The sequence below is a fragment of the Ursus americanus genome, chromosome 26, assembly GCF_024610735.1.
Source record: "Ursus americanus isolate L20-20 chromosome 26, mUrsAme1.1.p, whole genome shotgun sequence".
Classification (NCBI taxonomy): Eukaryota; Metazoa; Chordata; class Mammalia; order Carnivora; family Ursidae; genus Ursus; species Ursus americanus.
The window spans coordinates 1,503,277-1,647,455 of NC_142152.1; the positions used below are offsets into that span (position 1 = coordinate 1,503,277).

At 36.5% G+C, this 144,179-nt stretch overlaps 2 protein-coding genes and 1 pseudogene across 5 annotated transcripts; 1 reads left to right on the forward strand and 2 right to left on the reverse strand.

Annotated features, from left to right (window-relative positions):
- Positions 1-7,261: 7,261 nt before the first annotated feature.
- Positions 7,262-29,422, reverse strand: LOC123800605 (large ribosomal subunit protein uL1 pseudogene; annotated as a pseudogene). Its single transcript, XR_015721705.1, has 5 exons — positions 29,391-29,422; positions 24,165-24,889; positions 22,994-23,123; positions 16,898-17,005; positions 7,262-16,368 (listed from the first exon to the last, which is right to left on the reverse strand). The product of XR_015721705.1 is annotated as a large ribosomal subunit protein uL1 pseudogene (transcript).
- AP5M1 (adaptor related protein complex 5 subunit mu 1) lies at positions 7,262-52,386 on the reverse strand. 3 transcript variants are annotated; one of them, XR_015721752.1, is made up of 13 exons: positions 51,920-52,386; positions 47,032-47,677; positions 43,688-43,915; positions 42,180-42,319; positions 41,204-41,289; positions 40,997-41,115; positions 37,858-37,954; positions 35,194-35,272; positions 26,519-32,043; positions 24,165-24,904; positions 22,994-23,123; positions 16,898-17,005; positions 7,262-16,368 (listed from the first exon to the last, which is right to left on the reverse strand). XR_015721752.1 is itself a non-coding variant. In XM_045810577.2 (8 exons), the coding sequence occupies exons 1-8, from the start codon at positions 51,991-51,993 to the stop codon at positions 35,190-35,192; spliced, it is 1,473 nt and encodes a 490-aa protein (XP_045666533.1). In that variant the 5' UTR covers positions 51,994-52,386; the 3' UTR covers positions 34,351-35,189. The 3 variants fall into 3 exon arrangements, 2 of the variants coding, with proteins under 2 accessions (XP_045666533.1, XP_087712083.1); XM_045810577.2 differs by lacking the exons at positions 7,262-16,368; positions 16,898-17,005; positions 22,994-23,123; positions 24,165-24,904; positions 26,519-32,043 and having other exon boundaries at positions 34,351-35,272; XM_087855957.1 differs by lacking the exons at positions 7,262-16,368; positions 16,898-17,005; positions 22,994-23,123; ... (2 more) ...; positions 35,194-35,272; positions 37,858-37,954 and adding an exon at positions 39,437-40,610.
- A 67-nt stretch (positions 52,387-52,453) lies between these two features.
- On the forward strand, positions 52,454-113,520 carry EXOC5 (exocyst complex component 5). Its single transcript, XM_045810576.2, has 18 exons — positions 52,454-52,694; positions 70,587-70,681; positions 71,348-71,495; positions 73,599-73,793; positions 77,528-77,592; positions 80,506-80,534; positions 81,035-81,144; positions 86,243-86,287; positions 86,419-86,559; positions 87,549-87,631; positions 88,674-88,883; positions 90,406-90,553; positions 98,190-98,298; positions 101,991-102,111; positions 103,127-103,213; positions 106,205-106,313; positions 106,512-106,727; positions 107,336-113,520. Exons 1-18 carry the CDS (start codon positions 52,668-52,670, stop codon positions 107,522-107,524), a joined length of 2,127 nt encoding a protein of 708 aa, XP_045666532.1. The 5' UTR covers positions 52,454-52,667; the 3' UTR covers positions 107,525-113,520.
- Positions 113,521-144,179: the final 30,659 nt, after the last annotated feature.

A 144,179-nucleotide genomic window follows, 5' to 3' on the forward strand; every position in this document is an offset into this window, starting at 1 on the left:
CTTGGTGATTTTGGACTGGTGAGGTTATGGTTTCTTCCCTCATTTTCTATTTTTTAAATGCTTTATGACACACCTTTCTCAACTTTTCATATTTAATTCTGCTTCTTCCTAATCTTTGGTTAGCTACGTCTTTGCTGAAGGAGCATGTAGTTTGCAACCATTAGAAACCATTAAACTCTGTATCAGCTAGATTGCTTTCAGCTTCAAGAAACGGAAGTCACCAACTCAGTAACTTAAACAATAACAAAAATATTTTCTCCCATAATACAGAATCCACAGAAAGGTAGTTGGAGGGTTGGTTGACTCTACAGCTCTGTCTTATCACCTGCCATCCCGAAGTTTGCCTTTGGCTTCAGGCTGAGTTCCTTCATGGCTGCACAACAGCTGCAGCAGTTCCAGACATCTCGTCTAGACACAACAACATCTAGAGGCTGAAAATAGGTCATCCCTTTCTTTGAATTAGTATTTGATTTGACTGCAAATGACAGAAAACCCAGAGCAACAGTGGCTCAGATGTGGCTTTTTTGTTCTTCCTGACATGGTCTCCATTTCCAAGGTCATCCACCAACCCAAGTGGTTATTTTATCTCCAGCTATCACATCCACCTTTCCCCTAGCAGAATAAAGGAAACAAGAAAGAGTAGGTAAAGGGCATATGTCAGTTGTCTAATAAAGAAGATTCTCAGGAGTTGCCACATCACACTTCTGCCTTTATCCTATTGGTCAGAACTTATCAGGCCACAAGGGCTGCAAAAAGTGGTCAGAAATGTATTCTTTAATCTGGATGCCCATGTGCCCAGCTAGACTTTCTACCACTATGGACTAAGTGAAGCATGTACAGTGAGCAACAAGAAGCAGTCCCTGCCACATTCTCGTACCTCTCAACCACCTTTCTCAGAAGCCACCAGCAGACTTCCCCTTATGCCTTATGGGCCAGAGAAGCATTGCATGCCCCATGCCTGGGCCAATCCTGGCAAAGGAATGGCACCGCCATAATTAGCTTGTATCAATCAAGACTCACCATCTAGATTTAGGGCTGGACATGTCCAACAGACATGGCTTCCAGAAAGACAGCAGACACCTGACAAAAGTCAGAACTCATAAGAGGGAAAAAGGGGCATAGGAAAAAGAGGGGCCCAGAGTGGATGTGGTAGGCAAGGTCACCTGCACACCCTTCTGTGTGGAATACAACAACGTCCACATCTCTGATTTTAAGTAATATTGAAGTACCTGTGGTGGTTCTTGTTATAGTTTCATCTCTTCACAGCTCCCCAGATAAATCATGGATTTATTGTGTATTCGTGTGGAGGAGGTGAGAGAAGGGGAGAGGAACAAAGTCCAGTCAAACGCGGTTACTGCCAGCAGCTCCCCCGTTATTCATTTTCTCCTTCTACTTAAGAGTTCATTTGAGGGGCACATGGGGGGCTCATTCGGTTAAGCGTCTGCCTTCAGCTTGGGTCATGATCCCAGGAGCCCTGCGTGGACTCCCTGCTCAGTGGGGAGCCTGCTTCTCCCTCTCCTCCTTGCTCCTGCTCTCTCACTCTCTCTCTCTCAAATAAATTAATCAAATCTTCAATAAAAAGTTCATTTGAATTAAGTTCTGAATATCGAAATTATCTGCATTCAGAAATCGGGATTAGACAAGCTTCCCAGGAGAGATATATCTGTTCCTTACTTAGGGTGAATGAGGAGGATCCCTGAAGAGTATAAAACAGAGAAAACAAGTTGACATTTAGAATTCAGGTCATTTTGATTAGTCACGTGCATTTTTTCCCCCCACACATGACCTTCCTTGGGAGGAAAGATGAAAAAATATGAAAAAAAAAAAGGATAGAAGGCAATGGCAATGAATGAAAGTAGGTGAGAAACAATAAGAGGCCACATATGTGAGAAGGAAGGGGCTCTGTGCTTTTGCCGCTATTTTGTTGCTATGGTAATGAAGAAAAATTGGGCTAAGGCTGCTCTATTGGTTTTGTTCTGAATGAGGGACCAAATACGTGCAAGCCGAGTGACAAATTAAGTCTTCCGCAAACCAAAGAGACAGTCTAACTGCATTTCCTCTAAAAATTCAATTTAAGAACCCCTACCTTCTTTGGAACTAATAAAATCTAGAGAGGATTCTGTAGACTTATACAATAATATTGAAGTTTCTTCTTAGGAATTAATAGGGAATGAAAGCGTCTCGATTATAAAATATATGCTCACCATAGAAAAAAATTTAAATACATAAAAGAACAAAGCAGATTATTAAAAAAAGACACCTGATCTTGTCCGTGAATGTTTCCATGTATAGCTCTTCAGTCTTTTCATTTATATGCTTTTGCCAATTGGGATCACATTTTATTTATTGACTGTTGAATGTTTAATTCCAGTTCTTTGCTGTCTTAGTCAGCTTGGGCTGCTAGAACAAATCACCGTAGACGGGATGGCTTAAACAACAAATATTTATTATTTCTCACCATTCCAGGGGTTGGAAAGTCCAAGGTCAAAAACCTGGCAGACACGGTGTCTGATGCTGCCTTCTCCCTTCTCGTAAGGGCTCCGTCCTCATCACCTAATCACCTTCCAAAAGCTCCACCTCCAAATACCGTAACACTGTGTGTGGATTAGGGCTTTGACATTTGAATTTTGGAAAGACAAACATTCAGTCTGATTACAAATAAGACTGTACACACTGTTACATACAAGATTTCAAGGAAGACATTTTACATACTTTTTTTGCATCTCCATAACGTACCTAGAGCTAGTCTTGACACATTTCAGCCATTCAACAGCTAGGAATTCCATTTTGACTATCACCACACATAAGTTTAGCGTGGTCTCTAATTATCTGTTGACTTATCAGTTGGGGTTCCTTTCAACTATTATAGAAGGTACCCTGCAGGGGTCCTGTCCAAATGGATGGCTGGAGGGTTAGCAAGCCTTCTGCGTAAGGGTCCCGCAAGGTGGCATTTACTTTCCTATGGCTTTTAAAGCTGAGGTTTTGTGCAACTTACCGCCACCTAAGCAGTCAGGATTTGGAGATGCCAGCTCACATAACTAAACTCACAGCAGAGGCGGCCAAATTAATACAAAATTTCTTCTTTTTTTAAAGATTTTATTTATTTATTTGACAGGGAGAGAGACAGCCAGCAAGAGAGGAAACACAGGCAGGGGGAGTAGGAGAGGAAGAAGCAGGCTCCCAGCAGAGGAGCCTGACGTGGGGCTCGATCCCAGAACGCGGGGATCACGCCCTGAGCCAAAGGCAGCCGCTTAACGACTGAGCCACCCAGGCGCCCCATAATACAAAATTTCTAATTGGCAATGAGAAATATAACTGCTAGGAAGATGGTGCATTTTCATCTGCAAAACTGGTACATCTTCTTCTTATAGTCAAACAACTACCACTAACAAAAAACTCAGAGGTCACTAACACACGGAATCAGGTAAAATGTTAGTATGTATGGAGCCTTGTTATTCAGAGGGGTCACTCTCTTTCCTAAACAGTTCATACACTCTATCTCCAGTTCTGGTACCGTCCAATTCACTACCCTTTTCTAAACACAATTTCCAGATCACCTTGTTTGGAATTGTGGGGGTTCCTAATTGTGGGGATATAAGTCACGTATTTACAGACACTGCCTTGGTTTTCTCTCTCAGATGGCTGTGCGTGTTCATTTTATATAGATACAACGGATTTAATTCCTGGGGTAACTGGGTACCTTCTTCATCAGCATGTTCTTTAATGGTTCCTGTTGGCTGGGCATTTTGGTAGAGAGAATTGGAAAGTTTCAGTGTATTTATTAAAATGCTTACAGAATAAAATTTTAAAGGTTATGGATATATGTTGAGAATATCATTTGCTTGCCAAATATTTATTGAATATTTAATGAGAAAAGAGAAGTGGACTGGGGGACATTTGTTGTAACATTTGTTGCTTTGCTTAGTGCTCTTCTATCTTTTGGGAAATAATCCTTCCAAGTAAATGGCCCTCGTCGAGGCTGCCAACCAAGGCAACCTACCGTCTCGGCCACAGGGTTCGGCATGCCATCCAAATCAATCAGAAGCCTTCCACAAGATTTTCCAGTACTTGGGCAAGTGGGTGGTAGAAGGAAGCAGACAGTTCCTCTCCAGGCAATGAACTTGAGAAGACACTATCCTGGACAATGCTCTGTATGACTCCCAAATTCGTATCTCTGGCTCTAATCTCTCCGTTATCCTCTAGAATCTTTATAGACATCTCTATCTGAACGTCTCACCGGCCAATGGCCCAGACAGAATTGCTCATTTCCCCCAGCCCCAACTGATCATCCTGCATTGCTGCCAGTGCACCAGCCATCCAAGCCAGAAATCTGGAAGTCATCCTCAACATCTCCCTCTCTCGCGCCCTCAAACACAATCGGTCACTAAACCCTGTTAATTCTACTTTATGAATATTTGCAAATTTCTTCTCTTCTGTTTCCACTGCTGTGGCCTTGGTACAATTCTTTATCACAAGCTCTTAACTGGTCTTCTTGCCACCAGCCTGAAAAACCTCCACTCTGTTCCATTCTGTTCCCACGCTCACCCTCACGCTGGGTAGAATGAGCTTCTTCCTTTAGCACTTTAGGGCATGCTTCTGCTCCCACTGCAGCCCTTCTCTGGACACACCCCTGCCTTCCAGCCACACTGAGCAGCCCCACCTGCCTAAACTGTATTCTCTTCCCTGCTCTAGGCTGCTCAATTTGCTTAACATACTCCCCAGCCCCTTTTTTAGTGGCTAACTTCCGTTTATGGTGTAAGGTGGAAATTGGATCCTGCTGCTCCACATATCCTTTGGTGATAGTTTTCCCCTGTGCCCGCCTGGCTGGGCTCCTCCAAACATGCTGTCACAGCACTGTGGTTTATGCTAGTGGAGGACTCTCTGCCCTATGCTGTGAAAACACATCTATTTGTCTCTTTCTCTACTAAACTGCAAGTTCTTTGAGGAAAGAGATTGGGTCTTTTTCAAATTTGTATTCCATTCTCTGGTTTGTAGTCAGACACATAGTAGACCCTTAATACATACCTATTGAAGAATAAATACACGAATGGGTAAATCCAGGGAAGGTGTGCCATTAACTTTAGTTCCTTGATTCTGTGAAGCCATTCTCTTCTAGAACAATGACAGTTCTATGAAGCACTGTTAGATCAAGTCTCTTTTGGATACTATATCCTCATGAAAATTTCTTTTGCTATCAAAGCTGGAAAATTTTCTAGATGTCTTCATTTTTACAGATGAAGAAAGTAAGGCACAGGGAGGTTATATGACACTCGGCACACAGCAGAGCCGCGTTGCGTTAGGATCCTGGTCTCCTCTATCCTGACTTTTTTCCCCCACAGGAAACTGTAATTTCAAATACTTTTGATCTTGTTTCTTTGAGGAATGTGTTGAGTGGTTCTAGCCTCAGGAAATGAACACTCCCACCTTGCAGACAACTGCCAAGAGATGTTTAACTCCTTTCTAAAATGATTTTACTCCATATTTTAGGCAGGAGGGTTAAACGGAGGACCTTCCAACTGAGCTGGCCCTGGCCTCCTCCACACACTTCAAAAATTCCGAGGAAGGGCAAGTCACCTTCTCCTCTCGTCTGGCTGGGAACATGAACACGGTCTCGGAGCTAGGATCCATTTGGTTGGGTAATGTGCCTCCCTGGTAGGTTTTTATAAAAACCATTCTCAGGTCAGTCACGAAACGAAAGCATTTGGTGCTGGAGGTGGTGGGGTGGGTGTTTAGAAAAAAAATGCAAAGCCGAGAGCTGTTTCCATGATCATTTTTCATAATAGTTTCTGCTTCTTTTCAAGCCAAACCTGGTTTTAGTGCCTGCTTCTATTTCCTTTTCTCCCCTAGTCACTCTACGTATCAGCCCCCATCTGTTAAAATGATGTCTCCTGATTTGTCTTCAGTTTATTTCTCTGATTACTATACTTATTGCTTATGGCATTTAAACACGTTTAACAAGTCAGCTTGACTGAGGTGTCCTTTAGTTATAGAACATAACCCAGTTTAAATATTTATTTGAATTGTTGACTTCAAAAGACTGTTGGGTATTTTACATTAATTTTAAAAAGAGGATGTCTTATAGATGGCTAGTCTGTCAAATGATTGCTTTTATTATTTCTCAGGAGTGTTCATATTTCTTGTGATCACTAAAGATGTTTACTTACCCGAAGAATAACAGAAAAAAAGCCATAAACCCGAACCCTAAGGGGCAAACTGATGCTGAAGGCTTGCCACCTTACCAAGGCGTTTCTAGGCTCCATTTCGAACCACAGATTGCACAGTGTGTGTACATACGCTGTGGGTGTGTACATATGTATTCACGTACAGATGTATTAAATACAGCCAGCATGCTTGTTGGAGTAGTAGGTCAAAGCACCCTAAGAAACATTCTCCACCAAGGACAGGAATAATTTTGAGCACTGTGGGGAAATTCTGAGGAGGCCTAATTAAAATCATTGCATGAAGAGATACTGTTTATTCATATCAAATATTTATCATAGAATTTGACCTTTCTTTTTTAAAAAAAGGCACTGTAAATGTTTACTAATAAAACCTTCAGAATCCATGTCTTGCTCACCTGCAGTTGAGAAATAACAAAAATTCTAGGTGATATGCCTAAGGTTTGTGATGACACAATAGAGAAGAAATGATTCTGGGACTGATGATGCCCTTGAATTCCATGGAGGCCCTACCTGCCAGGTGGAGGTCTGAGCATCCTCGCGGATTCCTTTCCCCCTGCCTCTCCTTCCCAGCAGCCTCCAAGAAGGCCTGTTCAGGCAGCCTCAAGCTTCCGGTAGGGGGTGCTGTTGTCTAATATAAGGTCAATTCTTCTCAATACAATTTGGTTATCCTTCAGATCATTTCTAACCTTTGCCCTTTCCCAGGATTTAATCTGTTTAAATTGATATGGGTTATTTGCTCTTGAGTTTAATGTGAATTTAATCTTATGTTACTGTCTAATACATTACAGTGCTATTTTGGTTGCTGCCGCTGAACTGATTAGCATTAATTTTCCCCAGAATGTGTTCTGAATACCAGTTAGCCTGTTCAGGAAAATGAATGATAATTTTGTTTTAAAAACAGTGAAATATTTGATCACTTTATAAAAATGTATGGAAGGGAATTTTGAAATGATCAGTTCTGGAATCAAATGAAGACTCTCAGAGGACTTGAAATACTGGCCTTACTATACAAGTTCTGCCTTTAGAACTTTATTTTTCTACTGGTAGAGATGCATTGCATTTGCATTTTTGAGCCTGAGTAATTTTAATTCCATTTTTATTGTACAAACCCAAGAGGAACATTTACTTTGTTTTCATTGATTAGTTATACAATTATTCTTTTCAGATACTACAAGAACCATGAACCATAATATTATATTCCTTGCTAATACATTTGGCAAAAGTATTTACATGAAAACACAATACATAAATGTAATGACTTTCTCAAATGAGTACATTGTTGCCAATCACCTTTATTTTAATACAAGTAAAATTCATTAAATTTTTCTCAATTAGCAAAGCAACTTTTCCAAATGAACTAGTGAAGGAAAAACATTGCCTGTTTTATCCTAACCCAGATGATTGGCCTTTTATTACCAGATGCCTATTTAGGGAGGAGGGAAAAAAAAGGTTTTAATTTTAATACACTGGATGCAATGCTGACTTCTAGGAGATTAGGTATGCTTCTGATACACTTAGCTTCTTTTTGGTTAGTTTCAAAGTAAAAGTTAGATTCAAAAGCAAAAGCCTTTCAAGCAAAGATTCTACCTTCAAGACTCTCTCATGTTGAAAGAAGGAACTTGAAGGCCCAAATGAACAAATCCTTTGAATTGCAAAACTTAATTTAAACAAAAGAATATTGTATTTGTCCCCTTTCACTAAAATGCTTAAATCTCCCCATAAGTCTAATGACCAGATTAAGTCATTTGACACAGACAGTTGAGTTGAGCCTTGTATCTGTAAGTGCAAATATAGAGTCTTGGAAAAAGAATACAATTAACTTTGAATTCACATTTATATAGTATAGATTTCAGATTAATTTAACTGTCTCTAAAATAATTTTTTAATTTTAGTGTTGGCTATTCATTTTATGTGTCGAGTGAAAACATCTTTTTTTTTTTTTTTTCTTAAGAAAAATGACACTTGGGGCGCCTGGGTGGCTCAGTCGTTAAGCGTCTGCCTTCGGCTCAGGGTGTGATCCCTGCGTTCTGGGATCAAGCCCCACATCAGGCTCCTCTGCTGGGAGCCTCCCTCTTCCTCTCCCAGTCCCCCGCTTGTGTTCCCTCTCTCGCTGGCTGTCTCTCTCTCTGTCAAATAAATAAATAAAATCTTTAAAAAAAAAAAAAAGAAAAGAAAAATGACACTAGCTATGCACACACTGAACAACTCGGAGTATGGGATTTATAAAATCTGTTAGATAGTCCTAATAAAAATGCAAAGACTAAGAAGTTAACTATCCTATGTATTTATGGGGTTCCTGCTCTTAAAATACGTAGTATCATTGAATCTAATTCTTGGAATACCTGTTTAGCATGCTTCAGATGGATTGTAAAATGTTAGTCAAATAATATTTCTAAGGGTATAAGGTTAAGACTGAAAATTCCAATTTCTAATACTGTTCTTCTAGGATAAGGGACAACTAATATAGTCTCTGTCTTGTAAGGAGCTAGAGTAAGGTGTTAAAATTAAGTCTACATTAATCCTGAGGAAAGTTATCAAAATCTTTCTCTTTCCCTGATATTCCCAATAGCTCTTATGTTGACAGAGGGGTGAAGTCCTAAAAGAAAAAGAAAAAAAGAATCACAGCAATAATCAGGGGTATGTGATATTCTCTAATAAAAGGAACCAGGCTCCTTGGGGAAATGGCTGATTATAGGGCTGAGGGAGAAAGTATTCAAGATGAACTCAGGGGATCCTGTAATGCCAGAGAGTAGGGAAGTACTCAAAACACAAACAGGAAGTGAGGCATAACCAAGGGAAACAGGAGCCAACCTAGAAGAGCTACCAATGGACAAACCTGGAAAACTTGAGGCAACAAAATAAATAAGGCGGGATTAGATCATAATCCAAAGTATAAAATAAATACACAATTGAACAAACACAAATAAAAAAGGGAGAGGGGAATATTTCCAAATGGTTTATAGAGATACTCACCACCCATCTTCATCCTTCACCCCTGATGTGTGGGCTAAGCTTAGTGACTTGCTTCTGAAGAGTAGAGTGTGGGAAGAAGAAATACTAGCTTTACATGGATAAATGTGGCGAATGCTATCTGGCCTATCTCATCATGGTTAATAGCATCAGTGATGTCACACTGATAGCATGTATCCCAGATATGATGTGACAAAAATGACACTCACCTCCCTGGTTTTCCTCCCAAATACCCATAATCCCTAGTCTAACCATGATTATGAACATCAGAAACCCATTGTAGGGACATCCTACAAAATATTTTATCAGCATACTTCAAATTAACCAAAGTCATCAAAAACAAGAAAAGTCTGATAAATTGTCACAGACCAGAGGAGGCTAAAAAGACATGTATATAATGTGATATCCTGCAATATGATCCCAGAACAGGGAAAAATTAATGAAACAGAATAACTATGGCGTTTACTTAATAGTAAAGTACTGATGTTAATTCCCTAGTCATGACAAATGAGTCACTATATGATGTTAACAATAGGGGACACTGAATGAGGTGTTATCAGAGAACTCTCTACTATTTTTGCAACTTTTCTATATGTTAAAAGTATTCTAAAATTAAAAGGTTATTTAAAAAAACAAAAGGTATTTAAGATCCTACTTCTGTTACGTAGGTCTTGATAGGTTTGGGGGAAGCTGAGAGTGGGGAAACAGGAAAATGTGACAGAAGGACTAATCATTCCTTTAGACAGCATGTTTTAAATTTTCATACAGAAAAACTGACTTTTTTTTTTTAAGAAAAAGCACAAATAATATGTGAAAAATGCTCCCATCTCACACTCCAAATTTTTCACCCTTCTGGATATTAGGGCTCATAATGCAAATTGGGTTTGAAGAAGTCTTGTGTTTTGTATTAAGCTAATGGTTAACATGGCGGATGTGCGTGGCTGTGAATTACAGGTTAGAACTGTGATTCTGACATAACTAGAGGGCATTGGTATCTGATTGCTTTTATTCCGAGGACTCCATTTGCCTCTTGAATGTGTGAGATCCCCACTCCATTGGACTCCAAGTTTTTAAAATTGTCTACCCCCCCTTTTTGGGGGGTCTCCTCCAGTAGTTACTACGAAAAAGGATACATAGAAAACAAATTTTGGGGAACCTGAATCTCTGAACATGTCTCATTTAAGTGATATTTTGATTGAGCTTAGAATGCCAGAATGGAATTATTTTCCCTCAGAATTCTATAGGAAATACTCCATTTTCTTCTAGCTTCTTGTGGTCTCTAGAGAAGTCTTATCTGCTTCTCAATCTTGATTTTTTTTTTTCCCCTTTGGAAACACTGTGAATCTTCTAATTGTCCTCTGAGTTCTGAAGTCTCAAATTTAGGAGCCTATTAATTTACTGGACATTTTCAATGTGGAAATTCACATTCTTCATTTAATCTTGGGAAATTTTTATGAATGTTTTTGTCGGTGATTTCTACCTCATCTTCCCTGTCATCCTATTACTCAGGTATTGGCTCTCCTGTATTTCTCTTAAGCCTACTCCTATATTTTCTATTTGTATTTTAATCTGAGTTCTGGGAGAGTTTCTCAATTTCTCTTCTAATCCATTTATTGAATTTCTCATTTCTGTTATTATACTTTTAATTTCCAAGACTTTTTTTCTTTTACATTTTTCCGGATATTCCTTTGTAATAGAAAGGAATCCCGTTTCATGGATGCAATATCATCTTTTATTTCTCTGAAGATTTTAATGATAGCTTTTTTAGAAAGTTTTCATGTCCCTCTGTAGTCTTTGTTTCCTCCAAGTTGCAACTTACTTGTTTTTTTCGTTCAGTTCATTTTGGACTTTATCTTTTGTGTTGGAAGTCTCCCTCAGATATCTAAGAATCCCTAGCTGCTCGATAGTAATTAAGAATGGCTCACTTAAGAGCTCAGTGGAAGTTCTCTGGTTAGCTTGGGAGGCTTGATGACTACGGTCTCGCTGCAGAGTGACCAGGCTGTTCTGTTTACGAGAACTCCCAGCCAACATAAGTATTTCTCAGTCACTTTTCTTGGTAGGGTCAGATTTCCAAAGAAGAACCTTTATTACTCCTCCCTGAGTTTATAAAGCTGCCCATTTTCTGAAAGCCATGCTGGGAGGCATGCTGGTAGTAGTTTCAACATTTAGTATGTATACATATTTCACTTCATCCTCCTCTTTTCAATATAGGGTCAACATTAGTAACTGCTCCTAGGCTCCCCTCCCCCCAAGTCCAGAGGCTCTCTTTCTCCTAGCTCTGTAAGGGAATCAGGTACTGGTTTTCCACCAGGTAGAAGGAGGGATGGGATCTAGTTACATCCTTCTACCACTCTTCCTGTTTGCAGTTCATCTTCATACACATTTTCCTAAGTCTCTGAAGCCATCAATTCCTGAGGCTTTAGAAATTCACTGTGCAAAGCATGCTGGGGTTTTTGCTTTCTCACCATTGACTTAAGACTCAACTTTCTCTGGTTTACTAGGTGAGGTGCCTGTTGTTGGCTTTCCAGCTTCCAACATTGTCTTGCTATCATCTTTCCTATCGCCTTTGAGACTTTATAGCTCTTAAAAAAAAAAACCAACAAACAAAACCTCCTCAAAAACATCCTAATATGACACTTTCTATGACTTTTGGTAAGGGCATCAGAGGAAATATGTATGCTTAACCTGCCATCTTTAGATGGAAGTCCTACATTGAGCACCTACCCGGAACTTGCTACAGGACTTTAGCCTGTTGTTGCCCGGTGGGGATGAGCAGTCCAAGTTGAGCAGGGAATCCAGAAATCTGTATTTAATATGAAATATTGAAATATGATATTATAAATTAAGTACTAACATATTAATATGAAATGGCCCAATATAACATTTTTAAATATTAGCAAGTAGCTAAAAAAATTTTAAACACTGTACAAAGAAAACACAAAAAGTTTGTGAACCAAACTGAATTGTAGATTTCCAACCTATGCCACAGTTTGTTTATCCTGGATTCATTTTTCAAGATTATATGGGGTCGGTCATTCATAATTTTCATGGCAACTGTCACCCTAAATTTTGATGTTAATTTCTGGGGAACGGTAAGCTTGTTAATATGTGAAAAAAGGAGATTTGGATCTACTAAGAAGGGAGCCTAGAAATTCTGTATATTCTTTGCCATGGAGCAACCCTATTTTCTCATATAGAGTTGACCTAACTCCTCGAAACCAACCCGATTTTCTAAGATCCTTCTGATAAAATGGATCCTGTAACACTATCTAGCTGCGTAAAGGATGAAGGTCTTTATCTATTGACAGGAGAAAATTGACAAGATACATTGCTAGGTGAAAAAAGCAAGTTGGAGAAGAGTATGTCTAATATGATACTTTCTGTGGTAAAACAGAGAAAATACAGATGTATTTTTATAGTTGCCTGTACGTGCATGAAGAAAATCTGTAGAGCTACACATAAAATTAAGAATGACCATTGTTAACCTATGGGATGGGAATGGGCAGATGAGACAACCTGGAAAGGAGGCTTTTGCTTTGTGCCATTTTTTCAGGTATGATATCCCATTTTTGAAAAATTAATTTTTTAAAAGATTTTATTGATTTACTTGAGAGAGAGAGAAAGCAGGTGAGAGAGAGAGAGCGTGAACAGGGTGAGGGGCAGAGGGAGAAGCAGACTCCCTTCTGAGCAGGGAGCCCCATGCGGGGTTCCATCCCAGGATCCTGGGATCATGACCTGAGCCGAAAGTAGACGCTTAATCGACTGAGCCACCTGAAAAATTAAATTTAAAAACATATACTATTTTAATGAGAAATCTGTATCCATCTAACTTAAATTTGAAAAGGTCGTTTTGTTGGCTTACATACTGGAATTTCTGTCAACTCTCAGCTCCTGGGCGTTGGCTGCTCTCTCTTGCAGCAGATGACTGCCTCAAATGTTCAGTAAAAATGGCCATAAGATGCATGAGTCATAGGCTTATATTACTCTGATAGCTTCCCAGGAAGAGAAAACATCTTTTCTTCTCTGGCAGTAAAGGTCTAAGAACCCTGGGCCATCCTTCTTGATCCCTGAACCAATCACTGAGGTCAGGAGTTAACATACTGTACTACGATTGGCCATGCCTAGGTCACATGGGGTTGCCTTCACTTGGACCACAAAGAAAGGGGAAGACTATTCTCCCAAGCTAGGGGAGATGTGTAATGAACACATATCTTCTGTAGAGCCAAATGTGCTTAAAACCAGAACAAACCTAAAGCCTCAGACCTTTATATCTAGACTTGCTGCAGAACCCAGGGAACCATGATGCTAGGGACATGGAAAATGACCATCAACTATCCAAAAGTATGCTCTCCATTTATGTGGGCTGCAAAGTTGAAACTGGAATATGACATCTCTCTCTAAGACCCTACCTGAATGTACTATTGCAAATTGGGAAACACATTAAGCCCCTTCCCCTCACAAACTGTTTATTCCCTCCTGGTATAAATAGTTTTTGAGTCTAAACTTAAATGGTGAGACAAAGGAAAATGTCTGCCAAAAGAGGGAGCAATACAAGAAGCTCTGGTTTCAGAAATGCTGAGTTAATCTTCACAAAACTGCCAACTTTTTAGAAAATAAAAAACTAAGCTAAGCTCATTAAAATGTCATCTAACCTGGGTGTTTGCGTGGTGCAGTTGGTTAAGTGTACAACTCTTGATTTCAGCTCAGGTCATGCTCAGGGTCCTGGGATCAAGCCCTGCACTGGGCTCTGTTCTCAGTGGGGAGTCTGCTTGGGATTCTCTTTCTCCCTCTACTGCTCCCCCCCGCCCCGCACTCGTGCACGCTCCCTCTCTCTCAAATAAATAAATAAGTAAATCATCTAACCTGATGACTGAAGACAAAAGGGTGACGGGCAGTGAGTTACCTAATGCATGCATTTTGCAGCTTGTCCATTACCTTGGGAGCACCCATCCGCTTCAAGAAAGAATGCAGTTCCACTCGAAACCAGCTACACCCCCCTGCATTGTGAGAGGAAGCACGGTGAGCTAAACCACTTGAATCCCTGAAATATCAGCTTCCTTGTCTGTCAAATGGAGATGATGAGTCTGTTTTGTGAAACCGTGGAGAGTTATATAGTGTCTTATGGCTGTTATAACACATTACCACAGATTGAGTGGCTAAAAACAACACGGACTCATCATTTACAGTTCTGGTGGTCAGAAGTCCTGAATGGGTTGTCAGGACTGAACTCTTTCCAAGTCTCTGGAGGGATAATCCATTTTCTTGCCTTTTCCAGCCTGCAGAGGCTGCTCACATTCCTTAGCTCATGGCCACATTACTCCAACTTTTGCTTTTGTGGTCATATTTTCTTTTCTGACTCTGACTCTCTTTCCTTGTTCATAAAATGATCCTGGTGATTACATTGGCTCAATCCAGGTTAATTTTTCAATACCATGATCCTTAATTTAAACACACCTTCAAGGTCTCTTTCGCCATAGAAGGTAAGAGAGTTACAGGTTTCAGGGATTAGGACACAGGCATGTTTGGAGGCCGTTATTCTGCACTACAGGGGTATAAAACAAAATCATCTCTGTGAAGATTTTTAGTGTTGTGCTTGCCACATAAGAGTTACTTGACCAAATGCCAATTTGCAGATTTTAAGTTTTGACCATTCAGATATTTGACTATGCATCCAGTCCACCATTCACTTCTTACATATTCAATAATCTGGTGGGGGTGGGATACGTAATTCTATGTTCTCATGGATGCCAGCCTAACTTGTTTGTATTTATGAGCTCTGTGTACTGACATTAGAAGATACCTTCTGTTCAGAAGTAAAGGACAGTCCTTCAATGGAACTATTTTAAACAGCAAAATAGTTAATATGCAAGTTCTCTACAGTGACCCTTTAATGAAAGCCAAACAAAACACATAGGTTGTAGAGAATTTTCAGAGAATACTCTGTGTCCTAAAAAACGTTCCAGCTTGTAAAAGATAGTTAAAAGGTTGTTTCATCAAAATATACTGTAGGAGGTCAAGATTTGGCAATACAGATGTTTGTGCCTTAGCAGACCTCGTCATTTGTATTGCCAACAGGTTCCTAGGGCATCCCCACATCCCTCCTCTGGGGAGGGTCCTGCTGAACTTAGGCTGTATTCAGCACACCCCAGTGCCCTGAATCAGGGTGGTGGATCCTAAATTTTGATGTTTTTCTCATCGGCCATTGTACTCCAAGGACCTCAAAAGCCAAATAAGACTCCCTGTTACTTTGAAGATGTGCAGTGGCCTTTGAGAGCCTCCCAAAAAAGATGCATGAAGCTTTGTTAATACATCTAAAGAAAGGAAAAGATGAAGCCTTCATTAATTTTAGTGAAAAAAAGAAACACCCATGATACCCAGAGGGGTCAATCTTTGCAGTAACGAAGTTTATATTTGGTATGATGGGCCATCCCTAGTACGTGTTCCTTCTGGTTAATGATAGTCTTTGTTTGGTAGGCACTCTCCTAGGAGGGAATGCTAATGTAATACTCACTGAGTTTTCTGCTGCTGGCTGGGAATTATCAATAGGTCATAAATAAACTACCGCCACATAGGAAAGACAATAAGATTATATATACTCCTACTACCTCCAATTACAGTAAGAGCAACAATTATAAGGTTGTACTCCTACAGCCACCCTAGGGAGAAAATGAAAGGAAAATGTTCCATTAGCTTAATGAAGAGAGCTCAGCAGAGCTACAGTCAAATTTTCTCACTATTAGCACCTATGGTGTGCCCCAGCACACAAGGGAAGCTCGATACAGGGTAACAATTAAACTTTCTGACAATTAGCCCCTACAATGTACGTTCCCTGAACCCAAAGGAGACATTTCAAAGAATTACATTTACATGTTTCTCACCTCTTGACTATGAAATTTTAGTGAGTCATTTGCTTGTGGAAATGGAGTCGGGACTAAAAGTTTATCTACTGGCTGACGATAAGGTATCATTCCAGGCTTGCTGGAAAGTACACATAAACTGAATGGTACAGTTTGTAAAAGGGAGGGTTATAAAAGGTGGAAGCACAGAAATGGTCACACTGACCTAATGGACTGGATCAATGTTAGCAATCAGTGTTTAGAGTAACTTCACTCTTACCTGTCTTAGGAAGGAGACCAATTGTGGGGGTGGTGCTGAAAAGAGATGTGAGGTCTCTTATTCCAACTGCCAACGAATCAGGTTTGCTTCCTGGGAGGCCCTGTATAGAGAAGGGAGCTCCTGAGACTGGCTGCCCTGTGCCCAGATTCTGGTCCAGCACACCATCTCGCCAAACTTCCATTTCCCTCCTCTACAAAATGGAGGTACCAAACTTCCGTGGGTTATTGGGAGGATTAAAAGAGAAAATGCCCAAGGATTAATCAACAGTAAGTGCTTAACAATGTTGGTTATTATGATCTACATTCAGAATCAGCCTAGAACATTACGCATTTGTATGGCATAAGTAAATACCTGTGTATAATGAATACTCAAAATTTCCCTCTGGAGATCAAGATTTAAACTTTACTTGGGTGACAGAGAGTGAACAGTTCACTTTCTTTCTCTCAATTTAAGAAGGAAAAGATGTTTTTGCAATTTGGGGATGCAGGTATCTGAACCGCTTTACAAATCATCCATAAATATTTGGATAAATAGGGACAGATAACAGGTGCCCCACCACTCCCGTTATCCAGAGCACAAGAGGCTTTTGCTTGGTCCAACTTCTCCACCCCACGAAGTGGAATACTGACCTTGATCACACGAATGTACTGCCGTTGCTTCTTATTGCCACATGGAGTTGCTGTTGAAGAATGGTTGTCCACTGTCCAGCAGGCCCCACCTGTAGCACAAGGAAGTCTCTGGGCAGGACAAAGCAGTTCTTAGATGAAGGCCAACTCCTCTTCCCCGGAGCTAGCTTTGACCAAAGGTCTATTCCAGTGTAAGACTTTTCCTGTTTTATACCCCACGACTGCCAGGACACCCTTGGCATAACTCTGGATCAGAATGGGTTCAACACAGAAGCCTCTCTCACCACCCTTCCCTGGAGTTCACACCTCCAGGAACCAGGTAACTTCTCAGTTTAAATCCTATAATTACTGATAGAAAGCTGAACAGAAAAATGTCCAGTCAAATAGCGGACTATATCTTATTGAGAAACAGCATTCCCTGGGATAGGTTGTTTCAAGCATTATTATCCCTAGTGTCTGGATTTTGCTGGTGTTTCAGAAGGTAGTTTGCAATTGCAGTCAGAATTTAGGTGTTTTGTGAAATTACAGTTGTTTTACTTTTTTAAGGGAGGTTTTTATTAGTATTTATTTAGAGAGCATGGGGGGAGGGGCAGAGGGAGAGAGAATCTTAAGCAGCCTCCATGCTCAGTGTGGAGCCCAACGTGGGGCTTGATCTCCGCCCCCACCCCCCGACATCATGACCTGAGCTGAAATCTAGTGGGACCCTTAATTGACTGAGCCACCCAGACACTCCACCACAGCTGTTTTAAAATCATTTAGTGTCGATGAAGATACTGAGTTTGAAAAGTAAAAGCACTTCTCAATTATACCTTCGCCTGTCCTTGTGACGCTTGCTGCTTCGTGACAAGCAAGGTCACTTCCTGAATGGTGTAAAAGCTGTTTTTCATAGCACTTGCTTCTCTCTTCCTGATTACCAGAAGCTTCACTCTTGCCTCCTGCCACGTCTGCCTTCAGTTTCTATGACAATTGTGTATTATTCTGTTGTAAAAATTGTACCCCACTTCTGTCCCCCAGAACTCTTCATTCTTCTTCCCTCCCTTTTTTTTAACTCTAAAGAATTTATCACTACTGACATACTACATATTTTACTTATTGTTGTGATTTTGTTAACATTTGTTAAGTAGAGCCCCAGGGTATGGGATTGTGGGCCATGGTTCAACAAAAACCATAAGGGAAAGTGAAAGGGAAGAGAGAGAGAGAAACCCAATCAGAAAACTTCCATAAGGGAAAGATTTTTATAACTTCACAACTTGCTTTCCTAATCACGAGTCCTGTGATCACTGTCACCGCCATCACATTTTCCTATTATTAACGATTTGTCTCTTCTCTTTTCCCAAAATTATGTGCCTAGAAATGATAAAATTTGGTTTATGTAAAATTTATTTCATACGTACAACAGAAATATAGAAGGTGCTAGGGACCTTAGAGATCATCCAGTCATCTTGCCTTCTTCCCACATTTTTTGGTTGAAGAAACTGACAATAAGTGATATAGTCATGATTATACAGCCACCAGCACTGTCTTTTGTTTTAGTTTTGGGATAGAAAAATCTCGTGACTTTATAAAAAGATTTGAAAACGTGTCCTCATCAAGACAGAAGCGCCCATAAACTCATGATGCCCCGTTTGCAATCTTGAGGTAATGACATGGGCTAAGTCATTGTATCAGAGGGACCAAGTGAGTAAGAGGACCAGAGAGTGGTTGATGTGGTGATTTGAGAGGTAGTATGCAGGCCCTATAACTCAAGATACAGGACACTCTCAATGTCAGAAATTGCACCTTTGGTCTTTCGCTAAGCTTTATTCACTCTGCCATCCTATTTGAAAAGGCTTTATAGTGTTAATGGTAGGATATGATGCAGAACTAATCATGTTGTACAATGGCCCTGGGAAGCGGTGACACACAGTTATTAAATAACTGTTAATTTTACTAATTAACCCTTGGTTCTCCTCACTAAGTGAATACTGATGAACATGTTAAGATCGGTGCAGAACATCTCTGGATGTTTTCTTCAGTTGATGTACCTGGCACAAAACAAAGCCTGTTCTGTAGGCGGAGACGAAATGAAAGTGTGCTGTCATTTGTTGAAGGTAGGGTGGTCACCTCCTGCTCTAGGCATTGTCTATAGAGAAGCTTAAACACAATATTAAAACTGACCAAACACTGGGCTGCTTTTTATTGTCATGTGCCAACAATTCTAAACAAAGTTAGTGACAAAACAATCCTCTCCAAAACTGCCTCTTATTGGTCTAAATTCTAAATAATTACTGTGGTTGAGCTGAAATAAAATATATGTAAATTACAGATTAGCACATTTTGATAATCTGTCCTTTAATAAACAATGCATCTTGCATGTAAGTTAATTTGGAGAACTCCCAATTATACCATCAGCCCCCACACATGGACTTGGCTGCATCCATTTGACTGCCATAGCAATAGCAGTTGAAGATTGTTAAAGCCTTCCTTGAAGGCAATTTCTATCTCCAACTTCATGGTACTACATAATCCTGTGTTTAAACAGTATACTTGAAATTAATAATTCAGCGCAGTGATTTTAAAGATTAAGAAACAGAACTTGAGTCACTCCGATCCAGTCATTCTGGGAAGCTTTTTATTACAACAGTGAGACAACATACTAAATCTGAAGTGTGAACTTTCTGCTTGAGAAGTGTAAATCTTATCTCAAACATCAGATCTTTTACTAAATTTGAATAATACTTCTTTTTATTGTTAATCATTTGTTTTAAAGTAGAGAATAACTCAAGGAAATAGAACGCTACATAGTATGATTTAGTTGTCTAAATTGTACTTTTTGCAGACATTTTGATTTTATTAAAATTGTATCAGTTACCGTAATGCTATTACCCATTACTGTGACAGACCACTATGTAGGTATAAATTCGCCCTTTTAAAATGCATCAATGTGATTTATAAGTATTCGTATTTTTTATTTGTTCTGTAATAAATATTTCATTTTATTTCCCCCCCCCACTGGCATGATTATGCCAGTTAAAAAAAAAAAGAAAAACAAACTCCCCAAATATCCATATACATATGGCCAATAAAAGGCAATTTTTACGACCTGAACTCCTTTTCTGGACATCATTCTTATTCCTTTCATGATTATCACTGAAAATAATTTTGTCACATGGAGGCGATAGGTATTAAAAATAATCCACTCCAGGTGCCAAATACTTTAGTATGCCGCTAATATCTACACTGATTCTACACTGAAATCTTCAACTAGGATCCCTAGTAACTAGTTGCAGCTTTGCAAATAGGCTTTGCACTGTTTGATTTTTTCCAGTGATTACTAAGCCAATGAACCACACAAGTGCAATTTGAGTACCATTTTTAACTTCATCAGAAGAAAGGAGTTCTTATTGTTACAATTACTTTGTCTTTACTGGTTAAATTAACATTCAGCTATTGAGGCTGCTGTGCAATAGACGATATTATTTTACCTACTGTGTGTTCAAAGTAGTCTTGTCACAGTAACAGCATGCTAGCATGAAAAAAGCCTTATAACAAATAGGTAAATACATGTCTCTTGTGAATTAAAAGGGGGTAATTATGTCAGCCTTACTGTCTTCGTGGGTGAACAGCTAAAAAAAATTGAACTAAAGATGTCAGATAATATTTAACATTAAATACAGATAATCACAAGATTATTATAAGAATAAGAATGAGCTATAAAACATAATTTTTAGTTTCTCTTGGTAGAGTATTCAAATTAGAATATGAAAACACATGCGTAAGTACTCCATTATTTTCCCTTCATTTTAGGCAGTGCCAGCCTTATACACTACAGGTTCAATTGCTGCAATTTTCCTGTCAAAATAGATCTTTGCTATAAAGACCCCCAAATTATTATTTTTATTTAAAAAATTTATTTTTATGCTTTAATCAAACAAAACTCAAATAAATCCTGATACTGAAAATATTTTGGCTTCCTAGAAACATGTAAATGATGCTGTATGGGATGTGCTTATTACTGAGATGCATTGAGAAACAAATACCCAAACTTGCAACTTCAACGTAGTCTCTTTGGTTAACTAAACACTTATTCCACTGAGGCTGTCATCGTACCAAATCTTTCTGGAAATTCCTTTTTCTTTGTGGATGGCCTTCAAATCAAGTGGCATATTCTTCCAAATATTTGATCTCTTAAAAATTGAGTCCCATGACTATAAGGCAGTTGATTAAGCTAGATAAAGTGGGTTTTATTTAAAGAGAAGAGGCAATCATAAAGTTCCTTTTTCTTCTGTAGCTTCTAAATTAGCTTTGAAGGCTTTTGCAAAGAGAAGTCCCCTCGTTATTTTTCTAGCTATGATAGATTCACTAGAATCATCTCTAGAGGAGACTAATTTGAAAGACGATACGTATTTGAATACATAAGCTGGTAGAGTTAGTGAAGTGAGTCTCATTTAAAAAAAATAGTCAAACAGATTCTAATGGCTTTTGATGTAAAGCAATGATTGGTGGCATCAACTAAGTTCACTGTGTTTTAGCAAGAATGAACTGCTTAAAGTTTAGAAGTCACCAGGAACTGTCTGACATGACCAGTTTCAGGATCATATTAAATTCTCTCCAATCTTTTTCTCTTAAATTTTGCCTAGAACATTATCAGTGGTAGATTAATGACACTATTTTGCACATTTAACTATTCTCAACCTTATTCCAAAAATGATTTAAGGAAACCAACAATAAAGGATATAATGACAATAAAGATCAATTAATAAAGATCCATATAATAGGATAGGGTAGTACAATAAAATAAAAAATAGATACACTGAGGCAAAGAGAAAATAGAGAATAGTAAAAGGAACATAACACAAAGGTAATAACCAAAAATATATTTGAAAAGCTCTAGAAAAGGTCAAATAAAGGTCAACATTTCAGCTTTTAGCTTTTAGTTACCAAAGCAGAGAGGAGAATTATCTGTTACAAGAATGTATATGTGTGTAAGTTCATTTACTGTGTGCATAGAAGAAGAAGCAGTGAGGTTGGTTAGCTTAACTAGATGAAAATCTACATCTGACTTTGCCACTAACACAAACTTTTAACTTCTCTATGCTGCAGTAAATATGGGAATTCAACATGCTGTTTTTCCCTATTTTGCCAGCACATTACCAAAAAAAAAAATTGTGACCTACTTCCAGTTTGGAAGTCATGAAGAAAATAGAAACAGCTGACATTATTTGAGAGTGAGTCAGAAGGAATGAATGAGCATCACCTTTGTACTTTCTCTTTCTATGTGCTTTGCCGTTTAATTCATACACCAATCTTATGAGGTAAGACTCCTGGTTTACAAATGAGGACCCTGGGCCCAAGGTTGACTTACGCAGAGATGGCAACTGAAACGTGTCTGCCTAACCCAAAAGCCAGAGTATACTGTCCACAGACTACATTGCTTATTCGTCCCTCTGAGGACTTTACTGAAAAACTATCTTGAGTAGCATAATGAAGAGTTATTCCTATTTTATTTTTTAAAAGATTTTATTTATTTATTTGACAGAAAGAGAGAGAGCACAAGCAGGGGGAGTGGCAGGCAGAGGGAGAGGGAGAAGCAGGCTCTCTGCTGAGCAGGGAGGCTGGATGCGGGGCTCGATCCCAGGACCCTGGGATCATGACCTGAGCTGAAGGCAGACGCTTAACTGACTGAGCCACCCAGGTGCCCCAAAGGTTATTCCTATTTTAGATTCCCTAAGTGTCCAACTTTGATCTTCAAAATGCCCCCAAATAAATTTTGTGCGCTCACCTGCGTTTCCACCTTTCTGCTCACCATACACCATCTGAACTATTATTTACTCAATATCTTTCTTTGTATATGTTCATTTTCAATTTATTTTTTAAATTTAATTTTAATTCCAGTATAGTTAATACTGTTATATATTCACTTTTAATTTAAACTTAAGGAGGAAACGTTTTATAACTATTAAAAATATAAAACCAGTGTATTTGCTAGAAAGAAACATAGAGAAATACCTGTTTGTAGCTGTGGTTTCATGCAGCCCCTAGGAAGCTCTCAGGCGCCACCAACTGGGCATCCCTACAGAACCCTCCTATGCAGGACTAGGAAGTTAAGAAGGTCCTCACCTCCTTGGGTGTAGGGGAGTGGTCTTCAGTGGGAGTTCCCTGAGGGTCTCAGAGGCCTCAGTGTTATCCTGCCATTCACTTCTCCACTTTCAGACGTCAGAGAGGCGTGGCATTGGGTCGAGGCTCAGACCTGGGAAAAAGGAATATGCCCCCCTACTCAGAGCTCTGCAGCTGCGGCTCAGGCTATTTCCTTCAGTCAAGCTAATTGGGGCAAAAGGGTCAGTTAAACAAAACAAAACAAAACAAAATGTCCCTATTCTGTGGGGGAAAGAACAAATTATTTTCAACCCTTTTTAGCATTCTAAGATTTAAGTGCCCTTGTTCTGTAACTTCAGATTTCCAGGAAGCTCAATTTGACAACTCAAATAGTGCTTTATTATACCAATAAATCAATCAATTTGACATTAAAAAAATTATGTTGTCAACTAAATCAATATTTTTTCTGTTATTTATAGGAAAAAGTATTTTAAGAAAACCCCAGAGATAACAGCTAGTATTTGAAGCATTTCTTTATCTTTTAGATTATAAATTCTGGGAAAGCAAGCACTTAATCGTCACATTTTTTCCTATCGTCTAGTACAGTATGTCGTATAAATGTGTGTTTCAGAATATTCTGGATATATTCATTTCCTTACCAGACATCACACTCATGTTTAATCAATGGTTCATCTTATGAAGAAATGACTTTCACATATAACAGTTATGAATGGCAGAGATTACATCTTGGACGACATACAGAAAAGCCTTCTAGAATCAAGCTCTGTTAAAGGTTTGTGGGCTATTAGTGTATTTGTTCAATGTTCCTGTGGATGGATTTTATTTTCATTCAGTCTCACTTTTGACAGATGACTGTTTTTTCAAACCTTATAATATGAATTTTGAGAGAATGTCCTATGAATAATGACGAACTGTTAAACTTTAGTAAAGTTATAAAACACTTACACCCACATAAGTGATGAATCATTGAATTCTACTCCAGAACCCAATATTGCACTGTATATTAACTAACCAAAATTTAAATAAAACAATAAAATAAAAAAATAAAACACACCCACTCAATTCTATAGCCGTTTTATTAATTGCAAGGCCCCAGTCAAGCAGTGGAGTAGGCATACCTGCAATATAACATATACCCAGACATTCAAAACCCAAGCCAAAAAGGGATACCCACCTGGTTCAGTCAGTAGAACATGTGACTCTTTTCTTTTCTTTTTTTTTAAATGGTAGCATTAGGGTTTATTAAACTGTGCCTTAGCACAGGAGCTGGGGCTTATCAATGATGCTCTCGATATGTAAAGTCCGGACGTACTGCTAATTCTTCTTGAGCAATGACACCAGGAAACTGACAGCTAAGTGGATGTTGTACGCAAGCTCATCATCTTTCATCTTCACGTGGCCAACAGCCACTGCAAGACGCAGCACCTTCTTCATCTGGAATTTGATGATGGACTTTACTTCATCCACTTTGGCCACCATATTCTCATTGTGGGTCAGCGTGCAAGGGAACTTGCAAGCCTTATTCGGGCCTGGCCCAGGACTCGTGGGATCTGCATGATAAGACATTCTGAAGCCAAAAAGGCATCATACTTCTTGGCCAGCTTCTTGACTAATTTTTTATTCTTGTTAAGTTTCTTCAGCACCTCAATGTTCATGTGAGGAACATCCACCACCTTGGCCTTATCACAGTGCTGCTGGTGCCCCAAAACACATACAGACAGCTTGGGGTGGGGAGCGGACTGAAGCCTGATGGTGCCCGAGAAGCCTATGTCCTTCTGAGGTCTAAAGTTCTTCAGGCTGATCTGCAGCTCCACCGTCTGCAACAACTTCCAGCGCTTGCGCTGGTTCCCGTGCAGGAGTTCCCGCACTGCCTCCTACAGGGTGTCGGGGGAGACTCTGCTGCTTCAGTTCCTCCTGCCGCAGTAACCAGAAAAGAGCAGAACATGTGACTCTTGATCTTGAGGTTGTGAGCTCCAGCCCCATGTTGGGCGTAGAGCTTACTTAAAAAAAAAATAAAAACAAAACGAAAAAACCTCACCAAGGTCAAATGGACAACTCATATAATTTTGATAATCTGAAGATATAACTGTCTAATTATAGGCAGAGACAGTTACATGAAAAGGGCATTCTTAAACTTTTGATCTAGAAGGGAAAAAACATTGACTGAATACCTATGCGGAGAACTTGGTATCATTTAATACAATAACCCTATGAAGCTAGGAGGAAAAGGGAAGATCACAGAAGTTAAGTAATTTATCCAGGACCACCCAGCTGGTAAGTGGCAGGTTTCGAAATCAGCTGTGTATGACTTCAAAGATTGTATATTTCCTCTACACTATTCTGCCTTTGTGGTTAATGGATATGTTCAAAATAACCACTTGGAATTCCTGGATACTGGTGACTCTATTTTCATCAGTACGGGAATCACTGAAAGCTGTGGCTTTATGGGATGAGAGAAGTCATAGCATATCAGGTCATATTATATTGAACAAAATCAGGGTCAACTCTGGTGAATAGTGGGGAACTCACAAAGCCATTGTAGAATGAGTTCCAGAAAGGATTTCTAAAAAGGGAGTGCCAAGGGCTTTAAGGTTCACTGAAGCATAACTGCAAAGAATGTGTCCTATGATGGGCAGCAACTGCAGGCCTCAGCTGTTGCTGGTCTAACAGGCTGAGCAAAAGCACTGCACAGTATGCCTGAAGAAGTGTCACAAATGGTGACAATTTCTCTGAATAGTGCGACAGATGGCAATCACAGGGCAGAAATCACCTGTGCTGAATGTGGACTGAACCACTGTTTGCACAATCAACTTTTTATACACACATGCAAAACCATAATCACTCAAACATCATTGATTTGTTTTAGGTGGAAAGACACTCTGCTTTATTACGTATTTAACATTTTGCTACTTCACTGAATCAAGACTAAGCTGCTTTTGTGTTTCTGGTGGCACCGGGAATACAAAGATGGGAAGATAAATGTCATTGTCCTCAAGGAGTTCAAAATATTGGCATGGGAGGTAGGGGAAAGATTTGTAAACTAATAGGTGAGACCAGTGCTTAAGAGCTTATATTTCTCGTTTTGCTTATACACACATATATACATGCATGTATACATATTCAAGTGAAACAAGGCTAAGAATATATTTCAAAGGTAGAAGTTCTACAGTAGGTGAACTGGAGAAAATGTTAGCTTATCAAATATAACACATATTACCCTATCAAGTTATATAAATTCTTCACTTATATATTTTCTTTATAATCCTGTTTATACATCATTCTAGTTTATTCATTGATCATACAGAGGCAAATCTCATACTAGCACATGTGAATATGCATTCAAAATTACCAAGGAAGGAGAGACAGAGTGGAGGAATGTAGATTTAGTAGGCAGAAGTGCTTTTGTACTTGTATGCGAGGGTGGAAATTAAATAGAACAATAATTAATTTCCTTAGAAATTTATATTTATCTATCTATCCAAATCTCAAACATTTGGAACCAAAAAAATATTCCATGTATACACTTACTATGTTAGATGTCCAGGTTTCTGGAATTCTGTTTGTCAGACCTCACAGATACGATGTTGCTCTTGGGATGCCCTTCTGTCCTGTCTGCCTGGGGAATTGCAACCATCACTTCTTTGAACAATTTCTGTATTAGCAAACGTACAGAAGTAGTCTTCCATATTACAATGCTAATACATTGTGAGAGTCATAAGATGCCATTCAAAATCAGAGACTATTTTTTGTCTTTGTGTCTAGTTCTAGAGGAGCATATAAGAGTGTAATACAATAAAGTTTAACATTGAGTTTTTATTGACTAAATTAAGGTCACCATTTCAACTAGATTACTCAGCAGTTTTTAATTTCAAGGCATACCTTATGTTCAATTGTGTTTAGGTCTTTAATATTAAATAAAATGGCATGTTCTTTTAATTGAAAGAAATATATATTATCGGCATGAAGCCAGTGATATCCACATCAGTTAAAGTCCTCTTGCCACTATTAATTAAGCTATGCACATTACTACTTTCCCTGGTTACTTTCTTAGCAAAAGCAGAGCTGGAGGCTTGGCATTTGCTTTATTTAAAAAATTTTTTTTAAGATGATGGACAAAGTTCTTTAGGAAAATGTTATATACAATTCATTTTAAATATAAACTTCTATACAGTAACTCATGAATTTTAAGTAATTGTTATCAATTCTTTTTAGACTTTAAAGGAATAAACACATAATACTCAGTAAATATATGCTATAGAAGTGGTAAATAATAAAATATCTGGCTAAGGGGTTCTCAACAGCCTACAGCATGGGCTAATAATCTTTGCTAATTGTGATAGATAAATTTGGGGCTGAAATGTACAAGACTCACAACCTGTCCTGTTGGTGAATCTAAGAAAACAGTTCTTCAAAAATTGGTCAACGCATAAGAGACTGCAAAATACTGAATTGCATTCATAAACACTTATTAAGAGACCAAATAAAACATGGTACTTTAATCACCATTAAGTACGATACTTTTCTTACTCCTAAAATATAAAAGTGATTTAAATTGTTCATTTTAGACAGATGAAAGCTAAAATTCTTTCTGAACTTTTAATTATTAATTTCCCATTTCACCAGCACATATAATACTTCTTAAATTTTTAAATGTCAGACTGACAGGTTATCATTCACTATCTTGGCTATTCTCAAATTGGTTTTTATGAAGTAGTTCAAGACAACTGTAGCTCACACAAGTGCTCACACTTACCACGCTGTTTCACCGATGTACATACTATGTATTTTTACACACTCACTTCAGCAACTTCACAGCTGTTTTCCTGTTTTGTTTGATTGTTTTCAGCCCATTATTCCCTATGCATTGTTGTTTCTGGGAGGAAAATTGAGCATTTGGAAGTGGAAGGTCTATTCAAGCAACTGAGGTTTTTTTTTTTTTTATGGGATACATTTCTTAGATGAAAATCTTCAAAAGACAAAGTATTGAAGTCTGATGCTTAAACATTTTGAAGACAGTTCAGAAACACTTAAGTTAAATGTCAGCTATCATTCTAAAACGTACACATGACTTATTTTTATTATCACTCATGAACTATATATACCAGTCTGGAGAATAGCAGGTTGAAGATGCAACAAATATTCTTTGAACACTTCAATAAACACAATGTAAACATTCACTTTAATAATGTTGCCTTTGTTAATACAAAACTGAGTGCATTTTTTCCTTGCCTCTGGCTGAGCCCTGCCTAGCTGAGTAGCAACAGCAGAGTGCTGAAAGAATTTTTCAACAGCAATTTGCTTGTTCTAATTTACTTTTCAAGGTTGATGATCAGAATCATTATGTTGCTTGCAAAAAGATCTATTTCTATTAATCTGACCCAGTCATTCCCCTTGTTCTCATCACGTTTAGTTTCCCTGGCAGCTTTAAGTGAATCAAAAGTGCCACTGCCACTCCAGTTCTATAGTTTCTATACAAAAAAAAAACCTCCTATATCCTTTAGGAACAGAACTGTTGTACCTGCTGAGAAAGTATGGGTACACTGAAATGAGGGACTCAATGAAACCTCTGCTTTTTGCTCTTCAAATAGAAATGCTCTTTCTAGTTAGCAGATCTACACAATAACACAACAAACCATTATCTGTTTAATTCTTTCTTTAAAGAAATTCTAAGAAGCCTTGTTTTTAAACTTGAATGCAATCATCACTCACACAAGATCACTACATAGAACTTGTATGTAATTTTAAAATTTTACATGATGCATATTGAAAAAGGCTTTGTATCAAATGTGTAATACCCTAAAAATGTAATGGGAAACAATCAAGTTATTTTCTACATCTCCAATAAATTTCAAAATAGCTGAATGTTTTCCTGATCTCCTTTCTGTGAGAGAATGTGTATTAATTCCAATGTGTATAGTTCCAACATTAAAGAGTCCCAGCTAAGTGATTTGGAAAATCAATGGTAATATTCTTCACACTAAACACAACTATAAAACGGACAAAGGAACTCTTGCTTCAATCACTGACAAATTAACAAAGCTAACAATATAAATAAAATGGATCCCACTTAATGCAGGCTATGCTTCTAAAAGGGGGGAAAAATCATAGGGTTTAAATACAGTCATTAATTATCTCTTCATAGCCTGCAGAGGGCACTCAAGTCCTTTGAAAGAAAAAGTAAAAAATTTTAAGAGGAGTAATAATGATTTATTTTTCATTTTTATTATTAGTAGGATGTTAACGAAACAATATTGTTTTTACAGATACTATCATTTAAAAAGAAGACATTTAAAGGAAACATACAGTTTGACTTCAAATGTTTAATGGATTATTACGACATACAAATTTCAGCGTCTTAATGGAAAAAATAATTCAGCAGGTAGTTTCCATCCCAGGATACCTGTCAGTCCGTAAACGCTGTGCATCACACATTAGCACCACACTGCCGTCAATTACACAGATGAGTCAGGCCCTAGAGAAATCAATCTGGACCTCGGAGTAAACTAGTAATACAGATAAGGCATTGACTGCTCCAGGCTATACACAGATAATAATATTATCATCTCCATAAACAGTTCACGAAAAAAATTAGAAGATAGTTGAGGACTTCAGCTCCTAAGAGCTGTAACCATTTTTGAGAGTAATTGCATGAGTTCTCTGTTAATTTTCATTTTAATGAACCTCTCTATTACTATTAACAAACATGTTTGGAGAGAAGGTATTTGACTTTAAATATTCTTCCTTTGACATGATACACAAACATTTCATAGGGAAATCCACCAAGTCAGATACTCTAACATAGATATTACATAACTACACACACATAAGTGTATACATATGCTTCATACAGATTCTTTCTCTGATGGCATATTTCAAAATATATTGCAACATTTATTAACTAAATATTGCCTGCATAGAATAGTTAATTATTAAAAATACTAGCTTAGCAACACAGCCAGGCATCCTGCCCTTCTAACTTAAATCTTTCTCTGCTTCTCAATTTTGCTTTGGTATATGTGCTGCCCAAGCAAGCATATCAATTTTGCTTTGGTTAAGTAACTTGCTATCAGAAGATATTTAGGGGGCGCCTGGGTGGCTCAGTCGTTAAGCGTCTGCCTTCAGCTCAGGGCATGATCCTGGCAGTCTGGGATCGAGCCCCACATCAGGCTCCTCCGCTGGAAGCCTGCTTCTTCCTCTCCCACTCTCCCTGCTTGTGTTCCCTCTCTTGCTGCCTGTCTCTCTGTCAAATAAATAAATAAAATCTTAAAAAAAAAAAGATATTTAGAAACAGACTGGTTACTAAATTGAAACTAGAGAGACTGGTTTGGCATCAACATGAATTAGATGTGTACAAGTCATTGTTTCAATTTAGAAATTGGATCACAGAATGTTTGAGACAAAAAAATGTGTGGGAAAGTTACCTAACTATGTAATTTGTATTCTAAACTGCTACTAGAATAACGAACAATTATAAAGCATCTAAAAAAAATGCCTTGTCAGTAATAATAAAATTAATCAATAATAATTTAATATTTTAAAACTATTTTTGTTACAAATCATTATGTTCTTTTTCTAAGAGTCAATCTTGAAATATACTTAAGGAATAAATCTCCAAATTTGATATCTTGGAAGATGAATATTGACACTGATGTTGCTAATAGTTTTTTTAAAGTGAGTTTTTATGAAGCCTAGCATAAAACACATCTTAAAATTTTATTCTTAAAATATTATGCAAAATTCCATAAAGTATTTTAAAGTTTAAAGTTATAGAAGAAGAGGTATCCAATTAAATGCAAAAAAGGCAGAAGAAATAGTAAACGATACAGTGGAAAGTAGTTATTTTGATAATTTAAAGTAATTTGGATTATTTTTGTAATGGCATCATTTACTTTTATGGAAAAAACCCCCATCATTCTGAAAAAGAATGTGATTATTCTTATGATGGCAATATAACAATCCCTTTTTCCTCGAGGAAGGGCAAAGTTAACAAATAAAGCTTTGAAACCGCAAGTCTTAAGATGAATAATTGTGTATTACAATATGTTTTCCCCATTGGATTTCTTTACCACATAGCATGACATTTTTTAATGGGGGTGGGCGGGGAAAAACCATGCAGTTTAATAAAATAGGAGCGTTTTCTCAACCTAAGTTGTAGCCACTGCTTTGATTTTTGGTTTATCTCAGGGCCAATAAGTATACACTCTAGTACATGAAACAAAACTAGAAGATATACTTAGAATGTAGTCTTTGTTTCTTCTTTCTTCAAAGCCTGTTTCCTAAAATCATTGTTAGTCAAAGCAAAAAGAAATGTTTGTTCTATTACGTAAGAAATAAACTTCATTTGGTATTCAATTGACTTTCTAACTTAGCAGACAGGACTTTACATCTTCAAATACTGAAAATAAATTGCATTCTTGGCCCTTGCTTTAAAAGGTTAGAGAGAATAAACGCACGCCCTGGTAGTGTTCTAGTGATCTCCCTAATCTCAGTTGCACTTTGTCAGAACGAGGTAACTGGTAGTTAAGTGAAATACCCTAGATCAAAGGGGGATTAATCACCAACTGAATCCTTGCTGAATAAACCTGTCATTCAAGAAAATTATTTCCACTGAACTTAGCAGAGGATTGAAGGTATTTGCATAACAGGGACCAACGTACTTCAGCCAGGTTAAAAGGTTCAGAATTCATCCCATGTTTAGCTTTTTGCCTCCTTTTCCTTTCAGCAGCCGGGTACAATGGTTTCTAATCTGATAATACAGCTAACTATCTAAATGATGTCAGAACAGGAAAGTATTGCAAAGTTTGGATGAGGGATGGATCAATTTCACTTTCAGTAACTCCTAAATCTGATTTGTTGGAATTTAAGATGTAATCCTAAAAAAGTCCCTTAAACCTGAGGACTGTTTATTAACATCCCTTTCCTGACCTTTGTCTTAGAAACAACCATTCTGCTACGGCAGCAGTCCCCACAGAGGCTCTGGATGATAACTCGACCTACCTGCCTCTCAGGGGTGGTACAGGAGTCTATGAATGTCTCCAAAGCAGTATGAAATACTATAATAAAAAATAAAATATTAGTTGTTACTGTGTATAAAATTGTGCTCTGAGACCTTAAATCATACAATGTATAAAAACCACAATAATTTTAACTCCGAAATACTGAGTTGTTGTGAAAAAAATAAAGTTTATGAGACAGACTATTGTTTAATCAAAAAAGCCTTTTTACACAAATAATTCTCTTAAGAATTCCTGATAAGGCTATTGACTTCAAACCTGACATTCGAATAGATAATTTAAAAAGGAAAAATAGAAAGTGCCCACCACTGTAAGGGTATTACCTTACACTGTAAGAGCATTGCTGGCTTTAAAAAGTTTAAAAAATACTGTTCAGTAAAAAATGAAGAAGGGTTTTACGAAAATCAAGAACCACTTTTTTTAGAGTACATTTTCAGAAATTTAACACTTTTTGTACCTTTTGGGTCTACTGAAGAATAATTACCCTTATGATAGACATCAGATTTCATAATCATATTTTGGCACTAAAAGGGAATTTAGCCAATTTTGCATCTAGAGTATGTCTGACACCATCCAAATCTTCAACTGGAAGTAGATGTTCATATTCACCACAAATGCAAAGCATCTTTCAAGTTAAAAAATGCAAAGAGTAGTTATCAAAGAAAATGAATAAAATCCATAGTGAGATAATTTTTTAGAAAATGATTGAAGTTTTAACCCAAGAAAGGACTCTTAGAGTGTCTTATAGCTTAGAATAAGAACATGTCAATCACGATTAAGCTTCTGGAATCGGAATCCCTTTGAAATGCAGCTGTTTCTTCTTTAATTGTGGCAGCAGACTCTGAAGAAAAGAAAGGTCCAGCCTTAAAGATGAGTAAGGAATACAAAATAGCTCAGGATTAGTTGTGGAGTTCAAAGGTCGCTAATTACACTAAGGAGTTCCCAGACACAGGGAAAACATTAAACAGGTCACCTACCAAACGGGAAACAGACTTTGTCTTCAGAAATTATCCTGAAGTGACAGGTTTCTAGACAAAATCAAAAGCATCACAGTGTGCCCAGCTGATCTCAACAGGATGAAAACATGAGTTGGTTTTAGTTCTGTAGTGTTATGTTAGAATGGAATGGCAACAGATGGCATCAGGTTCCCCTTCGCCCTACACTTTTCCAGTATTCCCTAGATTTTCCTCAGGCTTCTAGAAATGTCAAATCAAAGATTCACTGGTTTTTCTGATTGCTTATAAAGAAAGTTTTCCCTAGGGGATTATTATACTGAGGATCTACGTACTTACTAGATAAATGTCTCTTGCCTATCTTAGTGTACTTTACTCAACATTTATACCATCAAGATGTCCAAATGGCTCCATTAATATTAACGTAAGTTAAACGTTAAGCTTTCTTTGAATTTAAGAGAGATCAAATAACTTAAGCGAAATGGGCTTTTTTCTGCTTCCAAAAGGAAAGTTTTTACTACTGATTATCTATGATTAAGCCAGAATAATAAGTTAAAGTCCTGGTCAGGCAGTTATTCTATTTTCTTTGTTACTTGGGATAATTTTGAACATAGAGCATTCTGCCATGATAATACCTTACAGAAAATGAGAATTTATAATGAGTGAGATTGACCTTAATTAAAAAATCATATTTCAAATCCTAAATTTATATGCACTCTCCCTTCAAACTATCATAGCTCTCTTTCAAGGAGTTAGAAGCTTCTTCTAAGCTTTTCCTTAGGAGACTGATTAAAAAAATAGAAACCAAGGGATAATTTAATTGAATATTAATCTGTAATGCATGTTTTTTTATAACACTTATAATTCTGTTCCATAAAAAGAAACTTGACATGGATTAAGTTTTGAGGATCTTGAGGTTTCATCTTTTCTTGAATGGTCACTTAAAGTCCAACTTGACAAGGAACTGCTTTGAAAACCGAATGAGACATATAATTTGTAAAGACAGAGAATAAAAAGTATGACTGGGTGGTTCCTGAAGAAATCAAGAGAATGCTAATAAAGCAGCAGGAGTGACAAATTTAAAGGAAATAGGCTACACAACACTGAAATAAGATTAAGTAATACTCTCTACCCACAGAACAGCTTTTGAATCTTTACCTGAATTCATTAAGAATTTTCATACGATAAACATGAAAAACAGTATTATACCTAAATTTATCTTTAAAAATTTGGCTGCAGGCATTAAGTGATCACAAAACACTACACTCATTTTCTGAAGGTATCCCACCCCTCTTAGTATGCTTACTGACATCCTAAGCAAAATGTTATTGTGGCAGATTAATAAGCTTACCTGAAAAGTAACTCTAGAACAGAGATGAACAAACACCTTAAATAGAATTATTCAGATTCTTTATTAGTCAATAAGATAGTTCTGATTAAGAACAGATTACTATTTAAACAATATTCCTTTGTTTTCTTTTTTTTAATAATAATTTTTTATTATGTTAGTCACCATACAGTACATCCCTAGTTTTTGATGTAAAGTTCCATGATTCATTACTTGCGTATAACACCCAGTGCACCATGCAATATGTGCCCTCCTTAATACTCATCACCAGCCTATTCCATTCCCCCACTCCCCCTCCCCTCTGAAGCCCTCAGTTTGTTTCCCTGTTTTCATTGACTTTTCCCCCCCAAGAGATTTACGGTGGTTTCTGGTATTCCATAACAATACATTGTACCAGGAGCTTACTACTCAGGTTTGAAAGAGCAAAGAGGTTTTTTTCATCTTGCACATCCATCTTTTTATCTACAATCCATCAGGAGTGGCTGTTTGCAGCTCTGCAATGAGAAAGAGCCTGAGCCCATACCTAGGAAGGCTCAGTGGAGAAAGAAGGCTACAACTGATTAGCCATGTCTGCCATGGGAACAGGAAAAGTATATATGATAGGGTGACACAGGACTAGTTTAAAATAAGCCTAAAGTGAATCACTACTGTTTTATGCTCTGAATCATATTTGAGTAAAATCAAAGGGTAACAAAATAGGAAACATTAGTCTTTAAAATGTTCTTTCAAACTATGTCAGGTTAAACACATTAAACAAGAGCATTTTATGATTTAATCAATGACTTTTTTTCATTCATAGGTTATATGCACACACATTAAAAATAAAAGACTAAATGATTTAATTTAAGCTATGTTACTATTATATAAATCCTATTTAAATATAATTACAGTAATAATGATCCATATGTTACTGGCGCAGGAGCTTTAGAATTCCAGATGTAATAGTCAGAAGAAATTAGTTTCCGGTCTATAAAAAAAAATAAATAAATGATAAGACTGTATTACCTTAATAAAAATTCAATGAGAGAGCAAAGTCATGATATTTTAGAAATGTGGAACACAATGATTTCAAGAAAGGCAACACTTTGAAATATTCATTTGAATTTCCCTTTATCAAGACATTATAATTTTTACAACTTTAGAAATAACGGGTTTGTTAAATATTTAAATCCACCTTTGAGCTTACTTATGCCAAATTTATGCCAATATCATGACATCAGACAAAAAAATTTAAAATTTTTTACTGGTTTCCAGTTCTGTGACCTCTTTTCACCATGGTTCTTATTCTGATCTTGCTGTTCTTTATCCATTCCAAGTTTTAGAGGCAGAAATAAACATCCCACTTTCTAGTAATACTTTTAAAAAGTTGCTTCAATGGTTTCTTAAAGTTTTGATCAAATTTAATCTTTCTGTTTTAATAGCTTTGTAGCTCTGGACAAATGACAACCGTTTTGAACTAAAGTTTTCTGATATGTAAATTTGAGCTAATAATGTTCATTTGGAGCTAGATGCATGTAAATTCCAATTATTACACACATTAGTAAACACCCAATTCTGCCTTTTCTACCTTTCTTCTTCATGCCTTTCTTCATAATGAAAAAGACAGAGGTAGGATGCATTACCTTGTTGTTTATCTTTTCAGTCTGAGAACCTAGTAACACTGAAAAGCAACACAGCATACTGGTTAAGCGGGCAGGCTCCAGAGCCAGACTGCTTAGTTTGCTTCCCACTCCTGACATTTATTAGCTATGTAGCCCTAATCCCTCTGTCCCATCAGCATCCTCATCTGTAAAATGGAGATAACAATTCTCACATAGGGTGCTGCGAGGATTAATGAGTTAACACACATAAAATACTTCGAATTGTGCAGCACATGGTAAGTAATAAGTGTTAGCTATTATTATTTAAATTAGCATTACTATTGGCATTAATATTTTCAGAATTAAGTTGTATATTTTGAAAACAGATTGTACTGTTAAGATGATGGCAAAGTAAAGGTCCTACATAGTTGAACACAGGGGTAGTGTGTTCTGAAACAGAGGAAGGAAATAAAAGACTGGTCATAATTATGCATTACAAAATGACCTCTTTTATTCAATATATTAATATTTTATGTTAATTTATATTAAAATATATTAACATTTTATATTAAGTAGGTACATTACTGAACTGCCCCATCCTATATTATGCTTTCTGAGAATTGCTACAATATGTTTAGTTAATATTAATAAGATACTTAAAATATTTTAGACATTACCTAATAGACAATCTAAAATATTGGTCTGTTTGCATTCAGTATCCCACAGATAGAATACAAAATCTTTGCATTTAGACAAAACCACTGGTTTGTCTAAATTGATATATCATGGCTTCATTAAAAAAAAATGCATTGTGAAGACTCTTCCATGTATATGCATTTCTTTAAAATACAACCAAAAAATGATGCATGAGAAAACATAGGGAAATCCTAAGGAGGTAAAGAATATGACTTATTCTGATTACATTACATAGAATTTATTATTGTCATTCACAAGTAATTGTTTAGAATTCTGTAGTTCTGAGTTCTGTAATCCTTTTGAAACTTTCATGTACAAAGTCCTGTCTTATCCTACCTATTCTGGGGATCCTAATCCCTAGTTTAAGAAATATTTATCTAGGGGCGCCTGGGCTCAGTCAGAAGATATTGGGGTCATGAGTTTGAGCCCCACGTTGGGTGTAGAGATTACTTAAATAAATAAAACTTAAGAGTTCTGCTTATGTTTAGCTAACATTTAACCTCATTCTAGTTACTTTTCTGTTCTATGCTATTATAAATATTTGATCTGCATTAAATAATTCTGAAATCATTTATAAAATGCTTTTTGCCTCCCTGTGTTTTCATATACAGTATATATGTTTACTTACAACCAATAAATTCACTGAAGGCTGGAAAACTTCTTTCTATTGCCATCCTACTCATAAAACGGAGAGGGCACTAAATAATGCTGATTGACTATAGCATTTGCTAAAAATATTTAAAATTTTAAATAATAATCACATCTAACATTTGTTGATGCTACATGCTAAGTATCATGCTAGGCACTTGGTCAATATAATTTTATCTAAATCTCCTAACAATACCGAGATAAACAGTACTATTATTTCCATTTTACAGATGAGGAAACTAAAACTTTGAGAAGTTTACTAACTTGTCCAAATTTATGCAGCTAATAAATTATCTGAGCCAACCTCAAACCCCTGTCTATCCAATACCGAAGCCCCTGGAAACAAATTCTGAATAAAAGAATATATTATAACCAGAGCAAAACAAATCCAACTTTATACTAAAGGCCACCTCTATGCCAATCCTTGCTCGCCCAGATCATTTTATAAGAGAAGGCAGAGGCCAATGTAAAGTACACATACTGTTACACAGGATAGGATCAGGTCAGAATTTTTATAAACTGGGATTATTCTCTGATCTCTTTCTGTTACATTTTAATTTTATCTGAGGTAATAATTGCATAGCATCATTTTAATTCCCTCAAGTTAATTTGAATCTGTACAACTTACGTGTACTTATTTTTGGTTTTCCTGATGCAAAAACTTGAACTGAATGCTGATCCGCATAACAACCAGTGAGTGTATAATCTAAGATCCTAAAATGAAGCTAGAAAAAGAAGAGAAATATATCAAATTGAGGTGATTATTTGATAAAAGTGATGGCCACAATTTTTCCCTTGACACAATATTAGGAATTTCACATAGTTCACACACACAAAAAAATGTGTGTGTGTGCATGCGTGCATACATACACACATACACATTTCTCCTTCGCATTAGGACCATTTCTTTGTAAGGTTGTTATCATGAAGTGCTTAACACCCACCAGATACTTCACTAATATGGTCTCTAATCTATGTTGCAAAGCATTCCTATTTTACAAATAGGGCACTGAGGTTCAGAGATGGGAGGAATTAGCATCCCAGAATGTAAGTAGCAGAGCTGGCAGGTGAACTCAGACTCAACTGACAACAAAAGCTGGTGCTTCTCCCCTTAGGGTGTCTGGTATTCTGCATATTCTCTTCTACCTCTAAGGCTATATGACTGTGATATACTTCAGATCATAATTCTTTCACAGGCAGAAATGTATACACTTTCTAGCAAAACACAAGAATGCAATTATTAAAATTGAAACAGTTTATCTCATGTTTGGAGAGAATGAGATGTTCTGCTTAGTTTTCTGGAAAACTGAAATTCAATATTTCTAGAACTAAGCTTGGAAATCATCCTTCCTCTCACCTATGAAACCTTTCTAAATCTGGATTTAATTGATAATGTGGCATCATCAGTATAAATGCCAATTATTATACTGTGCTATTGTAGGAAGAGCCATTAGTAGTACTTTCTCTGAAGGCATAGTGGTCTGGTGTCTGAGTCACAGTGATAGTCACATGAACTATCAAAGGTCTGTGTCTTATCGAGGGAGCTCCAGTCTCCTTTTGCTGTGGTACTCATATTTGCTGCTAAAAGCTCCTGATTTTGCAATATCCTGCTATCTTTTCTACACTTCTTCTTTCATCTCCCATCCTTGCAAATTTCTCCCATTTCCTAACTTTCTCCTTTTGATTACCAAATTAACTGATCCACATACATAGAATGTAAATTTTCCGATCTAAGCAATTTTTTTTCCTATTGCAACTCATATTATTTCTAATTGTAAAGGGCTTTTGCTTGCTCATTTGGTATAATTCTGGATTCTGGAAGTTAGAACAAGATTCATTTCCTATAACTAAATACTAAAAAAATAAAACTATTCAGTGAACACAAATATGTATTACATGTTTGCAATGAGATCATAACTGAGTAGGTGATGGAAATGAATTAAAAAAGTCATAATCCTTATCTTTGCAAGATCTACAGTGTAGTAACATCCCATATTTTTTCTAAAAAATATCTGGAAGTAGGAATTTTTATAATAATCCTTGAAACAAAGCTTGTAGATATATCTGAGGCCAAGATAGAAGAAATGAGTATCACTAGTATACTTCTGACTTCACTACCATTTCTTCTAATTGTTTTTATTATGTAGATTTCAATATCTCTGATTTCTCTACCATTCTATTTAGGTTTTCCTGCTACTTTTCTGATCATCCCTTCAATTCCTCTCACTGGGTCTTCTAAATCATCTACTTATTTTTTTTTTTCTGATCTTATTCATTTCCACTGCCTCAAATATTTTTTCTCCACAGGTAACTCCTAAATCCTTATACACTGTTGAATGCTCTCTTGAGAACCGAGCTCCAGGTTTTTACCTACCTACTGGACACTTATATTGGGATATGTTGCTATCACCAGCAACATATATAATATGTACCCCACTTCTTCCCAACTTTCTCCATATTAGTACTTTTTCTAAGTATATTCATCCTTCATCAAATATTTACATGTAGGTAATGAACTAAATGTTGGTGTTAAAAATAATGAATGAATGGCACTCATCTGGTCCCCGCCCTCTTGGAGCTTCAAGTCTGATTTAAGCTACCTTTTTTTTTTTTTAAATGTTTTTAAATCTTGGACTTAAAACTTTTTTTTGTTTCTATATTTAATTAGTGACCAATGCTTTACCTTTATCCCAGCTTCTCCAGCAGTCTTTCTTTCTTTCTTTCTTTCTTTGACACTCAGCATCATTAACCTACTACCTTTCATCGGGGATCAAGTTTTATTATTTTTTTCCTACTCACCTTCTCACATCCATTCCAGATTGATCTTTATAAAGTATTGTTTTCTTTTTTTTTTTTTTTAAGATTTTATTTATTTATTCAACAGAGAGACAGCCAGCGAGAGAGGGAACACAAGCAGGGGGAGTGGGAGAGGAAGAAGCAGGCTCATAGCAGAGGAGCCTGATGTGGGGCTCGATCCCATAATGCTGGGATCACACCCTGAGCCGAAGGTAGACGCTTAACCGCTGTGCCACCCAGGCGCCCCTAAAGTATTGTTTTCTGAAAGACCACTCCCATACTCAAAAAAACTGTAAACGCTTTCTAACAAAGGAATAAAAGTCAGAATGCAAACCCTCCAAAGCTACAATCCAGACCTAAATCACTTATCCAGCCTAATGTGTTACTACTATTTCTAGCATTGGTTCCTAAGTGTGCCTTGTCATCTTTCATTCCTTTGATTAAGTCATTTATTTACCTATATAAATGTTGGTCAGTCTTCAAAGTTTCATTTTCATGCTTATCTGGGCTTCAGAGTTTTGCTTAAACTCCATCTCTACTGCAAAGCTTTCCTTGACCACTTTGGTCAGAAGTGCTCACTGTTTCCTTCAAATACCAAAAGCAGTTAGCATTGATCAATTACTGACATGCATCAGTGGAAAATTTCTAGAGGGCAAGGGCTACATCTTATATTTTTTATATACGAATCTTGAATGTGATAACTAAGAGCTGGGAAATAGAACTTGGTTACTTTGATGTGTTAAGGTTATACTTAACTGTTTCACCTTAAAAATTTTTTAAGTATTAAGTAAAATAGAAAGTGACTAATACTAAACAAAAAGAAATCTTACAAAAATCTAAAAAATGACTTAGCACAGACAAGAAGTTCCCCCACAAAAAATAGCTAGAAAACATTAAAAATCAATTAGATATATGAAATTTAAAAACAAGGGTAGGGTTTCTAATGTAGTGATCCACATAAATGTATTTACCTTTAAATATGCTGTACCTCCAATGCAAATCTCATCAAATGGCTGCTTCTCATGACTCTTGGCTCCAAAAGTTACAGTTCCAGAAAGACTAATTTCCATCGATTTGGGGAACTTCTGTCCTACAAACACAAATGTACCAGTTAACTATTTTAATATAAGTACATTCTACAACAAATGAGTGAAAAAAGTCAATAAATAAAAGCTCACCAATAATCCAGATCAATAAGCTTTTCTCTCGAAATACTTCAAGCTGGCCAAAACTAACTTTGAATTCCACATGTGTGATTGGACCTCTTTAAAAAAGAAAAGGACACAACAGAAAGAAAAAATGATCACAGAAGAGTTTGAAGAGATCTAAATCAAATCTAGCTAATGTTACTTAATAGAAGGACAGCATAAAAGCAGATTTATTTTCAAGTTTGAAGAATAAAGTAGAACAAAAAACAAGTATTATATCTCAAAAAACACCAGAAACACAATAAAAGTTTTTGGTGATGATAAACATTTCTTTATTAATTCTAAAGACAACTATTAGATCATATAGAACATATTAACACAGTTCTATGGATTGACATAACATTAAAACTATGATTTTACTATATGTTTAGGCATCCTATGAAAAGAACTATGCTGTAGAACAAATTTAAAAGCAGAACTGTTCAGGAAGTAATCTTATGTTATCATTGGCTTAATTCACCAGGTAGCTGACAGTTGGGTTTGACTTGTATGTAGAGCACAGAGAAATTGCTAGAAATAAAGCCAGCAGTGAAATAATCCCTAAAGAAGGGATTGGCTTATGTTGGCTTAAGTTTGTATTTACTAGTAAGTTTATTTATTTATTAACATTTTTAAAATTTAAATTCAATTAATTAACATATAATATATTATTGGTTTCAGGTACAGGTCTGTGATTCATCAGTCTCGTATAATACCCAGTGCTCATTACATCACATGCCCTCCTGTATTTACTAGTAAGTTTAACTAGAAAAATGAAGACACATTTAAAGGTAAAGAGATTATTTTTATGACTGAATTTTGGTTCAGAATCAGCATTCATTTGAATAAAATAAAGTTTTTAGATCTTAAAAATAAAGTAAAAAACAAAGATAAATAATTTACTGTAGGGCAATGGGAATGTACTAAGAAAGGGAGAAATCATGGCATCACATTGTTTTATTCCTACCTATTATAAAAAGGTATACGAGCTTCACAGAATTCAAAATTATTTTTCACACTTTCATGAAGTTTTAAATTAACTGTTATTTTTACTTGTATTTCTTCCTCTTTCATTTGATAAAAACCCAAAATTGGTGGGACTGGAACCTGGAAACAAACATAAACAAATCTTTGTATAATTCTCAGGTTATGGGTCTAAAATACCAATGACAATTGAGAAAAAGGCCTTGTGGTAATGTAGTTATTATGTACAGATTACTCCACACTGTTTTGATAACAGATAAGGGAGCCATTATTGTTCTAAGGGTAGGGATTTTTCCTTCTCTGTTTCCAGAGATAAGAAAGGTGCCTTACAAATGTTTGCAATAAATTGTTTTTCCTTGTTTGCTCATCCAGGTTCCCCTCCTTCAGGTTCTCTATGACCTGCAACCTAAGATGTGCACTAGACATACTGTTCACTGACACCCTGTTCGTAGTTCCTGCTGCTCACAGTTCCCCAGGTGTATCTTGTGACTCCCCAACCCCTAGCTCAGCAGTAGCTTCCTCAACTGCTTATCAATAACTGATTGAAGGAAAAACTATCTGTAGGCTGAAGTAAGCCAACCACCCTTTCTGGTACATTTGAAGTGATAAAGAGACTCTACTTATGTAGTATAAGGTTTTAGAGTTACAGGTCATATGGAAGCAGAGAAAGCCAGTTGGAAGAGAAAACTGAGTAGCAGAGATGAGACAGACATAGACATTGAGTACAGAGTGATTTTAATTTTGATTTCTGATTTTAATTTTTGATTTTCGCAGTACAGGCTGAGTCTACCTTGAATGACACTGGGATTGCCTCTTACGTTATCAAAATAAATTCCCTTTATGTAAGCTAGCTCGAGTGGGTTTTTCTAAACTACTAATTCAAAATCAGGACAAAAGACAAATGGTATAATAAAAAGAAGGTTGGGTTTTAGAGTGTGGAAAATCTGGGTTCAACTCCAGACTCTGTTACTTATCAGTTGTAAGAACTTGGGCATGTCATTTAACTTCTCTGAGACTCTCCTCATCTGTAGAATGGGGCCAGTAATACCAATATTAAGGATTTTAAAAGTATGGAGAAAACACCTGTAAAGTGCCTAGGACAACGTCTGACACAACAGTTATTCAACAAACAGTATCTATAAATAATATTATGTATTTGTCACCCCAGCTGACTGGAATTACAGGAATTTTATGTTCATAATTCAAACCATGACTGAAGTATACCAGGATCTATCCTATGACCATGGAGTCCTTATTAGGGAACACTTTAAAAAAAAAATCTCATTACTTTGAAAACCATTCAATGCTGTTACAGACAGAGAAGAGGTATCTTATTCAAGGACCTGAATCTTCATCTTCATTCATCAATTACTGCCTCGTAAATAATGAAAAGTTCTCATGTGGGCCAAAAGTACTAATGATTTACTTACAACAGAATAAATTCATAAATACGAAGATTAGCAAAGTCTCAACTTTTCCAAGGTTGTTTACCTGCGAAGTATAGTAGCATAAGTTGAAAGACTCTAAAGGAGGAGTGAATGGAAATTTGTAAGGTCCACTAAATGCAGAATCATCCATTGCATCAATGCTACTAGAAGTCAGAATGGCAGAGTCAAGAGAAGTCACACAAGGATGAACTAGAATGTCCTGAAGTGGAGACCCATTGGTGGGAAGACTCAAGCTGATGGTAACATTTGGCATGATTCCTTCTAAATCACACTGTAATAGAAACAGAAACAGATATTAGCAAGATCTTAGAGGAATACATCTTCTGGGTGAGGCTTTTCTTTTTTTTTTTAAGATTTTATTTATTTACTCGACAGAGATAGAGACAGCCAGCGAGAGAGGGAACCCAAGCAGGGGGAGTGGGAGAGGAAGAAGCAGGCTCACAGCGGAGGAGCCTGATGTGGGGCTCGATCCCATAACGCCAGGATCACGCCCTGAGCCGAAGGCAGACGCTTAACCGCTGTGCCACCCAGGCGCCCTGGGGTGAGGCTTTTCTAAATTTATCTGAGTCATTTCCCAGAACTTAACTCATTTTTCTTTCAAGGTATTGTTCTTGCTTTCTGTGTTCAGGTTAGTGGTTCTGTTATACTCTCAGATATCAAGCAGGAACTAGGAGAGACTTCCTAGAGTGCTCTGCTTACATCTAAACCCATAAAAAGCTATTTTAAGTCCATTGACATCTCTCCATTCCTATTGCAAACACACTGGAAGAGGCCCCTACAATTTCTGTCACAGCCCTCTAACTGTATCTAGATTCGCTTTCCTCTAATCAAGTCTATCTTCGGGAGCTAACTTAAAACAGGAATTCTAAATGTATTGTATCCATGTTCAAGATCTTTCAATAGCTCCCCCTCAGTTTTGCATTACTTTTAAACCTTTCATTGTTTGGCTCCCATCTACCTCTTTAATAATTTTCTACCCTGCAACTGGGAAGCCAGTATTCTTGGAAGGTTATGGAAGCTGGATATGACAGCTTCACAGACCTCTCTGCTCCTGCTTTAAGGATGTGGTGGCCAGATGCAGCACTTTTCAGAACTTTCCATGAATTTAACAGATAGACACGGCGGCATCTCAGACTTATCTATGAAGTCTGGCTTCTCCAGACTAAAGTCATTAGTGACTGTTTCTGTAAGGTTGCAACCAGAATATCAGTATTTTTATTCTCTCAACTCCTCTAACACCTGGTATGAGCTTCACAAAATTCAAAATGAAGATAATTATTTCCATTTATAATAGACTTCATAATAAAACTTTAAGTACTAAGCTCGTGAAGAACTTTTAAAAAAATGTTTGGCTAACAGATGTACTATTTACATACAAACTTAAAGAAACATTTAGTGCATGAATTATGGCACTTTTTATTTTTTAGCAGAAAGCTTTTTAAAGAATGAAGTTCTCCATCATGATAATTTGTATAGAAACCAATCCAAAATTCTTTTTATTTTTAGCAGAAAGCTTTTTAAAGAATGAAGTTCTCCATCATGATAATTTGTATAGAAACCAATCCAAAATTCCCACAAGCAATAAACTAGGGTCAGCCTATCAATGAACTGAGATATTTAAACACCATGATATTAATTAGTAGCAAATAATATGTAACATATTCCCTATTTATTGCCACAGAATGAAAAAACAAAAATGGTGAATTTTCCTTTTATTTCACAGACTTATGAGAAAGGATTCAACTATTTTATGACATAATCAATGAACACCTCTATTTTAGAGCCATTTATAATAGTTCTTTCTTTTTTTTTATTGGGGGCAGGGACAGATGAGGGAGAGAGAGAATCTTAAGCAGGCCCCATGCCCAGTGCAGAGCCTGACATGGGCCTCATCTCACAACCCTAAGATCATGACCTGAGTCAAAATCAAGAGTTGGACGCCTAATCGACTGAACCTCCCAGGTGCCCCATCATTTATAATAGTTATTTCTAATAAGTTAATAACTGGAAATGTATTTTTGATGATAGGAGTGAGTTTAAAACAGACACACAAATTCTTAAGTTACTTTAAGGTTAAAGCAGAAAAGAAAGACCCAATTTGTCTGCCAGGACTGTTCTAATTTCCTGTTCTTGAAATCTACTTTTATCTATAGCATTTGTATATAGCCCCTCAACATTAAGTTTGATTAAAAGCTTTATATTCATAAGTGCAGAGAATAAAGGCTATCAGAAAAATAAAGACATCTAAGATTATTGATGTGTACTTGTAGAAATTATAGAGGGCTTTAACTTTTGATCATTCTTCAAAATGGCACTCAATTATGCTGTTACTCCTACTGTCATTTCCTATTTTCTATCCTGAAACCAGAGAACCCTACATTAACCTACAAACTTGTTTAAATAATGTAAGAACCCTTCAAAATGGTTTTAGATATTAATTCAAAGATTTGTCAATTTCATCCTTTTAGAAAAAATGCAAAATAGGTATGATGGTTTTAAAATATATTCACAAATTCTTTGACATTACTCTTTTCAAAAGGTGAAGCCTAATTCTAGTCCCCTTGAATGTGGACTGGACTCAGTGACCTGTTTCTAATGAACAAAAAGTGGTGAAAGTGATGCCATCTGACCTCAGCCGAGGTAATAAAAAGGATAGCTTCTACCTGTGTCTTCTCTTTGTCTCTCATCATTTGATCTATAGGAAGCCAGTCACCAAGTTGTGAGGATATTCTTAAACAGCCTATTGAGAAGTCCACATGGAGAAGAACTGAGCCCTCCCACCAACAACCAGCACCAACTTGTTATCCATGTGAGTGAACCACCTTGCAAGTAGATTTTCCAGCCCCAATCAAACCATCAGGTGACTATAGCTCCAGCTACAATCTTGACTGTGATCTCATGATAGACTCCACACTAGAAGTTCCTAGCTAAGCTGCTCCTGAAGTCTTAACCCATAGAAAACTGAGGATAATAAATGTTTATTTTGGGGGTAATGGAACAATCCAGTATGCAGCCATATATAACTAATACAATTCATAAGAAGGGGCTCAATCGGTTGGGCATCTGCCTTTGGCTCAGGTCATGGTCCCGGGGTCCTGAGATCCAGCCCCACATGGGCTCCCTGCTCAGTGGGGCGTCTGCTTCTCCCTCTCCCTCTGCCTTCTGCACTCTCTCTCTTTCTCTCTCTCTCAAATAAAATCTTTTTAAAAAATTAAATTCATAAGGAATCCAAAAAGGTAACGTTGCAAAATTTCACATATTTAATGACTGCTGCTTATGATAAAAATCAAGAATGTCATATAGCAATGTAAAATAAAGTTAGAAAATTTTACTTTTCTCCATAGGTATTCAATGGTAAGATAAAACAAGTGTCAGAGAAAATCTCACCTTGCAAGTGACTGCTCCAACAACCTGCCATGTATCTGCTATATCCTGTTTATCATATTGCATGGATTTTACCTTTTCAGTGATAGAAATAGAAACTTGTGGTTTTCCTTTGTATGTTCCAACTTTCCAGGCTGGCTGTTTTTGTGGATGTGTCACAGAAGCAAAATTAATACTATCCAATGAATTCTGTAAGTTGGCATCTAACAAAGTTCCAAATGGACAAGCTTGTAGAAGCAAATCAGGCAGTTGGTTCAATTTTGTATTTAACTCAGTGTCATTTTTTTGACCCAAGTAAAGAAAATCCTGTATCCCAAAAAGAAGTTCGAAGCTTTGTGAAATTCCACTAATGCTAATTAATGGTGGACGAGGGGATAAAGTTTGTTCAACTAATGGAACACAAGCATATATCATGTTATTCTTCAGAAAAGCAACAACTGGCCAGAGTTCTCCACCTCCTACTAGGAGTCCATAGACAGATGTTTTATTGATGTGCGAACAGCTATCACGACTTGCTACGAAGTCCTTATCATCATCCAATAATCTAAGTTCAAAAAGCAGTGCTTTAAGAAAGGGACCATCTTCAGGAATAGGCACATAACTTGTTCCATTGAAGACTTTGGCTCGTTTTTCAACAGTTGGATACCGTCTGAATTATGGAAACAAAAATATTATAAATGGTTCTTCCAAGGAAAATAAAAATAGAAAAATCTAAAAAAACCCCAAAACAAAAACAAACCCCAAACACAAGGCTAACAGTAATAACAACAAAACACACAATAACAAATACATATACCCACAAAAACCAGAACCAAAAAAATGTATCACATATTAAATTTCTATTGTAGTAACTAACTGTTGTATACTTGGTATATTATCTCAAATAACAATGTCATTATTTATTACTGAAAATGGCTCAATTTAGTTAATTTTTTTAAATAGGTAGAGCACATAGTTCTAATTCAAAATTCTTGGCCACTCAGATTCCTGCTTGGTAGGCCAGGAATGTACACTTGGACACTTTTTAGGCATCTGTAAGGACTTTTTTTTTTTTTCTGATTCCATCTTAGTAGACCAGAATCAAAAGAAGTGGTTCAATTTAACCTGCCATAATTTTGGATTCACTAGTTGAGATGATACAAATGTAAAATGAATGTTCTAGTCTACTCAATTAATAGTGAGTAACAAATACCAAGTCTTCTTGCCAACTCCTGAAAATATAAGAATATTTCAGAAATAAAAATGTTTATCTCTATGGCCCTGAAAGATATTATGAGGTAATAAAAATAAAATTTGAATAATTTTTTATGGTTTACATGTTCTAGACTGAACAATAAGTTACTGATTTATCCTTTTTTTGGGAAAAAAGACTACAAGATGCTTTTATTCATTTACAAAATGTTACATCACATTTTCTTAGTTTTAAAAAAAGATGTGCTTTCCCTATTCATTTTCTCTCCACTCTGATGTCCAGAACAAAGTCATTTACCGGCTATTAACTTCTGGGTAAGTCACCTAACTTCCCTAAGTCTATTTTCTTATTTGTAAAATAAAGGGGTGTTGAAACAATATATCAGCAATTCTCATCAAGAATCAAAAACACATCTGGCCAGAGCATTTTTTTTCCACCAATACCCCTAATAAGACATTGATGTTTACTAAAAATTTTTAAAAGAAAAATAGGAATGTATTCAAAGTTATCTGTATATTAGTAAACTTCACTCACTCACATTCTGATGTACTTTCTTGATTGAGAAAGGAAAAGAATTAGCTAGCCCTCCAGTAATGGCTTAGCAGCTGAATGCCATTTCCTTCTCTGGGTCTCTGGATAAGAATAGCTGAGAACTTTGGACTAAACTCTAGCACAATGTCTTATCCTTTGGTTATCTAGAGGATAATTTAAGTCCTTCTTAAGTGTAAGAATCTCAATATTGGATGTAAAGATAAGAAGTTAATCTGGGACTGTACACAATACCTTGATATGTGCTCAATAAATATTTTTATTGGATGACTCAACCTATCATTTCAGGTTTATTCCAGACCTTTTCTAAAATAGGGCTCAAACTCTGGCCCTATAATTATGGGGTACAATGACAACCTAAGCCATACTTAAGCTGATATTATTACTGTATATCTGGACAGCAAACTTCTAAATGAGGATCTAAATCAAGTTTTGTTTTGGGAAAATGTAATTACATACAGAAAAGACCATCTGCTTTTAAAAATCTTAAATGATGGCCATTAACCTTTGGCATATATGTGGATAATATGCCAGAGTATGTATGTTTAGCCCTTACACCAGGCCCAAAAGGTCAGATAATGGAAAATAATAAAACTAATTTCTTTAATGATACAGAATTAGTAAGTGACAGATGAGTTATTTGAGCCCAACTTGATGCCTCCACAGAGATGTTGAAAAGCCCACCCAAATATATCTGAATTTTTCTCCTGAAATATCCTGAGTACAATGAGAAAAAAAAAAATCTGAAAACAACAATGATGTTCCTCAAGGAACTTATTTTTATAAGCAGTGAAAAAAATCTTATCTCTGTAAGGTATTAAGAAAAGTTACAAAGCCACAGATGTAAACACAGTATGGTACTGGTCCACGAACAGACAAATAATGTAATAGAACTGAAACAGACCAGTATTTATAAGAAAATATAATCAACTATCAATAGGCCCACAAATCAATGAAAAAAAAATATATATATACTGAAAAAATACATTAAACATACAGGAAAACTGGCCCACACAATAGAGAAAAATATAATGGATTCCTCTATTAACACCACATCTGAAGATGGATTAAAGACCTAACCATGACAGATAAAATGATAAAATTAAGAGAAGATAATATAAGAAGACAGCTTTGGAAAATCAGGGTAGAGTATGACCTCAACAAAACTCCCAGTACTAACTACTTTGACTGAAATAAAATTAATGGTTTCTGTTTAGTCAAGTGATACATAAAGTTGAAAATGACAAAATGAGAGAAAATATCTGTAGTAGCTAAAAATGACAAACGCCTGGTATCAAGCAAATACAATGAATACACAAGAATACACAAAGGATTTTCAGGAGAAAATTAACATGAAAACAAACAGACACATAGCAACTCTCAAAGATAAAAGGGACAAGGATATGTACAAGCAATCCACAGAACAGAAAATCCAGAGGGCTAACAATCACTGCTACACAGAGAAATGCAAATGAAAATGAGATATCTTTTACAGCAATATTGACAAAAACTAGAATAAAGGTTAGGAAACAATGGAGATAAAGGAACATTTGCTCACTGATGATGAGAAGAGTGTAGACTGGAGAAAGTATTTTGAAGAGCTAATTATTTGGCAATATTTAGTCAAAGTCAGCATAGATAGGCCCTATGAGACTTTTGAGGGTATCTACTGCATTACCATTCTGATGGCTGAGTTGGAGGCAGCCTGGGATTATCATCACTAGGGGAAGGGGACAGGTAAAACATGGAGGATGTAAACCATGGAGTACAACAGAGCAATGGCCTAGATCTGCACTGTCCAAAATAGGAGGCACTAGCCACATGTGACTATTTAAACTTAAAATTAAACAAGACTGAGATCCTCAGTTATAATTGTCACATTTCAAAAGCACAATAGCTACATGTGGTTAGTGGCTACAATATTAAACAGCATAGATTTAGAACATTTCTCATGTCCATCATTGCAGAAAATTCTGTTGGACAGTGCTGCTCTGGATGAACACACAGTAACATAGATGTTTCTTAAAAACAGTGCTGAGAAGTCTGGCAAATATAAGAAAATGAAGTCTAAAGCACACTTAATTGTGTAATTTGAAAAATGCATAGACAAACATGCAAATAAAGGGAGAACAACAAACATATAAGAGTTACCTGGGACGAAGAGTAGAATGGCAGAAATAAAGATAACTCAAATGAATATATAAGTACTTTGGATGAACCAATGAGGCTCCTGAACCGTACTAAATATTATTAAACTCCTTACTTGAGGTACAACAACAACAAAGCAAGCCAGGTATCTTGGGAGAAAATGGTAAACTTTAACTCTGATACCCTTAGTAACAAAAAAATGTTTAGGTTGTGAAGAGGGAATTTTTCATATCCGCACTGCCAACCACTTTCATTTAAAATCACACTCATCTTTATCTGCCTCAATGTCAATGCAGAGCTATGCTACATCCCTACAGAACTTTCCTCAGGGAAGAATAAATATGTTGGCAAGAAAGAACAGTCAATAGCCACTAAGAATAAAAAGTGATACAGATTACAGAACTGCCACTTACATTTTACAATGAGTTACTGTATAATTCTCATCAGAGAGCTATTTTGATAAAAGTGGAGTCAGATCAGCTTACACCATCTAAGAAAAAGTGAATACGATTTTTTTTGTACTTTTCCAGTTTTCTTAAAAAAATCAGGAACTTTAAAGTAACCCATCTAAAAGTGTTTAAGAATGAAACATAATATGAAAATGAGTCTTTAACTGCTCAGCAAAGATTTTCCAGAAGAATGAGCTAAAATGTCTGTGAATGACCTTCATTACGAATGTAGAAAAATCTGAAACATGTTTAGTGCTCAATAATTTTCCTTTCCTCTCCTTTGGTCATCTCCATCTCAATCCTAAGCAGGTGAAGTTAATTTTAAGATACAATAATACTAATATTGAAAAACACATAATGCTTAATATGTGCCAAATATCAACACATTTAATTCTCACAATACTATTAAGTAGCGACGTTAAAATTTCCATTTAACAGATGAAACAGAGGTTAAGTAACTTGCCCAAGGCGGCAGACAAAGACACATCCCAAAACTACAGTACATCATCCATCCCTCCGATCCATCACCCCTGAGAATTCAAACTGCATTTACCTGGAGAATCTGACGGTGCCACAAAGTGGAGTTCCCGGCTCGTGGCTAATGAGCCACACTGCCCGCTGGGCCATGACAAGCCACTAAAGCATCAGCTCATCCCTGAGGTCGCCACGGAAAAAGGACGCAGACCGGCTTTCTCAGACGGGCTCCTACCAGAAGACGCGAGGCTCACCCAACCTGGGCCACCTTCTGCCCCACCACAAACAGGTTGGGCTCAGCAGAGACGCTGGCTCCTTCAGGAGAAGTTACTAAAACCTCTGAGTCCCTCCTGTCAACACATGCCACAAAAGTTCTATGAATCCTCACCTAGAATGCCGAGAAGCATTCCTCCCCAGGAACCCCCGTACTTTCTTCCTCTAAGGTCCACTTCCGGGACGGTGGCCCGCAAGGATCATGGTTCCTCACAGGCCCAGCGACAAGTCTCTCTGCCGTTCGCCGGCTGCAGGCTTCCCTCTTCGGCCCCCCCCGACAGCCAACCCGGAGCGCGCAGCTCCACTTCCGGCGTACGAGGCGGTGACAATGGGAGCGGCGCGGGCGGCGCCAGGAGGCAGCTGACAGGCGTCTGCGGCTTCGTTTCATGGCCGCCCTCCCGCCCAGCCTGGGCTCTGTGGGGAGTGGGGGAGTCCGCGGCGGCCCAGAGCCAGAGCTGGCGAGCCGAGTGGGGACCTGTGCGCGGCGCCGCTGAGGCGCAGCATGTGAAGAGGAGACGGCTTCCAGTGCGAGGCGAGCCTCTCAGCCGGGCGGGATGGCTACGACGGCCGAGCTCTTCGAGGTGAGTCCCGGCGGCTCTTGGGAGAGTGGCAGGCCGGGGTGCGGGCAGCGAGGTGGGCGGGCGGCGGAGCGGACACAGTCCAGAGAGGAAAGGTGCGAAAGGCGAGGGGTGGGGTGGCGGCTCCGGCGGCGGCGCGGGCGGAGCGTGAAATGGGGGAGGGGTGGCTTGGGGACCCGGGTGGGGAGATGGGCAGGGAAGGGAACCTGGAGTCCGAAAGGAGGAGGGTTGGTTTTGTCCGCAGGGCTGGAGGGGAGTCTCGGAGCTTTAGGGGTTGGAAGATGTACTCGGGATGAGAAGTGGGAAAGGCTGACTCAGGGCGCGGAGAGAGGAGCCAGCAGCCCCAGGTTGGGCGAACCCCGTCTTGTCGCTTGGATCCTCGCGTAATATTCTAAGGGGACCACCTGAGATTGAGACGACTGGGGGCTTCTTGCTGTTGAGTAATTAAAATTATTCCGTTAGTAAACGTTACAAGTGGCACTCAGGTGCCTGTCAGTTTTCCTTTACATTCGTAAAGGCCGAAGTGTGTTTTAGGACAATAAAGGCCTACTTAGCGCTTCAGACTGAAGGGGGAGGCGAAACTGGAAATTAACATTTATGTTCGGGTCTCAAGGAATTTAAATGTATATTAAAACCACCTAACGGCAAGCTAGAGAATCCTTAGCGCCTGAGACAATGAATATTCAAACTTGTTTCCTTGAGCGTTTTCACTCTCTAAAACTTAAAATTTAATTTAGTAAAATTCAATGTAAGAAGAAGCTGTGATGTTTGAGATAAATAGGACAGTTCTAACTGAACCACCAAACAATGAAATATATGAAAGATCTCTTTTTGTGAAAGAAATGAAAACAGAGAGGTGAAGAAAAAGGAAGCAAAGACCCTTTTTGTGTGTGCTTGTGTTTCAAATTGAATAGCAAAAGTGAGAAGACTACGGTTGACAATAGAGAATTTCTCCACAAGTTAAGATTGGATTCTTTTTCTGCTTAAGAGTCACCAGTTTTTTTTGGCTTAAAATTTGAATGCCACAGTTTTTACAACAATTGGGAACTTTTCATTTATTACTGTTACTGTATTTTGGGTTCCCGTCAGCTCTTGGATAGATAATGCTTTTGTTGAGAGGAATAGCATATACCATTGTTATAGTAACTAATAAGTAGTAATTTGTGAGTGAAGGATTATAATTACAAGAAAGAATTTGGAAATATTAATTGTATGCTCTCAGATGTGGTGTTGGGAGGTATACTGCATTAACTTTTTCTAATTCCAAAATTGTCCCATCTGTTTATTGATTGGTGCAGGAGCAGGGAGACACTCTTTTGTTAAAAGCTTTTACTGTGTGTTTCTGGGCAAGATACTACATAGTTCTGTAATTCCTTGTTTTATCTTTCAGATCTTATAATGGTAGAAAACTGTTTATGAAGTTCAGATCTTTAATTTGCTAAATGAAATACGTGACTAGCCAGCTATTAATAGAAAACTGAATATTTTCTTACACTGGTCATAAGGCATTAACCTGTGACTTAATAAATCCTGCTTGACATTCCCAGCTGTATCTCAGACTATATTATGTCTGTTTTTCTTTAAATGTTTGACCACATGAGTCCACCTAACTTTATTGAAATTTGATTTCTGCCCCCCCCAACCCCCCCCCCCCCGCTTCTCCCCAGGGTAAAGGGGAGGAGATAAATACATATACATACATATACATATGTATATATACATATATATTTTGTTTATTTTATTATTTTTTTAAGAAATAAATATATATTTGCTTTCTAGGGTCATGCTATCTAATAAAGTAGTTGAACCAAATTAGGGTTTAACTTAGCTGAGTGGCTTGTTATTATGTATAGCTGGTAGTATTCACTTAACTGATCAGGGATGAGAGACAGACCAGTCCTGTGGCCAAAGGGTTTACAGGGCGACCTTAAACATGCTTATAGATCTTAATTCATGTGACCTTCTCTTGTTGCTTCATCAAAATTAAAAGCCTATTATGGTAAAAGTTATAATTAAATGTTAATAGTTACAATTAAGAAGTGTATTTATCTTTTCAACCTAGACTCTATTCTTGGATTAGGTTTCATCCCTAAGTGAAAAGTTGGTCTTTGCTTTAGAGTGAGGAGGAAAACAAAAAACAAACCTCAGTCATCGCTGCCATTTCCTGTTGTTACTACCGTAGGATCTAGATTGTAGGACATGTCAGGGAGTGTCTTTTTCTCTTCCCTTTCTTAGTCACAGTTGGAGAACTGTAGGAAACAGAGGTCAGGATGTAGTCAGGATATTTTGTTTTTATACATCCTGGTTTTAATGCATGATTAAGTTGAATTCTGCTTTCATTTACTCTTTGAAAAAAGAGGTTAAATCAATACAAAATTATGCTTCGAATCCATGAAATTTCATAAGTGTTGACTCTACTTCTTTTAAAATCTTATTGTTGATCCTATGAGACTTCCTTTTATAACATAAACCTCCTTATACAACAAAATCAAACTCCAGGATATTTCTTCAGTTGGCAGAAATGCTTTAGTAATAGATGATTCAGTTACTTTGATAGTGTATATCCTGGAAATTGACAAGAGTACCTTCATAGTTTCAGCCGTTGTTGACAAATTTTCTGAAAGGTTCTATCTCCAGTGATTCTGAATGATTACCTCAGGATGGACGTTGTAAACAGGCATTCCTATGTGGTTTAGATTATTTTCCCTGCATCTAAAAAGTAGTAAATTCTTCTGTTGTCAAAAGTATTCCTCTCTTCTCTTACTGCACTACTAAGGACATTGTACTCCCCTCTCACTTGCTATTTTTCTCTCCTGTCATTCTTGGAGTCTTCTTTTTGGGTAGGCTGCCTTTATGGTAGAGTTCTTTGTTAACCACGGTCAATTAGCCATTCATTCAACAAATATTTGTTGAATACCTATTAAGTTCAAGATAAGGTGCCAAGATTAATGAGACTGCATGTCTCAAAGGCATGCCATAGAAATAGTAATACCATGAAATGTGCTGCAAAAAACCCAGAATGGTTTAGAGGCCAAATAAGTTTTGGAAATGGGCATACTTTGTTAGAGAGTTACAACATACCTTAGTGTATTAAAGGTTCTGAGAAGTTTATTTCCCAAACTAGTTGACCATGAGACTGTTGTATTTTCTACTGCTGGTTAATTTTGTGAATTCCATGAAATGTACTTTGGACAATGTTGCGTTACGTATAGAACCTGCCCTTATTATTAAATATGGGGAAAGAATAAAGATATATAACTGTGTACACTTGAAATAAAGTTATAAATGGTGTCAAAGATAAAGTACTATAGGAGTTGAGAGAATGGGAAGATTACCTCTAGAAGTGGGAAAGGATTAGGAAGTGGTATTTGAATGATCTATTAAGGATCTGTTAGATTTGAGTTTGTGCAACTGGGGGGAGGGACTTTTGAATAAAGCAGACAATAAAATCCAAGATACAAAGGGAAGTAAGTGTAGATCCTTGAGGCAAGGGAAGAGTTCCACTTTGGTTGGAGTATAGCATGCATGAAGAAGAGGAATTCCATGTAAGATAAATTGGGGTTTAATTGTGGAGGTCCGAAATGCCAGGTTTAGGAATTTAAGTGTTTTCTTTCCTGTAAATGTAGGCGCCTTGATAATCGTATTTGAGGTCAGGTAATTTGACTATGATAACAACGGTTGTTTGACCTCCAGATTAGAATTTAAATAGCCAAGAACACATTTTTGCACACAAATACATTTATGTTTCTTGGATTTTCAAACTAAGTTACAGAAGTATTTAAACAGTTACTGAAAAGAGATCTCTCTTGTTCAATTAACTAGCTAAATATATATTAATGAACATGAGATATATGAGTGAGGACCACCCCATTTCCTTTTAGTTGCTGAAATTCTACTTGTTTTAGCCATATTAGCTGTTAGATAATTGTGTGTGGAACCTGGCTACCAATTAATTAATTATAATGTATTTGAGAAAATGCGTTCATTCAGCAAACGTTTATTGAGTACTAGGGCAGAAGTCATCTGAAGTACTTAAAAGAGATGGTTTAAGTTAAAAACCTAGTTGGGGGAGTGAAAGGAAAAGAACTGTGTTCTCTCAGCACTACCACTAGTCTCAGTACTTCATTTCAGACACCAGATGTGTGGGGATTTTAAGAGAATAGGTCAGGGAGAAAAAGCCTTCAAAGGAGACTAGTAGGAAATAATTCTTAGGGTAGGAGATTACAGTAGGAGAGAATTATAAAAAGGCATTGTGGAAGGTTGTGTTTTTCAGGATGGCTACAGATCTGCTATCCTATAATATGATGTTGACATTCCTCCCATAGAGAGGTAGGGCCCATGCTCCCTTCTTGAATAAGGGAGAATAGGCAGGCCTATAACTGTATCACAAGTGTTGCTTATGTGATTTCCAAGGTTAGGTCATAAAAGGCAATATGCTTGACCTTCTTTTGATTCTCCCTCTTAGAACCCAGCAGCTATGCTTCATAGTCCATAGAAGAATCCAGGCTTTCAGCTGACTGAACTCAGCCTACAGTCAACATCAACTTGTTAGCTTGAAAGTAGGTCTTCTGGCCCCAAGTTGAACTGCTTCAGCAGATGTGACATGGAACAGAGATGAGATTTCCCTGCTGAGCCCTTCCCAAATAGCAGAATTGTAAACAAAGTAATCATCATTCTTATTTAAAACCACTGATTTATTGGAGTGGTTATTATGTAGCAATAAATGATTGGAACAGGCGCTGATCAACTCCTTATCTACACCAAGATTTAGTAGGCTTCTACCACTCTCATTAGAATGGTGGAGGTTGAGGCGGTTGCTTGAAGAGTAATGGGTTTACATTTTAAGTATTTTGTAGTCTGAATTCTCTAGTCAAACCAACCTGGCAGTGAACTTTTGAAATGAACAAGTCTTTAAGTTGGGGATCATTTGTTGACTGTGTGTGTGTAATTAGTGTAAAATACTGAGTCCCTGGTGTGCTCAGGAGTTGAGTGGTACATAGTTTAAAAGTTTATATATAAAAGATATTTTAAAAATTTGTGCTAACTTTTCTGATGCTATTTTCTTTTCTTGGAATTGAAATATGAAAACAGTAATAACAGAATGTAGTTAACTTTATCATGTGTATAGTATACATCTTTGCTTACTAAGGATATAATGAATCAAAAAAGTGAATGATTCCAGGGTGCCTGGGCTTCCAACTCTTGACTTCAGCTAGGGTGGTGGGCTCTGTGCTTAGCAGGGAGTCTGCTTGGGATTCTTGCTCTCCCTCTCCGTTTGCCCCCCCCCCCTCACTTGTGCTCTCTTTCTAAAATGAATAAATCTATAATAATTTTTTTTTTAAGTGAGCGATTCTTTGGATCCATTTGCTTAATTTGATCCCGGAGGCATTCGTTAAGTGTGTGTAAATATATTTAACGTGTAAATTTGTAAATATATTTAATTTGATTTGAAATGCTAATGTAAGATTTTGTTAGATACTTCAGGTGATAATTTTCATGGTGTTTGTATAATTTTAAAAGACACTATAATAGAGTGGAAAAATCTCTGGTTAGGATACTAGTGTGTTTATTTATTTATTTATCTTATTATGTTAGTCACCCTACAGTACATCATTAGTTTTTGATGTAGTGTTCCATGATTCATTGTTTGCATATAACACCCAGTACTCCATGCAATAGTGCCGTCCTTAATACCCATCACCGAGCTAGCCCATTCCTCCCCCCTCCAAACACTCAGATTGTTTCCTGGAGTCTATAGCCTCTCATGATCAGAATAGTGGTTTAATACCTTGACAAGACTTAAATTTCATTGCTTCAGTTTCTTATATATAAAAATGAGATGAAGGGACTAGAGTAAGATGATATTTAATGGCCATTCTAGCTTAAAAAAATTTTTTTTTAAAGATGTTACTCATTTGAGAGAGAGAGAATGAGCGGGGGGGGGGGGTGGGGGGAGGGTGTGGAGCAGAGGGGAGGGACAAGCTGACTCCATGCTGAGCACAGAGTCTGAAGTGGGGCTTGATCCCAAGACCCTGAGATCATCACCTGAGCCGAAATCAAGAGTCAGATACTTAACCTACTGAGCCACCCAGGCACCCCTCTAGCTTTGCAGATGTGACGTGGAACAGAGATGAGTCCGTGGTTCTTTTGAGACTGGTATAAAATAAATACCTTAACATTCTGTTACCTCTCTCTTTGGGGCATAGAAATCAGATATTACTTTACTGTCGGAAGTGAGATGTAGTCTACTCTGAAGAGAGATTTTACATAAGAGAATATAAAATATTTCATAAAATTCTAAAGTACCACCATTTAATCATCCTCAAAACAATTCTAATATGATTAATTGGCTAATTTTATCATAGTTTAAAGAGCTGGCATCCCCTTTAATATTGAATGTTAAAATTGACTTTAAAATAGGGGCGCCTGGGTGGCTCAGTCAGTGAAGCATCTGCCTTCGGCTCAGGTCATGATCCTGGAGCCCTGGGATCGAGCCCCGCGTCCGGCTCCCTGCTCAGCAGAGAGCCTCCTTCTCCCTCTGCCCCTCACCCAACTTGTGCACCCGCTCTTCTCATTCTCTCTCTCTCTCTCTCTCGTGCTCGATCTCTCTCTAACAAATAAAATCTTCAAACTTACTTTTGCAAAGTTTGCCTTAGTTGCATTTAAGTGTCTTAATGTGCTTTATCTTCTTACCTTTCCACTTTCCCAGTCTGACACAAAATGAAACAGTTTATAGTGCTTTAAAGAAAAAAATCAATACTCATTAAATGTAGTTCAGCTGTTAATCCCCCATAAAACACACAGTTTCGTGAAAACCAAATCAAATGAGGTTAAAAGGAGAAGCTAAATAAAATTCATTTAGTTCCAGTGCCAGAATTCCATAAGGTTCATATTTGGTTTTTATTAAAATTTTGAGTTTTCCAAAATTGAGAATGCGTGTTCTTTATTTTTGTAGTGTGGGGTGGTAGTACTGCCTTTTTGGTTTTGGATGTATGGATCAAGGCTTGATTTTTCAAGATCCTCTGCAGGGGATTTGGCCATGGCCCAAACTAGCAAGTGTTTTGACGTTCTGTGCATCTGTGGTGCTCAACATTATTCTGTTGACCACAGTTGGAAAGCAAGAGAAGTGTATGACAGATGCTACCCTTGGTTTCAATTTAAATGTGGAGAAGAGTGAAACTTAAGAAGTTATAAAACAAATGACAAAAATGACAGTAGTATATTGATTGTTCTGTGTTGAGATTTGAATTTTTAAGCCTTATAGGGGTTTAAGAGTGAAAAAATCAGGGGAGGTCATGTAGGGAAGGAACTCTTCAAGAAGGAAATGGGAATTGAGCTGGGCTTTGAGTAAATATAAAAAGGTGTTTAGATTGTTGGAAGAGAAAGAGTATCCTTGTGGGATGAGTTACCTGGCCACAGGTAAGGAAACAGAAGTAGCATGGATGTGAAGAGAAGACTGAATAGGCTGATGGTAGTGTGGCTGTTTTTTTTGTGGGTAAAAGAAATTGGGTAGGAAGTGTAAGATAAGAACCTTAAAGGGTAGCTTAGGAATTGCATCGGGAGGTTTCTGACTAAAAGAAAGCAGTGTTTTAGATTAGTTTGGCAGTGGTATGCACAGTAAATTTGAGAAAAATACTTTATAGGTAGTACTTGTGAACCCATGGGTTAGTTGGTTTCATAGGACCCAGAGCTACTTCTTTCTGAAATCCTCTGAGCCTTAATTTTTTTACCTAGGCTAGAGGAAAATATTACATTTTTTTTTAGTTTGTGGGTGGTTGTAACACATTGCATTGAATCTATTTTTAGGAAAGATGCTATAAGAAAATATAAAAGTTTAGTTTTGTCAAAGAAACAATGTTAAATATGGATTTATGTTTCTGTCGAAGGGCTTGATGTCTTAATTTTTAATAGAAATGACCACAACCGCCTGTTTTCCTTAGAGTTGCTAGCATTTGTAAAAAATATGAAATCAGTTTAACAGACTGACACAATAATCAATTATGTAAAGTTGAACTTAACATGATACTATTTTAGTCTATAGTGCTTACTTCTGAGGTTTTTGTTGTTGGGGCAATTTTTGCTTTTAATTACTGTAGTAGAATAGAAGGTAAGGATATAAGTTCATCAGGTTTGTGAAATTCTAAAAGATTTTTTTGGGAATTGTTTATAGGTATCTTCGAGAATCCTTTGGGGTAACTTGATCATTTGGAAGTCTTAGAATCTGTTAGCTTGGCTATCTTTCTTATTGTAAATGCCTTTGCAGCAAGGTTAAGTATTAGAGAGCAAGTTATTGGGTTTATTTGGTTTTATAAGGAGAAAGGTTTTGTTTTGTTTTGCTTTTTGCCTTTTTGGAGCTTTCATTCCATTGAGAGTAGTAGCTGATTTATCTTAAACTCTTGCGATAATTCAGTTGCCTTTGAGGATAAAACCTGTACTTTGCTTCCAGGACACTGTTCTCCTGATTTTTCCTCCTTCTTCTACTGGTCCCTCCTCCTTTGTCTCTTTTGTTGGATCCTTTTTCTCCGTCTGTCTGAATGTTGTTGACATGTTCTTCTCTTTCCTAGATGTCATCTAGTTTTGAGATTTTAAATACCTCTAAAATTACATCTAGCTCTAGTTTCATCCCTGTAATACAAAATTATTTTTCTGATTATGTGTTCTACGTTTTCACTTACCATATATCGAATAGACATCCACAACAGGTTCATATGCAAAACAGAACTTGTTTCCTTACTCCCTCTTTCCATCTCTTTCCAATCTCGGTAAATGACACCACCCACCATTCGCACAGTTGTTCAGGCTGCAATCCTCCATGGGTAATCATGATTTCCTTTTTAAAATTCTCCCCACATCCAATCCAGCAATTTGTATGAATACATCCTTTAACATGTCATGAACCTGATCATTCCTTAGCACCTTCACCGCTGTCACTTTTGTCTGAACAATTATCATTATCTCTCGACTACTGCAGTGTTGCAGGTTGAGTTCTCTGAAAAGCAGGCTTTGAGACAGAGTTTAATGTGCAGGAATATTTACAAGGAGGTACCCTTGGGGGTGAATATCTGTGAAGGGGCAGGGTAAGGATGCAAGATTGGGCCTCTGGAGAAATAGAGCTACAGGGCTGGCCCAGTGACAGTGTTATTGGCCCCAGTGGGGAGTTCTGGAACAAAAATGAACTGTCAGAGTTGTCCTGCTTTGGACCAAAGTGGTCAGGCCTTTATATCTCTACCTTAGGTATTGTTAGATCACACTGGGAAAGGTATGACATTGAGTGAATTGGTTCTCTGCAGCTGAGGTGATCCCTGAAAATACTGTCGGCTGAAGGCTCTCTGCTGATAGCACAGCACTGCCAGCTGCTAGAACAAGGGAGCTCTGGATGACATATTAATATGTCCACCACAGACCACTCCCGTGCCACTAGACTCCACTTTTTCATATACATCTGGGGAGCAGCTCCTGTGGCATTCCAGTTGGGAGGAAAATTAGAAGGTTAGTGGGATGAACTTATGGCTCCCACTATTATGGCTCGTTTCAGGTTACTACTGATACTCATTTCTTTAGTCTCTGCATCTCTTCTCTATTCTCCATTCTAATACCCTCTTACCTTCAGCTAATGTCTCTGCCTCTCGTGGTGGCTACTGGTTACCATACCCTTCTTAGGCCAGGGTTGCTATGCTTGTTTGTGTGCTTTCAGAATTGGTGAAAAGAGTACCAAGAGATCTCCATGAAGAGATCTGTGTATCACAAATGTTGTTCCTGCACCTATTGTGTAATAGCAGCCCTACCTCCTGATTAGAATCAGTTGCCTCTGCCAAAGATGGTCACTCCTCTTCTTGTCTTTATCCACTGGCTATAAGCAGCCAAAGTGCCCAGATAGCACTCGTAGTTACTGTTTAATGGGACTCTTATTATATCCCCAGGTGAGGAGATCTTTGCCTTTGGAGATGAAGACTTCTTTTTTTTTTTTTTAAAGATTTTATTTATTTATTCATTCGACAGAGATAGAGACAGCCAGTGAGAGAGGGAACACAAGCAGGGGGAGTGGGAGAGGAAGAAGCAGGCTCATAGCGGAAGAGCCTGATGTGGGGCTCGATCCCATAACGCTAGGATCACGCCCTGAGCCGAAGGCAGACGCTTAACCGCTGTGCCACCCAGGCGCCCCGGAGATGAAGACTTCTAACCGTCTAGACCCCGAAATTATAGGAGTAGCAAGCACAAATTGAGAGTTATTATAAGCAGGACCACTTAAGCTTTTGTGCTTTGTTCTCAGACTCGTGTTTTTCCTGTGGGAACACAACATCATATAAAGGTTTCAAATTCAGAATATATACTGCATCTTGGAGAATAGTGCTCCATCTTTATAGTTACTGTCTCTGAACTGGCACTTCAGCTATGCCTTCAGCAGGCTGTTCCAGTGCCCTATTGGACTAGTAGCTTTTGGGTGGTATGATTTGTGATATGACCAGTGGATCCCTGGTCACCTCCTTTGCTGTAAAATGGGTCCTTTGGGCTGATGTGATATGTGGGATCCAGTGCCATAGAAACAACACTCCCTCTGAGGAGAGGCATACCCAACTCAAATGTTTCTATTCCTGTCAGAATGAATTACTCATCTAGAATGGAAAGGAACTGATGTAATCAGCATGCCACCACATGGTTGATTAGTCTACTTGAAGGATGTGGCTGTTTCAGGGGCTCAGAGTTGGTCTCTGTTATTGTTAGGCTAGATACTGAGCTTTGACAATAACTGGATCAGCTTTGGTAAGTAGGACCTCATGCTGTTGGGGCCGTGTTTTCTCTCTACTGTGTTCTCTCTGTTCATGTCCCCAGAGTGCTAATGCTGGGCAAAGGCTGGCTGATGTCAGCTGGCAGAGTCATTTTGTCTACTTGGTTGCTTGATTCTTCTTCATGGTAGATGTCCTCCGGTGGTGTTAACATGTCATACAAAGATCTTCACACTCTCTGCCCACTTACATGTATCCATCCACATACCTCTATCCCAGATTCCTCCATCCTCAGTCTTCTAATCTTTCTTCTCTCATAGCCAGGCCCTTTGCCATTGCCTTTGAATCCATATATATTCTAACCTAAGGTCCATTCTCTGTCCACCCAAGTTGATGACCAGTTGTATTTCCCAAAGCTTTGCCTGTTGAGAGGATTTTTTCTTGCCACTGAATTTCAAGGCCACCTGAGTGAGGTTTTAATTGCAGCTGCTGTCCGAGTGAGGTTTTAATTGCAGCTGCTATCCATTTTTAGTTGATACCTGCATACCTAGCCAGCTCTTCACAAGCCAAGCTCAGGCTTTTTCCTTCTCCATCAGCTGGTTGTAAGAGATCCCCCATAGAGCTATACATGTTAATTGAAGGAGGGATGCTAGCACAATAGTGGTAGAAGTCCTGGGAGTTTGGACTTTCTGCTTAAGCAGTTTGCTTTCTTGTTCTGTTCGTGTTTGATTCTGCATTTACCACATCCATCTTAAGATGAATAGTTCCTTGGTCCACTTGACATAATAATCTGGTGAGTCTGTTAGAACCCAGCTCATGCTGCATAGTTCTGGATACATGTTCACTTCATGCCGTGTGTTTAGGTGTGCTATCTCTACCAGGATCCAGTAGCACACCGGGAGTTATTTCTCGAAAGGTCTATAATTCTCTGCTATAGATGGTATGATCTTGCTTTATTATCCAGCGATCTGTGTTGTGATTATCCTACTGGGGCTTGCCACAACTGCACTTGACATTGTTTTCCAATACTGATACCTTTAGTACTTTAGTAAACACTGATTCCTTTAATACTATGGGGTCGGTGAAGTTGTATGGCCTAGACAGCAGGGTTGGTTTTCTGGCCCCCACTTGTGCAGAGCCCTTTCCTGCTTTTGTGTCACTTGATATATGTGCCAGAGCATGTGTGCTGTGCATCCAGAACCTGGAAAGGCCTATCAGGTGTTGTGGGTCCTTTCTTGTGGTAGAAGGTGCAAGGTACAATAATTGTCCTTTACTTCGGGTGAGATGTCTTGACATGCCCCTGACTACCTTAAAATTTTACTGATTCAGTGTGCCCCTGAATCTTTGTATAGTATATACCAGTCTTTTGAGTTATGTTATATATGATGGATCAGTAAGATGTTCTACAGAATGTCCAAATGGTACAGATTATATTATAATAGAGGTAGGAGAGTTCACACGGTCTTGAAGCAAAACTATTAATGTATATCATTGTCAGTTCTATGTGACTGAACTGTCTGGTCCTCTTTTTTAATAGGGATAGAAAATAATGTATTTGCCAAATCATTGGCCATATACCATGAGGCTGGGAGATACTACATCTGGCATGACAGATGTAATGGGCTACTTTTTGGTTGATTTGGGGATAATCACCTTCTAGGATTTGTCTGGTTTCTATAAGACCCAGACTAATGAATTAAATGAAAAAGTAATGGGGAACATAACCAGCATTCTTTAGATAAGGGGTTGGCAAACTTATAGCCCATGGGGTAGATGCCTGTTTTTAAAGTTTTATTGGTATACAGCATGCCCTTTTGTTTACTAATTGTCTATGGCTACATTTGTACTGTGGCTACAGAGTTGAATGGTTGTAAGAAAGACTATATGGCTTATAGGCCTAAAATACTTACTGTCTGGCTCCTTAAGAAAAAAATTGCTGATCCTTGTTTTAGAGCTTTAAGAGTGGCATTAAATTTTGCCATTCCACTTGATTTACTACATTTAGTAGAGGCAATTTCAGAGACTTTTTGGACTTCCCCACTATAAAAGCTCTTACTCTATAGACCAAGGACCCCATGTGACAGTTAGATCAGCCATCAAGTGTGTCTATCACTGTTACATGTTTGCAGACTGGGGAAATGTCCAGTAGTTGGGCTAATGGATCCATTGGATCTTGGCTAGGAATCTGTTTATTATTTGGTTTCTATATGTCCTCACTCTCTTGAGTTCATCATACTTGGAGTCAATCAAGTATCAGTATTACCTAGGACCTTGTATACAACAGACCTCAAAATGTTTGAGTGTTCCCCTTTAACTCTTTTGGAGGGAAGGAAGAGTAGAATCATTTCTGCATGTATTTGCTAGCATATTACAGAGTCCTCCCTTCCAGGAACCTGGCCTTTTCTTCAATAAATAGCTGGAAGTATATCATAGGACATCCTACAGGACCTTGATACAAGCTCTGGACTCTCACTACCTCTTCTGTTCCTCATCTACAACTATTCTCCCCTTTGCTCTAGTCACACTGGCCTCTTGTCATTGATCACATACTAAGTTTGTTCTCTGTACTTGAACATTGCTTTCCTACATGGCTTATTCCTTAGCTGCATTCAGGTCTTTGTTCAAAATTTATTTTCTTAGAGAGGCCTTCCCCGATCACTTCTACCAAAATAACTACTTTAATCCATCACTCTGTATCCTCTTTAGTTTTCTTCATACTTCTTATTTATCATGTATCTGTTCATTTGTCTGTCACTCCCTTTCATGACATCCACAGGGGCAGAGATTTTTCTCCTGCCTTGAATAGTCAGTAACAAGAAGTAGGCTCTCCATGAATACTTGTTAAATGAAGGAATATTGTATTTTGAGAAAATTGAAATATTTCATATGAAAAAAATGCTTATTTTTTACCATGTCAGTAATATTTGTCTGTTGATGTATACATTTTTGGACATACATCATTTAGTAAAACTGATATATTGAAATTAACGAAAAGTGTAAATTTCAGTGAAATTTGAAAGTTGAAAATTGCAACCACTGAATAATAAGTGAAATTAATAACACATGAGAACTACGATTATTAAGTATTTACATAAGTGTGCATGTGTAAAAAGTGATAGGGAAAAGGACCATGATTACTATGTAAAGTTATTTATGGGAATATTGTGGACTTTTGGAAGAGCTGACTACTTCCTAAATTAATTTAGCCTCTTTTAAAGAAAAGGCTCTGGATTTTACCAGAAGTGAAAATTTGGACCTCCGAAATCAGATAAATCTTTGTGACCTTGGATTAAATAACCTTTTTGTATCACACAATTCCATAGGTATAAAATGAATCAATATTGATAAAACCTACCTCATAAACTTGTAAGTATTAAATGAGATTAAGTATGTAAGGTGTTAGGCACATAGTAATCACTTAAAAATTAGCTATTGTCAACATTTCATCATTATTTAGGAGTATTTCATATGCTTATCAGATTTTGTTAAGTTTCTAAGTAGCTCAGTTTCTAAAGTTCTGAGTAGCTCTAAACATAAATTCCTTTATCTTGAGTCAATGTTTCCCAATTTATATATGTAAATTAAGAATTGTTAGACATACACTAACTTTTGTCTCAGCAGAAATGAAGTAGACAGAGAAGAGGTATGATTATTTAAATGGTGGTATGTTTGCTAAATGAGTTAATTATATTTCAGAGGGCCAAAATTTTTCCTTTGTGGGATATCTAATTTACCCTTAGGACTTAATTCTCAAACATGTCAGCACATGGATAAACTGATTTTTTTTTTTTTAAGTAGCTAACAATATTGTTTACTTTCTATGCATTCATCCTATGAGATAGCTTTCCTATAATGGAAATCTTATGAGAGAAACTGCATTAATATGACTCCTATTTTTCAGTTATTTGACTACTATGAATGAGACTTTTATAGTAAATGTTAAGCCTTTAAATTTTTTTAATACCTATTTCCGTTGTTTTGTGTTCTTGCTACTTGATGTTTACTTTTTTCTTTTAGCAATTAGTGATTTTAACAGTCATAAAGGTTTTCTTATAAAATATGAACCAGTTTGAAAGTTGATATTGGATTCTATCTACAGATAGGCATAGACAGTGTATCAGTTGTCTGATAAACTTATTGGTTTGCATTATTAGTGTGTCATATGATTAGAATATTTATAAATATAAGTAGAAAATTTAAAAGACATGATCAGTGATGTGCATATGCCTTCATGTGGCAGTTTTTACCTTTTTAGCTTCACCTGTTATCCTTACCATCTAACTTTAGGTACAAGGAACCTAAAGGAACAGTTTTACATAGCAGTAGAACAGAATGATTTAAATCTCAACTCAGCTTGTGTTACCTTGGTTAAGTAATTAACCTCTCTTAATCTTAGTTTCCTCATCATAAAGTGTAGATAAAGTAGGACCTTCCTTACAGGTCTCATGAAGAGAGTAGTAAATGAGGTAATACATGTAAAGTATTCATGTGAGATGTTATTCTTGTTGGTACATCTTCCTGTTCTTATCATGATGGCTATTCTTAGTCTGACTGAAATTCATCCTCTCATTCTTCCTCTCACATCAGACTGGTGAATGATTCTTTCAAGTCCCAGTGTGGTGGTGGTGGTGATGATGATAATGAGATGATGATGATGATGATGATAATGATGATGATAAAAAAGAACAAGATTATTATCTGTTGGCCTTAATTGTCATCTCTCATGTTCCTCCAGATGTGGTTCTTGTGATCTAGTCCGTCTTACTTCCCAGATCCTCTAATAGATGAAGTTCTATCTACCCCTAATGGTCAGGAAAAATATTTGTTCCATTATTGTCTGGCTGATTTTTTCTTCTTTATTCTAGTCTCAGCTTAAGTGTTAGGTCTTCAGAAAATTTGCCTGATGTAATGCCTACTTCTTGCCAGTCTTCTATCCCTTACTGTCTTCCCATGATGTCTGTTCCCATTGTATAGTCTTAGATCCAGGACTTTTCTTTCACTTACACTTACAGTTATAACTAGTTATGTCTGTACTTGTTTAATGTTGGCATCCTTACCTAAAAGATAATTTCAATGAGGCCTTGCAGGAACGCTGTCTATTGAATTAACATCTATATTCTTAGTGCTTACCACTACGCTCAGCATATAGCAGTTGCTCAGCAAAATTTGCTGAATTAATAAATATCACATTTCTATTGTCTAACTACCTGTTGAAGTGACAACTTACTCAGCAGTGTTAATAATAAAGTTTGCACATGTTCTTAACTTTATTTATCCCATACGATTGCATTCTTTATTTGTAATCTTTCCCCTATTAGGCTGTGTGTTTCTAGAGGTTACAGTTTTTTATTTTTTTTATTTTTATTTTTTTTTTAAAGATTTTTTTTTTTTTTAAAGATTTTTTATTTATTTATTCGACAGAGATAGAGACAGCCAGCGAGAGAGGGAACACAAGCAGGGGGAGTGGGAGAGAAAGAAGCAGGCTCCTAGTGGAGGAGCCTGATGTGGGGCTCGATCCCAGAACGCCGGGATCACGCCCTGAGCCGAAGGCAGACGCTTAACCACTGTGCCACCCAGGTGCCCCTATTTTTTTTAAAGATTTTATTTATTTATTCGACAGAGATAGAGACAGCCAGCGAGAGAGGGAACACAAGCAGGGGGAGTGGGAGAGGAAGAAGCAGGCTCATAGCGGAGGAGCCTGATGTGGGGCTCGATCCCATAACGCCGGGATCACGCCCTGAGCCGAAGGCAGCCGCTTAACCACTGTGCCACCCAGGCGCCCCGAGGTTACAGTTTTTTAATATATCTTTTTATTCCAAAGCTTAGCAGAGTGAGTGGCACTGGAAATTTTATTGTTCAGTGAATGTTTATTAATGAAAATGTATTTTTAAAATATGATTAACAAATGGAAAATTTTGCACATATGAGAATTCAAACAGAAATCACCAGCAATTGCTACTAGTTTAAGTTACATGCTAAGTGGGAGGCAATATATGATATCCATTTGCATGAAAGAAGGTAGTATGAAAAATATGTAAATTAGTGTGTATTAGTCTAAAAAATTCATTGTCAGCCAATGGTGAACATTTGAATGTTTAGTTTCTTGATTGGGTCTTCTACTCTAATATTTTTTTTTCATAATTAATGCTTTTTTTCTGAGACAGTATAGAGAACTGTATCCTGCTTTTTTCATCAGTATTATATGTAAACATTTTTCTCATTGCATTTAATTTTTTTCAGCATGATTTTAATAGGAACATAGTTTTTCATCCTGTAAGTTTGTCATCATTTTTCAATAAAGATTTTACTTAATATTTATGTAAACAATTTTTCGATATTATACAGAATACTCAGTGAACATTCTGCAAAAATTGTTGTGTTCATATCTGCTTTTCCCTTAGAATTTTTATTTTTTTATTTTTTTTAATTTTTTTAAAGATTTTATTTATTTGACAGAGATAGAGACAGCCAGCGAGAGAGGGAACACAAGCAGGGGGAGTGGGAGAGGAAGAAGCAGGCTCCCAGCAGAGGAGCCTGATGTAGGGCTCGATCCCAGAACGCCAGGATCACGCCCTGAGCCGAAGACAGACACTTAACGACTGTGCCACGGAGGCACCCCTCCCTTAGAATTTTTAAAAGTAGAATTACTGGGTTAAAGGGTATGAGCATTTGTAATACTGTTGATGTTACCAAATCATTATCTGTTGCCCTCCAAAAATATTGTACCTGTTAATGTTTCTAATAAAAATGAGTGTGAATTTCAGTTTACCCTCTCCTATATTGCATATTATAATTACCAAAAAAAACACCCACTTTGTCAGTGTGTGAGGTTAAAAAAAGGTGATAATTTGACCTTATTTGATTATTAGTGAGGCCACAGATGTTTCATGTTTCTTGTATGTCTTCTATAAATTGTGTCCTTTGCTCATTTTTCGTTGGGATGTTCTAAGTAGCCATAATACTGTTCTAGTAGTCTAATATCCTAATTTTTATTAATTTGTTGATTTTTTAAAATGAAAAAGCCTTGTACATTTTAATAATATTGATGTGTTTAAACGGTAATTTAATTCCATTTTAAGCTCTCACATAGTATAACCTATCTCATTTTTGCAAGTAGCATTAAGTTATCTTCTATGAAAGTTTTTTAAAGAACATTTATTTTGTAAACTAGGAGCCTTTTGTGGCAGATGAGTATATTGAACGACTTGTGTGGAGAACCCCAGGAGGTGGCTCTAGAGGGGGTCCTGAAGCTTTTGATCCTAAAAGGTGAAGTAAAAATGTTTTTTTCCCCATAGATCCAATCTAGTACAAATTTGTGTTTGGAATAGAGGTGACTATTGAAATTCCTTCCAATGTGTAAAGGGATTTTAGTTAATAATACTTGGCCAATAAAGACACAAGCATTAGAAGTTAGGGGTTTATTTTCTTTTATATTTCTTTTATTTTAGAGAAGGATTTTAACTGGTGTGAGGGGAGGGATTTTATTGCATTATAAGAATTTGATATTTTCTCCAATTAGTAATAAATTAGAGAAGATTGGTTATATCTCTAAAATAAAAACATAAAAACATGTTGAGTATGTTGTTTTAAGTATAGTTGTAAATCAGAGGAACAGAAAGTCACCTTTCCCTGCAATGCACAATGTTATTTTTATATATTTTATAAAAATATTTTTATGTTATATATATTTAAATATATGTGTTTTTATCTTTTTGACTATTTTCTATAAAAGTGGTTTCTATCCTGGAAGGTAGAGATTCAGGGTGAGATTTTCATTCACGTCAAAGATAATCCCTAAAATGCTCTTGAGAAAATTAACATGATCATCCCTACCTCAAGGAGTGCTAATTGATACTTACTACAAGTGAACTGGCCAGTTCCTAATGATTAATCATAGATGGATTGATACACATTCTGATTTTCCTCTATTAGATTATTAGAAGAATTTGTAAATCATATTCAGGAACTACAGATAATGGATGAAAGGATTCAAAGAAAAGTAGAGAAACTAGAGCAACAGTGTCAGAAAGAAGCCAAGGAATTTGCCAAGAAGGTACAGGAGCTCCAGAAGAGCAATCAGGTAAACAGTTAAACTATGAATAGTTTACACAGGTTATAATATCTTTATTTCCTTCCACTATTAAGTTCTTTAAAAACTCCAGTCAAATAATAGTAACCATTGAGGCTTCTCTCAGCTGTTCCCATCCCTGGGGAAAAATGTCAGTGAATTGTTATCAGGCACTCTTCAGCACTGACTTGCTGTTGATCTGTGGTTTGGGATCACAGTACTACCTTCCTAGGTTGGAGTGGTATCCAGTACAGTCACAGTGCAAACTTTGAAGAGTGACACTTAAGCAGACCTGCATTTTTAGGGGCTCATGATTAGCTTGGCTATTTAGCTAGTCATTTGTATTCTCATTAAGCATAAAACAAAGTAATACCAGAACAGCTTTTGCCTGGATCAGATTTTTCCCTAATCTGGGAAGCTTTACAGAAGTCCTAGGGTATATACCCCCATGAGAACTGTAATATAACTATGGGGAGAGTGGATACAGAACTCTTTCTCAATCCATTTTGAAGTAAAATCAAATCACTAGCCTGGCCCTGGTATAAGTAGGCCAAACTTCTAAGCCATTCTTAAGTCCTAAACTGAATCTGGAACCTGTGAACCCCTTTTACAGCCTGAGCCTGATCTGGAACTTGATTGCCCTTTATAAGTATAGTTCATGAAGTCCTGTTCAGCATTGCTGCCTCCCAGGGGCTGTTTGTTCTTTAGTGTTAGGGATTAACAAACTGATTTCTGCTCAAATTTTATTTATTTGATTTCCTTCACTTGAGTATATGTGGCTGTGAAAAAATATTTAATAAAGTCAGTAATTTACATAAGATAGAAAATGTGTTTTTAAGTAGTCAAAGTGATAGATTTAATACTTATAAGGCAGTTTTCTCTTGGTAATAATAATAGTATTAATAGTTAATCTAACAAGCTTTGGAGACAGTCTGCTCTGCCACTTACTAGCTATATAATCTCAAACAACTTCCCTGTGCCTTGGTTTTTTCCATCTATAAAATAGGTTGTTATAAGGATGAAATAAGTAAAGACATGTAATATGCTTAGAACAGTGTCTGGCACAGAGGAAGTCCTTGTGAATATTTACAGCTCCCACCTCCCTCACCTCTTAACTTAAAGTGAGAACAAAAGTGCCAAACTGAATTATCAGCAACTTTGTTATTGGCAATTCTAAGGCATTCATTGTACATAATTTTCAAATACCACAGGATAATCTGTGTACCCTGGAAAAAAAGGAAGAATATGTTAGGAAGTATTGTACCTTTGCTTCGATTGAATAATTGTTATAGTCTTTTATGTTTTCAAAACAGGGCAAGAACCATCTTACCTTATTTCTAATACTAGCATTTCTCTTCAAATATGTAAAATAAATGTTAAATACTCTATTTTTAATTAGTGCCTTTTATTTCTGACATTTTTGACTCTGTATTAGCAAGCAAATTGTTCAGATCACTGGTCCCTTTGATACTTAGTTCATTGATTTCAGAATCATTGTTTAGCACTAAATTGTACACTGGGAATATTGTTAAACAGGATGCTGTTTTATTGCTTAACAAATGTTCATGATAAAATATTATTTTAATAGTTAAAGGTATAAAAGTATGCAACTTTGTTAAAAAGTTTTCAGATCATGTAGTGCTAATGGGCATAAATTGTTTCTGTAGTTTAGCTCACATGTAACTTCTATGTTATCTTTAGTTACCTAAGTTAGAGAGTAGGAATGAGATGATGGTCTAATTTTGATATGAATTCACTTACTTATTTTTTTATAATAATATTTTTTTATTATATTATGTTAGTCACCATACAGTACATCCCTGGTTTTTGATGTAAAGTTCAATGATTCATTAGTTGCATTTAACACCCAGTGCTCCATGCAATACGTGCCCTCCTTAATACCCATCACCGACCTATCCCATTCCCCCACCCCCATCCCCTCTGAAGCCCTCAGTTTGTTTCTCAGAGTCCATAGTCTCTCATGCTTCATTCCCCCTTCTGATTACCCCCCCTTTCTTTATCCCTTTCTTCTCCTACCGATCTTCCTAGTGATATGAATTCACTTATAAATTGGGTTCTCTGATTATATTTTATGCTTATGTGCATTTTTCCTAGGTTGCCTTCCAACATTTCCAAGAATTAGATGAGCACATCAGCTACGTAGCAACCAAGGTCTGTCACCTTGGAGACCAGTTGGAAGGGGTAAACACACCTAGACAACGGGCAGTAGAGGCTCAGAAATTGATGAAATACTTTAATGAGTTTCTAGATGGAGAATTGAAATCTGATGTTTTTACAAATTCTGAAAAGGTGAGTACTGTCAGAAGGATAAAAACACCTGCATCATTAATAACAATGCCCAAATTATGAACTACATTTATTACTTTCCAATTATTACTTTCAAAACACCGAGTAGCTGACTTATTAAAACTTTTTATTGTTCTGAAGTGTGTATTAGTACACTTGCCTGCAGATTACTGATGAAGTGTGTATATTCAGATTTTTAATTGCAGGATTGTATGGAATTTTTGTTTATGAAATTATGTATGTTTTGAAAATGCTGAAGTAACTGTATTAATATGTATTTCTTTTCCATAGTTGACTTTTAATATTAACAGAATTAAATGGTTATATTCCACTGGGTGAGGATATAGTCTGACCTGAATCACTGATAGATAGGCTGAAGTATTTCTGAACAAGGAATTCAGAGCTTCTAATTTCTATTACTTGAATAAAGAGCTCTTCTAAAGAATTCAAGCATAGTTTGGACTAAAGTTAGAATTGAAAAATCCGAATTGTTTATGTTAATCCTTCTCATAGCACTAGTCACTTAATACTGGTCTAAGGACACATGGTATTGGCTGTTCTACAATCTTGAAAGGAGGTTATTTAGCTGACTTTCTTCCTCCCAGGGGGAAAAATCAAAATGCATGAAAAAATAGATACTGTTGTAGATAGTATATGCATATGGCAACATTGTCCACTAATATATGAATACAGTCTTCCTGAATTATTCCAAGTTTATTCCATGGAATGTTTTTGATAGCGGAATGTTAAAGGTTAAGTATTGTTGAAGTTTATTTTGAATTAAGCTACACATTTTTGTGAGTAGGGACTATATAAGCTTATAGAATTTATAATTTTTAGAGACCTTTGAAAAAACAGTTACATATTACACATAATTCCTCTAAGGAAAAGACAGTATTTTAAATAATTAGTTTAAGCAATTATATTTATGGTATAAAGTTGAATTGACAAGATTAACGTTAAGAACGTTGTCATACTTAAACACTGTTAAACAGTGGCTATATCTAGCTTTTATTAGATTTATGTGATTTTTAAGTGTAAGAGTTAATATACATACATACACACACTCCAATGCTTGAACAATGAACTGCTTTCCAGGATAGTTTATGGAATGCTTTTATTTTATGTTTACTAATATATATTTATAATATAAAAGTATATATTTATGCATATTATAAATATGTTTTAAACGTGAAAAATTATATATGATTTAAATTTTATAACTTGGATTACCTTGAATTATACCTGTAGGATTATGTAATCTGTTTATTCTGTTATAAACCAAATGCAGATATTTTATCCAAAGTGAGTTTTCCTGTTGCAGCCATTTAGGATCTAGGGAAAAAAATATGACTGATCATACATATTTTTGAATGTGATTTGTATTGCTTGTAATATTTTACATCATGAAATTAAGTTGTTTACACTTTTAAAAACATTTTAATTATCCTCAGGGAATTGTATAGTTCTTGGTATTGTGACCTCTTAAGTTTTGAGGTTTTAATTGAAAGAAAAAGTCTTCATATCGCTAGTTCATTTACTTGGTCACCTAGCTATCTGTAATTTTTGATGTGCAAATATAGACTAATAGTTTTTAAGGAATTCCTCTTCTTCTTTGCTTCACTTTCTTCTACATCCCATTTGCTTTCATCTTGTGTTCCTTTTTTTTTTTTTAATATTTATTTGTTCGGGAGAGAGAGAGAGTGTGCACACATGTGAGGGGGGAGAGGGAAAGGGAGGGAATCTCAAGCCAACTCCCTGCTGAGCACAGAGCAAGAAGCCCAAGGTGGGGCTCGATCTCATGACCCTGAGATCATGATCTGAGCCAAAATCTAGAGTCAGACACTCAACTGACTGAGCCACCCAGGTGCCTGTGTTCCTTTTTACTTACATTTTCTTCCTTTTTTCCCCGATTGTCTGGTTTTTCTCTCGTGTCTCCCATAAGTTTTGGGTTACTGTTTGCTAATTGTGAATCATTATTTTTGGGTTGGTACTATCACATTTAACTACACTTAGGAACTCATATATGTTATTAGATTGCTAATTATCAGATGAACTTCTGTCTATCTCAATTTCTACCTTCCCAAAGGAAAGAAAAGTGAAATCACCCACATAGCTAGGGAAGTGTATGATTGTGGAAGGAATTGGAATGGGATAAGATAATCAACATATCTTCTTCCTGCTCCATAGTCATTTTTGTTTTTTTAATCTTTGTTTGTCAGAATCTTCTGATTTTCTTCTCTAGAAAAGACCTATTTTATGTTCATATTATATTTTTTCTCTTAACTCTGTTCTTACAAAATATGTTAGTTTTTCTCCGTAGAATCACAGCTCATTGTGCTTCATGTAGATAATGCCTGATGACTCTGCTTATCTTTAACACTGTTTGCTAGCATGGGTAGTCTCACCTCACTCTAGAAGTAAGCAAATGATTAGATTGTGGATTTGACGATTTCTGTACTTTCTGTTGTAGTACATTTTAACCGATAGATAACCGTGATTTTTACAAAATAATTACCCATAGAAATTCAATAAAATCAAGTGTTACTTGCTACTATACTCCTCCTACATTTAAGCAGAGTTTGCAGACGGCACACAATAGGGACTTCTATCTCTTAAAAGATAAGAACAAATTCCCGATGGAAGCAGAACTGGCTGTGGACCAGGCAGGTCTTTTCTGAAGGGAATATTGGTGAGGAGAAAAGGATGGACATTGCTAGTCCAACTAAATGGCATGTTGAGAAGTGATCCTGCAGTAGTACTTGTGCCCATGTGCAGCAGGATTGAGTGAGTGTTTGACAACTGAAAATGACAGTGACATGCTGACTAGGAGAGAAGAGATAACTGAAACTGAAATGCTATATTCACTATTGTTTGACAACAGTGATACCCTTTCTTTGGCCCTGCTGTTTTCCAGTGTTGCTTGCCAGTCTTCACATGAGTACTTACAACTATAGTAATGTTTTTAGCTCTTCCTTCATGTTTTTAGGAATGTCTTTTTATTTTTTAGTGTAAAAGAAAGTGATTATAAAATCAGTTACTAAAGGTGTGCAAAACTAAAACTCAGTACTTATGTGACATTTAAAGAAAAAGTGAATATTACATAACTCCCCTACACATTAGTGTAAATAAGCAGTGTCACATATTTGCATTTTAAGAACTTTAGACCCTTGACCTTAGTCCTTTAGTTCTACAACTTAAATAAATACACACATTTTTGTACCGTATTTCATTCAGGAGACTTCATATTAAATTCTGTCTTTGCTTTTAGAACAAGTTTTATGAAGTTATGTATTTATTAAATGACAGGTGTTTTTGTTTTATGCATTTAGCTTAAAGTGAGATAAATGCAGCAATATGATCTGTATTTTTTTCATAAATCTTAGTTATCTTTTTTGGGTTCATAAACCAGAAGAAACATTGCTGCTTTCAGCAAGCAAGGACTTGAATTTTTTCCAAGTAAATTTGAACTGCAGGTTTCATTGGGAAGGGACTGTGGCATTTTATAAAGTTACAAAATTTCAATACCAGAAAGACAAATGTTTATGTTGTATTTTATTGATTCATTATTGGTGATATCCCAGATGTCTTTCTGTTGCTTGCAAGGTTTTATTTTTGTGGATTTTAAAAGAAAATTGTTGGAGTGAAGGTCTATGGGCTATTTTCAAGTATAAAACTATTTTTGATATGCATAAGGTTTTTCTTTTTAATTACTGCTTTCATTTATTTTTGAATAGATAAAGGAGGCAGCGGACATCATTCAGAAGTTGCACCTAATTGCCCAGGAGTTACCTTTTGACAGGCAAGTTTATTTCTCAAGAGCTAATTTGGATATGTGCTGTAATTTATAGATAAACTTGTATTTAAAAACTGAATGGTTTTGCTTATTCAACAAGAATTTATTGAATACCCCCTTTGTACAACACATAGTATATAGTAGTTGATTGAAAAAATATGGTCTCTTAATATCTGCATGTAATGATGTACCTTGAAATACTTTTAATCCTTTGCCTTTCTTCTGAAAAGAAATTGCTGAAGGAGAATTTTGAAATTTACTAATGTGATATTTTGAATTTTTATTTTTTGGACTTTGATAACCTGGGTGGGAGAGGACAGGGAAAATTTAAACATGGGGTCATTCAGCTGTTTTTTTCTTATATTTAGATGAGAATTCTTTAACTTCTTAGGGTTTTAGACACTTTTGAAAAGCTGATGAAAGCTATAAAGTTTCTTCAAATAACTCAGATACACACAGATTATTATATGCATCTTCATGGGATTTTAGACTCTTAGCCTATCCACAGACTCCTTAGGGACATCAGGTTAAGAAACCTTGCTTTAAAGTCAGGTATTAATGGTTTCATTTTAAAAGAAACTTTATGAAGAAGATTTTTTTCATGATTTCCTTTAGTCCATAGAATGTCAGACTTTTTTAAATAAAATCTTGGTAGTAGTAGTTTCCTCATATGAATGTCTGAAAAAAATAAGTCTTCATCTAATAGACAATATATCTGTTACTACTTTTGGCAGTACTTGAGGATTCTTGAGTACAGGTAGAATGTAAATGTATTGCTATACTTAAAGCTTGCAATACAAACATAGGGTGAGAATGAATTTCCTACCCCCAAAATATATCTTATTTTATCCCAACTCTGAATCATCGTATAGGATTAGCAGTGATGGTCATGTATCATTTAGCTATTGCTAATAATCTTATATTTTCCCAGCATTATGGCTCATGATTTTTTTTATGAATAGTTCTGTTTTATTTATTAAAATATTATTTTACTAGGGTCAGAAAGATATTCTCATTTATTTTATAAAGAAGCATTAAGTCATTAAAACATGGTTATATGAGAAAAAACTTTTGTTATATTACTACAATTTATTGAAGAGATTTAGCTCATATTTTGTGTTAAAATATACTTTGAAGGACACCTGGGTGGTTCAGTTGGTTCAGCGTCTGCCTTCGGCTCAAGTCATGATCCCAGGGTCCCGGGATTGAGCCCCTTGTCAGGCTCCCTGCTTAGTGGGAGTCTGCTTCTCCCTCTGCCCCTCCCCTCTTCCCTCTCTTCTCAAATAAATAAATGAAATCTTTAAAATAAATACATACTTAAAAATAAATTAGAAAAGAAATGGGATTGTCAAAATATAAATATTTCAGTATATTGCTTTATCCTCACCAGGAACTATCATCCCTATCTCCTTGATTGATTGATAGATTGATTTTTAAAGTTTATTTATTTAAGTAATCTCTACATCCAACATGGGGCTTGAACTCACAACCCAGAGATCAAGAGCTTCATGCCGTACTGACTGAGCCAGCCAGGTGCTTCATTAGTAATGATTTTTAAAATCACCCACAAAAACCTCTATCTCATTTCAGAGTTGGACCATTTACTTAAGTGGGTAAAATGTGTGGCTCACAACAGGTGCTTAATAATTATTGGTTAATCTCTCCATCCTAGTCTACATATACTCATCTTCTTTCACTTCTCAGTTACATACTTATAGTTTTGTTTTAGCCTCTACTGAGCCTTGAAATTGTGTATATATATCCTAATTAAATTTAATTTTTTCAGAAAGATGATATGGCCTTACATGCACTCTAATCCACCATGACTTTGATACATCAATTTAGTATAACTCTCTAAATTTTTATTACCTTCTTTTTCTGTCTTTGCATCTCTTTTGCCAGCCACCCTCCTCTCTCTAAACTGATTGCGTAGGATCTCTCAACATTAATTTTCCATGATTTACCTTCTCCCTTGATATTTAAGATTTTAAAAATTTCTAGTGTATGGTGGTATGTGATATTTTAGTTTCTGAATTTGCAAAGATTGAATGGTCAGTCTATAAGACACGTTGCTGGGTCCTTTTTATGGCGTCTCTTTTATTTTTCATATATTTATTTTATCATTGTTTTTCTTTTAAATAAAAATAATGAAATTTTATATGAAAAAATCCCAACAGAAGGGGCAAATAGACAATTATCAAGGAATCTAAAATGTTAATGAATATGTGTTGGGACAGCAGCTCAGTTTTGGGGCTGGGGGTGGAGTTGTTAATGCCTCATATAGAACTTCCCCCTCTTTAAGAAGTTATTGGTTATTCAGTGTGAATTTCATAAATGAGAACCAGCTACCCCATCTGAATTGCCCAAATTCAGCTTTGTTACCTGGTCTGCTTATTGTCCGTACTCTTTCCCTTCTGGCTTTCTTTCTCTCTTTCTTTCTGTCTCTCTCTTTTTTTAGAGGTAAAGGATTTTTTTTTTTAATTTTATTTATTTATTGGACAGAGAGAGACACAGCGAGAGGGAACACCAGCAGGGGAAGTGGGAAAGGGAGAAGCAGGCTTCCCGCTGAGCGGGGGGCCCGATGCGGGGCTTGATCCCAGGACCCTGGGATCATGACCTGAGCCAAAGGCAGACGGCAGACTCTTAACCACTGATCCATCCAGGTGCCCCAGGCTTTCTCTTTTTCTTTTCTTTCTTGGAATCTTCTTTTCTTTCTTTTTTCTTTTCTTTTCTTTCTGTCTTTTCTTTCTTTCCTCGCTCCCTCCCCTTCTTTTCCTTCCTTCCTTTTCAATGATGACCTTTAGTACAAAGGCTTCCCTTATACTCCCCAGATTATTTTTCCCCTTTTATTAACATCTTAGATTACTATGGTACATTTGTCACTACTAATGAAACTTACCATTGATTTTTATCTTTCAGGTTTTCAGAAGTAAAATCCAAAATTGCAAGTAAGTTTTTAATAGTATTTAAAAGTATTTGAAATAGTATTTAAAAGTATTTAGTTTTGAATAGATGATAAAAATACTGGTATAATAGAAAAAAAAATAGTAAAAGGAGAGATAGTGGAAACAACGTCATCCTCCCACCCCATCCCTGAGTTTAACTTCCTCTTCCTTGAAACAGTCATTACTAGTGTCGGAAATGACATCTAGAGGTTTATCTCAGTCAGCTGCTTTTTTAATTATCAGTGGTAAATGGTAGTCAGACCACAGGAGTTCAGCTGTTTTACTGGTTGGAAGATTTTATTGTCTTGAAAATATAGATTTAGATATCATAGTATATTATAAGGGCTAAATTCACTGCCTATAATCTCATATTGTTTTTGTAATTCTTTAAAAAGAAAGTTAGATCCATAGTCATAGTATTTGTAAATAATTCATACGTTTGTATATAACTTGGATACCTTGAATGTCTCATTGTAGATGAATGACTTTCTTTATATGTTTAGGTAAATACCATGATTTAGAATGCCAACTGATTCAGGAGTTTACTAGTGCTCAAAGAAGAGGTGAAATCTCCAGAATGAGAGAAGTAGCAGCAGTTTTGCTTCATTTTAAGGTAAATAGTAATAAAAACGAAGTTTAGTTTTTAAGATTGTGGAGATTATATAAATTCTATATAGTATAGTCTCTGATTTTATTATAGTTGTAGGACTATATCATAGTGATAATTTTTATTATTTTGAACAATTTGTACATTTCAGATCTCTATAAATGTTAAATTTTAGGTATTTAATATTATTTTATATTCAATATTAATATTTTATCAGTTAATTTTTATGTAGGTTGACACAGAAAATCATGCTATCTTCTTGTTTTTTAATTTATTTTTTCAGTCAAACATGTTATGAACTAGGTCATTAGAAGATTTAGCCTTAAATATCTGGCGGAATGTAGGAACCAGAGAGTAGATAGAATGTAACTAGTAAAAGATTTAAATTAAATTCAGAGGATCTCAGGTGGTAATACAAAGGAATATTGTCTTCTTAGAATTTGCATTAGGAAAAGAATCCCTATATGGCGTTGTATTTCTACAAAGAAGTTGCTTAAAGAAAGAGTTTGCGGGGTGCCTGGGTGGCTCAGTCGTTAAGCGTCTGCCTTCGGCTCAGGGCGTGATCCCAGCGTTCTGGGATCGAGCCCCACCTCAGGCTTCTCTGCTGGGAAGCCTGCTTCTTCCTCTCCCACTCCCCCTGCTTGTGTTCCCTCTCTCTCTGGCTGTCTCTCTCTGTCAAATAAATAAATAAAATCTTAAAAAAAAAAAAAAAAGAAATAGAGTTTGCTTAGTTTCAGACCATAGTGCTATGAAACCGAAGTCAACCACAAGAAAAAGTTTGGGAAGACCACAAATACTAGGAAGGTAAAGAACATCCTACTAAAGAATGAATGGGTCAACCAGGAAATTAAAGAAGAATTAAAAAATACATGGAAGCAAATGAAAATGAAAACAAGACAGTCCAAAACCTTTGGGATGCAGCGAAGGTGGTCTTAGGAGGGAAGTATATAATAATACAGGCCTTCCTCAAGAAGCAAGAAAAGTCTCAAATGTACAGCCTAACTTTACATCTAAAGGAGCTGGAAAAAGAACAATAAATAATGTCTAAATCCAACAGGAGAAGGAAAATAATAAGGATTAGAGCAGAAATAAATGATATAGAAATTAAAAAAAAAAAACAGTAGAACAGATCAACAAAACTAGGAGCTGGTTCTTTGAAAGAATTAACAAAACTGATAAACCCCTAGCCAGACTTATCAAAAAGAAAAGAGAAGGGACCCAAATAAATAAAATCATGAATGAAAGAGGAGAGATCACAGCCAACACTGCAGAAATACAATTATAAGAGAATATTATGAGCAATTATATGCCAACAAATTTGGCAATCTGGAAGAAGTCGGTGAATTCCTAGAAACATATAAACTACCAAAACTAAAACACGAAGAAAATGAAGACCTGAATAGACCCATAACCAGCAAAGAAATTGAATCAGTAATCAAAAATCTCCCAACAAATGAGTCCAGGGCCAGATGGCTTCCCAGGAGAATTCTCCCAAACATTTAAAGAAGAATTAATAGCTATTCTTCTGAAACTGTTCCAAAAAATAGAAATGGAAGGAAAACTTGCAAACCTATTATATGAGGCCAGCATTACCTTGGACCCAAAACCAAAGACCCCACTAAAAAGGAGAATTACAGACCAATATCCCTGGTGAACGTGGATGCAGAAATTCTCAACAAGAATGATACTAGCTAATCAAATCCAATAGTACATTATAAGGATTATTCACCATGACCAAGTGAGATTTATTCCTGGGCTGCAGAGGTGGCTCAGTATCTGCAAATCAATCAGTGTGATACACCACATTAATAAAAGAAAGGATAAGAACTATATGATCTTCTCAGTAGATAGAGAAAAAGCATTTGACAAAGTATAGCATCTTTTCTTGACAAAAACCCTCAAGAAAGTAGGAATAGATGGAATATACCTAAACATAATAAAGGCCATATATAAAAGAGCCACAGCTACTATCATCCTCAATGGGGAAAAACTGGGAGCTTTTTCCCTAAGGTCAGGTACACAACAGGGATGTGCACTCTTACCACTGTTGTTGAACATAGTACTGGAAGTCCTAGCCTCCGCAATCAGACAACACAAAGAAAAGGCATCCAGATCAGCAAGGAAGAAGGCAGGCTCACGCTTCGCAGATGACATACTCTGTAGAAAACCCAAAAGACTCCACCAAAAAACTGCTACGACTGATACAGAAATTCAGCAATGTCACAGGAAATAAAACTGCAAAGAAGTCTATTACATTTGTATACACCAATAATGAAGCAGCAAAAAGAGAAATCGAGGAATCGATCACATTTACAATTGCACCAAGAACCGTAAGATACCTAGGGAAAAATCTAACCAAAGAGGTAAAAGATCTGTACTCTGAAAACTGTAAAAAACTTACGAAAGGCATTGAGGAAGACACAAAGAATTGGAAAAGCATTCCATGCTCACGGATGGGGAGAATAAGCATTGTTAAAATGTCTATACTACCCAAAGCAATCTGCACATTCAACGCAATCCCTATCAAAATAATACCAGCATTTTTCACAGAGCTGGAACAAATAATCCTAAAATTTCTGTGGAACCAGAAAAGACCCCGAATAGCCAAAGGAATGTTGGAAAAGAAAACCAAAGCTGGTGGCATCACAATTCTGGACTTCAAGCTGTATTACAAAGCTGTAATCATCAAGACAGTATGGTACTGACACAAAAACAGACGCGTAGATCAATGGAACAGAATAGAGAACCCAGAAGTTGATGTACAACTCTGTAGTCAACTAATCTTCGAAAAAGCAGGAAAGAATATCCAATGGAAAAAAGACAGTCTCTTCAACAAATGGCATTGGGAAAATTGGACAGCAAAATGCAGAAGAATGAAACTGGACCACTTTCTTACACCATACACAAAATTCAAAATGGATGAAAGGCCTAAATGTGAGACAGGAATTCATCAAAATCCTAGAGGAGATCACAGGCAGCAACCTCTTTGACTTCGGATGCAGCAACTTCTTACTAAACACATCTCCAGAGGCAAGGGAAACAAAAGCAAAAATGAACTATTAGGACTTCATCAAGGTAAAAAGCTGCACAGCAAAGGAAACAATTGACAAAACTAAAAGGCAGTGTATGGAATGGGAGCAGATATTTACAAATGACATATTTGATAAAGGGCTAGTATCCAAAATCTGTGAAGAACTTGCCATACTCAACACCAAAAAAACAAAAAATCCAGTCAAGAAATGGGCAGAAGGTATGAACAGACATTTCTCCAGAGAAAACATATGAAAAAATGCTCAACATCACTGGGCATCAGGGAACTACAAATCAAAACCACAATGAGATACCACCTAACACCAGTCAGGATGGCTAAAATTAACAAATCAGGAAACAACAGATGTTGGTGAGGATGTGGAGAAAGGGACACTGTTGGTGGGAATGCCAACTGGTGTAGCCACTCTGGAAATGGTATGGAGGTTCCTCAAAAAGTTAAAAATAGAACTACCCTGGGGCGCCTGGGTGGTGCAGTCGTTAAGCGTCTGCTTCGGCTCAGGGCGTGTTCCCGGCGTTATGGGATCGAGCCCCACATCAGGCTCCTCCGCTGTGAGCCTGCTTCTTCCTCTCCCACTCCTCCTGCTTGTGTTCCCCCTCTTGCTGGCTGTCTCTATCTCTGTCAAATAAATAAAAAATCTTAAAAAAGTTGAAATCTTAAAATAAATAAAAAAAATAAAAAATAGAACTACCCTATGACTGAGCAATTGCACTACTAGGTATTTACCTAAAGAATACAAAAACACTGATTCAAAGGGGCACATGCACCTCAAGGTTGATAGCAACAATGTCCACAATAGCCAAAATACGGAAAGAGCCCAGATGCCATCGATTGATTAATGGATAAAGAAGATGTGGTGTATACACACACACACACACACACACACACACACACACACACACACACACACACACTGGGATATTACTCGGCCATCAAAAAGAATGAAACCTTGCCATTTGCAGTGATGTGGATAGAACTAGAGTGTATTATGCTAAGCAAAATAAGGCAGAAAAAGACAAATACCATATGATTTCACTCATGTGGAATTTAAGGAACAAAACGGATGAACATGGGGAAGGGAAGGGAAAATAAGATAAAAACAGAGAGGGAGGCAAACCGTAAGACACTTTTTTTTTTTTTAAGATTTTATTTATTTATTTAACAGAGCACACAAGCAGGGGGAGCTACAGAGGGAGAGGGAGGAGCAGGCTCCCCACTGAGCAGGGATTCTAACCTTGGGCTTGATCCCTGGACCCTGGGATTATGACCTGTGCCGAAGGCAGACACTTAACCAGCTGAGCCACCCAGGTGCCCCGAGAAACTCCACACAAAAATATATATATATAAATCTGTTTATATTTGCATCTGTGTAGGGAAATAGAAGTTATTTTTTCAGACTTTTCATTTGAGTAAAATACCTGCATGAGTATTGAGAATGGCTCTTGAGACAATAGCATACTTTGCATTACTTAACTTGTTTTTATGTATGATTTGTTAATGAATAAAAATCATTATAGAGAACTTAATATTCAAATTATTTGTTTAAATATGCTCTGCTAAAATAGATTCAATTTTAAAAGTAAATTTCCAGAATGCCAGTTAAGTACAGCTCTGTTCAGATTCTTACAGAACACAAATGCTTTGAATCCAAGAGAGTAAAGAAGGAAATACATACATAGGTATACCTTTTTTCAAGATTGTGAATCTGTGTGTGTGTGAGTGCATGCACACGTATACGTGTTTTAGAGTTGAAGGAGATGGCTAGGTGATCATAGGGCAAAATGACTGTACAGAACTCATACCTCAGTGTCCTTTCATTCTAAAATCCTGCAAGGATATGAACCAGGTGATCAATTTCATAGAAAGCAATTGGGAGCAGATACTATATTATTAGTTTTCTGTGATTAATTTTATTTAAGCTCATAACAATTACTACTGGTGATTCATTAGGACATAGACATAGCTTTATTACATATAATAACTCTTTTATTGAGATTATTACTATTATTGTTGTTAAACCAGAACTGTGATAATGTATTTCTTTCTTCTTCGTAGGGTTATTCCCATTGTGTTGATGTTTATATAAAGCAGTGCCAGGAGGTAACATAATAGTATACTTTATTGGATTTTATTTTATTTTATGCTTTATTTTATTTTATTTTATTTTATTTTATGTATTTTTAAAACCATTTAGAAATTATATATTCACTATGTAAAATGCCTCTATTTAGGGTGCTTACTTGAGAAATGATATATTTGAAGATGCAGCAATACTTTGTCAACGGGTGAACAAACAAGTTGGAGATATCTTTAGTAATCCAGAAACAGTACTGGCTAAACTTATTCAAAATGTATTTGAAATCAAACTACAGGTAATTTTAAACAATGATTAAATAGTTCTTAAGGCAATCTGTGATTTTCTTTTTCCTCTGTGTTTTAAAAGTTTTTTAAAAATTTAGTTTATTCATGTAATGCCCTTTGGGATAGTAATCTATTTATTCAGTGAAGGGGAAAGGAATGACAGTGTCATGCTTTTTTAAAAAATATTGTTCATCAAGAAAAAAAAGGTGCTAATCATAATCACTAAGCATCATCAGAGCACGTTTGAAATTTATTCCAGCAGCAATAGTAGTTATAACAGGTTGTCGAGGGGTAGCCTCACATTTTAATTTTTATTGGGTCCTTACTCTAACCAATAGATGGCATTTGTGAAATTGAGTAAGAATTACAAGTGCAATCTGTAGAATTTTTTATAATATGTACTAACACGAAAAGAAAAAACACAGTAATTTTAATTTACAACCTTGATTCCCATAGCACTATACATTAAAGCAACATTTTCTAAACTATGTTTACTACCAGATTAAGCAACATTAAAGAAGTATTTGATTTTAAAACACAATTCATGACTTTTAGTAGCCTTTAAAAGTACTAATATGTATTGTGATTCTCTGGAAACAAGAGTGTAAAGTACAGCATATCCTAATTTTAGAGTAATGCCTGTTAATGTCTCAAGGGACCCTAGGGTTACCCAGGCCACAGTTTGGGGAATGCTGCTTTAAGGAATTGACTTTATCAGTAGAGCCTCAGGTTTTGTTTTTAAAATGTACTTTATGAGGCAAGGTAAGGCCAGTTTCAAAAGAAAAGTTATTTTGAAATTCTTAATACTTAGTCCCAAGAGTGCTATAAATGAACATGTAAATATGAGAAGCATTAAAAATTAAAAACCTATTTTTTTATATTGATATATTTTCTATGCATTGCCTTTTCTATTATATTTTAATCAGAATAATTCAAGAATGTGGAATAATTTTAGAGAAAAATATATAATTTACTTGACAGAATGTTGACTTTTTTTCAGAGTTTTGTGAAAGACCAGTTAGAAGAATGTAGGAAGTCTGATGCAGAGCAGTATCTCAAAAATCTCTATGATTTATATACAAGGTATGCTTTTAATTACTAGAAAATAGGAAAATAGTAACATCTCAGATTTTCTTTCCTTTTTTTTAATAGAAATGAAGTATTCAGGTATTTTGAGTAATAGTTTGTCAGATAGCAGTATACATTTTAGCATTAAATGCTTGGTTATATAGACTACTATTGTATAGAGAGCAGTATTCTCAGCATGTTAACTTAAGGAATTGGATATTATGCTGTATAGTCATGTACTTTAATGTAAATTTTTTCATGCTGTTTAAGACTCAAGAATTTTGTTTCTGATTTTAATTGTAAGCTAGTTCACTATTCTTTAAATTTTTTCTCTAAGACGTGGTATAATTACATTTATTTGGCAGTTAAAACTGTAGAAATTGAGAAAGTCACAAATTCTTAACAAATGACAGCTTCAGCCTTAAGCCTGATAGGAAAATTTGCCATGGGCTTTGTAAATAAAAGTGTAACATTTGGAAATATTGTATCAGAAGCTTAGCTTCTCATGGAGTTTTTTTTCCAGTCCTGTTGCTGTTCATCAGTGTCATCATTTTGAAAGGAGGGTTTTCAAAAGTAACTGTAATCAGGAAGTTCATCCCAACAACATTTATTGTGAGCCTGTCTTTAATAATGCGAAACAGAAAATTAGAGGGAAGTCCACATGGACATTTGTGTTAAATTGGGATAAAGACAAAAGAAAATAAACAGAAAGTAGATCTCTCAGTATTCTGATGTGAGTACCATATCATGAATGGCATTAGAACTCTGCCACTGTTGCCATTTCTAGACTGGTCGGTTGCCTTGGTTTCCTCTCCTAAGATCCCTAGGAGATTATCCCTAGTCAGTTTTCTAAACCATAGTGTTGTTTGCAATATCCATTCTACTTTATATATTACCCTATGCAGCTGCTCTCTGTATCCTAAGTGTCTTCCAAGGTTTAAGAAATGGTGGTTTAACATAAGTTATTAAAATCACATTGTAAAAATATATATTCCTTAGTATTGTCACTATACCTAAAATATACATTAATCTTTTTTTCCCCCCTTTCCATGAAAAGAACCACAAATCTTTCCAGCAAGTTGATGGAATTTAACTTAGGTACTGATAAACAGACTTTCTTGTCTAAGCTTATCAAATCCATTTTCACTTCCTATTTGGAGAACTATATTGAGGTGGAGACTGGATATTTAAAAAGCAGAAGTGCTATGATCCTGCAGCGCTATTATGACTCAAAAAACCATCAAAAGAGATCCATTGGCACAGGAGGGTAAGTGTTTTTATTAAATGTTGTAGTTAAAACTAAAGATTTTAAAAACTTTATTATATTTGGACAAAGTTGTCAAATATGACAGTGAATTTTCTGTGAAGAACTCATTTAACCCAGCTTATTTACACCATTGATCAAATCCTGTCTCTTGAACCACATGTTGAAATAACCTAATATAATGTAATTAAAATGTAAAGCAGAATACCAGCACTGTAAAGAGTTCTATAGTCTCCTTTCCCCCCCCCCCCCAGACTGAGTAAATTATTCCAGGTTGTTAACTAGGAAGCACATCATTTTTTGTTGTTGCAGATATGGGAAAAAATAGCACGTGGGCATAAAGTTATTTAATTAATACCTTAAAACCTGTGATTATTCACATACTAGAAGAAAATGATTTGCTGTAGGGTTGGTGGCACCTGTTATCCAGATCTCAACTGTCTGGGTTTGATTCTAAAATGAAGCAGAATAGAGTACAGAGTACACTCAAATCAGTTTCTTGTTTCCAAGTTTGTCATATACTAAAGAATGGTCAGGGAGAGGTTGTAATTAGGAATAAGAAGTGACATCTGAAAGTCAGCAGCAAGTAAAGGAAGAGAAAAACTAAAGAACAATTATGAAAATTTAAAAAAAAATTAAGTTTTGGGTGCCTGGCTGGCTCAGTCAGTGGTGTATGCAACTCTTGATCTCAGGATTGTAAGTTTGAGCCCCATGTTGGGTGTAGAGATTATGTTTAAAAAAAAAAAAAAAAATATATATATATATATATATATATATATATATATAATTTGTTTAAGATTTTATTTGTTTATTTAGGAGAGAGAGAGCATGAGCAGCAGGGAGAGGATCAGAGGGAGAGGGAGAACAGGCTCCAGGGAGCCTGATGCGGGGCTTGATCCCAGGACTCTGAGAGCATGACCTGAGCCGAAGGCAGATGCTTAACCGACTGAGCCACCCAGGTGCCCCCAAAATAAAATCTTTTAAAAAAATGTTCATAGTGGTCTAGAGCTAGATATTCTAGGAGCAAAAGAAATCCAACCTTCTAAAGATACCACCAAATAATGTTCAAAATAACCCTCAGTCATTAAGAAAAGCTAAACTGTGTTTCATATATCTTATTTAATAATGATAAAGAAATGTGCAATATGCTCAAATGGTTAAATATATTTAAAAAGCACTGAATTTTTGAGGTAAGTAGGACGATTTAGTTATATTAACTTATTTGGAATAGTCCAGTTCATAAGGAAACCAAACAAGAAATTTTTGGCTATTGAGTCACAATTAAAGAGCTGAAAGAGACTTTAAAGGTCATAATTCCATATATACTCATTTTTCTGATGAAAATCTTCTGTTTAGAGATTAAGGCTTATTTCACTTTACAGAGCTAATTATTGAAATTAGAACTTTTAGGTCTGGCAGTTAGTCCATTTATCTCTGTTGATTTATACTAAGTTGAAGAGTACTTGAAATTGAAATCTGTGTATAGTAAAGTGTTCTCTTTTCATTTGTTGTTATGATGCATTAGTATTCAGGATTTGAAAGAGAGAATTAGACAACGTACCAATTTACCACTGGGGCCAAGTATCGATACTCATGGGGAAACTTTCCTATCTCAAGAAGTGGTGGTTAATCTTTTACAAGAAACCAAACAAGCCTTTGAAAGATGTCATAGGGTAAGAGTAATTATAAATTTATTTTATTTATATGGTTGTGTTTTTTAATCTTTGCCTTGTTTATAATAAGATCTAAATCTGCTCTCTGGTTAGGAACAACTACTTTTTTGTAATAAAAAATGATGGAGGTTTTGTTTTGGAGAACAGAATTATTTTTAAATTATTTAGAAGTATATTTTAATATAATTTTGAAAGTTGAATATACCACATTTTTCTTCTGTAAGGTATATTAAATCAAGATATGAAAGGGAGATTTAGAGCCATCTCATAAAGAAACAGACCATTAGGGAAAAAAGAATATTTTAAGAACCTAGATACCAAAGGAAAAGTTGAGTCCATTAAACTTTAGAATTTCTGTCCAACAAACACACTTTAACAAAGGAAACAGATAAGTCATAGCCTGCAAGAAGGTATTTATAACCAATGTTACTAGCAGAAGATTATGTAAAACAAGTAATAGTGGCAAATAATTGTATAGCATATACAATGTTCCAAAGCACTTTAGATATACACCAGCTCATTTAATCATTGTAACAACCTTGTGAGGTTTTTATTCCATTTTACAGATGAAGAAACTGAGATAACATACTTCTTAAGCAGTGGAACTGAGAGTTGAGGCAGTCTTAATTTTTTATTTGTATTGATATATATAGTCTATATATTTTATATTGATGGACAGTAAATCAATATAAATAATACATATAAATATAAATCAATAGAAAACAAAGACTAAAAATGCACATAGTGGGTTCTCAGTAAATGAAGTAACTATCATTGACGCCATTATATGTGATAGCCAAGAGCTATCTCTGGAGTCAGCTAGAGGTGGACTCAAAACCTGGCTTGACCACTGCCTCTGGCCAGTTACCTAATGTCTCTAAAGCTCAGATTCTTTACCTACAAAAAGGAGATAATATATGCAAGTTATTTTGGAATAAGTTAGGAAGGGTTATTTTGATAAACATATGTAAACAAATACAGAAAATGTAAATTACCAGTAAGATAGTCAATCTCACTAATAGGAAAATGAAACTTAAAATGGGAAAATACTATCTCATTCTCATTCAGTCTACAAAAATTAAGTCTGGTGATACTAAGTGTGTGTTAAGGATGTGGAGCAATAGAAATTTTCATACACTACCAATGGAAATAAAAATTGGTATAGTTACTTTGGATAGTAACTTGAGATTTCCTTAGAGAAACTCATAGGTCTACATGCCATGTCTAACATCATAGCAGTGTTTATCATGGTGAAAAATTAGAAGCAAATTAAGTGTGCCTCAAAAAGAGAATTGATAAACTGACATTGTTCATACACTAGAAAACCATGTAACAATTTAAATGACTAAACTAGAGTTACATGTATCCACAATAAATCTCAAAAATACAGTGTTGAGTGAAAAAGAACAAGATGGGGAAAAGATATATTCAGTATAACACCACTATACAAAGTTTCAAAAAGTAAAAGGATACCTTATATTGTTTAGGGATGTGCCCAAGCATAAGCATGATAGATTCAGGGTAGTGTTTGCCATGAGGGAGGAGTACCTAATGGACTTTATCCATATGTAGAACTCCCCTTCCTCCCTCCCCCGCAAAAAGATAAAAAATCTGAAGTACATTTGGAAAAATGTTAAGGTTTGACACATCTGGGTGGGTGATGGGTATATTTGGTAAATTACTATCTCTACTTTTCTGAATGCTGGTAATATGTTAAAGTATTTCTAAAGATCATTGAACCTGAAGCTGTCAGCATTATGTTGTTTGAATCATAGTAACTAGCTCTATATCATGACCTTTTGTCTAGAAAGTTACAAGATGGAAATTCAGTTTTGTTTAGCACAATCTGATCCAAGAAACATGTGTTTACTTTGTACCAGCTGCTATGCTAGACATTGAAGATATAAAAATAAGACCTATATATTACTTTTGAATAGTGTGGAGAAAGGAGGTAGACCTAAATAATCAATGCAAAATAGGTATACCCTGCTGGGACCAAGACAATGCAACCAGCTCTGCCTGGTTAAAGAATTGAGGAAAAGTATTTATTTGAAAAGGTTTCAAAAAGAAGGGGTCTTTTTAGGCCTGAGTCTTAAAGCTACATAGGATATCTTCAAGAAGGTGATTCTTGCCGGGAATAGTACATGTAAAAAGTAATATACAAAGATCAGCTGTATGGCATAAAATGCTTGAAATAGAAATGTACATGGCAGGGGGCGCCTGGGTGGCACAGTCGTTAAGCGTCTGCCTTTGGCTCAGGGCGTGATCCTGGTGCTCTGGGATCGAGCCCTACATCAGGCTCCTCCGCTGGAAGCCTGCTTCTTCCTCTCCCACTCCCCCTGCTTGTGTTCCCTCTCTCGCTGGCTGTCTCTATCTCTGTCAAATAAATAAATAAAATCTTAAAAAAAAAAAAAAGAAAAGAAATGTACATGGGAGAGTAGTGAGAAAGGAAGTTGAAAAGGTAAACAGAAACTCTGTACACCATGCTTAGAAATTCAGACTTGACCTTGTAGATGATGATGTAAGCTTTAAAGGATTATTTAAAAAGGGCAGTGTAATGAGATTAGTGCTTTTTTCCCTTTCTTTTTAAAAAAAGGACTTTGAGATACCTTTGACATTCAGTAAACTGCATATATTTAAACTGCACAATTTGATAACTTTGATGTTATGTCTACATTTCTGAAGCTATAACCTCAGTCAAGATAATGAACAGATCCATCACCCCAAAAAGTTTCCTTTTGTCCTTTTACAGTCCCCCTTTCCTCTTCCCTTCACTTCTATCCTCAGAGAACCACTGAACAGCTTTATGTCACTGTAAATTTGTTTTCAAAAAGAAGGTGACATTTAAGGACTGAGACTTGAAAGCTAAATAGGATGTCTTTAAGAGGTTCATTAATTTTCTAGAATTTTTTATAAATAGTATATAGTGTGTTATAATGTGTACATGTGTTTCTGTCTTCTTTCATTCAGCATGATTATTTAGAAATTCATCCACATTGTTTTATTACTTAGTATGCTCCTTTATATTGCTGAGTAGTATTTCCTTGCATGAATATACCACAGTATATCTACTTACCTATTGATATTTAGATTGATTTCAGTATTTGACTATTATGAAGTTGCTGTGAACATTGATATATATGTCTTTATGCAGACATATGCTTTCATTTCTCTTGAGTATATACTTAGAAGCAATATGGCTGAGTCATATGGTATTTCTTTTAAAGTAACTGCCAAACTGTTTTCCAAGGTTGTTGTTTCATTTGTCATTCCCACCAGTAATGTGTTAAAGTTCCATTTGTTCTCCGTGATCTCCAACATTTGGTATGATCCGTCTTTTTAATTTTAGACAGCCTAACGGTGTGTACCGATATCTTATTATGGTTTTAGTTTGCATTTTCCTAATGACTAATTATGTTGAGTATCTTTTCATGTGTATATTTGCTATTTGTATATATTCTTTGATGTATTTCGTGCTTTTTGAAAATTGAGTTGTTTTCTTATCCTTTGAGAGTTCTGTATTCTAGTTACAATTCATTTATCAGATACGTGATTTGCAAAGTTTTCTTTCAGTCTGTGACTTGCCTTTTCAATCTCTTAACAGTATTTGCAAAGACTAGAAGTTCTTAATTTTGGTGAAACCCAATTTATACTTTTCCATTATGATGGTGTTTTATATATAAGAAAACTTTGCCTAACCCATGATCACAAAGATTTCCTATTATGTTTTCTTTCAGTAGTTTCACAGTTTAAGGTTTTACGTTTAAGTCTATAGTCATTTTTGAGTTAACTTATACATGTCCTATGATGTTGGATCAAAGTTCAGTTTTTTACATTTAGGTATCCAGTTGTTTAAGTGTTATTTGTTGGAAAGACTATCCTTTCTCCACTAAATTACTTTGGAACCTTTGTCAAAAACTGCTTGACAATTTATATGTGGATCTGTTTCTGGACTCTATTCTGTCCCATTGACCTATTTGTCTTTGTGCCAATATTACACTGTCTTGATCACTGTAATTATTGTCTTGAATCAGGTAGAGTAAGTCCTCTAATATTTTCATATAGATGATTTTGCATTCTCGTATGTCTTATAATCAGTTTGTCAGTCCCTGGGGAAAAAATGTTTGGGTTTTGATTGCATTGAATCTGTAGTTCTGTTTGTGGAAAAGTGACATCTTAATAATACTGAGTTTTCACTCTATGAATAAAGTTTATCTGTCCATTGATTTTTTGTTTAATTTCCCGTACCAGAGTTTTGTAATTTTTAGCACACATGGTTTATCCCTGAGTATTTAATATTTTTTGTGTTATTTTAATATAAGTGGTATTTTTTAATTTATACTTTTGATACTTTGTTGTTAGTGTATTGATTTTTATATGTTGACTTTATACCTGCAACCTAACCAAACTTACTTATTAGTTCTAATGGCTTTTTTTTTTTTTAGATTCCATAGGATTTTTATTTTATTTTTTTTATTTTTTATTTTTTTTAAAGATTTTATTTATTTATTCGACAGAGATAGAGACAGCCAGCGAGAGAGGGAACACAAGCAGGGGGAGTGGGAGAGGAAGAAGCAGGCTCATAGCGGAGGAGCCTGATGTGGGGCTCGATCCCATAACGCCAGGATCACGCCCTGAGCCAAAGGCAGATGCTTAACCGCTGTGCCACCCAGGCGCCTGCCATAGGATTTTTAAATAGACTGTCATGTTGTCTGCCAATAAGTCAGTTTTACTTATTCCTTTCTAGTATAGAAACCTGTTATTTTGTTCTCTTGCATTGTTGCATTGCTCAGAACCTCCAGTACAATGATGAGTGGAAGTGGTGAGAGCAAATACCATGTATTATTCTTTATCTTAAGAATAAAGCATTGAGTCTTTCACCGTTAAGTATGATATTCATTGTAGGTTTTTCACAGATGCTCTTTATCAGATTGAGGAAATTATTTTTAGTTTTCTGGGTTTTTATAAGATTAGGTGTTGGATTTTGTCAAGTGCTTTCTTTTTATTCTGTTAATGTGCTGAGTAACATTGATTTCCAAATGTTAACCTTGCTTTCGTTTCCTTTGATAAAACCCCGCTTGGTCATCAAGTATTATCCTATGTATTTTTTGTTGGATTAGGTTTGCTGTACTTTTGTTTAGAATTTTTGTGCTTGTGTTCATGAGGGATATTGACTTATACATATATTTTTTTCACACAGTGTCTAGTTTTGCTTATCAGGGTAATGTTGGCCTTGTAGAATGAGTTGGAAACTATTTCTTCTCTTCAATTTTCTGGAAGAGATTGTGTAAAATTGATATTACTTCTTAGTTAAATGTTTGGTAGAATTTACTAGTAAAGTCATTTGGGCCTGCACTTTGTGAGGGTTTTTAACTACAAATCCAACTTCTATAATAGATTCAGAACTATTTAAGTTACCTATTTCTTTTTAATTGAGCTTTGGTAGTTAGTGTCTTCAATGATTTGTATATTTCACATAAATGTTTGAATTTATTGGGATTACATTGTTCATATTTCCTTATTATCCTTTTAATATCTGTAGCATCTATAGTGATGTCACCTTTTTATTCTTGATATCAGTAACTTGTATCTTTTTTTTCCCGATCAGTCTGGCTAGAGGTTTATCAATTTTATTGATTTTTCCAAAGAATCAGCTTTTGGTATCATTGATTTTTCTCTGTTCTTTTGTGTTTCATCAGTTTCCACTCTATTTCTTTTCTGCTGCTTACTTGGGTTTCATTTGCCCTTCTTTGTTTAGTTTTGTAAGGTGGAAACTGGGGTCATTGATTTGAGACCATTCTTCTCTTATATAAACATTTAGTCTTATAAATTTCCCTCTAAGGTAAGCTTTAGCTGCATACCACAAATTTTGATATGTTGTATTTATTTTAATTCAGTTCAAAATACTTTTAAATTTCCCTTTTGATTTCTTTTGGCCCAAGAGTGATTTAGAAGTGTTTTAGTTGTCAGATATTGAGGTGTTTTTTTGTTCTTTCTGTTATTAATTCAAATTTGATCCTGTTGTGGTTAGAGGACATGATTTGTATGATGTGAATCCATTTTAAATTTGTTGAGACTTGTTTTCTAGCCCAGGATATGATCCATCTTTGTAAATGTTTTGTGTATACTTGAAAAAAGAATGTATATCCTGATGTTGTTAAATGGAGTATTCTGTACATGTCAGGTCCAGTTGATTGACATGGTTGTTTACATCTTCCATCTGCCTATCAGTTTTCTGTCTACCTCTTCTATCAATTATGCGTGGATATATGAATGTAAACAGGAGGGGGGGAAGTTTATTCTTTTTTGCTTGTTAAGGGCATCTATTGAGCATCAGTGAGCAAAGAAGGGAGGTGAAAGTTGTGGTAGAGTGACTAGTGAAGAGTGAAGAGTAAACTTTGAAGTGGTATTAAGAAGATCAGGAAGGGAATTGAGTAATAGCAAATCAGTATTTATAATAGGGTTCTTAAAGGGGGTTATGCACTTCAGCTCCCAGCTCTTTATATTAGATAACAAACATTACTCTGAGAAAGGTAAATGAATAGAGACTACAAAGAGGCAACAGTCAGTTGATAAATAATACAAGAAGCAGTTATAAGATGTTGAGAGGTAGTTTTCTAACTTTTTAGAGAGAGATTTCATTTTCTCACCATAATTACTCATACTTCTTCTGAGTAGTTAGTCATCAGCAATATCAATAGCAAAATGAACATTTATTATTGTAAGTTTACTATGTGCCAAACATTGTGCTAAAAATACTTTATGTGCATTTTTTATATTTTATTCTCAACTCAGGACTAGGATGTAAGGACTATTAATATTATTCCCACCAGGGCACATATTGCATGGTGCACTGGGTGTTATATGCAAGTAATGAATCATGGAACTTTACATCAGAAACTAGGGATGTACTGTATGGTGACTAACATGATATAATGAAAAAATATTATTAAAAATATATATATATTATTCCCACCTTACAGATGAAGAAATTGAGGCCTGGTGGGGTCAAATAATATCTTAAGGGTTTACTCAAAGAGGAAGTGATGAAGCTGGGATTTGAGCCTGACACATTTTGTAGTGCATTTGTTATCGATTTCCCCATTCCCACCCCCTAATAGAATAAAGAATCCTTTCTATTCTGAATTTTGCTGGAATAACTTTTGTTAAAGTTGGTGGCTCTGAAACTTCTTTGACTACAACCTACAAGAAATGGATTTTACATAATAGTCCAGTGGATATTTGTTACATGAATGTGTATGTGTATGATGTTTTTGTGTGTATGTGTATTTCATAAAACCGTATTTGGTTTTAATATGTACATTATACTTTATTTCCTATTGATTCTCTCTTCTCTTCCCTCTTTCTTTCTTGTCATAATCCACGAATGGATTGCAATCCAGGTGAGAAAAACATTGATCTAGTCTAAGCCAGGAGAATTGTAGACAAATATGGAGCATTGTAACTGTATGTCTATGTATGTGAGAGAGGCATTGGGGGTGGAGAGGAAGAGGCATAATTATTTTGATATCTGAATACTGGCTACATCTTATACAAAGTTGATTGCTTAAAAAAAAAAAGCCCTTTTTTTAAAGATAGACTTGAGGAATGATTATCTGGTTTTTGTTTTTTAAAGCTCTCTGATCCTTCTGATTTACCAAGGAATGCCTTTAGAATTTTTACCATTCTTGTGGAATTTTTATGCATTGAGCATATTGATTATGCTTTGGAAACAGGACTTGCTGGTAAGTATATTTATTTGTGCTAATACTTTGTGTTAAATTCCTTTGATCATGCTTGATTAATTATATGCATAATGTTTTGTATATCTTCAACTCTATATGTCGAAATCAGTTCAATGCAATAAATAATGCTTTTTGAGCATCTGTAATGCAAGAGTTTGATAGGTGCAGAAAGTTACACAAAGACTCAGTTTTCTCATATTGCTTACATGAAGCAGGGCAGGGTAAGCTACATAAGACACTACAGTGGATGGCTGAATGTGGTACAATGCTGTAAGTTATAAAATGTCAAAGGAGGAAAACAGCAATTTTGGTTGAAGCAATTGAGTAATGTAAAGTTTAGAAAGGAAAATATTCCAAAATAAGCCTGGAAAAGAATAGATTCATATTAAAATTTTTCTTTTGCTTTTGGTCTTTCAGGTTTACTGGTATTAATAGGATAATAATGATTTCTTCCCTAAATTCCAGCCGCATTAATGTAGTTTTGTCCTTGAACTTTCCACCTGTTCATTGTGCATCTCAGATTTAACATATCCCTACTGAAACTCTTTATCTTCCATTTAAACCTGTTCACTCCCATTCTTCGCCATGTCCTTAGAAGGCATTACTATTTACTGGTTGCTCAGGCCCCAAACTTAGGAATTGCTGTAGTTCTTTTCATCAAACCTGATAGCCAGTCTATTAGCAAATCCTATCAGTATACTTCCAAACATAACTCAAATTCATCTACTTTTCTCAAGCTCTACTAACGCCCCCTAATATAAACACCGTCGTCTTTATCCATACCTAACTGATCTTTCTGTGTACATTCTCAGCTCTCCACATTACTGACTCACAGAACAGTCAGTTTGATTATCGTTTCCTTATTTAAGACCCTTAGGAACTTCCTGTTACTTTTAGGGGGAAAACAAAGCATGGCTTTTGATCTGTCCTTCCTTTTATGTATTCATCCATTTCTCATATTGTACTTCCTCTCACTACCTTAGCCATCAGCCACTCTGGCCTTCATTTGTTTTTTTTCTCACTCAGGCTTTCCCCCTACCCCCCAATCCCTTTTCCTTTAGCTCTTCTCATGCCTGACTTTTTAAACTCTGATCTCAACTAAGATGTCACCTTCTTAAATAGGCTTTTGTGGATTACCCTAGCTAAGATAGCCCTCTACTCCCAGCCTAGTTACTCATTATTTCATCACTGAATTAATTTTTTATAGCATTTATCACAATGAAATCTTCATCTGTTAATGTCTGCCTCCACTTACCAGAATTCATTCATCAACAAATACCCAAGTGCCTACTCCTGCACTTATGGAGCTTTCATTCTTAGGGATAAGATAGAAAAATGACTAGAAAGTGCAATGAAGAAAAATAAAATTGAGTAAGAGATAGAAGTGTTGGGAGGTGGGATGGGGAATTCAGGAGCAGAGGACTTTTTTTAGAGAGGTTGTTTAGAGAATGCCTCTCTGAGGAGGTATATGAACCAGAGAGCTGAATGGAGTGAAAGAGTAAAAAGAAAGAGCAAAAAGAAAGAGTATCTGGCTTGTTCATCATGATTATCTAGTACTTAGAAAGCACATAGCAGATGCTCAAAAATGTTTATTGACTGTATATCACATTTTTTAAAGTTTTTTTAACACTGAAGCAAAATGACCCATAATTCAGTAAACTTCTGGGTTATTCTTACCCATTTTTTAATTCACTCTCATGATTATAGATAAGCATTTGTATCCTTTTTTTTTTAACTTAATTACAGTAGACTCTTTTTTTAAGTTTATTTATTTATTTTCTGAAGTAATCTCTACACCCAGTGTGGGGCTCAAACTCATGATCCCAACCAAGGTCAAGAGTCACATGCTCTTCCAACTGAGCCAGCCAGGCACCCCAATTACAGCCGACTCTTCAATCAAGTATTTAACATTTGCCATTTGTAAGTGACTTAATGTGGCAGTTTGTATTGGGATAATAATACCTCAAAGATATTAAGAAGATTAAAGAAGATAATGAAAAAAAGTAACAAGAATTTGAATCTATATGGTATGAAGGATTTGTTATTTAGTTTGTTTGGAAATCTGGCATCTTCATTTTAGTAGCTGTATTCATAATTTGGAAGGGCTTAGAAAATTTACTGGTAGGATGAAAATGTCTCTTACAATTCATAAATTTTCTTCCATGCAGCCATTCAGTTAGCACTTAACGGCTATTATTTCTAATGATAGTATAAAATTTTGTCATGTGTATTTATTATAAAGTTAACTGTCCCCTATTACTACTAGACATATTGGATTTTTTTTCAGCAATTTAGTAATATGAATAATGCCACAGTGAACATTATAGAGCTTAAAGTGTTTTCCTTATTTCGAATTATTTTCTCTGTATGAAATCCCAGAGGTGAAGTTAGCAGATCAAAGTATGTTACCAGAGGCACCTGGCTGGTCAGTTGGTAGAGCATGAGACTCTTGATCTCTAGATTATGAGTTCAAGCGCCATATTGGAGGTAGAGTTTACTTTAAAACACACACACACAAAGTGTTGCCAATTTTTAAAATTTCTGTACTTACAGACCTTTCCAAAGGGTTTTTTTGTACTAATTTACACTGCTGTTGGCATGTATGGTTGTACCAGTTCTTCTGCATAAATTGAATATTCTTTCAAAAACTTTAATTTAGTGGTTAAAAACATACATAAATATTACCTTAATTTTAATATCTTTCATTAATAGTAAGGATTTTCCACATGTGTATTGACTTTATTTTTTTCTCTTGTAAGTTTGTGTTGGAGCCTTTAATTTTCTTACCAGTTGGTGATTTTTGTCTTTTATGGAAAAATGAAACACCTTTGTTTTCATTTTTAAAACTTCGAAAAAAAATCATCATCCTATAAAGAATTCTAGGTATTAATTTTATTTTCTCATATGTGAATATTTTCCCTAGCCCATTAATGCCTTTTAATTTTAGCTGGAAACATAAACATCTAAGGTTAGAATGGACCTTAGAGTTTATCTCTTGCTCTTTTACAAAAAAGAGGAAACTGAAGTCTGGAAAGTAGAATTAAGCTTAATAACTTAATAAAATGAATCCAAGATTTTTACATGAAAATTTTCATCATCTACTCTCTTTTTTGGAGTCAGCATGTTGAGTCGCCTGAATACCATGCTGAAAATCAAGAATTTATTTTGTAGACAGTGAGGATACTTTGAATAGTTTTGAGGAAATAATGGAGAGCAAGATGAGTGAAATGTGTAAGTTTAAGTATGTTAGTCTGGCAACAATATATAGCAGAAAAGATAAAGTGATTTGAACCCAGGAAACTAATAAAAAATTATTTTAACTGTTATCAGATGTAATGAGGCCTTGTTTTAAGAAAAATGGTGGAAGTATATGCATGGCTACTGTGGAACCACCGGGCATGAGAGTGGGAAAGGAAAGGAGAAGATACAGTCCAAGATGATTCATTTATTGATTTATTTTTTGGTTTATCTCAGCAAATAATGGAGACTGAGTAGATGATGAAAATTTTCATGTAAAAATTTTGGATTCATTTTACTAAGTTATTAAGCTTAATTTTACTCTTCTGTCATCAAAAATCATTGCTGATTAAAATTAGCAGTTACTTTTATTCATGATGCTATATTCATTTTTCTGTTACCAAGATAAATTTCTTCAAGTATGATTCTAATATGTACATGCCTTCCAATTTTAGGAATTCCTTCTTCAGATTCTAGGAATGCAAATCTCTATTTTTTGGATGTTGTGCAACAGGCCAATACTATTTTTCATCTTTTTGACAAGCAGTTTAATGATCACCTTATGCCACTAATAAGGTTAGTCAAATTGATTTTTGTTATTTCAGTGACTATTATAATGCTCTATATATAAAGATATGCAACAAAAATTTTATAAGATTAATAGGACAGATTTCAATAAAGCATTAAATAAGGTTTGGTTTATGTCTTCCTATCAATTTATGTGGACTTTTAAAGTATGTGAGGATGAAATAAGGTAGAGTATACATGAACATGCCTTATAAAATTGTATGTGTACTTTATTAAAGAGGAAAAATATTTTTTAAAAAGAGGAAAAATATGTAAAAGATAAAATTTTAAACATTTTATTGTGTACATTGATATACAAGAAATTAGTTCAAAAACAATCTCAAAGGTAAAGATCATTCGTGATCCCTGAATCACACTTTAAAAGGAAATGTACTATTTTAAGAGCTGTAATGCCACATAGCATTCACATAATAATGCCATAGAATTCACATAACTATTAGGGTTGCATATTCCTTAATAGTTTAGGTGTTTTTGACATTTAGATGGCATTCAGAAGGCAAATATGATTGTCAAATTTGTTTTTATAATATAGGAAAGCTAAATACAACTGGATTGGCTGTTAGTCTTCAAATTTTAATTAGTATAATTTATTATATTCTTAAGTCTCTTTTCTTTGGGGTTTTTTTTGTTTGTTTTTGTTTTACTGTTAATCCAGATATTTAATTAAAAAGGAAACCAAATAATCCCAAAATTTCAAAATCACATATATTTATATTTTTAAGGGATATCCTCTTTTAGATGAAAGTAACAAATCTAAATCTTCCTCTTCCTTCTCATTTAACTGGTTAATTTTTCCTAGTGTGACTATTAGGCATAGTAATAGTACGTAATTTCCTAGTATTGAATTGGGCATAATAATTACTACTTATGTGCTTCTTGGAGTTGTGAGCAAATTAAAATAATATATGTATATTTATAAATATTTATAACAATACATATATGCCTATGAAAAACTTTTATAAGGCTGCTAATATGATTTTTTTTCCCTTTAAACATTCAATAGCTCTTCTCCTAAGTTATCTGAATGTCTTCAGAAGAAAAAAGAAATAATTGAACAGATGGAGATGAAATTGGATACTGGCATTGATAGGCAAGTTGTTAGTTTTACCTTTTCTCTTATATTTTTTATGTTTATTTTTAATTAATTTATTTTTTCAAGATTTCTTTTTAAAGATTTATTTATTTATTTTAAGAGAGAAAGAGACCACTGGGGGAAGGGGCAGAGGGAGAAAGAGAAAATCTCAAGCAGACTCCCTGCTCAGTGCAGAGCCGGACACGGGGCTCAGTCTCATGATACTGAGATCATGATCTGAGGCGAAATCAAGAGTCAGATGTTTAACCGACTGAGCCACCCAGGCACACCTTTAAAGATTTTATTTTAAAGTCCACACCCAAAGTGGGGCTTGAATTCACAACCCCTGAGACCAAGAGTCACACGCTCCACCGACTGAGCCAGCCAGGCGCCCCCTTTTTCTTATGTTTTTTAAATTGTAAAAATACCATTATAAATGCATCATGAAAATGGTTTTCAGTATGTTTAGGTATGCTTTTAAACTAGATTCAAGTGAAAACCATTTTTATAGGCCACCACTTTCTCTTCCTCCTCCTCCTTTCCCTCTCTCTCTCGAAACTCCTTAAAAATGGTATGTAACATAGAAGATTTTATTTTCATTTAGAATTTTCAGGTTTATATCTGAAATGCTTTAAATAAATATACTTGTTTTCTGTAAGTAAATTTCATTAAGTGAATACAAACTCTTTTAAAATTTATTTGACAGAGAGAGACAGAGAGGGAACACAGCAAGGGGTGTGTGAGAGGGAGAAGCAGGCTTCCCACTGAGCAGGGAGCCCAATGTGGGGCTCGATCCCGGGACCCTGGGATCATGACCTGAGCTGAAGGCAGATGCTTAACGACTGAGCTACCCAGGTGCCCCGAATATGAACTCTTCATTCAAAAATTTTTGTAACTTTTTTTGTAGTTAATTACCTGTTAATAGTGTAGAGCAGTGGGTCTCATCTTTTCTTGAGATGATGTGGTGGGCATACATTGATGGTGATGATAGTTACCACTTATCAAGCATTTGGTGTGTGCTAGGCACAGTGCAAGGACCGTTAACCTGTATTATTTTATTTATTAGGTAGGAAATACTATTTCTGTTTTACAGATGAGGAAATGGAGGCTTAAAGAAATTAAGTAATTTGCTCAAGATTACACTGCTAATGGTGGTAGAGCTGGAACTCAAATTCTAAAACCCATGCTACTAGATTTGGGCATATCTTTTTCACTTACTGTGATTCTGTTCCTTTCTCTTCTATTCAAGAAAGCATATTTGAGTGCAAGTTAGTTTCAGTGCTGTTATGAGGATAGCCTGGAATCTACTCCCAATTTATGAAAAATTAAATAATTTTTACTTTATTAGTAGTATCAAACTTGCAGCTCACCTCCCAGTTATCTTCTCATTAACATCAAGAATTACCATTGAGTATATGATAATGAAGGAAAGAAAAATAAAATTGAAGAATAAAACTAGGAAAAATAAGGATGTTATAAAATTAATTACTGAGACTAATTTACTGAATTAATATGCTTAGAATAATCCTAAAACTGGTCTCTCCCTTTTTTTTTCAGTCAGGACCATATGAGATTATATATACATAGAGCTTCATTTAGTGTAATTATAATGTGCATGATATATTGTACACATTATAATCACCACTTGAAGAAGTATGTATTTTCCTAACCTAAATCCCTGATATTAATTTGTTTCTCTTGCTTTACCTCAGAATACCTGAAAATCATATTTGGGACATGGGGAGGTTGGATATGTTAAACTTTCAGAGATACAGGAAAGCTGTATTTCCTTGGTGTCTTCTTAATATCTTTCTTTATAAGCCTTAATCTCAGAGTCTTTGCACTAGTTGATTAATTGAAGGCACAGTATTCTGTAGTGGTCTCATGAATGTGAACTTCTAATTTTTCACCCATGTACCATGGGGCCAAGAGGTGAGCAGAGCATTCACCTGATCCCTTCTGATTTTTTCAGACCAGTACCCATCTATCTATAGGTGTTAGGTCGGAACCCCTTTGCCTTTGAAACTCACATCATCTTTTCTTATTGCTGTTTTCTCTCAGTCATTTATGTTAGTCTCCTACATTTATTGAGGATTCAGGCATCTGGCTTATAATTTTTCTGTTAACCTTAAATCTTAGGTTATTTCTACTTCCATGTGTGTGACTGATTCATTTTCTTGATCATCTTTACTTTAGCTACCTGCTCTCATTTCCTACTAGACCTCATTATCATTGGTACCAAAAACCTCAAACTTGAATATCCCACACGTTGTTCACAACCTCCTGTTCTTCCAACTCCATAACCTGCTTTCTGACCTCAGCAGGAACTCTAGCCCTTAATACATTTATCTTTTTCCAATCTACTGTCCTTTTCTTTATTCATTATTATGCTTAGGTTGTTTGATCTATCTCTTAAATTAGTCGCTTATAACGACCCTAAAATCTCTTTCCATCAACCTTAACTATCTTATAGATCCAAGATTTTGGATCAGTGCAGTCTCTTTTATTCCCATAACTGGGTGGCTGATTGCTGTTGGAGAGTAGCACATAACTTGAACATTATCGGTGCCACTACAAACCCATGTTCTCCTTTCTCAGCTGAGTCTTTAGTACCATTTGTTCAGCTTCCTGCTTGTCCTTAGACTGTGAAACTCCTGTTTTTTTCACTAATTCTTCCAGACATTGGCCATTTGACTTAAACCCGCTATCTTCCCCTCTTCCTAACCAGTCTGTATATATGGTGGTTATGGAAATAAGTTAGTAACAGGTTTTTAAGATCTTTAAGATTACCTTAAATAAAATATTGGGCAAGAGCAGGAAGATCGTAAAACCAAGAGTTCATTGATAGCAAAGTCTAGAATTTATTTTTTCTTAAAATCTGAAGTCTACCAATAGTAAATAATTTTATGGTGCTCTGAAATTAAATAATTTCAGTTTAGTATAAATAATATAAATTAAAGTAAATTTAAAATAAATGGGTCAAATATATGGTGTTCTTAATTCTCTTAGGACATTAAATTGTATGATTGGACAGATGAAGCATATCTTGGCTGCAGAACAAAAGAAAACGGATTTTAAGCCAGAGGATGAAAACAATGTTTTGATTCAGTATACTAATGTGAGTAAAATAATGCAGTATACTAGTGAGAATATCTGCTATGCTTAATATTTTCATTAGCATTTTCATTGGTGTATCTTACTGTGCTCTAAGATTTTTTTCATTTATACTTAGAAATTAATGAGATACTATATGTAGTTTCTCCTTAGCTAAGCTGATACACATTTCTATGTAATAAGTGTAGAAAAAATTTTACAGGCCTGTGTTAAAGTCTGTGCTTATGTAAGAAAGCAAGTGGAAAAGATTAAAAATTCCATGGATGGGAAGAATGTGGATACAGTTTTGATGGAACTTGGAGTACGTTTTCATCGACTTATTTATGAGCATCTTCAACAATATTCCTACAGTTGTATGGGTGGCATGTTAGCAATTTGTGATGTAGCTGAATATAGGAAGTGTGCCAAAGACTTCAAGGTATGTATTCACAAATACTAATCTTGTAAATAGGCTCAAGAACATAAGTCAGACCATTACAAATGCATGCTGACTTATAATCACTGCTGAAAAGTTTAAAACTTGCCATATTGTAGTGAGACAGATCTAACGTTTCTTAACTGAAAAAGTATTGTTCTAATCATATTTTCAGTCTTAACACATTTTTACTGTATTTTAGACAAGGCCATATTTCAGTTCGACAGTGCAAATTGTTCACTTTCTTCAGGAAAATATGTTCTTTCTTCATGTACATCTCTCTGAAATCAGTTTTCCTTAAGGCTTAAATTATTTAAGAAAAGTGCTAAATTAATGGTAACTAATTCTAATCCACAGAAGTATAAATGATTGTTACTATTGAAGGAAGTTGACATGGATCTTTTCAAAAAAATTATACCAAGTTTATGTAATGTCTGAAATATTTGAGTCTTAACACTTTCAGGAGCTTTTACAATTTGTAATATTGAACTCTCCCCACATTAGTAAGTCTGTTTAACAGTATGTAAATGAGAAGAATTTATAAACTAATTGTAAAACTAGAAATTATTTTGTTTCAATGTTATTTTTTTTCTTCTCTTATTTCAATTCAGATTCCACTGGTATTACAGCTTTTTGATACTCTGCATGCACTTTGCAATCTTCTGGTAGTTGCCCCAGATAATTTAAAGCAAGTCTGCTCAGGAGAACAACTTGCTAATCTGGACAAGAACATTCTTCACTCCTTCGTACAACTTCGTGCTGACTATAGATCTGCCCGCCTTGCTCGACATTTCAGCTGAGGTTGAATTTACAAGGGAAACATGTTGTACTTCAGCAGGCCTTGGTTGATAGAAAGCACAGGAGATTTCTTATGACACAGCCAACATTTTATGGAAAATGACTGTTTAGAGAAACAGCAGCCATACTTACCCTTGAGATTTTATTTGAAATTTGGACACTACCAGCCATATTTTGCTTTTTACCCTTAAGTTGAATTTTAATTCCATTCTTGAACTTATAAATTTCAAATTCTGTGAAACTACATGTCACTGTTTTCATCCTGGAAAATGTTGGTGTCGGAAGACAAATGAGATGTTCTCAGTGTTCTAGTTGACGTTCTTTAACATTCTATTGGGAAATTTCACCATCCTATTTTGCATTAATGGTAAAATACACCAAAACTGCATTTATTATTTACCAATTTTTAATGACCTTTTCAGCACTTGGTAATTGTTAAACAGGTTATTTTAGGTTTTCCTAGAGAACTTTTGCCTCTTTCAAAAGGTTAATAATTGAGCATAATTTCTGTAGTTGGTTAATTGGATTTTTTCCTGAGGTACAACAATAATATTCCAAGAAAAATGTTATAAACTAAACTAAAATGATGAAATGTTTTATGTAGATATTAGGAGTGGATCAGAATACATCTGCTTTCTGGGTAAAAAAAACTTAAAAGTTTACTATTTCTTATTTCGTAAACAGATTTTAAGCCAATGCTAGCAAGAAATTAATGAGTCTACCTTATTTTATATTTCACTTAAGATAAGGTGGAGGACCTTAACTAAAGGACCATATTTATTCATTATTTTAATATTATAAGGGAAGTAAAATGAGGTATAGTCTAAAGGTGAATATGAGAAATATTGACAGTGTGGAGCAACAGTGCAGTCCTTTAAGATTTCTTTCTTAATGCTAAACTGGAATAAGATGGAATGGCTAAACATAAGTAATCTATTTTAAGGGGAATCAGGAATTGATAGATAGTGTTATATATTCTAAATCTGGAGATGAGCTTTGTAAAAACCGGTTGCTTTTCAAATTTATAGTTTCTGTCATCTTTTTCAAGGCGTTTCTGAAGCAGTTCTCACTGATTGGAGTTAATTGAATTGGCTTAATATGGTGACATAATAAATCACTTATAAAATTTTAAACATCAAGTGGAAATTTAGAAAGGCTATTACTCTACAATTTCTATAAACTTGCTCTGAAAGAATTCATTCTTATCTATATGTAGTTTTTCAGCTTCCTTTGTGTTGTTCATAATCTTCTAGGAACAGATAAACTTTAATGTTCAGCTCATTCTTGGCATTTTTTTTCCCCTTTAATGTAGCCTTTTTGGCCTAATTTTGGCAAACTACTTTTCTTTTAAGACTATGTTTCTGAATGGTCATCAATTTTACCTAAATTTGGAGGTCCAGCGCTAGCTACTGTGTAAATTACTATTGACTAAATATTCATTTTCTGTTTAGCCCAGTGTTATCAAGGTAAGGAAGAGAAATGAAGTATGCCAACTTTTATCAAAGCATTTTAGGAAATCGTGACAGTTTTAGAAGGCTGTCTAGTTTTCTATTCCTTAGCCAAGGGAGAGCCAGAACAGATTTTGGATACTAGAGAAAGTCATATGCTTGTACTATTGCCATTTTAGAAAGCTCTGATGTGAATTCAAATTATACCTCTGTTACTTAAAGCCAACAATTTTAAAACAGTAGTTTTACTGGCCATTTGAACTCTTTGTACACAGTGTCAATTTGTAAAAAAAAAAAAAAAAAAAAAAAAAAGAGAGAGAAAAAAATCTTAAATAAAACATGAGAGAACATTTTAAGACTTCCAAATCAGAGAAGTGCTTCACATTATTTTGTTTGGATTAATTTTTAAAATGTAAAGCATATACATGTTGCTTAGATATTTTGTTAATTATTATTTCCATGCTTGAGTTTTGTGCAATATTTTTATGTCCATTGACCAAGGCAGTGACAAAGAGAACTCATAAGTGAATACTTAACTTAGAAGTGTTAACATTAATGCTTAATAAACAAATTCCCTGCAATTGTTTTTTTATTTCACTCCATTTTTACATCTTTAGGATAACTGTACTTAATTTTATAAATTATTTCTATTTAAGTTTTCAAGATGTTCCTTATTTTTTATAGCATAGGTCTTCTCACTTCCTTTTCTTAGCAGAAAAAAATACTTTAGAACTAAGATTAGAAATCTAACCTAAACTTAGTCTCTTTCTCTGAGAAAAAAAATTTTTGTTGTTGTATAAACCCCTATGCATTCCTTGCATTCTTTGTATTCCAGTTTTTAAAGTATTTTTTATATTTGTGGCCACTATAAAATTTTGCCCACAATTTATGACTCAAAAGAGATATCAATAAGTAAGATGTTTTTCATGTGCACATGGAAAAATTTGGCGTAGTAGTAATGGAACTTTGTATATTAGTAACTTTAGCCAACATTGAATAAGGAGAATCTTTATACAGTTTTCTGCAGTTCCACTAACAGGCAATATTTAGATAATGTTTTGAAGTTGAAAATATGCTCCAAAACACTGCAAATTATTTTTCTTCAACTTGAGTATATTATGTTTGCATAAAATGGTATAGAAAGTGAAATACAGAGCACAAGTTTAAGAAGTCTAGCATATATAAGTTACGATGTTGAAAATGACAGTCAACCAGAGTAGGTGAATAGTCCCTATGAAGAATGATTAAATAACGCTTGGATGGATCTTTAGATAGTTGAGTATCTGACTATTTCAAGACAAGTATTAGCCTCATTTTGAGCCTCACCATGGTTGCAAGTCCCTAGCACCTTCCCTTTTTAAAAAAAGAGCTCCTAAGTATGTTAATTTATGATATATTTAAATGATTTTCTTTCCTCTCTCACTTTAAGTATTTCACTATCTGAATATCAGCCTTCTGACTTACAGTGAAATAATTGAATTATCAGATTGACTCAAAGTGGAGAATTTACTGCTTCCTTAAAATGCCTTTTTTTCATCTAAGATGGTGAATATTTACAAGTATCCACATAAAGAGATTTTGGTTCCTGAAATGCCACAAAACCTTTTAAGGTGGTCATGTTTATAAGATAGTGGCTAAGACGTGCTTGAACAACTGTTATATGAGAGTAAGCAAGGTTCACTCAGTGCATAATTTGTCATTGACTTAAAAAGCTGACCTCTGGAAATTTAATTTTTTTAATACAAAATTATGCTGCATATTACCCATATATTACTCATTGACTTAGAAATGTGAGGTGTTTCCTAGAAATGTACTGAATTCTTCTGGTTTCTGTTGGAGAATCTGACATCGAAAGCACTTTATGCTTTTATCCAATTAGTTTAACTATATTCAATTCCTGTAGTACTTCTCTCTGATTGAGAAACTCGGTCCTGAAATACATTGTGTGCTTTGGAGGAAAAGACCAGTCCATGTTGTTGGAGTAAATAATTCTACCTAAAGTAAAAACAGCAATTTTTGAATTTTGATGCATAATAAAAATAATTATAGCTACATTTATCTACTCATGCACTGTGCTAACCATTTGTATACATGATCTCATTAGATTCCAAAGCAGTCTTAGGAGTTGGGTACTATTATCTCCATTTGACAGATGAAACATCTAAGCCACAAAAACTTTAAGTAGACCTACTCAAGATCTATAGCTAATAAAAGGCTCAGATCGAAACCTAAGTCTTTCTCACTCACTCTTTATGTTCTGTACACTCTTCTTGTTTAACATTTAAATAGGTCCTTTGTTTTGATAGGCTCATTAGTTTTTGCTTAATCTAATTCTCTTCTAATGTTTGGTTCTCACTGTAATGTTTAGACTATGAAGTTGATACAGAGGATCAGTATCTAATTTACTGTTGGAATTTTTAATGTGCCCAGTGTGTGATCATACTTTTTAAATTTGGTTTTTAAAATTTTATAAGTGGTCATGAAATTTTAATTTAATATTAAGTTTGTATTTAATAGAAATCTTTCTGTCAAAAAGTTCTCTTTAGTGAGTATTATTTTACATAATTATAGTACTATGTCTGCTCAGTAATTTTTATAGAAGAAAGCCCAGGTATTTTGTATCATATTTTATAACATAAGAATAAGTGACAATTCTACTTTGGAAAATATGAGAAAATCAGCATTTCTACCTTCAAAAACAGACTATTTTAATGTCATAAGTTTGCCAATTCTATTAATTATTTAATGCACTTGGTAGTTTTTAAATGGCTAATGCTGGAGTGAAAATATAAGGAAAATGTACTCAGTGTATTAGCAATAGGTAGTCATTTTCATGTAATCAAAAATTGCATGTTTAATCTTTTAAAAATTGCCTTAACTCTTAACTTTTATTCTTACCACTGATCAATCCTTTCTCTTTCCAAATTTAGGGGAGAAACAACTCCTCAAGTATATATAGGAGAGAGACCTGACACATTAGAGTGTAAGAATTTTAATTGGTGATTTGGAGCAGTTAGGCTGATAACCCTGGGCTTAACGAGATTGATATTTTTAAACTTGGCCCTGTATACTTTAACACTATTATTTGGGTGGTAACAGTAAACTTCAGTTCTTGTGATAAATATCACTTTTGAGGGGAGGGAAAAGTAATTAACCATACTTGTTCGTTTTCTAAGTGTTTTAGATGGTTGCAGTCTGCCTCACCATACAAAGCCAATTTAAATATGAATATATCACATCATACTCCAAACAGCAAACAACCTCAGAGGAAAGTCATTTATTCAGAAGGCATAGATTTGTGTTAGACAGCAGTGATGCATTACAGATATATAATTATTTGCACTAATATTTGAGCAGGTGGAATGGATTAGAACATGGTCAACATTATGCTGCTGATAACATGTATTTTTCTATATTAATATGTACTGTGCAACATGTATTAAAATTGTCAATAATTCATTTTAGCCAAGATACTAATATTTATAATTACTATGTTGAAGAAACAGTATCCAACTGAGCCACTTTTAATTTAAAAGTCTGAAACTGGAATTACGTTTACTTTGAAAAACCACTTAAATTACTTTATAATCATGGGAAGGTCAGTAAAGCATAGAATTATCAGTGACTGGTAACTTAACAGGAAGAAGGGTAGAGGGTTAAGAATAGGGTTAGGAATCTGCAATTAATAAGTTGTTTCATTTATTTATAGCTCAGATGAGTGACTTCCTTTTATTTTCACTATTAGCAATCTTAAATGAAGGAAAATGTTTTATCCCTTCCAGAGTGTCTTCGTACTAATATTCTAAGTCTGAAGATTGGACAGAACCAACTCCAAGGAATTAATCTCCAGTGGTGGACTTTCAAATATTTTAGATTAAACTTGGAGAGGTAGGAAGCCTTCTTGATGCCCCTGTAATCTTAAATAGGCAGGTGCGTTTAAGTGAGACCATCCCTTTTTTACCTGCCTATCATTTTGATCTTTTATGCTGTGGGTAAATTTGGTTCCTTTGAACTCTGGTATTTTGTTGTGGTAGTTCTAGCAAATCCACAGCTTTTTGCTATAGATAATATTACCTAAATGGAATGTGGACAATGCTGACCTAAAGAGAACTGTGAAACTACCTCTAAGTATATTGTTTGCAAATGCTGTGTGCTATCTAGGGGATTCACATGAAATTCTGTGAAAATACTTTACAAGGAGTAATACTAAGTGCCTCTATATTAGGTTTCTCCAGTAAAATGTACTTTCATTTTTTGCCACAAGGGGGAGAAGTTATTTTTATAATAATACCTACATTTTTGTTTGATTTTAAAAATAGAACTCACATAGTTTCTCTCTTGAACAGCACCTATGAACATATCACTATCCTAACTAATAGGAAGAATGTGTGTTTGTGTGTGTGTATGTGTGTTTCAATAAGATTGTGAAAGTCATGTGGAAAATTTCTGGGTCAATTACATAAAACTAAAACAGTTTTGAAGAACCTGTATGTGCACAGTGGACACAGGAATTGGGCAAAGTTCATCATAATTAAAACTATGTTTTTGGAGTTCTATATCTTATTGAATTACTTTATCAGCTCTTTAAGAATAATCTATTGATTAGTTTTCTGCATTCTGCTTTTTAAAGAAAAAAATTGAAACAATCTCAAACTCACAGAAAGGCTGTAAATACTGTACAAATAAAATTTTTCCGCTTTGAGAGTAAGTTGCTGTCATGATGCCCTATCACCTTATAGTATTTTTATATTTCCAAAAAGAAAGAATTTTCCCATATAACCATAATACAACCATCAAAATTAGAAAATGAACACATATTACTCCCTCAAACCCCATCCAATTTTCATTAATTGTCCCAATAAAGTTGTATAAAGATACAGTTCAAAATCACATGTTGCCTTAGATTGCAGTAGCTCTTGTTTCACTCTGGAACAGTTCCTCAGTCTTTCTTTGACTTCTGCTACCCTCGACTTTTGTAAGATTATAGGCCAGTTATTTTGCAAAATGTCTTTAAATTTGGATTTACCTGTTTCCTTATGATTAGATTCTAACCGCTGCTTTAGCAGGGATATTACAGAAGTGATTCTGTGTTATCATGTATTCTGTTAGGTAGTGCACAATTTCATTTTGCCCCATTTCTGATGATGTTCCTTTTGATCACTTGTTTACCTATCAGGCTTCTCCACTATAAAGTTACTGTTTTTTTCTTTGTAAGTATTTTTTTGGGGAAGTAGTTAAAGCTATGTATATATCCTGCTAATCAAATTTTCAGTTTATTGATACCAGTATGAATTCATGGCTTTCCAGTCAATAGGTTATAATCTGTTACTTACTTTGAATTTCAAATTGTCCCACATTTCGCCAGTGTGAGCCCCTTCATGTTGGCTCCAATGCCCTTTTGATATGTTGCCATCATTTTTTAAAGCACTTTCTTACTTTTAGGCACACAGGATTTCCAAACTCATCTTGCACTTGCCTTGCCACGGCCCTAGAATCAGCCATTTCTCTACCATTTAGTGGGAATTGGTATTTAGAAGCCATGATTTGTGCATGAGATGTGCTTATCGTGACTGAGATGTCACTGTCACTACTCCCTCTCTAATGGATAGTGCTGGGGGTTTTATGTGTGTCTATACCCACACATATATTTTTTTTTAATTTACAAACACACATACACTCCCTCTTCTATGTGACACCCTTCTCACTCCACTTGAGCTCCAACACCTATATTGGGTTTCTTGCCTCTCCCACTCAGGAGGGCTTCCTCAGCCCATTCAGCCATCAAAGCTTTGGCTTTAGGACAAAGGGGAATGAAAATGGTCATTACAGGAAAAATGTAAAAATTCTAAATAAAAATTACTCATAATTTCATCACTCAGAAGCAATTATATTTTGGTGTGGTTTCTTTTACTGTAGTGAGCAAATTAGTAAAGTCACATTGAGAACGGTTCAAGTGTTAAGCCAAAACACGGCACTTTCATTTTGAAGGAATTAAATTTGAAATGCACGTCATATGTTTTTCTTTTTCCTACTATGAGTAGTTCCTAATTAGTGATAAGGGTACATCAAAGAAACTGTGTGAATGTAAACTTGGCCACTGATGACTGAATACCAATAGGATATTTTTACTAAAGTTCAGAGGGAAAATGATTATACAGTTGTCGTTTTGTAGGCTAAATATATATATATATATATTTATGTATATGTATGTATGTTTAAGTAAGATAGACTTTATGTGAGAAAAGGGTCAATATCTGGGATGAATTTAATACCTGTTACGATGAACTTCATGTGAAATAGGAGCCTGTGCATGGACAAATTACTCAACTCTCAGTTTCCTTGTTACGTCTCTATGATTATCAAAATTCTTTAATTCTAAATGCAAGAAGATGCAGCATTCTACTAAGAGCTTATAGTGATGTCAGAAATAGAATAGCTCAAGAAGTCACCTCTGAGCCCAACTGAGAATATGTGAGAGCCACCTCCTCCCCTAATGCTACCGGCATGCAATGACCATATACCACTGTGATTAAGAACTAAGGCTCTTGATCAGACAAATGGCAGATGTGCATCTTGGCTTTGTCACTTACTAATTCTGTGACCTTGCACAAATGTTGTAAAGTGGGGAGAAGAGATATTTGTGATTATTTTTCATTCTCACTAATTTCTGTGAACTTTTTAAAGGAGTTTCCAACCCTCTGAGGGATCACTTCATTCATTCGTTCTTCATTTGATAAAAATTGAAATTCTATTTTTGCCAGGTACTGCATTAAAAGTTATATTTTATATCTTAATATAGATAAAAAGATCCAGCCCTTGGGGCGCCTGGGTAGCACAGTCGTTAAGCGTCTGCCTTCAGCTCAGGACGTACATCGGGCTCCTCCGCTGGGATCCTGCTTCTTCCTCTCCCACTCCCCTGCTGTGTTCCCTCTCTCGCTGGCTGTCTCTCTGTCAAATAAATAAATAAAATCTTTAAAAAAAAAAAAAAAAGATCCTGCCCTCAAGAGTCTAGCCTAGTGAGAGAATGTAGGCAACCAATCATAGTGCTCTGTAACAAGTACAGTACTAGTAGCACAGAACCAGATGCTGCAAAAGCTCAAATGAACTGTTTCCAAATTTGTGGGCTGGTAGGGGGTGAGGTAGGTAATTAAAGCTACTCAAATTACCGTTTATTAAATACCTACTAAATCAAGTGCCTTGCTAATAAATACGTTTGTTATTTCACTTAATTCTCACACTGCAAGGTAGATACTGTTATCCCCATTTTACAAATGAGGGAACTGAGGCACAGAGAAGTTCAGTAACTTGACCAAGGTTATATATCTAAAAAGTAATAGAGTCAGAATTAAAACTGTACCCACAAGCTCCCAGAGCCAATGGTTTAACCACTTTGTTTTATTACCTCAAAAAAGATTTCACAAAAGAAGCTTACATTTCAGTCGGGTTTTAAAAGGCAAGGAACATTTCAGGATACGGGTCAGGGGACGGGGCATTCCAGATAGAAGTGGCTCACACTTTCAAGGGTGTAGCACACGAGTCACTGGTACATTCATTGAATGGGAAGACTGAATAGAGTTCCCACTGTGTGGTCTATCAAAAAAAGCCAAATAAAAGTGGAATACTTGGGTTGGGGTTAGCTTATTAAGAATCTTAAATGTTATGCTAATTGTTCAGGCTTTATCATGAAGATGACAGAACCAACCATGGATGATTAAGCAGGTAAATGACATGAACAGCTCTAAAAAGAGGACTGATAGGAATGTATGCAGTGGATGAGGGAGGGAGAAGAGCAGAAGTGAGGTTACTGCTTTAATCTGGAAGGTGAAGGCCTGAACTAGGGAGTAGCAAAGGAGTGAAGAGGAGGTGATGACTCAGGAAACACTTGGAAGATTAAACCAATAGGACCTATCGTTGCTTATTGGATGTGGAGGGCGAGGAAGAGAAGGAATCAAAGATGATTCCAAGATTCTTAGCTTAACGTATCTTGGTGAATGCTAACATTATCTGTTTACAGAATAATGTATGATATCATATACATTAGCAAAAGTAGGTTTAGAGGGAAAGTCAAAGAACGCTAGAAAAACATCTATTCTCCCACCAGGAGAACTTGGTTAAGGTCATAAAAAATTTAAACTTTTTAATCTGTATTTTTTCAGAAATACTGGAACTTGTAGCAGAATAAAAAAAATTCCATTGGCTTTGAAACATAGGGGAATGATTTTGAAATCTGAATAATAATATTTGATGATCATATAGTTGTTGAGTTTTTGTTTTTCACTTTAGGCAAAAAAAAAAAAATCTCTTAGCATTTTAGTGTATAGATATATTGGGTAGACTCAAATGGAATGACACCTGTCCCGCTCCCTCCCCATCGAAGTCAGTCCTTTAGAAAGTTTTAAATTGGGAAGTATATAGATGACTTCCTATGGTTGGATCATTTACATGTTCTATAATTAACATCATCTGACCTCAAAAGATAAGGCTTACCATAATATTTCCTTCGTTGGTGGTTAAGACCTGTGTATATATAATATTTTTTCTTTTTTCTCATTTCTAAAATAATGTGTATATACTATAAATACTCCAAACATTACAGAAATATACAATGTAGTATAACCAGAAATATATAGTGTAGTGTGCTGCTTTCCTGGCTTGGTCTACAGAAGGTCAATTTTTAAAAAATATTGAAATTCTAACACTTCCAATTCAACACCTTCAATTCCCCCCAAACCTAAAGTTGTAGTGTTAATAAAGCCTTACTGCATGCTTGGGGGATAACCAAAGAACAGCTCCAAAAGTGATTTACTCTGTCATTGGCAGTAATTTTTCTCAGGTTCATGAGCCCCAAATTCAATACCAGGGACCCTGTGGAGTTTCTATCAGGCTCCCAGATGTTGAAGCCAATTTAATGCCCATCAAAAACTCTCCAAGAACTTTCATGCTCCAAATCCAGACCCAAAGAAGTTTTTCCTGTCCCCCTCCCACACTCCTAATTCCAAGGCCCCTTCATTTTTCTGCTTTAAAATGATTGAGAGGGACTAGAAGGTGAGTTACAGTAGAGTGGATTTCTCAAAGCCCAAGTCAGTTCATTTTAATAGCACCACACAGGAGCACTGAGAGTCCTCTGTCTAAATCTACAAATAGGGAAGCATTTTTCCAATGTTCCAGGAGCCCAGCACAGCCAACACCAACCACATTCAGTTATTAAACTACTAATGATAGCTAACACTCACGAAACACTTACTTTGTGCCAGATGTTATTTTAAGGATTTTATAGCCAATCTACACAAAAACTCTGTGAATAGATAGTAATATTGTTATCATTTTATAGATGAAAGGCATGGAGAAACCCAGTGCAAATTTACCCAGGTAGGGGAAGGTAGAGCAACAATTGAACATAGGCAGTGAGACATTGGTGCCCGTAACTCTTAACTCTACCATGTTACATTTCTGAGAAAATCAGCTGCTCAGATTATAACATCTGAATTTAGACTTCTGATGACCTCACATGTTTCTTCAGGATCCACTGGTGAAGAGTTTATCCTGGATAATTTTCCCCAAACAAGGGGTACATCTCAGATTATAATGGATTTATCTACTACCAGGAATCCAAACTATCCAGCAACCCCCAAAAGCTAGATCATTTACAAAATGAATGAACCAGAACACTGAAAAAGTGAAAAATCCCGGTAATACTGCTCAGAGTTCAGCTCTGTTAATAATCAAGCCATGGATTTTGATTGGTATAAATTTTCAACCTTGTTCTTACCCTTTAAGAAATTCATATTTTTCATGCTTCAGTATGCAGATTGAACATTAATGTGGCCCTTCATAGCATGAGCAGAGGTTGGAAATACCTAAATACCTAAATCAATATGAAGAGTTTGGAGAGTGTGCCTTGCCTTTCTTTTTAGAGCCAGAGGGTAAGAATTGATTGGCCAGTTGATAATGTTGCCTAAATGTTAGACTAGGCCAGACCCAAAGCCTGGTTCGTGGTCCAGATTCCAAGACAGGTAGTGAAGGTAGTGAAGGTAGTGAAGACACCTTAGGCCCATTTTAAGGATACTTTTACCCAATTCACAAATCTGCAAATGAGCAGCAATACAAGTATGTGAGTGGAGAGGTCCCAATGTCTCCACCACTCTTTGTGGAAGGGGGCCCAAAATTCAGAAGTTTAACAAAGCACATTTCTAGTGAAGAATCACCACAAAACTACCTCATAGAGTTTTATTAGCCTAGGATAGAGGCCCTATTAGCACTTGATTTATTTTATCATTCAAGTCAATAAATATTTACTGAACACCTACTATACACTAGGCACTGTTTTAGGCATATCAGTGAAAAAAACCTCATTTGTTGTTGAGCTTACATTCTAGTAGCAGAAGCCAATCATAATTTTTTTTCAATCAATATAATTAATTAAATTCTAAAATACATAAGAAGGTGATGGTGCTTTGGGGGAGGAAATGGATCAGGATATAGGGAAAAAGAAGACTCGGCAGGGAAGAGTTTCCATTTTAAATATGGAGGTCAGGATGGCAGGGTTAGCTTTGTATGTGTGCCATCTGCATTGCACATGGCCCATGCTCAGAAAGGACTGCCCTTGGTTCGATGTTCTGATGACATCTTGAAATTCTTGATTTTATCTTTGAACTTAACGGTTTTTAAGCGAAATCTGATGGGACAAGGGAGTATAAGCAAAGGAAATTTTTTTGTTGAGATTCTACTTGAAACTGCAGTGTATTGGCATATTAATTTGGGGAGAATTGGTATTTTTAAAATATTAAGTTCTTTCCATTCAAGAAGATGGTATGCTTTTCCATCTGGTTTTATGTCTTTAAGTGATATTATGTAGGTATTTTCTATTTAGGATCAGCACATTTCTTTTTTAATTTATTTAAATTGTATATGAAATTATTCCTAGGACTTTTCTGGGAGAACATCAGTTTCAATACAAGGCACATCTTTTTCATATTAAAAGTCCAAAATTTGGGAGTACCTGGCTGGCTCAGTTGGGGGATCGTGCAACTTTTGATATCAGGGTTGTGAGTTCAAGCCCCATGTTGGATGTAGAGATTACTTAACTAAGTAAAAGTAAACTTTAAAAAAAAAAATCCAATACTTTGTCCTTTTACTTACAATCAGTCATAGGAGAAGAGAGAAAATTTTGGAGAAACATACAACTAGAAACATGTTTCTTCGCATGTTGTATTCCTAGCTGTCCTTTGCTTGCAAGTTTATTCTGAAGCTCATTGAAATTAGGTACATAATCCCTTTCAGGAGAAAACAGATCTGAAAGTTAGAGTGGTAGTCGTCAAGACAAGGTCTATATTGGCCATGAGAACAGACTGCTCTGTGGTTACTTGTGGGGATAGCTATGGTTGTCAGTAAGACCAAAAAGAAGTAGCTAGAGAGGTCAATAACCCCATGGCCTCTTGGGTGGAGTCTACATATGTATTGTTGACACCAATGGCCAGTGGGGACTGAATGCAAAGAGCAACAAAAGCAGAGACCACAGTGGCTGATATGATGTGTGGTCCAGGCTTGATTCGTGCAGACCAGGGAAAATGGAACTCATCCCAGATCAATAAGGCTATACATCTTATCGTAAACCACAAGACATTTAATCAGCAGAAGTATCTTCACCAGCAGTGTAGAACACGCAAATACACGGAGATGGAGCAGCTAGATGAAAAATAAGAGCAAAATGTGAAAAATAACAGCATCATGGCAGAAAGAGGTGGACATTCTAGACTAAAATTAAGTGGACACAGAAGTATTTGACAGACTGCAACAGCCCGGCAGCATACTGCTGGAGACATTGTGATTCATAGAAGGCAATCAGCCCAGCCAGGACAAGCATGGATCCAAGAGGAGATGAGGCAGAGAGAGGAGGTTCGAGACTAGGTCTGAGACTGCTTCTTTCCACTTTGGGCTATAGGAAAATACCTAACCTTAGAGAAATTGTGTGGAATACAGTGAATTAGTTGTGCTCAGATGACCCACTTTAGCGGACCCATGTGCCATTTAGTCTTATAGGTATAGTTTCTCACCAATTCATATTTCTTTGTTTACAGAGGCTGAGGAGATCTTCATTCATGTGTTAGAATAGAAACATAAGAATCTTCTACACCCAGATAAATTTCAAGGCATGATAGTGATTTCTACCAGAACACTTAATTGTCAGGCCCCAGTTTCACAGACCGCTGCAGTTCTGCAGTTATGGGAAAGTAGAAGGGGAGGCTGTTGTTCGGACCCAGAATGGCAACACCACTCTTAACATTCATTTTTCAGCTGAGCATTGTGTGAACCGCAGGCAGGATAAGAGTTAAGTATGTCAAACTGCATACACAAAATAAGAAAGAGGGAGAAAGAAATGTTACCAGCATATTTTTAAACAAAAGACATGAAAATGGAGGCTCTTCTGGTATAAAAAAAAATTTTCCTTTGCATACATATTGACAGCCAGAGGAGGTTATTATTGAGAATATGGGTAAAGTTACTGCCAGTTTCTGCTGGTACTTATGTTTAAAAAGAAACTATGGAAACCAGAAGAAGGAATATTAATTAAGTTCAAATTTGGAATGTCCTTGCCAGGAGTAGATGAATGAATTCAATGAAGCAACCTGTTGGGTTGTAATTCAGTGTTTTGTTAGCAATTTAATAGAATGCTGAACTTTTCATAAATTAACACTTTGTTTTAATAATCTTATTAAAAGGTTATTTTTTGATCAGATTAGTCCTGGAATGTGATTTTGTTTTACATTTAAAGAACCAGGATATGTTTTTTTCTTATTTCACCATTTTAAATAACCACATTCTTGGTTATTAATAAAAACTGTTTAATACATTTACATGTTAAAAATAAAAAGTACAAAATAATATAGACAAGTAAATGTCTTTCCCACTCCAGACTGTCAGTCTTTCCCCGCCACTAACTGAAGAAAACAGTTATCAGGTTTTATGTATTTCTTTAGAGATATTATTTGCACATCTGTTTCATACAAATTCACAGAATCTGTTGTTTTCTGAGACCTCTTACAACTCTTTCTAAAGGTTCCCTAATATATATATTACATTATATATATAAGACCCTTTGATTATTACATCTTTTGGGTATTATTCACTAAGAACACATGCCTTTTAAAAGAATATTTTCTAATAGTAAAAGTCATATGAATGTCTGGAGCAGGTAATGCTAATGAGAAAATGCAAAATGGGAAAATTATTCACCTGAATAAACCTGGAGAGTTTACAAGTAAAGCTTCACTGGTCACTGCAGGGTTTAAAGTTTCCACTTTACAATGTAAATATGTTGTGGTTGTCTTAGTTCTTAGACTAATTTGCTTCTTTCTGGTGGGGAGGATAGCAACGTTGAGAAAACACTGACTAAACTGAAAACCAGCTCCATTTAAATGTGAAGCTGCATTCTAAACACCGGCGTAGTCTGCTGAAGGGCTCTGAACATTAAGCTGCATGCCTTGCTGAGTTTTATTCCAAATAGACAACAGCAGATGGTAACAATGCACTTCTCATAGATGGTAGGAGGGAGGCAGTCTTGTTTCAAGTAATACTATTTCTGGGCGGTAATCCAAAATGCGCAGTAGGCAGAAGTTAAAAGGAAGCGCTTGCTTTTAGGTTTTTAAAATATATCCCTTAATCCTGGGTGATGATTGACAATCATGATTTAGAGTATGAGGGGCCTCTTTTTAATCTGGCAAGTTTGATGTTATTTGCGTATCTAGTAGGGCTTTTATTCAACTAAAACTAAGTGGAAGCCTGTGCAATTGATGCCGCATTTCAGAATTGATTTCTGGCCTGGTACTCTATTTACAGATTAGTAAGTACACAGGATCCGTCCTCCTCATCATCTTTTTGAAATTTAAAGGCTCTAAAAGGCACATTTACAATTAAAGTGTTGCTTGCTGTCTAAGACTATGACCAGGAGATGACGTTTTTCCCTTATAATTTAATTTCTTGAGAAAAGAAGCAGTCTGTAAGATTATATTAATCCTGATTCGATTCTTAAAATATAATATTAGCCATTGGTATTTACAAACGGTCAAAATGTTGTCATTATTGGCTTCATGCAATTTGCTATAGGTTCTTGGGAGAAATTTTAGAATTACCTCTAAGCCTCCTGCTCCTATTTAAAGGTTTCTAGCAAAACCTTTGTAAGGAATACATCAGTTTTCTGCTATTGAATTCCTATTGTTTTATCAGTTGTGATAATAAATTGATTTAAAAGCATGCATTATTAAAATATAATTAATTATAAACTCCAAACCAAAATATAACTAAGACAAGAAAATGTGCGAGGGTGAAAGTTAGGTGAATTTTACGGCAGTGACAACAGAGCAATTTTCATCAAGGCATTTAAGTCCTAACATGAATGTCTCTGTCACAGTTGCCTTAAACAAAGAAAAATGGGCTCAAAAGAAGTGAGAGAGAACTATTGTGAAGCACAAGTGATTTGCTGTTTAACCTGTGTTCTCATTATGATATTTTAAATTATGACTTGGGGGAAAGTTTTAAGAAATAAACCCATTCATTACCAAAAAAAAATTGGAAGGTACAGGAAAGTATAAAAAGAGAGTAAATATTGCCTTCAATCCTGGTTTTCAGAGACAGTCACTCTCGAGTATAGTCATCATTGTTTTTTCCTCATTGTGTTGCAAAGATCCAGATTTAAGGGCTAAAACATACTTCCCGGGAGACATCCTGGCTGCTGGGAGCATGCAGAATTCAGAAAGGGTGCCTTGCAGCCTCTGGAGTGGGGCTGGGTGACACAAAGTGCTACAGGCTTGGTCTGTGGTTTGTAGCTGCATCAGCAGAGCTTTCTTGCCATAGAAACCCCAGTGATGGGATCCTTTGTGTTTAGAATATATTCTAACCTAATAAGTGAATGTTGATCATACTTCTTTTTGTTAACATTTCAAAAGCCTGTTTTTGCTGCAGAATCATGTGTTTGATATTTAAAGGCTAATAAAATAAATCCAAGTGATAGAAAAATTGTATGAAAATCATATTGGAATATCCATTGCAAACAGTTATTAAGCCCAAGTTTCCTTTTTGCCCTTGGTCTTGCAGTCTCCTGCCAGTAAGTGATTGAGTGATTGCAAAAAATTTCTGGAAACACTACTTGCCTACAGCTTTGCTCAATTTATTCATAAGAATTGCATAGGTAACTCATCAAATCTCAATGAGGATTTTCTGAGAAGTATAGTAGGTAAACGTAAGTCTACAGGCTCAAAAATTAAATCCCAGCCTCTCAGAATGCCAAATCCAGGGTAAAGTCAAGGACTTTCCTTTCTGGTCAGCGATCAATGGCCATCATCCCAGAAACCTACCTTGTCACATGGCTTTCCTTCTGCCTGGCATCCTCTTCGCCTCCCTAACTCCCACCCTCACATCACTGACTGCACATTTCCTATGAGATGCTGCTCTGATATCTCCTGCTCCCTGAAACTGATGCCTGCTGCCCTCGGCAAGGTCGTCGGCCCCTCCCTCGGTCCTGCCAGGACGCCTCACACACACACCTTCTCTGCAGTTCTCGTCACTATTTATTTATTGTCTGTTTCCCTTTCCTGTGGGCTCCCACAGCCTAGCACAGCATTAAAGAATGATTTGTTGACTGATTGAATTACTAAATAGATGAATAAACAAATGGATGGGTGAATTTGCTCATGAGATAAAGGTGTCTAGCACCACAGTTCATACCCATAGTAGCAATAATAACCGTCTCCGATGCTTATTACTCTTACTGAAGAGTTATCAGACATTGTGTTCCGTATTTTTATGAGTTCCTTGTTTATGGTGACATCATCCTTATTGCACATAGGAGGAAACTCTGATTGGAAGGAGTAAATCACTTGTCCAAAGGCATAGGACCAGCATCTTACAGGGCAGGGACTCAAGTTCAAGCTGTGTCATTCCAAAGCCTGTGTACTCACCATTATCAGACACTCACTGCCTTTTTCTGCAATAGGCAGTCAGTACTTGTTGAGTGAATGAATAAATGAGTGAATGGGTGCTCTCCCTGTGTGGAAGAGTTTTAGTAAGAAGTAAGAAGTTATAGAAAGATTTAGCACCAGAAGTGTAGTAAGTGCTCAATAAATGGCAGCATTATTGGCTTTGTTATTTTATCATACGGTCTACCTGGAAATAACCAACCCGAAGAGCATCAGTGAAAATCTGGTAAGAAATTAGGGCTGCACTGACCTATGTGAGGACTGTGGCTGTCAAAAATACTTGTTCAACATCTATGTAGTGATGTGGGTCAATACTGGCAAGAATGTTTTCTTTCCTATTCCTTTTTCTTTTCATTTCTCTCCTCTTCCCTCCCCCCTCTCTCCCCTGCCCTCCCCTCTTCTCCCTGCCCTTCCTTCTTCTCCCCTGCCCTCCCCTCTTCTCCCTGCCCTGCCCTCCCCTCTCTTCCCCTGCCCTCCCCTCCCCACCTGTCTTCTCTCCTCTCCTTTCCTTTCTGTTTCTCCTTTTTAATTTCTTCTGGAGGGTCATCTACTTCAGTAGAAAGGGAACCATGTTGCATCTTGCCCTGTATGTTAGGACGTGTGTATAGAGACCTGAGTTCACTGGCAGTATAGTCTGTGGTATTTTTGACACTTCTGATATATTGGTACCATGGGTGGTTGTCTGGTTGGGCCACCCCATAATCTGTTTTGTATAAAGACTGATATTATGACAAGTGCCAAAAGATCTAGGTGATCTATGTGGCTCAGTGATTCTCTCAACCTTGGCTTTGAATCAGCTCATTTGGGGAGTTTGAAAAATCTTCAAATTTCCAGCACCCAATCTCAGAGTTTCTGCTTAAGGAGACCTGGGGAGGGCTGTGGCTGACATACGGATTTTCAGGAAGCTCAGCCCTGTGGATTAGAATGTGCAGTTTATATTCAGAACTAATGAGACAACATATGTAAACTCCTCTGCAGTGTCTGCCATATAAATATAAGCTTTTCTTACCCTGAACTCTCCTAAACAGATGACAGACAGAAAAGGGAAATAGGGGGTTATTTCCAAACTTGTCTGAGGAGGAAGGGACTCTGACTGTGGATATGCCAATTGGTTTAACCTAGTTCAGTGGTTCACAAACTTGGCTTTTCTGGGGGAGTTTAAAAAAATAACCTGAGTTCACTGTAGACACATTTCTGTAATATATTTAGAATCCCTAATATGTTGATGTCCTGGGCTCCCACCCCTACAGACACTGATCTAATGGTCTAGAGTGTGGCTTAGGTATCAGGATTATTTAAAGCTCTCAAGTGATTCTAATGTGCAGAAGACTTGGAGAACCACTGGTCTGATTGGAGAGACTGTCAGACATCAAGTAACTGACTCTCTTCGGCAGTATCCCTTAACAAAGGTATCCTCTTACACTGATCCTTCTGCCACTCCCGAAGTCTTGACTTGCAGAAAGCAAGTCTCTATTTCAAAGACAAGGAGAAAAAGAGGCAGTGAGTATGGCTAAAATGTTTTCTAGAATTTCCAGATGGAATCTCAGGAAGTACGTTGTGGAGGCACTGCTTTATTATGTACTGTGGCTCTACCTTTATTCTCATTAATAAAGCCTTTGACCTTAATTAAATTTTCTAAGCATAGCCTGGACAATGGAAGTAGTCTATTTAGCAATCAAATATCTAAAACATGAGTCCATTGGGATTATGACTTGTGTGGTCAATTAGTATGAGCCACCTCTTGAAGGCCTGATCACTCTCAGGCGCAATAATAAAACTGTGGTTCAGAGCCCACAAAGCTGAGAACCGGACCCTGCTTTCTACCAAATTGCCACCCCATGAGACTTGCCCAGAAAGTGACAGCCAGCTTTAATTTTTCTCTTGACAGAAAGACCTGAGGACCATTGCCACAGCATTTACCACGTTCAATAAACCGGGGCCCTTACTCTAGCCGAATGCTGGAAATCACGGGCAGGTATTTGAATCAAGCCTACAAAAGAAAATAATCTGACAGCATGGAGGAAAAACAGAGATAAATGAAGGGGCTCTGAGTGCCGGCAACATGAACACCAGTCAAAGGGCGGTGTGCCCGAGAGGCAAGCCATAGACAGAACGAAGCTAAGCCAAATACCCATTTGAAGGACCCTCCAACAACCAGTCCCACAAAGCTCGCTGGGTCTCGAGATGACAACCATGGGACACAGGGAGTGATTTCACCACAGGGGTCTCCTCCTCTGCCTGTAATTCTCCTTCTACTCTGCATTAATCCTAGGGCCTCCCGAAAATGCCACTACTAAAGCTGTGTTACAATATAAAATATGACTCTCCAGACAGGCTTATATAATAAACCTTTCCATTTATGTATATGTAGTGATTCTCAACCCTGGCTATATAAAATCAGTTGGAGATGATTTTTTTAAAAATACTGAAGCCAGAGTTCTGTGTCAGAGATTGTGATTCAGTTAGTCCAGTGTGGAGCCCAGGCATCGGTACACACACACACACACACAAGTATATAATATATATATATTTTTTATATATTGTGTATATATATATATACACTGATGTATGTATGTACATACATTTATACACACACATCAGATACTGAGGGGTGTGTGTGTGTGTGTGTGTGTGTGTATTTATTTATTTTTAAAGGGTAGATTTTAGTGTGCAGTCAAAGTTGAGAACCATTGGTCTAGAGGGTGAAAATTTTGATCCTGTCCTTTCTGGAGGGCAGATTTTGATTAGGAAGGAAAGAAAACTGAGTCCTTGGGTGAGGGGAAGTAGGAAGAAGTACCTAGGGTTTCTATAGGAAGATGGGGGGAGTGGAGATTAGGAATGAGGAGGTAGTGCTGAAAATAAACTTCTATTTGTCAGTTTTGCCTCGGGCTGGCTCTGACCCAGGACCTAGAGAGATAAGAAGGGAGGAGGAGAATGAGCTTATGGGAGAAGTGCATCTTCATGAATACATATTTAAAAACTGTCTCAATAAGCATTCTCAACATCACTGGCTCTCAGAGATTGGCCACTTCTAAAAGCAGTTTTAGTTCCTGTCGTACTGAGTCTTCCTGGAAAATCCTAAAATAAAAGCTATCACAAAATTGAGCATTAAATATGTCTATGGGAATAGTGATGAGTAAGAGATCTGCTCAAGGATCCCTTAGGATAGTTCATGTAAGAACCTTGAAGTGTGCCCTCTAAGCAATGTCTTCTTTTGTTATGGTGAAATCACTGCGTAAATGTCTTTAAAACAACAACAACAACAATCCAATTTTATCTGATTTTTGTTTGCCTCTCCATTGTTTGCTGGCCAAACAGCTGCCCCTTGCCCCATTCAGTTCTCACTGTGCTCGACATGGAGAATTTTAAGTAATTTTGTTGGTTGTCCTCCTGACTTTGGTTTAGAACATTTTCCAGGGCTGCTGCTGTACATTTGTTGGTGGCCTCTGAGAGGCAGTGTGGCATCATGCATCGAGCTTGTGCGGCCTGGGTTTGAATCTCAAGTCCTTCAACGTGGGCAGACCTTACTGATTGCCATTTCCTCATCTGTAAAATGGGAACAATGTGAATACCCTTGCAGAATTATTTAAATTAAATGACAATATATGGGAAAATTGCTTTGTAACCTGTAACATGCTGTGCAAGGCATTTCCACCTTCTTCTCTGGCCCATCCTCCAGGAAAGGCCTTTTAAACTCTTCAGCATAGCATGAAAGAAGGCTGGATTATTTGGGGGATATTTTTAATGTAGCTGTTCTTGGTCTATGGCTCATTTCAGAACAAATGTGCTGAGATCATCCTCTGGTCTGCCTGAGGCCCGACTCAAGAGTCATTGTCAGCAGCTTCTGGTGATATCACTCACTGAATGTTCTGCCCTAGAATCTGGCCTCAGAAAGATTTGTATGGATTCCTGAATTTGTGGATCTGACCTTGGGTAGGCCTCCAAATTAAGCCACTGTAGTTTGTGATAATCACAGTGAGCCATGGAGCTTTGAGGATATAATACCAGAGTTTCCTCTCAAGCCCTCTTAGTGGCTTTGGGTCCACCCATCTCTCAGCCTTTAAAGGGCCCATTTCTTTGTCTGTAATTCCCTGGGGATGTTTCCCAAAAACATCAATGCAAGGCAACCTCAGAGCTAGAACTTCATTAGTAGGATTTGTGGTTGTTCATCAATATTGTATGATGGAATCTGCTATACAAATACAATTCAATAGGAAATATAAAGTCTGTGTTTTATTTACATATTTTAAGATCTTATTCATTTATTTGCCAGAGAGATAGCACAAGCAGGGGCAGCAGTAGGCAGAGGGAGAAGCAGACTCCCCTCTGAGCAGGGAGCCTGACGCGGGGCTTGACCCCAGGACCCTGGGATCATGACCTGAGCCTAAGGCAGACGCTTAACCAGCTGAGCCACCCAAGTGTCCCTAAAGTCTGTGTTTTAATAAGCAACCCACCTCCCACCCCCCAGTGATTCTGATGATCACTGAATTTTGAGAACCACTGGTCTAGAAATCAGCTACCTAGGAAGCTGTGACACCTGTGTTCTCTCCTGGGTACATTAGAAGTGGAAACGATGACCTTGAGGGACTTCTCTTAGGTCCCCTCATGGTAGGGACCCAGTGAAAGAGTCATTATCAATGGCCCTGTGCTCTGAAAGCAGCTTAACTGGCTGCCATTGGGCTCTGCAACCAGCTGCTGCACTCTCAGATCTTCGCTTCATCAACTTCCTAGATTCAGCTGCTTTTACTTTCAGCCCTAACAATTTTGGGAAGAAAGGCCTACGATTTCTCTGCCTGGGTAAATGTGCATTTTGTTATCTGACCTCAAGAAATAGCATGAAATTAACTTATTTCCCCTACCCTTGGTTAAAAGAAACGTAATTTTGTTCTGTGGCTCTTCACACGTTTGGTAATATCTGACCATAAATAGTTTTAGAACTAGAGAGGGTCAAGCAAATAAAACAGCCTAACCCATAGGCTGGGGGAAAAAAATTCTGCCCAACAAATTTAAATTGCCTTTCCTTTGATCATAACGCATATTGGTGGCCTGAAGGAGGATAGTACCAGTGTGCTGAAGGCTAAAATTTCCATTTCTATCACTTTTCTTTACCCACTGGAGTGGCTATCTGAGACTGTTGGTCATACTGTCTAAGTGGGTTCTGTGTCAGTTTCTGCTTTCAAAATGTGCTGGAAATCAGTGTAAAATGGCACTTTTTACAAATCGCCAATAATGGATATTTTCTTGTTTTGCATATGATTGCCATTATGATATTAATATCTGAATAGTCACATTAGGGAGACACGGGAAAAATATTTTCCTTGCCTTGTGATTGGCCTTGAGCCCTAAAAGGTTGTTTTGCAGTTCTAATTGATAAGGGAAAGAGACATTCCGGCAACTACAAATTCAAAGGTGGTTTCCGACTGCTCTTCAACTCTGAGATCCAGGGAGAGAGGTCCCCTATTAAACAAGATCCCCTCTTCATTTGTTCATGAACTCAGGATTCTACTGTGTAGCAATGAGCTCTTCACCAAAGCTTTATCAGTAAAGCCAATATGCTAGATTTTTTCATTTTCTTACTGCCAAATACTTCAGAAGAGAGCTAGTGATCTTTGGCTTTCACCCCATTTTAAGTCGATTTTTGTCATCATTATTCATCGTAATGTGACGAGTGGGGGCTGAAAAAATAAATTGGCTGAAATATGAATGACAGTATTACAAGGAAATGGCCAGGGCAGTCATGTTCAGCTAGCTGCTGGATACTGGGTGAAAATGAACAATTCAAATCTATCCTTTTCCCAACTTTGGTTGGCACCACCTGTGGCTGTTTTTCACCCTGGCTTATATTTCAGTGGGGGTAATTCTGGGTCTCGTGACTGTCTGGGACTGACAAGACAATGATGGCAGTTCCAAAAAGCTCCCAGGTAATTACCTCTGTGGCATTGCTCTAATAGTGAGAGATTGGGCTGGGAAGATATGGGATTATGGGGCTCCATGCTCTGCTGCTCTGCTTCCCAGTGTTTTCCCTTAAAGCTTCACACCCTCCCCACAGAAGGCTAGAATTTGAGAATGAGAGCTGGAGGAAGAGAGAAGTCAATTGCTAATCTTGGTACATCCAAATTAATTAGTGTTTTCTGTATTAAGACTATCAGCACACTCAAGGTAAGAAAATATTCAATTTATGTTTGATAAATTGAGTTAAAAATATAGCGAACATACCCTTGGGAGAAAATGCTAATTTTTATTAAAACTTTAGCTTTTAAAGAATTATTTTCTATCTTCTACCTCATTTTATTCCTGCAGCTTTGCATTCCGGTAGGTTGGGGCCTTTTTTGTGATCTACATTTTTCAGATGAGGAACCGAGGCACAGAATAGCAAATGGCCTGAGATCACACGACTAGAAAGCAGCAGAGATGAGACCCAAATCACTGCTTGTGATTTCCAGCCCAAAATCTTTTTCCACCTTTACTTAGAGCAATGTCAGTTATATAGCAGAGATGCTGCAAACTTTCTTCTCCTTTCCCTCAACCAAAGAGTGATCCAAATAATGATCTTGCATCAACAAAACAGAAGCACCGTTGGAAAAGGTAGTAGAGTGAACAAAATAAGAATCGGACTCAAAGAGGACAAATTTGTATGCACGTGCCCAAGGGTTTGAAGACGGTTTTATTCATAGGAGCCCAGCTTATGCTTCATCTGCTTCCCAAGCTCTGCTTTCTCCAACATCAGTACAGTATGGCCTTGGGGAGCCCCCTATTTCATCCTCCGTAAGTTCAGAGGTGAAAGCATGTTGTACTTTGTTCATTATGAATGTTTTAGAATTATATTCTGTGGCTAGAAGAGATTTTAGAGGGGCAGAAACCACTACCTTATAGACCTATCTCATTATTACGATCAAATGTTGTTTAAGTGTATAATTATTTAAATTAGTTGGAAGCAGTATTTTTTCCCCTAAGGAAAAATAAAATTTTATTACTATTTCTTTCCCCAACTTTTCTCTTTACCTCTAAATTTTATATTAACCCCCTGAGTTGCTCTTTTCCAGTTATTCTTCATTATTTAAATCAGCCAGGCAAATATGTACTCTTGCTAGTCTGAGACTATGTGAATAAAAAACGATGATTTTATTTTATAACTTGAGTACCCCCTGGAGAAAGTAACTGGCAAAAATGTCTTGGTATTTAAGTTCAAGGTTGAGTTTTTCAATGATTTGACTGTGAAGTATATGAATGAAAAAATCAGCTATTTGGAACAGTCTGTCCTGAATTCTGGACATCAGATGTGGTGTTTTTATTAGTCTTAGCGTAGACATACCAAAAGGCTTCTTTTTGATGGTAAAATCTATGTTGCAAGCTATTCATATAAGCTCTCCCATATTATTCATCTAGGGCAGGGGTTCAGCAAGCTTCCTGTAAAAGGCCAGATAGTAAATTTCTCAGGTATTATATGGGTGGTGTAATACTATATTTGATCTTTGTCCGGGTTTCTGGCACAGAGCTCCTAAAGCCTTTGTCATTTCCTGAGTGATGGGGTGCTAGGAGCATCTTTTTTTCTAATATTCGGTCTTTGACTCACGTTCCTGACACAAGAGCTTCTAGGACCTTTGGAATTCCTAGAGTGGTAAGAGGGTCTTTTTGTATGCTGATGAGAGGACTGGTGGCAGGGGCCCCCCGAGATAGCTTCAGAATGGGTGCTGACCACCAGAAAGACCAACTCATGTTTAGAAGCTTGGAACTTTCAGTGACTCCACCACCCCATCCTCTGGGGCTGGAGACTAAGTTAATACTCCATCATGCCTACATGATGAAACCTCCATAAAAATCTGTAAACTACAGGGTTTGGAGAGCTTCTGGGTTGGTGAACACATCCACAAACTGAGAGGGCAGTGCACCCCAATTCCATGAGGACAGATGCCCCTTTGCTTGGGGACCCTTCCAGACCTTACTCTAAGTACCTTTTCATCTGGCAGTTCACCTGTATCCTTTATAATAAACTAGTAAAACCTAAGTGTTTCCCTGAGTTCTGTGAGCCATTATAGCGAATTATTGAACCTGAGGAGGTTATAACCCTTTGGTCAAAAGCACAGGTAATAACCTGGGACTTGTGACTGGCATCTCAAGTGAGGGAAGTCTTGAGGGGCTAAGCCCCTAACTTGGGAGTCTGCACTAATCTGGGTGGTTAGTATCAGAATTGAATTGTGGAACACCCAGGTGGTATCTGGAGAGTTGAAGAATTGGTTGGTATGGGGGAAAACACTCACACATTTGGTGTCAGAGTGTTATGAGTAGAGAAGGAAACAGAGATTTTCCTCTAGTGAGTCATATAATCTCTGTTGTGCGTACTCAATTCAGCCATTGTAGTATGAAAGTAGTGTCGATAGTCTATAAAGAAATGAGTGTGGCTATGTCCCAATAAAAGTTTATTTGCAAACATAGACCGTGGGCTAGATTTTAGCCCAGGGGCTGTGGTTTGATGACCTTTGATTAAGGAATTTCTTGGAATAAATTTGTTATTCTGAACTGTAGGAAATTACATCAGATAAGTATTAAATGTCAGCCAATTGTAGGCAAGCAGCTTTACGGTTCTGACTCCTAAGATTTAGGCTCCAGAACTATACTTTTAAAAGAAGGACTTCTTGTCTTCTCATCAGGAATTAAGAGAACTTAATTTAAGTGCTTCATTTTAAAATACAACTTTTAAGTGAGGTGTATTTCTCAGGAAAATATAGATGTACATATTTGCATATATATTTATTCAAATATATTGTATCTATGTATCTAATATATTCATACTTGTATCTAGTATGCTGTGAAACCCTACAACAACTTTTTCAAACTTTATTTTTAGTAACTACTTTCACAAAGAATAAGACTAGATCCCTCCTTGTCGTTCTTTGGATTCCCAAGTGAAACAATCATCCCAGATCCACCAAAGGTCTGTTAATTATTCCAGGGTTGGTCTATTTCAGATGAGAGCTGTCTATGGGGGTTGTGCATGGATATCTGTGGCTCTAAGGCTGCCCCCTGCCAAAGTGATTGTTTGCCAACTTGTTTGATCAAAGGGATGGTAAAGAGATTGGGAATCACACCCCAGGTCACGAAGACAAAGGCTGGAATTGGCAGGTTAGGTAGATGGATAGGAGAGGTTTGGCACACTAATAGGTGGTGTAGAATAGTCAAGAGGACAGTTTGGAGGCAAGTTCTCTGAACCCTGGGCATCTTCTGGGACATCGCCTCTCAAGGGCAGCTTGGCTCTTTGCTGGCTGGCCAGTTTTTACAGTCAATGAACCTGGTGGGTTACTTAGTGACCCATTCTAGGGATTTGTAGGGTCCTGAAGGAACAATTCACCTTGGATCTCACAGCATAAAGTTGACTGGCCAAAATGAAGGCCAGTAAAACTGTCATCAATCCAGCACAAAATTTAATTGTTTGTTAGTAGCATTTTCAGCATGACTTGGGGCTTTAGCCATCCTTGGAGGCAGTCAAGGTTAAAAACAAGAGTTCTGAAGTTCAACTGTCAGGGTTCAGATATCAGCTCCACCGCTTATTAGCTCCATAATGGTACTGTGTAAAATAACCTAATCTGTCTAAAGTTGTCGACGCTGTAAGATAATCTGTTCTTCTTTCTAAAATAGCATATGCTTCTGCCTGCCTCCTCGGATGCCCCCACCTCCACCCCACATACTTTTCTCTGGCTGCCACAAATTGCTAGATGGAATCATATGAATTCTAAATTACTTTAAAAAATTGACATTACTTTGCTGTAAGCCAACTACTTCATAAACTGTGTCAGCTAAAGGTCTCCCCCCAGTTAGTCTGAAGAAGTTTTTGCTGTCATATCTGTCCTGTTAATTTAAGCAGAAACTGTAATTAGATGTAAGTGGTCCTGTTCCCACAGAAATGAATGGCAGCATCTGTAGAGAGACAACCGTTCCAAACCCTTTTGGCTACCAGTGCTCTACGAGTTAGCAGTATGGAGCGAGGCCCAGGTCCAGACTTCTGTCGGCCTAATTTTATATCTGTGGATGCACAACACGAAATCCAATATTTCTAATGCCTTGCTGTGATGGGTGCAAAGCCAAGCACATTCCAGACTTTTGTGCTGGTTGACTCCTCTTGAGAAGGACACGGTGTGTGTGTGTGTGTGTGTGTGTGTGTGCACGCGTGTGTTTTCTATCTTCCTCAATCACTTAGCATAGATAGGAAAAGTAGCAGTTTTATAAGTAGCTTTGTACAAAACCAGAAAATCAGAAAAAGTAGTAAGCTGTGTTTATAACTGAGCAATGGAATCACAAAGATATTTTGAAGAAAGATGCTTTGCTCCTTTGCTTACGTCTCTGATAAAGGAATGAACTGCTTGTGTTCTGAAAGGCTGATCAATTGTGGAGTCAAGTGCCAGAGCCTCCTGCGCATGTGGGGAGGTGTTCGGGGTTGGAGCACCTATGATAGACCGTTTTCTGTCCAGGCAGTTTAAAAAAATCCATATTGAGACAATTCACTGGTAGTTGTTGAATCTTTACCCTTCATCCATACCACACTAAACACTGTGAGGTATATAAGAATGATGGAAAACATGATTTCTCTTCTTGGAACTTGGAATTTGGCTGGGACTTGAACATAAAAACTCAATAGTAGCACTACACAAAATTGAGTATAATAGTAAGTAGACCAAAACTCTAGCCACGTATGGTCCAAAAGATGAGATGTATGGTCCAAAAAATTCACTTGCTTAAAACCTGGCATCATATTGCAAAATTAATGAAATGACCAGAGTAAGGTTGCCCAACTAGCCATCTGGGACTTCCAGGGGTCTGTGCCATCTAAATCCATCCTGGTCCTGGCCACAGTTTGGTGCCACCTGGTGGCAGTTTTCCACTCCAGCTTGAATAGACATGGAATGATTCCGGACCTTGTGGTTGACGGGACTTCCAGAAAAGAGGTAGTGATGCCAGGAATCTCCCAGATACTTGGCACCCATCTCATTAGCTCGATCCAGGGAAATTGGGGACCTGGAGACCACCCTTGGCTTCCCTGCTTCCTGATGGGTGTACCTGCATAGGTTCCTCTTTCCCTTCCAAGCAGCCTGTCTTCCCACCCACTAGCATCTTTGAGGACAACGCTGGGCAGGTAATGGCAGCCAATCATTACTTTTATCATATCCAAATTTGCCTTTTAGTGTTTAAAAAAATTGTTATCCTTTTATTTTACAAACTTGGAGAGGAGTTATTCCAGTGTAGGTTGTAGCAGCCAGGATTTCTGGAAAGAAGTTAGGCTCACACCGTAATGAAAATGTGAAATGTAGTTGTCCCAGGTGACAGTGAAGACATTTCAGGAAAGATAAGCTTTACAATATCAAGTAAAAAATATCCCCTAGCTGATTTTGCAGTTTCCTAGAAAACATTTACCTGATTTAGCATGTATTTGACCAAGTAAGATGTATTTGGGGGAACTTTGGAAACTCTTTGAATGGTAGTAAGGGACAAAAGTGTATGATATTCTCTGTTTTCAAAATATTTCGTGGCCCCTAAGCACTTTTGTCAGTAGGGTAAAAGCTTCTTTTCACAGGTAGATATTTAGCTGTATTTAGCACAACTGAAAGCACCATCAATTGTGACATGCTTGAATGTGAGGGTCAACACATGACAGAGAAAGAGACAGGGAGACAGAGACAGACAGGGGGAGAGAGAGAGAGAGAGAGAGAGAGAGAGAGAGAGAGAGAGAGAGAGAGAGAGAGATAAAGTGCCCCAGCACATGCGGTGATGAGCACTGGGTGTTATACACAACTAATGAATCGTTGAACACTACATCAAAAACTAATGATGTACTGCATGCTGGCTAACTGAACATAAGAAAAAAAATTAAAAAATTTAAAAAGTGCCCCAATGCTCACCTAAGAATTAAGTTACCTTGAATTTTTCTAATTTAAAAAATGGGCCTGCCCATTATATAAACACAGCAGCTTTGCCTGGAAATTTGATTTTAGTTAAGTCTCAATCAGGCAAACTACAGATACTCAAGGGATCAAGACAGGAAATTTAAGTTTATGTCAATCGTGTAGTTCATTTTTAGCAGAGGCTTCCCTTCTGGTTGATTCTCTTGTTATTACCTCTTCCCTTGGTGATTTTCCTATTCCTCCCTATGGTTAATGCTTTGCTTTTTTTATGTAGAGCATTTTAATCTTTAAAGTGCCATGCAGGCAAGAATTAATCTCTGGTGGAATTTTTCCATTTTGTCGATAGAGGAGATAGCAGAGGAGATGTAGGTAGACTGTCTGGGACTCCAAAGTGGAGTGTTTTCAGAGCTGGGATTCGTTAAGCAGTCCAAGCCCCCAAAATCCTGAGGTAGCATTAACATGTTTGTTTGCTCCTGGATTGTAGAACCTCTTTTTTTTTTTTTAAGATTTTATTTATTTATTTATTCGACAGAGACAGCCAGCGAGAGAGGGAACACAAGCAGGGGGAGTGGGAGAGGAAGAAGCAGGCTCGTAGTGGAGGAGCCCGATGTGGGGCTCGATCCCGTAACGCCGGGATCACGCCCTGAACCGAAGGCAGACACCCAACCGCTGAGCCACCCAGGCGCCCCTGGATTGTAGAACCTCTTGGACCACGTTTATGAATCTATGTGTCTGTATGTTGCTAGGGGAAGGGGATGAGAGGTGACCAATGATTAGAGTTAAACGATATGTTTTCAATTGACCCAATTGTAAAAAACCTACACCCAAACAAGAAAACCGCTGATGGCCTCAGATATAATAGAAAGAGCTCTGAGCAATTACTTTATCCTTTTGGGGTCCAGTGCCCTTATTATCTACAAAAACTGAAACGAAGAAAGAAGTATTTACTGAGCAACTATGCATTACCATAAATGCCTGATACCAAGTTAGGTGTATTCTTAATGGTCACTGAATTTCCCAAAGTACAGTATCTTAGAAAAAGGACACTCAGAGAGATGCCATGACTTATTCATGATTTGTCATAGTTCATTTAACTATGAACAGAACAGTCTAGTCCTCGGACCTAGGTCCAGTGCTCTTTCTGTCACATTACTCCTGCCTCAAAAGTGAGGGCACAGCTAGCCGATCTTGCAGGTCCTGGATGGTTCCAATGTAACATGGTCCCATGATGACCAAAAGGGTACAAGTCAATGAGTCTGAATAGAAGATAAGAAATGGATAAAGAGCTGATCCTCACAGTAATCAATGGCTCATTGAGTCAGAGGTTCTCAACCTTGACTTTACATAAGCATCATTGCATGAACTTATAAATAAATAACCCCAACACTTAGGTCTGTCTCCAAACACATAAAGTTATGGGGGAGGGGTCCAGATATCAGTCTTTTCAAGTCATCCCCAGTGATTTCAATGGCCAAGGTAGAGTACAACTCTTTAGACTCAGGAATTCATACCAACGAACCTCCCTTTTTGACACTGACACACTCCTTTCTCCTTCTCTTACATCTCATCTCCTTTTGCTCTTGCAAGCCAATGGGAAGGACAGCAACATTCAACTTTCTTGCTTGTTCTCTTTACCATTTACAACAGAGCATGATTGCTATGGGGAGGGGAAGAGAGAAAATTAATAACAACAGGCATGAACAACAAACATTGGCAACAGGTCTATTCCTGACAAAGACTTAGCAGTGCATAATCATGACATGCCAAAACATTAGCAAGGAAACTACTCACGCGTGACTTGCTCGGGTGGCTTTGCCAGCAGATATCAACAGACTCTTGGGAGTAGCTTCCACCCAGCTCTTCAGATAGACGGTGTTGTGGCTTTCCTTTAGGGGAGAAACAGAAGTGATACACAATGTCAAAGTATTCCCATGTTCAAGATGACCCAACACCATATGGGATTCTATGAGCTAGAAAATAGTTGATTAAAATTTCAACCCTCCTCACAGACCAAAAGAGATTTTATCCCCAAATCTGGCATAAACTGTGGCTGCTTCTCGAGTTGGATTATATCCTCATGAAAATGGGTCTTAACAATTTCCATGGGTTCTTATTCATAGTCGGGCTCCCTGTTTTGGAATCCGGCTTCAAAATCTGACAGATGGAAATCCACACTTGATAATAAACATGGCGGAGTTATAACCAAATATCTAGATAACCTTATTAAGTGTAAAATATATATGCATTTCAATAGTGAAGTGACAAAAATGGGGCTGGATAATATTTGATAAAATATTTCCAAGATTTCCCTAAATTTTAAACATGTGATGAATAGTTTTTAAATGAGTCAATCTTTTTCTGATATTCTCAACTGGGTAAGAAAGGAACAGTGAATGGGAAATGCAGATGTTTCCAATTTTAGGAGAGGTTTCCCAACTCTCAGATTATCAAAGGGAGTAAAGGTACTCTCACTTTTTCCGGCATTTTGAGTTTCAGTGATTAGTGACCAACACAGCAGAAAGAAATGCTTTTAATAATTTTTAGCCATTTTATTGTGAAACATACACACACACACATGCATCAGAAAATTGCTAAAATAAATAATGTTTAGCTCCAATGACCTATCACAAATAACATTTGTAGACCTACTACCAGGCCAAGGAATGTAGCAAGCCCTCCTGTAGTAAATTTTTCAGGTAGAAAAAAGCCATCATTTTGTAATTCTGTCTTTCTTCCTGAATAAGGAAGGAGATAAATATCTGAAGCTGGTTTTGAAAGATTCCTAAGAGGGAAAAAGAAGGAAAGCATGTCAATGGGAAATGTGGAGTTCATCTGAGGTGTTGAGGAATCATCTCTACAACAACTGGAATGTTCATTGTTGCCTCAACATTTTTCTGTGCCTTTGCCCCTGCTCTTCCTTCCGTTTAAGAGAGCCATAACCCCGTGGGATGTAAAAAGGAGTTGATAATACCTTTCCAACCAGAGGCTTATATAACTATGTGACTTAAATATTAACTAAAGCTGAAGTAATCCAGTCTCTGTGACAAGTTATATTCTTGAGAAGCCCAGCAACCACAAGAAATTACAGGAATTCTAATTCTTACTTCATTACTTAAAGAACAGTGTAGGAGGTATATTTCATTCCCCACTCTGACAAAAATCCCCTTGCCCCTTCTCACTCCTTCCATACCTTGCAGCTCTTCTAGACACTCTCACTTACCACCACTACTCTAGAAATAATTTCTAGACACCTCATACTGCAGTGTTTTCTCTGTTCTTTGCTGTGTGGACCAGTTAAACCATTCATGCTTCTTTTTAAAAAAAAAAAGTTCTTTCAGCTTTTCCCATTCCCTAGATTTTTTTTTTTTTTTACAACAAAGGAGAGCAATGGAAGCAGCCCTTCTAGTGAGATTCTTTCCCAATCTCTTCTTGCTTTTGGGTCATTTTTCTTTCTACTCGTTCCTCAAGTTCTGTGTCAAAAAGAGCCCAGACTGGTTTGCTAAAGTCCAAAATATGCTTTAGAGGATGCAAGAGTGGGAAGAAGTGGACAACAATCTTTTAGCTGGTGAGGGTGTGATATGTGTGTGTGGACAGGTGGGAGAGTGGGGGTGGAAACTGGAAATACTCACATTAATAAGCCTTATCCCAGAAATGATTCATTGACTTGAACTGGATTTTAAAAACAACATAAATTGAATGTGAATTAAGGTTGTGGGGATATTACATCTTAACCACATATAATAAACAGGACAGTCTAGTAAAAGGTTAAAAAGTATTGAAAGACTTCCCTGTGTGAGTCAGAGTTGCAGAAAGCATTACTTTGGCCCTGGGAGATTTCTGAGATTTGTGTGGTGGTGGTTGAGGGTAGGATGGGGAGAGAGGGGTCTGAAAGGAAGGAACAAAGCTAAGTTATCTCTTTGGGGTGAGGGTTGTCTTCCTCCTAGTGTTTTGCTGAGATTCTCTTCTTTCTCCACTCAGATCTGCAGGGACCATATGGATATGGTCAAAACCTGCCCCATGTAGGACAAAGCCAGAGGAGATTGAGATCAGTCAGACCGGCAGGACTGAGGTGGTACAAGCAGTCAGTGTGCAGCCACTACCGCCATTGGCTGTGACCGCCTGGGTGGGGAATGTGATGAGAAAGAAAAAGTGACCTGTCAAGTCATAGACCTGAGGCCAGGTAGACAGTGGTTACTTCCTTTTCCTAAAGTGTCAGGCAGCCTCAGAGAAAAATGTAGCCTTCACACAAAATGTAAGGACCATGAAGATGAGGTCAACTGAGTCCACATAATGTAAGACAATGCCCAGATGTATAGGCTGCCTAAAAGCAAAGGAAGTGATTTTCTGAGGACAATAACAGAAAAGATCTGGAGATTTCATTTAATAGAACTTGCTTCTAGGCAAGCCCATGGTGTGATTCGGGAATTCTGAAACCATGCCAATGTTTCTGAAATCTCAGTTAAAGAACCACTCTGGAATTGTCCATAGTAGAAATATCTGAATCTGATTCCACGCAACAAAGCATCTGTTCACTCCGGTCGTGGCGTCATGGCCCATCAGAGACTGCTATACAAGTGATGTCCTCCCAGGGATGATGCCAAGGTCATCCTCCCGTTATTCCTGACTGTTTGTACTGATTCCGAATTTGTGGTTCCTCAGTTTCTGACTTCAGGTTTATGACTGATTGCAACTACTCATGCTCACCAGGCTTTATCACAGGACAGATGGATTCAGGTTGCCCTCTCCAGCTTCCCTCTTTTTGTTGGTGTGACCACCAGATTCATAATCTTTGTTATCCTTAATGTCTCTATTTCCTTTGTTCCTCATATCCGGTTTTCGATCTTCCTTTTTAATGTGTCTGGAATCCAGGACTGCCCCTGTCATTTGAAGGATCCAGGGTAAGAATAAAATAATGGTGGTCCACATACCCTGTGTCTAAAACACTTAGAAGTTATGAAAATTTGAGCCTGCAAACTATTGATCCCTTTAGCCTGGACAAATAATACCTTCATAATGACACAATACTATGAATAAAGCTTTGGTGTATATGTGACTGAAAGTTGGCAAAATGTCAAAGACAACTGAATTTAATTATAATTGCACATGGCTGGGTGTATTGTTGGTGGGCTGGCAATGTTTAGATGAGTGACAAAATAAAGATATACATATTTCATAAGTTGTTTTGTACATATTTAATAAAATTTATTTTCTTGCCTTCATTTTAGCAAAATCACCAAATATTTTGCTATAATCAAGATTTTCACTCAATTTGTATTCTAATAGGGGTGACCTAAAGAATTAGAAAAGAAAATGTAATTGTATTTAAGTGTATGAAATTTGAATATATTTTTAGCAAAAATATGAATTAAAGTAAGAGTAAACATTGAAAAATTAAAATTAATTTGAAAAAATTACTTCTCAATGTGTTTTCAGAAGAGTTATTTCCTTCTAAAATATTTAAATCTATTAAAGTTAAAGGCAAAATACAAATAGTGAATTTCAATGCTTTAAAGCAAAAGTTTTTGGATAAAGATAACCTTTATATTTAATTTTTAAAATGAATTTAGTTTTATTCACTATTCTTTTTTTTTTTTTGGTGCAAAAATGGTGATTTGATTAAAGCACAGGGACAGGACCTGTGGGCAGAAGGACCTAATTGTTCTTGTCAACATGAAATTATTAGCAATAGTGAACAGTCCTTATTACATACATATTATATCTAGATCCTCAAATTGAAGAGTGATAGGAATTGTTTAAACTGCAGAGTGTTCTTCAGCTCCCACATGCAATGGTTTTTAATATACGTTAATTCATGAGGATTCTGAAACCACAAACTGGGGCACAAAGAGAAGCAAGAAAATGGATACTCAACACTACTCGGAAAAGGGTTGCTTTAAGTTAGTGCATTCCTGCTGAAAAGAAGGCTTTCATAAGTTACTGTCTTTTCTCAAACCTAGGCCTGCTGCTCAAGCCCTCTTGTACTCCACTGTTTGCCTCCAGTGCAGGCACTAGCACAACTGACAACCTTTATGGTATTGGACACAGGTGCCTGAACACCACTACATCTCGTTTTAAGGGTGTAGGGCAAGAAAGGTGGAAAAGCATTTCCCTGGGACCTAAGAGGTGTTAGTCAGCAGAGTAGACATTTAAAGTTAAGGGTTGTGCTATACCAGAACAGAACATTGAATCCAGAAAGCTATGTCCATCTGCTCTTTACTAAATTTAATGTTTTTTAAATTTTGTGATAGATGGGGCCCTCTACAGTGTGGGATCCCGGTCCTTTTGCCTGGGTCTGAAGGTGGAACTCTTCCGTTATGTCTCTTTTGCTCCATTTCTTAGCCTGGTTCTAATTACCTAATGCCTTGATTTTTGAAAAGTTCCAACGACTTACGGGCTTTCTCCTTCCAAGCCATCTGAATCACCTATAAAATGAATTTCCCTAATATTCTGGGACCTACCATATCATTTCTTTGCCTTAGAACTTACAGTAGTTATCTATTGCTTACTGGATCAAGTCCCAAGGGTTAACAGATTATCTCACATCATCAAATTCATTTTCTTTGTTTACTAATAAATATCCTTTGCTTAACCAAGCTGTTCTCTTTGTACCTCTCAGACTTGTAGTTATCATTCTTCTCCGAGTAACTTTGCTTACATGCATCCCACTCTTTTTATCCATGTCATCTTGGCTAAAACAACACCAAGCATCTTTTGACTTACCCATGTCAACTTCTGCTGGGTGGTTTGTGGATTTTTTTCCAGCTTGGTTGTATTATGTCTTCCTAAATATTAGTAAAAGTAGGGTAATTTTATTCCTCTTTGTTCTTTTAAAACTATAACCATATTTTAATTATAAGAGTAAATGTTTATTTTTTTCAATAAGAATCTAGAAGTATATGGGTACAACAATGTGAAACTATCTCTCTTCATCACTTTCAACTTTCATTCCCTAGGAGAAAGTCCTATCAATAATTTAGTTTGCACTTTCAGACCTTTTTCTATGTACAAATGCTTACAAACATTTTTGTGTATGCTTTTTAATATTTTTTTAAGTTTTTTAAAAATTTATTTAAGTAATCTCTATACCCAATGTGGGGCTCAAACTCACAACCCCAAGATCAAGAGTCACAGATTTCTCTGACTGAGCTAGCCAGGCACCCCCTGTGTACACTTTTTTGAAAACCAAAAGAGGCAATCATCCCAAATATTCTCTTTTGTGACTTTCTTTACTTGCATAACAATAATCATGGACATTTTTCCATGTCAGCACATCAGGCTGCATTATTACTTCAAAGCTGGATATGATAAAGATCACATGAATGTGATAACCCAACCATAAATAGGTAG

Coding starts and splice junctions, on each gene's coding strand:
- AP5M1 (XM_045810577.2), bottom strand. CDS start 51,993: ATGGCCCAGCGGGCAGTGTGGCTCATTAGCCACGAGCCGGGAACTCCA. Junction 43,916..47,031: donor TTGGAGCAGTCACTTGCAAG/GTGAGATTTTCT, acceptor TTTCTATTACAG/TGTGATTTAGAAGGAATCAT. Junction 35,273..37,857: donor AAAACCAAAAATAAGTACAC/GTAAGTTGTACA, acceptor TTTTTTTTATAG/ACCGGAAACTAATTTCTTCT.
- EXOC5 (XM_045810576.2), top strand. CDS start 52,668: ATGGCTACGACGGCCGAGCTCTTCGAG. Junction 86,288..86,418: donor ATATAAAGCAGTGCCAGGAG/GTAACATAATAG, acceptor GCCTCTATTTAG/GGTGCTTACTTGAGAAATGA. Junction 88,884..90,405: donor AGATCCATTGGCACAGGAGG/GTAAGTGTTTTT, acceptor ATGATGCATTAG/TATTCAGGATTTGAAAGAGA.